General features: G+C 38.5%; 3 protein-coding genes across 3 annotated transcripts; all 3 read left to right on the top strand.

Annotated features, from left to right (window-relative positions):
* The first annotated feature begins 12,037 nt into the window (after nt 1-12,037).
* LOC110608454 (beta-amyrin 28-monooxygenase) lies at nt 12,038-15,609 on the top strand. Its single transcript, XM_021747673.2, has 4 exons — nt 12,038-12,550; nt 12,672-13,175; nt 14,576-14,763; nt 15,113-15,609. Exons 1-4 carry the CDS (start codon nt 12,100-12,102, stop codon nt 15,413-15,415), a joined length of 1,446 nt encoding a protein of 481 aa, XP_021603365.1. The 5' UTR covers nt 12,038-12,099; the 3' UTR covers nt 15,416-15,609.
* A 26,728-nt stretch (nt 15,610-42,337) lies between these two features.
* On the top strand, nt 42,338-79,730 carry LOC110608952. Its single transcript, XM_043952406.1, has 27 exons — nt 42,338-42,522; nt 42,622-42,921; nt 43,190-43,249; nt 43,346-43,438; nt 46,279-46,507; nt 48,397-48,503; nt 52,497-52,559; nt 54,479-54,579; nt 54,964-55,058; nt 55,195-55,215; nt 57,176-57,271; nt 57,363-57,483; nt 60,841-61,020; nt 61,213-61,403; nt 62,174-62,445; nt 68,786-68,887; nt 69,125-69,301; nt 69,437-69,625; nt 74,062-74,303; nt 74,383-74,529; nt 77,274-77,490; nt 77,918-78,046; nt 78,128-78,271; nt 78,599-78,658; nt 78,740-78,919; nt 79,072-79,131; nt 79,308-79,730. Exons 1-27 carry the CDS (start codon nt 42,517-42,519, stop codon nt 79,380-79,382), a joined length of 3,657 nt encoding a protein of 1,218 aa, XP_043808341.1. The 5' UTR covers nt 42,338-42,516; the 3' UTR covers nt 79,383-79,730.
* A 27,872-nt stretch (nt 79,731-107,602) lies between these two features.
* Nucleotides 107,603-108,132, top strand: LOC122723048. Its single transcript, XM_043953783.1, has one exon. The coding sequence runs from the start codon at nt 107,756-107,758 to the stop codon at nt 107,945-107,947; it is 192 nt and encodes a 63-aa protein (XP_043809718.1). The 5' UTR covers nt 107,603-107,755; the 3' UTR covers nt 107,948-108,132.
* The last annotated feature ends 36,047 nt before the right edge of the window (nt 108,133-144,179 follow it).

Below are 144,179 nucleotides of genomic sequence, written 5' to 3' on the forward strand. Positions count from 1 at the left end.
GGTATCCCTTTGCCTTACTTTGTTTTGGCTCGTCCAACAATAATCCAAGTCCAATGTTATAATGGTGTGAGTACTATGAATCTTCTTGAAACCTTTGGCTTTGAAAGAATTTAGCAAAAACGATCTTCTAGCTATTTTTCTTGTATTTGGAGTTGCTTTTTTCTTTGTGGCTAAATATGGAAGCATTTAAAAGAGGTATCAATAGTAAACATAAATTTTATTTATATATATAATTATTGTATACATAATGATTTTATTATAATTATAATTATAATTATAATTGGTTCCATATAAATCTAATTATAATAAGTAATTAATGTGTAATTATTATATGATATTATTCATACATTTTTTATACCACATCCACCTATTTTAATTGATATTCCTTAATTTTATTGAATTTTTATATTTAATTATAGGATTTTTTGTTATATTTTCACTTAATTTTTAATAATTTTATAGGCCAAAATAAATTAAAAAATGAAAGAGGCATTTGGAAGGGAATTCAAAAAAATTTGAAAATATTCTAAAAAAACAGAAAAAAACATAGAGTACATATACAATGTTAACAAGTTTAAAATCAATATAATTATACTAAACTAATTATAATTTAACTAAAAATAAAATATGGTAAAATATTATTCTAAATTATTAAATATGAACTCATTAAATTTTTATTTAGTTAGACTAATAAAACAAAAACTTCCTAAACTTTTTTTTTTAAGAATATGGGCTAAATGTATGAGTATATTAAAAGTAAATTCACAGTCAGCCTACTCCCACTTAAAAATCAAAATTTCAAGGGGTAAGGACCCTATTCCCATTTTATTATTTTAGTATTTTATTGGACTTCATTTAAATTAATTAGACCTATCTTAAAAGTTAAATTCGTCCCGGAGAGTAGTTTTCCTAATCTATCTAGAAAAATGGTCTTTATTGTAATTTTTATTGAAAAAGGTTTGACTGTTTGATAAAACATCATACTTACATTAGAATTAATCTTTTTACTAGTAGGATTAGAGTTTAGAAGGCTATAGAAATCCCTTCAAGTAGCAACCACTAATTTAATTCTTGAATAATTATCTTCTCTAGTTCATAAAATTTAATGAGAATATTATTTAACTTTGTGTTATATCAAAAATTGACATCTTATCGAGATTAGTAATTAGTAATTTCGTGTCAGCTCCACTTTTATTTTCTTATTCGATTATCTATGTTTTTATTTATTTATTATTTAAAGGTGTAGTAGGAGACTTAAAAATTAATTTTGATAGGTAACTTGATATTATTATATATTGAGATTTTAGATTGCATTTTTAATATAGAGTTTCACATCAAAACACACACATATATATATATAATTTAGTTATTAGAGAGTTTTTAAAAAAATAAAAAAAATACCTATTATAAATAGAATATTTATGTATTTATTGACTAGGCAGATTCTAATCATGAAAATATTTTAATAAAAAAAATAGAGATCGGTGTATAAAAAAATAATGCATACTATTGGAAAAGACATTGAAACTAGACTTTTTATTAAACAAAATATTCAATTTGAGCTGCTTTATAATATCCAATATGATGATGTTTAATTTGAAAAAATTACGAAAAGAGAAAGTTTCAAATTCTGTTTCTTTACCCAAAAAAGAACTCAAAAAAAGAAAATGTGATGGTGAAGATAATATTGAGAAATTAGGTAAGTAGATAAAATAAAAGTTACTTTAGTAATTACACATTTGAAAACAATCAACTTGTCGTTGCTCATCTTTATGATGAAAATTAAAAGTCTGATGAAATCACTTTGGCCTTAGCTTTTGAGTATTTGGTGCAAGATGAGATGCTTGGAAAAACATTTACGGTGAAAATATAAACTTTAGAAGGATTTGGGTTTAAAATTTTATTAATCAACATGAAGGGAGCATTTTTTTAAATATATTTATATTAAATTTTCTACTTGATTATATTAACGTAAATGACTTTTAAAGCTATAATTTAGATTCAAAGCTTATATTAAATATTAAATATTAATTATTAATAAATAGGTGCTTATTATCATTATCATTGAAACAGCTCACCTATTGGTGCTTCTCTATTAGATTGTTCAATATTATAAAAATGCTTATTAATTAATTCTTAAAGTTCCAATTGATGTTAATTTTAGTTGTAAAAAGCTTAATTGTTTATTCATTAGGACAATAGCTTAAAATTTATTAACAAATATATATGTATAGGTCTTAATAAGAATCTAAACGCGTGGAAAATAACTCTCTTTTCAAAAGTGAAAGTAGGGATGATCATTCGATCGATTCAGTTTAAAATCAAACCGAATAAATTAAAAACTGAAATTTTAGTATTTATGAAAATCAAATCGATTTTGATCAGAAATTGAATCAAACTGAACCGGTCTGATTCGATTCAATTTGGTTTGGTTTGATCGATTTGAATTTTTAATAAATTTTTTATTTTTTACACTTTATTTTTAGTATTTTAAAATTTAATTTGAAATATTTTAACCTTAATATGATTTAATCTCTCTATATTATTGAAAATAATATATTATTATCACTAATTAGTTCGGTTCAGTTTTTTCGATTTTTTCTGATGAAAACCGAATCGAACTGAAATAACTTAAAATTTTGAAATTAAAAATCGAACCGAACTGAAATAAATAAAAAATCGAATTGAATTTTTAAATAAATTCGGTTCGATCGATTTTTTCAATTTGAACCGAATATTGCTCATCCCTAGGTGAAAGTCATTTTCATTAAAATAACTTACTTTTTTTTCTTTGACTAAAAAAATATTTTTTATTGACTAAATTTTCTTAGTATTCCAAATACAAATAAATATAAAAAATAATTTCCTAAAAAATATTTTCTGAAAAACAAACGAAGGCTAAATTATCTTGAAATCTTGTTTTGCTTGATTTGCAGAGAAAGCCCAACTGCTCAAAGTTTATAAGTTATTCGGCCTGTCCTGCCTTCTACCATCCCCGGCTCTTCCTCTTTCTTTGTCATCTCAGGCGAGTCGGCTAGTAGTCAAGACATCATCCTGCCTTATATGCTTTTAATCTCTTTTCATCAATTCTGATAAGGTGGTGAGGGGCTTCCGGCACAACGATTCGCAAAACTCTGGAGAGGTTGTGTCTTTTTGTATAGCCTCTACTGCCCTTTCCTCATCTAACTCTGGTATCTGAAAAGCTTTTGAATTGAATCTGGAAACATATTCTCTCAGAAACTCATTTCTCCTTTGTATGACAGTCTCCAAGTAGCTCATCTTCCTCTTAGCAAGAACTCCAGTCAGGTCTACAAGACTCCTAATGCTTCCTGACTCTCCAGGCTGTTAAACCAAGTTCGAGCTAGTCCCATTAGGGTGGTTAGGAAAACCTTACACATCAAAGCATCTGAATGAGTCTACAACTCCATAAAAGTTTTGTAGTTCAAGACATGCTCTTGGGGATTCCCAATCCTGTTATAGGCCATCAATATTGACATCATGAACTTCTTCGGTATTTCTCTTGTTGAATCTGCTTTACGAACGGCGATAAGGTTGGCAACGAGGGACCACTGTTGTCTCGGGCCATCAGCTCCATCAACAGTTGCTCTCTCTGTAATACCCGGCTAGAGTCCGGCATCGGAATTCCTATAGTCCGGTGGAATCTCGAATGTCGGAACCCTCTAGAAGGGTAATACATATGTTTTCTAAGGTAGGTTAACATAATGTTTTAAAGTGTTAAAGGAAAAGAGTTTTGGAATGAAAAGCAACAAGGGAGAAATGCAAAGGTTCGGCCGCCGAAGGTCACTTTCGGCCGCCGAACATTGCATGGTTTCGGATTCACGTTCGGCTGCCGAAGGTGGTCTGGCCAGCCACCTATAAAAGGGCCAAAGGTCGGTGAGAGGAGGGTATTTTCTCCTCCACTTGCAGCCAGAGGTGAGCCAAAACCTTCTCACGTTGACTTTCATGGTTTTTATGATTTCCTTCAGATCTTTCAAAGTGTTGAAAGGTTTTATGTTGTTTTGAAGGTTTTAAGCAAAAGAGCAAAGTTTGGAAGTTTGGAGCTTTGGAAGCTTGGTTCTTCATAACTCCACGTTGGGATCGTCTAATCTCTTGTTTGGAAGAGGTAAGAGAAGATCCTGACCTTCCTTTCTTGATTTTTGAAGGTTTTATGAAGTTTGTATGGGTAGTATGCATGGATAGGTTTAGGTGAGGTTTTTGATGATCTTTGAGTTGAAGCATGTTTAAGTATTGTTAGATGTGTTTGTTTGGGGTTTTAGGATAGTTGTAGACCCCTTTGTGCATCTATATGTGTATATGCTAGTTGGGAGTAGTTGATATGCATGTTGAGTAAGTTTTGGGTAAGTTTTGCATGAAACAGAGCAAGTTTCTGCCCAACGGGCAAAAGTCAGGTTCGGCCGCCGAACCCCTTGTGGAGGCAGTTTCGGCTGCCAAAGCTTGCCCCCGAAAGCTAAGCTTTCGGTTTAGAATAGGACTTTCGGCCGCCGAAAGAGGGGGTTCGGCCGCCGAAAGTATGTGAGTTTCGTCTCTGGACGAGACCTTCGGCCGCCGAAGGTGCCGCCGAACATGCATGAGTTTCGTCTCTGGAGAGGGGTTTCGGCCACCGAACCTGCCGCCGAAAGTGCCCTGTCCAGTTTTCCTTTGCATGTTTTCTGTGATTGTTTGAGGATAGTTTAGAGGGTTTTTGGGGAGTTTCTTAGAGATGTTCTTGAGTTAGTTTGGTCCCTCATTTGTGTCCACCTGTGTAGGAACGGACCAGAGGAACCCCAGAGAGCAGCAGTGAGTACAGGGTCAGAACCTGCAGAGTTAGCACAGAGTCAGCCAGAGGTGAGTGGAACTTACTTTAATGTTTAAGATGAGAAATGGACATTTTATCATGTTTCATGCATCATGACTATGCTATAGGCTGAGTGCATTAGTGTACACGAAGATGATGCATTGCATTTATCCTTGATTCTATGACTGTATGGACATAGTAAGGATTCAATAGCCCTCAGAGGAAAGACCTGGAACAGCCCTACGGGGACCAGGCATAAAGACCTGGAACAGCCCTACGGGGACCAGGCATAAAGACCTGGAACAGCCCTACGGGGACCAGGCACAAAGACCTGGAACAGCCCTACGGGGACCAGGCATATGGTATAGAGGGAGTGTTGATCCGTCCATGCTGAGATGTGATTACTTGTGATGTGATACATTGCATGAGAGCATGTTTTATCACCTGTTCTTTATTACTGTTCTACTCACTGGGCTATAGTAGCTCATCCCTCTCCCCTAACTCCAGTTGTGCAGGTTCAGAGGTCAAAGGTCAGCAGGGTACAGGAAGGGTATTTTGTAATAGCTAGTGTGGACATGTAAATGTAAAGAGATAATGTATGTGTACAGTGTATAGAATGGTGCTTGATTATAAGAGTTGTAATCCCTTTTTGTGTTTTCACATGATCAGTTTATGTTTATATCTTGTTGTATGTTTATGAGAAAACCAGGCTTAACATTATGAGTTTTATCCGCCTAGAGTCATGATGAGCTCTAGTAGGGATGGGTAGAGAACAGAGATAGTGCATGCACAGGTTAAGCCTTGGAATGAAGAAAAGTTTTATGTGTTTTACAGAAAATATATGATCATGTATGGGATGTCACAGGTTCACAGTCAGGATAGCAGGCTTACTACGGGTCCCGGTGACCTTAAGTCGATCTAGATCCTAGTGCCGGTGGCAGTTCGGTTTCTGGGCTGTTACACTCTCAATCTTTCTAGCTTTTGATCCATGTTAGTGTCTTCTCTTTTAGGCCTTTTTTTCAAGCGGTAACTTCTTTCCAACTCTTCACTTTCTGACCTCTTTGCAGACTCCAAGGAGTAGCTTTTTGCTCCATTATTTTCAATGAGCTCTCTTACTATCTTGCCCGTTATTCGAGCAGTTGGCTCGTTCCTCTAGCTTGCCTCCCCATATCCATCTTCTGTCCTCCTGCTGCTTTGTTGGGAGATTTAATAATTCAATGTGAGTTAGGACTCGTTGATATTAAGCCCTTCTACTGTGGGTGGTCTGCTCAATAGAGTACTGAGCTCTCTTTGTTGTAACATCTAGCTTAGCCAGTGGGCAATGCTTTGTAACTGGAAGGCTATGTTTTGAAGTTCTTGGTCAGACAAAGAGGTTTGGGGTATGGTTCCGGTTAAGCTTGGTGAGGGGTTTAGCAATGCGGGTAGTTGATTTACTAGTGCTGTTGGGCTAAAAAATGAGAACAACAGACCTTTTTGAGTCGAGCTTAGGTCGTTCGGGGTGATTCTTATATGATTTTTGTCGTGGTTAGCCATGTGGATCTCAGTGGGTGAATAGGAATGAAAACTTCAGTGACGATAAGATCTCCTTCGTTCTCACAGATGGTGCCAATTGGTGCCTAAGATCCAAAAATGGGTCTAGACTCAGAGTATATTCTGGTAAGCTTGATTTTTGTTTCTCGCCCATTTCCTTTTATTTCCTTTCTTTTTTGTGTTTTAATAACGTGTAACCGTCATTCTGTACCCGTACTCCTATGCTATATTCACGTTAGTAGTATGTATGAATGTACTGTGCTATTTTTCCTCGTTAGGCAGTCATTCAATTCTATTCGACATCTGCTTTTTTATGGAGGCTATCGGGTATTCGAAGTTAGGATCCCACGGGTAAATCCGCGTCTAGTCCAGTTTGTCTAGATAGACCCTAAACCATATTATATAGTCTCCTGATTAAAATTTGAAAAAAAAAATTAATATTTTTTAATAGAAGTAATGAAGTGTTTAATTTATAAAATATAAAAATATTTTAATTAAATAATTTAAAAATAATAATAAATTAGTGAGTTTCCTAAAAGCACTTCAACATGATATTAATTCTTCCCTCTTGATAAATTGCAAGTACATTATCAAGTATATTAGTGGTAGGTAAAAGAGAATTAATTATGAAAATCACTATTAAATGAGTAAAATTTGCCCATTAAAATATTTAGTATTAAATTTAAAATCCACCGCTAAATCACCATAAAAATTGCAATACTAAAAATTTTGGTCGCGATTGATAAAATTTTGGTATTTTTCTATTAATTTTAGTACACACTGTTTTTTAAAATGGAAATTGGAGATCGAGAGAGTACAACTGAGACCTCTCAGATTTATTCAAATACACTTATTACCATATTAAATCTAAAAGTATAATTTTAGTACAACTTTAATGACAATTTTTTTTCATTAAAATTTATTACAAACGATCTTAATTTTTTATAGTTATATATATATGTATATATATATATATATATTCGATCAATAAAAATTATTATAATAAAATTTTATTGGATTCTACCATAATTTAAATAAATTAAATTTCTTAATGCTTATAAGTAACGCTTTTCTGAAGAGTCCCTTTCTTCTCTTTCATATTGATGTATTTTTATTTTTAATTAATTTTATTTCTTCATTTTTGAAAAATAATTTACATTTAAAAAATATTTTTTAATGAAATAATTTATTTTTTTATTTAATTTTAAATTAAAAAAATATATTTATTAATAAATTTATATATAAAAGTTTTAATAAAGATTTCAAATGATGAAAAATAATTTTTTAAAAAAAAATCACTTATTTTTTTAAAAAAATATAAAAAATACCTTCCTGAAAAATATTTTTTTATAGAATAAACGAAATTTTTTAGATTAAAAAAAATTAATCTGTGGGCGGAATTTATATCAACATTTGACAAATTTCAAATTATTGATATGCAGCGTCTCGCTACAGTGATTTTCTTTTTCTTGATTTTATGATTTTCTTAAAATTTAAAGAAAATATTTATTTAGCCAGTCTTAATTATTAATAAAAATAAAATATTAAGAGTTAATGTTTAATTTTTCACCTTTGTATCTAACTTAACCTAAAAATGCATGATTTTCACTTTCTTTCTAAATTAACCTAAAAATTTCAATTTAAGATAAATTTAGCCAAAAAAATTCAATTAAATAAAAAAAATTAGCATAGCGCTCTATTTATTTCACCAAAAATATTTTTCACGTATTTAAAAAATTTAGTCAATAATTTTTTTAATTAAAAAAAATTAAATTATTTTAAAGAAAATAATTTAAAAATCATTTTTTATATTTTAAAATCTTTATATATAAATTTTTTAATGTATTTTATTTTTTAAAGAAAAATTAAATAATAAAAAATAAAATATTTTATTGAAAGAATTTTCTAAAAAAATATTTTAATAACGAGACCTAAATTAAGAAATTAATGCTTCTTAAATTTTTGTCTAAATAAAAAGTTAGCTAAAAAATTTTATTTTTTAAAATCAATAATTTTCTAATCCCTCTATTTATCTAAATTATTAATAACGTATGAGATAATTAGAATTTATGTTGTAATTTTAAAATCACAATTAATAAATGAAAATTATAATTTCAAAACCGTAATAAGTAAAATTTTATAACTTTCAAAATCACAATTATTTAATTTCTTTAGTTCATGAAAGAGATGATTTAAAAAAAATAAAAATTATGACTACTGCAAATATTTTTCAAAATAAAAAAATAAAAATTTAATCTATAAATATTTTCATTATTAACAAGTTAATCATTGAATCTTTAAAAATCTATTAAAACACTTTTATCATTTCTCTTTATCAACGAAATAGTTTTTCCATCTATTTTTACCATTAAAAATATAGCAAAAAACCAAATTACTCTCCCTTATCCTTCTCCTTCTCCTTCTCCTTCTCCTTTAATTTTTCCTCTTCATCTTTAGAATTCATCGGTTATTTTTTTATCTTTTTCTTCTTTAAGGAAGTTCTCTTCTCCTACTCCTTTCTCTTCTTCTTTTTTTTTTCTTTTTCTTTCTTATCACCAGCTTTTTTTTTTTTTAAGTAGGAGAAAAAAGATTATTTCATTGACAGAGAACAACAATAATAACATTTTAATAGATTCGAGAAAAGTTAAGTACGTTTTTAATAAATTTAAAAAAGATAATAACATTTTAATAGATTTCTGAAAATATAGATACTGATTTATTAATAATGACAATATTTAGAAACTAAATAAAAGATTTTATTTGAAAGTAAAATAAGGTTTTAAAATTTTTCTTTTTCATTTTTCATATATTTTTAATGAAAAAGAGAATGAGATGACTATTTCGTTGATAGAGAAAAATGATAAAAATATTTTAATATATTTTAAAAAATATATGAACTAATATATGATAATATATTTAAAGATTAAATAGTAAATTTTTAAAAATATAAGAATTAAATTATTAATAATGATAATATTTAAAAATTAAATAGTAATTTTTTTAAAAAGAAAATGGGTTGACGTTGCTGCCGTGGACTTGACCAATATCCCAAGAAACTATTAGAGATCGAAAATTAAAGGAAGGTATACCTCAATTACCAAGAGTCCACCACTACTACTAGTTCTGTGTTTAACGCGTTTCTTAATTCTTATTCTTCAGACTGACTTCTTTTCAACTTCCCCCTATGCTTTTTTACTTTATTTTTATATTTATATTGCTTTTAACTCAGGTCCATTAATGGTAATCCCATATTTTTAATATGTTTATATTTATTTTTTTATTTTTTTATATAAATAAATTCCATCCTACCTACCGATACCAAACCCATTAGGGATGTATCCACTTTTCTAAAGAAATCCAATTAAAATTACAAAATTATTTTTTTATAATTTGATTTTGATTTTTTACTAAACATCAACTAACATTAATTAAATAAATGCTCATAAATTTAAGTCGATAATAAATATATAAGAAATTTGAGATTCAATTCATTTTTTTATTAAAAATTTAATTATAAATCTATTATTTCGAAAATAATTTCTATTTTTATTAACTTTGTTGATAGGTTTGATAATAGTATAACTCATCCACTTACTCTATCTAGTTATGATATTTCAGACTTGATTGAAATTTTTTTCTCATTTTCTAATTATATTTTTGAGTTGATCTTTCTTGAAATTTAATAAAATTTACGTTTTAATTAAAAAAATAAATAAAATCAAATATTTTTTATTTTTCTAATTTTTTAAAAAATTTTTAGTAACGAATGCGTCCATTTAATAATTTTATAAATTATTAATTATATAATTAAATAGTGTTTTTTTTCTATCATGTATATATATTTTTTTTGAATCAAGAAAAACTTTATTTATCTTGTAGAATAATAATCAAAGAGACACTATTTATATTTTTATCTTTGATTATTATTCTACAAGATAAATAAAGTTTAAATGGGCGGCTCTATTCTTATATAATGTATATTTTTATACGTAAGGTTGTTTCATTGCTAAGTCAGTAAAAAGATATTTACAGTAATATATAATTGATTGTTAAACAAGTTGTGAACGCAAACGATTTCAATTTCAAAATTCAAAAAAATAATAAAAATTCATAATTTCTTTAGAAAAAGCAAAATGAAACTGAAATTTCCACACCCCTAAAACTCATATAAACAAATCACCCAAGTCAACAAAAGGAGTTCTAGTTTAATAGTTTTGATTTAACAAGGGAACTCATTTCTTAATTAATATAAAATATTGTCTTAGTGGTAATTAACCAATAAAAATTCTAACTAAGGCGGTTGATTTTATAGAAAACATTTTTTTATATTTTTTAGTATTTAAAATATTTAAAAATTTTAATTAAAACAAATATTTTGATGATAAAAAAATACTTTGTCAAGATTGAGTTACTTTGAATTCTTATTAAAATTTTTATATATAATATGTTAATAGATTTTATTTTTTAAATGAAAATTAAATGATATAAAATTAATTATCTCGTTGGAAAACGGAAATGATTTTCCGCAGGATTCTAAATAGTTGACTTACACGAAGCAACTACTAGGGCTGAGCATTCGGTCGGTTCGGTTCAAAATCGAATCGAACCGAAATAACTGAAAACTGAATTGCAGTATTTTACATAAATCGAACCGAACCGAATAAGAGAGATAACCGAATCAAACCGATTTGGTTCGGTTCGATTCGGTCGGTTTGATCCGTTAAACCGATTTTCAAACTTTTCATTATTCTTTTTACTCTTTTTAAATTGATTTTTAGTATTCTAAAATTTAATCTAAAAAGAGTAAAAAGAACAATCACACCACACAAATTCAACACACAAATTCAACAATCAAACATTCAACACACAAATTCAACAATCAAACGTACACAAATTCAACAATCAACAGCAAATAACACTTGCCAAAATAACACTTGCCGACTGAGGGCTGTGGAATAAGCACTTGCCGACTGTCCGACGACGCGTGGAGAGCCGATAGAGTACAACGACCGACGCCGATGATGAATCAGTTCAGTTGAGAGGAGAATGGAGGCACAGGTGCGAGAATCTCGCGGCGAGATGAGAGCCATGCAGAGCATAGAGATGAGAGATTGTCGACTGCCCGATGACGCGTGGAGAGCCGATAGAGAGCAACGGCCGACGCCGATGGTGAATCAGTCCAATCGAAAGGAGAGTGGAGGCACAGGCGCGAGAATCTCGCGGCGAGATGAGAGATGGAGCAGAGCACAGAGAGAGAGATGGAGCAGATGGAGATGAGAGATGGAGCAGATGGAGATGAGAGATGGAGCAGAGAGCACAAAGATGAGAGGAGCACTGGCGGCACGCATGAAGAGATAGAAATCTGTTTTAGATTTAGGGAAGGGAAGGGAAGGGAAGGGAAGGGAAATAGGGAATAGGAAACTATTAAAACGACGTAGTATAGGTGATTTCGGTTCGGTTCGGTCTAATCGAAACTTTTACGTCTAAAACCGAACCGAACCGAAATCACCGATTTTTTAAAAATTTCAAACCGAATCGAACTGAAAAAAAAAAAATCGAACCAAAATTTTAAAATTAATCGGTTCGGTCGGTTATTTCGATTTAAACCGAATACTGCTCAGCCCTAGCAACTACTGCCAAAATCTTCTTCATGCTCAACATCAATTTTCTCCACACCAACCACCGTTACATACTCACTTCTCTTTGCCTATAAATTGGCATCAAACAATACCTCAATTCACCCACACTTAGAAAAAAAAAAACAAAAAACAAAAATGGAGCATTTCTATCTTAGCCTTCTGCTGAGTTTCATGTCCTTCATCATGGTGTCTCTGTTTTCTCTTTTCTACAAACACATCTCTCAATACAAGAACCCCAATCTCCCTCCAGGGAAACCAGGCTTTCCATTTGTGGGAGAGAGCCTGGATTTTTTGTCCACAGGATGGAAAGGTCATCCTGAGAAGTTTGTGTTTGACAGGACAACTAAGTATTCCTCTGATGTTTTCAAAACTAATCTGCTTGGTCACCCTGCAGCTGTGCTTTGTGGAGCTGCAGGTAATAAGTTCATGTTCTCTAATGAGAACAAGCTTGTTGTTGCTTGGTGGCCTGATTCTGTCAACAAAATTTTTCCTTCTTCTCTTCAAACTTCTTCCAAGGAAGAAGCCATCAAAATGAGAAAGCTTCTTCCTCAATTCTTCAAACCTGAGGCTTTGCAGCGATATATAGGTATAATTATACTATGTATCTCTTTATACATTACTTAAGGAAAAGTTTAGCTAAACTTGCAGCTTTGGATACGGCTTTATGTAAATATTGTTTATCTTCATTCATGAATTCTCTTGAGCAGGTATCATGGATACAATAGCACAAAGGCACTTTGCTTCAGGGTGGGAGAATAGAAAAGAAGTGGTGGTATTCCCTCTTGCAAAGAATTACACCTTCTGGTTAGCCTGTCGCCTCTTTCTAAGCCTGGAAGATCCAACCCATATAGCTAAATTTGCAGAGCCTTTTCAAGTATTAGCCTCAGGAATCATATCTATTCCAATAGATTTGCCTGGAACTCCCTTTAGAAGAGCCATAAAGGCCTCAAAGTTTATAAGGAAGGAGCTTGTAAGCATAATCAAGCAAAGAAAGATTGAGCTTGAACAAGGCAAAGCTTGCAAGAGAGATGACATATTGTGTCATATGTTGAGTACAAGTGATGAGAATGGAGAGTGTATGAATGAGATGGATATTGCAGACAAGATTCTTGGATTGTTGATTGGTGGTCATGATACTGCTAGTGCTGCTTGCACTTTCATTGTCAAGTATCTTTCTGAACTCCCACACATCTTCCAACAAGTTTACAATGGTAATGCGTATCTATCTATTTATTAATTATATGTATATTAACTTTTTATTACTTATTTTCATCTAAATAATTATTATTTGAGAAAGAGGTGCTGATATTTTCATAAAAAATTAATTAATAGCAGCAAAGTGTTATGCATAAAATGACTTTTCTTGGACACTGTTTAGCAGGGGTGCGCATTTGGTCGGTTTGGTTCAAAACTGAATCGAATTGAATAAATCGAAAACTGAAATTTTAGTATTTATAAAAATCAAAATGAATCGATTTTGATCAGAAATCAAATTGAATCGAACCATTTTGATTCGGTTCGATTCAGTTCGGTTTGATTAGTTTTGATTTTTAATAAATTTTTTATTTTTTATCTTATATTTTTAATATTTTAAAATTTAATTAAAATATTTTAATTTTAATATGATTTAATTTCTCTATATTATTAAAAATAACATATTATTATCACTAATCGGTTCGGTTCAATTTTTTTTTTTTGATTAAAATTGAACCAAATTGAAATAATTAAAATTTTTGAAATTAAAAACCGAATCAAATCGAATTGAATAAAAAATCAAACTAAAATTTTAAATTAATTCGATTCAATCGATTTTTTCGATTTGAACTGAATTCTGTTTATTCCTTAATTGTATTAGTTAATTAAACGTTATAAAAAATATATTTTATTAACCGAATAAAAATTAAAAAATTAAATTATTTAGTATTAAAAAAACAACTAATTTATGGGTACTGTTACATTTTAGATACTATAGTGTAAATTAACCAATTAAGAAAATTTTCAACGTAGACTTAAATGTAGATGCTGAACACATTGGTTAATTCTCAATTAAATTTTCATGTCATATAAGTCTATTTGTTTTTCTATTTTCAACGTATCCATAATAAGATGGCTGAACTAATATTTTCAACGTACCCAATTGCAAATATGCTAAGTTTCCCATCTTTATCAACAAAACAAAAAGTCCAAATAAATTTAATTTAATAGTTGACAAATAAAATCTCGAATCTTATTTTTATATTTAAATAAGTCATTATCTAAGACTAAATATTTTTTTATAATTTATAATTATTAAACATTAATTTTTATTAAAACAAAAACTAAACTAAAAAAATTCATGAATAAAGATAGTAAATAAGTTATCTCATTTCAAAATTAAAGAAATAATTTTTTTTATTATTAAAATCTTATAGGTCATGTGTTATTTGGACTAGAATAAAAATTTCATTGTTTTATTCACCAAAATGGTTAAATGGGTTTATTTGGATTTTGATGAAAATTTAAGGGATTTATTTAAATTTTTGTAAAAAAAAATAAATTTTAGTAATATTGGATTAAAGTTTATTGGTTTTTTCTATTATGTCTTTTTAATATATATATTTATGAAAAGCAGAGCAAATGGAGATTGGTAAAGGAAAAAAGGTGGGGGAATTGCTGAATTGGGATGATATTCAGAAAATGAAATATTCATGGAACGTAGCGTGTGAAGTGATGAGACTTGCGCCTCCTCTTCAAGGTGCTTTTAGGGAAGCCATCAATGATTTCATCTTCAATGGTTTTTCCATTCCAAGGGGCTGGAAGGTATATATATTTTCTACTTCTTTTTCAAACTCTTTTTATTATAAAATTTTATTTATTTTAATATTAAAATATAAACTAATATTTTATTACTAAAAGTTATAAATTTTTTTTTTGTCAAAAATGGACTAATTGATCCTAATCAAAAGTTTTTGAATAAATTGAGTTAAAAAAAAAAAACTTCACTTTTAAGAAAATTAGACATTACCTAAAGTTTAGAGATAAAAATGGAATTTCTTCCAATATTTACAGATAAAAATTGAATGATTTTAAAAACTTGAGGATGTGATAATAATTCTTTGATAAATATAGGATTTGTTTTAATTAAGCATGTGTGTGTGGGTATGTGCAGCTGTATTGGAGTGCAAACTCAACCCACAAGAATCCAAAATACTTCCCAGAACCAGAAAACTTTGATCCAAGCAGATTTGAAGGGCAAGGACCAGCTCCTTATACATTTGTGCCATTTGGTGGAGGACCCAGAATGTGCCCTGGAAAAGAGTATGCAAGACTGGAAATACTTGTTTTTATGCACAATTTGGTTAAAAGATTCAGATTTGAAAAGGTGATTCCTGATGAGAAGATCATTGTTGATCCTATGCCTATTCCTGCCAAGGGTCTTCCAATTCGCCTTTATCCTCACAACACTTCTTAACTACATCTTCATATATCATCTTCCTCAAGCAGGGCAAAGCTCTTTACTTTACTTGTTCCCAAGAAAGAAGGAAAGAAAATATTAGTTTCATATGTCATATGTATCATATTCAACCAACTTTCATTTATGTATAATTAGTTTTCAAAATGCCAAAGAAGCAAAATTTCAATATAGTTTTCAAGCTGAATTCTATTGTGTGGATTGAAATGAAGTTGATTATAAGGCCATCTTAGATCTTCTGTTTGATAGCAATGGCAATGGCAATATAAGATTCATGAACTTATTATCTCAATGCTGAGCGATGTTGTGGTTAGGCTAATTTAGCCGTTGATAGTTTGTTATATTTGGAATATCTATCTCGATTACGGATGGGGCTATTTGAATTGATGGCTATTTAATAAATTTGTATATTAATAATGTTTACATAATAATTAAAATATAATTATTAATTAAATTTATTTTCAAAATGAATCATTAAAAAATTATCACTATATATTACCGGTGTGATATTATAAATATTATTTTAATATAAATTAAATTATAAATTTTAAAAGATATTTTTTTTATATTTTTTAAAATATATATAATAAGACTAATTTGACTTACATATTTAGGCAAATAAATTAAAAATAAATTTATCCCTAAGTGAAATTAAATTAGAACCGGAGCAAGTTCAAGCCAATTTTAGTTTTCAAGTGGTTTCAAGTTGGTTTATTTATTTTCTATCAAAAACTTATTAATTTTATATTATTATTATTATTATTATTATTATTATTATTATTATTATTATTATTATTAGTTTGAACCCCTAATGTTTTTAATTTATTGATCAAAATGAGTTAACTTTTAATAATACATTAGATGACCATTAATTCAAATTAACAATCAAATATTTCTTTTTTAAAAAAAAGGAATGCTATTTCATTAATTGGAATTAAAATTAAATTTTTTTAACAGATAACAAAACTAAATAATATTATTTCATTGGATTAAATATATATATATATAATAAAAAATTTCAAGTTAAAAGAAAGGAGTATAAATTAATTAAAAAATATTAAAGTAAAAATAGAATATGATTAATTATTTGAGAAAAAGATGGTGGTAGTTCCATCAGGCATAGTGGTGGGGACATGATGTTATACACTTGGGTATATTTTTCATTATATTTATATACGTATGCCTAACATTAGTATTGCAGTCCAATTAAACTTAAACACATCATTAAAATTAACATTAAATCATACATGAACTGAAAGCTAAAATGAAAAATTACTATTTAGTCTCTATGTTATAAAAAAATTTATTAGTTGGTCTCTTAGTTTTAAAAAATATATTAAAACGTTCTTAATATTTTAAAAAGTTTACTAATTAATCCATCCATTAATTTTAACCGTTAAATATTGAAAAAAGTCTAAAATATCTCTGATATAAAGAGATTAATTAGTAAACTTTTTAAAAATTTGAAAAATAAACTAATAAGTTTTTGAAAACCATAAGAATTAAATAATAAAATACTTAACGGAAAAATTAATGGAGGGACTAACTAGTACACTTTTTAAAACGCCAGAAATGTCTTAATGCATTTTTCAAAATTGAAAGACTAATTAGTGAGTTTTCTCATACCATAAGGATTAAATAATAATATTTTCAAGCAAAAATTGAAAGTTTTCAACTCTACACTTTGTTATTGCTCATACCATAAGGATTAACTAATAATTTTTCAATCCAAAATTTACAGTTTTCAACCTACACTTTGTTATTGCTTGAAACTTCAACTCTGATCTTCGGTGAGTGACGTAAGCAGAAAATAAGAAAAATAAAGAAAAGAAAGAAAAACAGAGAAGAAGGAAAAATACAGAGAAATCGACGAGATCAGATCAATATTTTGAAGATCGTCTTACGTCTCGGAAGATGGAATCTTTTATTCACAATGAGTTACAAAGAGAAAACAACCACAGACAAGTACACGCTCGATTACAGATCAATAAATGGCAGAGAAAAAAACAATCACAATACTTTTTCACTTTACGCATTTTTTCACACCCAAAAACAGAGGGACGTTTGCTCCATAAATAGCAGACTCAATGACCTTGACCCCATGAAACAGACTGAAAAGCCCCTCAATTCTTTTAAATGAAGGCGAAAAAATAAAATATCATCATTCCTCTTAATCGTCTCAGACGTTCCGAGCACTTTAAAGAATTTGTGCATTCTGAGTTTTCGGGCATTTTGAACTTTCGCACCCGGGCTACTCTTGCCTTAGCGAGTTTTCAAGCTTTTGAGCCACTCTCGACCAACAACCTTTTGGGCTTCCGCGCTCTTAAGCCTTAGTGAGTCTTTGAGCTTCCAGGCCTCCCTTCCTACCTTGTAAGCTTCCGAGTATCCGAGCATCTAGACAACTGGCTTGCCTTGACAAGCGTCCAGCCCTGCGAGCATCCTGGGCACTCCAACTCTTTTTTCATCAGGCCTGCCTTACTCAGTCCTGCTTCCATTAGACAGGTCAGCCCTTTCTTCTGGTAGGTTGGCCCTTTAGCAAATCACCCTGTCAACAGGTCGTCACACCTCGTCAACACATCTGGTCATCTGCCAGGTCGTTTACTAGTCATCTGATCTCTCTTTGTTTTTATCCAGATGTTCCAAGCTTTTTTGAAGAATTCAAGTATTAGTCCCTCAATTCTCCACCTTGCTTGAACTTCTTCAACTCATGTGAATCCTCATACCTTCTTCGACCTGACTCTCATCATTTTTCGGTCAGCCTTAACAGTTTTAGCATCCTTTTGAACTTATTGACAAGTAAAGTCTTGGTGAGTGCATCAATAGGATTTCTTCTGTGTGGATTTTCAAAACCTTGACAATGCCTTTAGATATCAAATTCCTGATGCAGTGCAATCTGATATCTATGTGGTTGGTTCTTTAATAATGCATGTTGTTCTTTGACAAACTAATGGCACTCTGAGAATCATAATACACCTCCACTGTCTCTTGTTTGAATTTGAGCTCCTCCATCCGACCTTTTAACCAGATTCCCTCTTTGATGGCTTCTGTCAATGCCATATACTCGTCCTCTATGGTCGAAAGAGCTATGACATACTGCAGACCGGACTTCCAGCTTACAATATTTTCACCAACAGTGAATACATGACACTGTCCTCCTTTTGTCTAAACCAGCTGCACAATCAGAATCACAAAAACCTTTGGCTTTCAGACGTGATTCCTTGATATAATTGAGTTTCGGCTTATATGTTCCTCTAATATACCTGAGTACCCATTTCACAGCATTCTAGTGATCTCTTTTTGGTTTGCTTATGAACCTGACGATAACTCCAACTAGATAAGCCAAATCCAGCTTTATTCCGATCATAGCATACATGATGCTACCAACAACATTTCACTCCTTTGAATTCTTGCTCGAACTCAGCTTGAAATGAGCCCCCAATGGAGTATTCACAACCTTGGTCTATTCCAAATGTTGTTAAAACCTTTTGCATGTAATCCTCTTAAGATGAAGTTAATCGATTTCCAATTCTATCTCTCTGTAGGGGTGAGCATTTGGTCGGTTCTGTTAAAAACTTAATTAAACCGAATAAACCGAAAATCAAAATTTTGATATTTATGAAAATCGAACCGATTTTGATCAGAAACTGAATTGAATCGAACCGGTCTGATTCAGTTTGATTGGTTTGAATTTTTAATAAAATTTTTATTTTTTTACACTTTTTTTAATATTTTAAAATTTAATTAGAATATTTTAACTTTAATATGATCTAATATCTCTATATTATTGAAAATAATATATTATTATCACTAATCGGTTCGGTTCGATTTTTTCAAATTTTTTTCTGATTGAAATCGAACCAAACCGAAATAACTAAAATTTTTAAAATTAAAAACTGAACCGAAATGAATAAAAAATTGAACTGAATTTTCAAATTAATTCAGTTCAGTCGGTTTTTTTTATTTGAATTGAATACTACTCACCCCTATCTCTCTGAATGTTCATTGCTAGAATTTTCTTTACATACCCCAAATCCTTCTTATCAAATTAACCTTCCAGCATTTTCTTCAATCTCTTGACCTCTGATTAATCATTTGCTGCTATCAACATGTTATCTATATATGTTATTAGATATTCTAGAGACTGATCTTCAAGCTTTTTGAAATAGACATATGAATCAAATTTGCTTCTCTGAAATGCATTGTCATGCATAAAAAAATCAAATCTCTAGTTCCGTTGTCTAGGTAACTATTTTAGACCGTAAAGAAATCTCTCAAGCTAACAAACCCAATCTTCTTTCCCTTTTTCTTCAAAACCCTCTAGTTGTTTCATGAAAATCTGCTCTTCTAAAGTTTCATATAAGAACGCAGTCTTCACATACATTTATTCCAATTCCAAATTTTGATATACCACTAATGATAACAGAACCCAGATTGAAACATGTTTCACTACAAGAGAAAAGATTTCATTATAATATATTCCTTCTACCTACGAGAAACCCTTAGCAACTAGTCTTGTTTGAATCTTGCTCCACACTTGGAATGTCCTACTTTCTCTTTAAAACCCATCTACTCTCTATAACCTTCTTCTTTTCAGGTTTCTTCGTGAGAATCTAAGTGTTGTTATGCTTCAGTGACTTTATTTCCTCCTTCATTGCTTCTTTCCACTTTCTGCAGTCCTTAGATCGCTTGGCTTCTTGATATGTCTTTGGCTTTTCGATTTCGATCTCTTTTGCAAATATGAAGGCAAAAGTCACAATCTTAGCCTCATTATATCTTTAAGGGTGTTTGATTTCTCTTCTATCTCTATCCCTTGCAAGTAAATAATCACTCAAATCTTCTTGCTTGGAATTCATCTCTTCCTCTGGCCTTTGTCCCGATTCTGCATCTTCAGCATTCTCGGATTCATCAATTGAAGAGATGTCCTTCTCTTTATATCTAAATGAGCTCTCAATTATTTTCTGAAGCACTCCACCTTGATTTTTAGTCCTTTCACTGTTCTTTTTTTGCAACGTAGGAACCTAAAGAATAACAGTCTCATTTCTTGACATTTGCCCTACAACATTTTCCTCTTTCTCTTCCTATAGGTCCTTGAACACTTGTTCCTCATTGAATCTGACATCTTTGCTAATGGCACACTTCTTCTCCTCCAGCAACTAGATCCTGTAATCTTTGATTCCTTAAGGATATCCAACGAGTATCCCCTTTCTTGCTCTTGGCAATAGTTTACTCTGATATATATGAATGTAAGCCACACAACCAAACCTCCTCAAGTGTGAATAGGAAGGCTCAGTCCCTGACCACTTCCATTCTGGAACATTGAACTCTATAGCAGTAGATGGGGACTTATTGATTGAGTACACACACGTAGATGTAACTTCAGCCAAGAAATTTTGTGACAAACCCGACTCACTGAACAAGCTTCTGACCTTTTCCATTATTGTCCTATTCATTCTTTCTATAATACCATTTTGTTGTGATGTATAAGCACATTTCATGTGCTTCTAAATTTCCTGCTTCCTACAAAATGAATCAAAATTTTGATTATAGAATTCAAGACCATTGTATGTCTTCAATGTCTTGATCTTCTTTCATGTCTGATTCTCCACTAAGCATTTTCATTCCACAAACTTCTCAAAAGCTTCATCCTTTGATTTTAGGAAGTGAATCCAAACCTTTTTTGAGTAATCATCAATAAATGAGATGAAATACTAACACTTTGACAGAGATAAAAGGAATATTTGATGATCCCCATAGGTCTAAGAGAATGTAATTAAGAATTCTCTTTGTTGTATGTTTTCCAGTCTCAAAGGACAACCTGTGAGATTAACTAAAGACACAATTTTCACAGAAACTTAGAGATGATAGATTGAAACCTTGAAACAGACCCTTTTTTACTAGAGTCTTCATTCCTTTCTGACTCATGTGTCCAAGCCTATTGTATCAGAGATAGGTTTGATACTGAGTAGTATCGGATGGATTTGCTTCACCAAAAACCGTTTTGCCTTGCAAAACGTATAGACCTTCTATCAGCTCTCATTTCATGATAACTCTGCAACCTTTGACAATCTTCATTATGCCTTTCTGAGTCTTGTACCAACAATCTTGTACCAGTGCATCAAGAGAAATACGATTTCTTTTGAGTTCAGGAATGTACTTCACTTAAGTTAACATTACAATCGAGCCATAATGAATCATGATTCCGCATTGTTTCAACTCCTTTAATGTCACAGGTTGTGTTGTTTCCCATCTCTTTCTTCAAATGTGGCAAACCATTCTTTTCTCGGGATCACGATGAATGTGCAGCCTGAATCCAACATCCATTATTCTTTAATCTTTGACTCAGTGATGCACAATACCTCTAAATTTTCTGCAGTCAAAACTTCAGAATCTTGCATATTGCTGTTTGCAATTGCTGCTTCACCCTTCTCATTCTGAGAACCCTTCTGATTATTTTTCCTTGAGTATTAGTCCTTCTTAAAGTGACATTTCTTGCCACAATACCAGCATTCGACTTTGCTTTTGGACTTTGATCTTGCCCTCGATTTGCTCTTGCCCTTGTTCTTGTTGTCTCTATACTCATATCTTCCCCTTACTACTAGACCTTCACCCTAATTGTAATATCCGGCTCGAGTCCGGCCTCGGAATTCCTGTAGTTTGGTGGAATCTCGAGTGTCGAAACCCTCGAGAAGGGTAAGACATATGTTTTCATGTGTGTTTTAAGAGTTTTGAATGTTTTCAAATGTGAAACGAAATGAGTTTTGAAAGAAAAGCAACAAGGGAGAAATGCAAAGGTTCGGCCGCCGAAGGTCACTTTCGGCCGCCGAACATTGCATGGTTTCGGATTCACGTTCGGCTGCCGAAGGTGGTCTAGCCAGCCACCTATAAAAGAGCCAAGGGTCGGTGGAAGGAGGCTATTTCTCCTCCACTTGCAGCCAGAGGTGAGTTCCAGCCTCTCTCACGTTGACTTTCATGGTTTTTATGATTTCCTTCAAATTTTTCCAAGGTTTTAAGAGTTTTGATGATTTTTGAAGGTTTTAAGCAAAAAGAACAAGTTTGAAGCTTGGAGAGTTTGAGAACGGATTTCTCTATATCTCCACGTTAGGATCGTGTAATCTCTTGTTTAGAAGAGGTAAGTACAGATCCTGAACCTTCTTTGTTGATTTTTGAAGGTTTTATGAAGTTTGTATGGGTAGTATGCATGTTTAGGTTTAGGTGAGGTTGTTGGTGATTTTTCATGTTTAAGTGTTATGTGCTATGTTTGTTTGGGGTTTAGGATAGTTTGAGACCCCTTTGTGCATATATATGTGTATGTGCTAGTTGGGAGTAGTTGATATGCATGTTGTAGGTTTTTGGGCAAAGTTTGCATGAAACAGACAAGGTTCTGTCCCCTGGACAAAACCAGGTTCGGCCGCCGAACATGCTTGGGAGGCAGTTTCGGCTGCCAAAGCTTGCCCCCGAAAGCTAAGCTTTCGGTTTAGAAAGGGACTTTCGGCCGCCGAAAGAGGGAGTTCGACCGCCGAAAGTATGTGAGTTTCGTCTCTGGACGAGACCTTCGTCCGCCGGAGGTGCCGCCGAACATGCATGAGTTTCGTCTCTGGAGAGGGGTTTCGGCCGCCGAACCTGCCGCCGAAAGTGCCCTGTCCAGCCTTCTTTTGCATGTTTTCTGTGAATGTTCTAGGATGGTTTAGAAGGGTTTTGGGGAGTTTCTTAGACATGTTCTTGAGTGAGTTTGGTCCCTCATTTGAGTCCACCTGTGTAGGTACGGACCAGAGGAATCAGGGAGGTCAGCAGTGAGTCCAGTTTCAGAACCTGCAGAGTCAGTTCAGAGTCAACCCGAGGTGAGTAGAACTGAACTTAGTATTTTAATATGAGAAACGAGTATTTTATCATGCTTCATGCATCATGAATATGCTATAGGATGAGTGCATTAGTGTACACGAATATGATGCATTGCATTTATCCTTGATTCTATGACTGTATGGACATAGTAAGGATTCAATAGCCCTTAGAGGAAAGACCTGGAACAGCCCTACGGGGACCAGGCATAAAGACCTGGAACAGCCCTACGGGGACCAGGCACAAAGACCTGGAACAGCCCTACGGGGACCAGGCATATGGTATAGAGGGAGTGTTGATCCGTCCATGCTGAGATGTGATTACTTGTGATGTGATACATTGCATGAGAGCATGTTTTATCACCTGTTCTTTATTACTGTTCTACTCACTGGGCTATAGTAGCTCATCCCTCTCCCCTAACTCCAGTTGTGCAGGTTCAGAATTCAGAGGGAAGTCAGCAGGGTACAGGAAGAGTATATAGTTTGTAATAGTTAGTCAGTGTGGACATGTAAATGTAAAGAGATAATGTATGTGTACAGTGTATAGAATGGTGCTTGATTATAAGAGTTGTAATCCCTTTTTGTGTTTTCACATGATCAGTTTATATTTATATATTGTTGTATGTTTATGAGAAAACCAGGCTTAACATTATGAGTTTTATCCGCCTAGAGCAATGAGGAGCTCTAGTAGGGATTGGTAGAGAACAGAGATAGTGCATGCACAGGTTAAGCCTTGGAATGAAGAAAAGTTTTATGTTTTTACAGAAAATATATGATCATGTATGGGATGTCACAGGTTCACAGTCAGGATGGCAGGCTTACTACGGGTCCCGGCGACCTTAAGTCGATCTGGATCCTAATGCCGGTGGCAGTTCGGTTTCCGGGCTGTTACAGATTGGTATCAGAGCATTAGGTTCACATGGTCGGACCTATATAGACAGAGTTGGGCCTATAGAGGTTTTAGCAGGTCAGGCACCATAGGGAAACATGTCCACTAGGATAGGATGTCAGTCCTGTCGCTATATGCTGATGTGCAATGCCATGATTCATACATGTGCATTAGTTTATATGTGATGTATGATGATATGTGTTGCTTATGTGCTCTGTGATGTGTTGTTTTCCACAGAGAGTTAAGATGCGAGGAACTCGTCGATCCGCGAGATTGACTGGAGTCCCACCTGTAAGTGAGGGTACAGCTGCTCGTCCACTTGCCTTGCCAAGGGCAAGATCTCACAGGTCAAGCAGGGAGGGAACGTCAAGAGACCCTAGAAGGTCTTCTGACGAGAGCAGAAGAGGAATAGGCAGAGGGGGAAGATCAGACGAAGAGAGAGTTTCTATGGAGGAGGATCAGAGGAGAGAGGTCAGTATGGGTATAGGAAGGTCAGAAGAAGGTATGGGGGAGTCCCAGGGAGGCGCACATGCCTCAGGGTTTGGCTATCCACCCTTTCCTCAGGACCCAGAGTATCCGATTGGAGGCACGTCGGATTACTCCAGCTTTGCCCCATATCCACCCTACATGCCATATATGCCCTATCCTTCCTTCTATCCACCATATCATATGTATCCACCCCCACCTTTTCAGCCAAGTTCAGCATCGCCTAAATCCAGAGAAACAGTACCTCCACCACCACCACCTGAACCAGTAGCCCCTGTTGTTGAAGCACAACCCAGTTCTTTAGGGGGAACTAAGGTGAAGATGACTGAGTACTTAAAGTTGGATGCTCCTAAATTTAACACGGGAGATGATCCCTTTGAGTATCTCAGTGCAGTCAGAATGATAACAAGTGAGTTGGGAGCAGATGAGAGCAGGGCCATTGAGATGGCAGGGTTCACATTAAAGTGCAAGAAAGCCAGAGAATGGTTCAAGAACTATGTGGACCCCAGAATTGACAGTATGACATGGGAAGAGTTCGCCAACGAATTTGCTGGGTGGGCTTTCCCTGACAGTTCCAGGGAGCTAAAGGTTGTGGAGTTTGAGCAGTTGAGACAGACGGAGGAGATGAGTGTTGATGAATATACAGATAAGTTCCTAGAATTGTTACCATACGTAGGTCAGGCGTATGATACAGATCAGAAGAAGGCAAAGAGATATGCCACAAGGCTTCATCCCCGGTATTTCTCTTTGATTCTCCACGCGGAGAAGGAGAGTTTCCACTCCATTGTGGATGCTGCGAGAAAGATGGAGGCCAGTGCCATAAGTCAAGGAGTAGTCAATCAACCAAAGGCACATTCTTCTGGTACTAAACCAGGTTCCTCCTCACAGAGTACAGCAAGTGCGAGTAAGAAGAGATGGGACAAACTCAGAGGAAAGAGAGGCAAGTTCTGGAACTGGATTAAAACGGGTCTGGGAATGAGGAGCGGCTCCAGTTCTGGCACAGATATTCCAGTTTGCAATAGGTGTGGGAGACCACATAGCGGAGCTTGTTTGCTGGGATCTACAGCCTGCTATAGATGTGGGCAGGAGGGACATTATGCACGGGAATGTCCTCAGGCGACTTTGGTTACACCATCCCAGCAGATGACCTCAGGTAGTGTCGTTCAGTCAGCAGCTTCAGTCTGTCCACCAAGCAGTGGCAGAGGTAGAGGAAGAGGGGCAACCTCTTCATCAGGGATGGGTTCCCGAGGTGCAGGTCCGTCAGCCCCAGCACGGATTTTCACCATGACTCAACAGGAGGCAGACACTTCGAACACAGTGGTGTCAGGTAATCTCATCATTGGGTGTTCAGAGGTGTATGCTTTGATGGACCCCGGTGCTTCTCACTCTTTCATTTCTTATAGAGCCGCAGAGAGATTGGGGTTGATAGTCTCCGAGTTAGAGTGTCCTCTTTGGGTCAGTGGACCTAGATGTGACCCATCATTGGCAGAGTCAGTCTGTCAGTTCAGTCCAGTGTTTATAGAGGTTAGATGCCTTCCAGCTGACCTTGTGGTTCTAGAGTTGACAGATTTTGATGTCATTCTAGGAATGGATTGGTTATCTACCTATAGTGCTACCTTGCACTGCAGGGACAAGGTAGTGAGTCTCAGAGACCAGGATGGGTCAGAGTGTGTCTTCAGAGGAGACAGGAGAGGGACACCTAGGGGTTTAATATCAGCCCTCCAGGCTCGTAGGATGTTGCGGAAAGGTTGTCAGGGGTTCCTAGCTTATGTGAGAGAGCTAGACAGTCGGGTTAGGGAACCGTCCTCAGTACCAGTTGTGAACGAATTCCCAGATGTGTTTCCTGAAGAGCTTCCAGGACTACCACCCGATAGGGACATAGAGTTCGAGATAGAGTTGATGCCCGGTGCTAGACCGATCTCTATTCCTCCCTACCGGATGGCACCAGCAGAGTTGAGAGAGTTGAAAGAGCAGTTACAGGATTTAGTAGCTAAGGGTTTCATCCGTCCGAGTACCTCCCCTTGGGGTGCTCCAGTCTTGTTTGTCAAAAAGAAGGATGGACCTCTTAGACTTTGTGTCGATTACAGACAGTTGAACAAAGTCACTATCAAGAACAAGTATCCTTTACCCAGGATCGATGATCTATTCGACCAGCTGGCAGGAGCAGGTTGTTTTTCTAAAATAGATCTGAGATCCGGATACCACCAGTTGAAGATCAGGGAAGGAGATGTATCCAAAACTGCTTTTAGGACCAGATATGGGCATTATGAGTTCCTAGTAATGCCGTTCGGGTTGACTAATGCCCCTACAGCATTCATGGATCTCATGAACAGGGTTTTCAGGGAGTACTTGGATAGTTTTGTGATCGTCTTTATAGATGATATCTTGGTGTACTCTAGGAATGCAGAGGAGCATGCCCAGCATCTGAGGATAGTTTTGCAAACGTTGAGAGAGCATGGCTTGTATGCCAAGTTCTCCAAGTGTGAGTTCTGGCTAAGGAGCATTGCCTTTTTGGGACATGTAGTCTCAGAGAAAGGAATAGCAGTAGATCCCAAGAAGGTAGAGGCAGTAGCCAATTGGCCTACACCCACGACAGTGACCGAGATCAAGAGTTTTCTGGGTTTGGCAGGCTACTATCGGAGGTTCGTTCAGGATTTTTCAAAAATAGCTGCTCCTATGACCAGACTGACCAGAAAGAATCAGAAATTTGTATGGTCAGAGGATTGTGATGTGAGTTTTGAAAAGTTGAAGAGACGGTTGACTTCAGCACCGGTGTTAGCTCTGCCGATTAATGATGAAGACTTCACAGTGTTCTGTGATGCATCCCGAGTGGGATTAGGTTGTGTGTTAATGCAGAATGACAAAGTGATAGCTTATGCTTCTAGACAGTTGAAGAAGCACGAGCTAAACTACCCGACACACGATCTTGAGATGGCAGCTGTTATCTTTGCACTTAAGATGTGGAGGCATTACCTCTATGGGGTAAAGTGTGAGATCTATACGGATCATAAAAGCCTGCAGCACATCTTGAGTCAAAGAGAGTTAAACTTGAGACAGAGACGGTGGGTAGCATTGCTCAGTGATTATGATTGTAAGATCCAGTATCATCCGGGTAAGGCTGATGTTGTAGCTGATGCCTTAAGCCGGAAATCACTTGGCAGTTTATCCCACATTGCAGTAGAGAGAAGACCGGTGGTGAAGGACTTTTATAGACTCATGGATGAAGGACTACAGTTGCAGTTATCTAGTACAGGTGCTTTGCTTGCACAGATGAGAGTTACACCAGTGTTTCTAGAGCAAGTGGCTCTGAAACAGCACGAAGACCCTAAGTTAGTGAAGATTGCCAGGACTGTTCAGTCTGACAACAGTGCAGAGTTCAGATTTGACAGTGAGGGAATTCTTCGTCACGGTAAGAGATTATGTGTACCAGATGACGCCAGTTTAAAGGAAGACATTATGAGGGAAGCTCATAATGCAAGATATAGCGTTCACCCTGGAGCCACCAAGATGTATCAAGACCTGAGAAGAGTATATTGGTGGCCAGCAATGAAGAAAGAAGTGGCACAGTTCGTGTCAGCCTGCGAGACATGTCAAAGGGTGAAACTAGAGCATCAGAAGCCGGCTGGAATGCTTAACCCACTGCCGATTCCAGAGTGGAAATGGGAGAACATAGCTATGGATTTTGTAGTGGGGTTACCGGCGACGTCTAACAGACGAGACTCCATATGGGTGATTGTGGATAGACTCACCAAATCTGCCCACTTCATTCCAGTCAGGAGTAATTATTCTGTGGACAAGTTGACGCAGGTGTATGTAGACGAGATAGTGAGGCTGCATGGAGTTCCAGTGTCGATAGTATCAGATAGAGGACATCAGTTCACCTCCAGGTTTTGGCAGAGTCTGCAGAGTGAATTGGGCACAAGATTGGATTTCAGCACTGCTTTCCATCCACAGACAGACGGTCAGTCAGAGAGGACCATCCAGACCATAGAAGATATGCTGCGAATGTGTGTGTTAGACTTTGGCGGTTCTTGGAGGCAGCATCTACCTCTGGTGGAGTTTGCCTACAACAATAGCCATCATGCTAGCATAGGGATGGCCCCTTATGAAGCTTTGTATGGGAGGAAGTGTCGAACACCTGTTTACTGGGAAGAGGTAGGAGAGAAGGCTCTTGCAGGGCCAGAGCTAGTTGAGATTACTAGCAAGTTAGTGCCTATCATCAGAGAGAGGATCAAGACAGCTGTTAGCAGACAGAAAAGCTATGCATACATCCGTAGGAAACAGATAGAGTTCCAGGAGGGGGATATGGTATTGTTAAAGGTGTCTCCAATGAAGAGAGTGGTTCGCTTTGGAAAGAAGGATAAACTGGCCCCACGGTACATTGGTCCCTTTGAGATTTTGCAAAGGATCGGAAATGTGTCGTATAAGCTGAATTTACCTACCTCTATGGAAAGAATTCACCCGGTATTCCATGTTTCTATGTTGAGGAAGTTTGTGTCAGATCCAGAGAAGGTTCTTAGTGAACCTGAGGTGGAAATCTTAAGTGATCTCACCTATGTAGAGCAGCCAGTGCGGATCTTAGACACCCAGATCAGAAAGCTGAGAAACAAGGAGATACCAATGGTGAAAGTCCTATGGAACCACCACAATCTAGAAGAGTGCACCTGGGAGACACGGGAGTCTATGCTCCAACAGTACCCATATCTGTTTTAAGGTTAGGTTTTCCCCTTTTCTATGTGTTTTATGTTGTGTTAGGGACATTCGGGGACGAATGTGCTTAAGGGGGGGAGAATGTAATATCCGGCTCGAGTCCGGCCTCGAAATTCCTGTAGTTCGGTGGAATCTCGAGTGTCGGAACCCTCGAGAAGGGTAAGACATATGTTTTCATGTGTGTTTTAAGAGTTTTGAATGTTTTCAAGTGTGAAAGGAAATGAGTTTTGAAAGAAAAGAAACAAGGGAAAAATGCAAAGGTTCGGCCGCCGAAGGTCACTTTCGGCCGCCGAACATTGCATGGTTTCGGATTCACGTTCGGCTGCCGAAGGTGGTCTGGCCAGCCACCTATAAAAGGGCCAAGGGTCGGTGGAAGGAGGCTATTTCTCCTCCACTTGCAGCCAGAGGTGAGTTACAGCCTCTCTCACATTGACTTTCATGGTTTTTATGATTTCCTTCAAATTTTTCCAAGGTTTTAAGAGTTTTGATGATTTTTGAAGGTTTTAAGCAAAAAGAACAAGTTTGAAGCTTGGAGAGTTTGAGAACGGATTTCTCTATATCTCCACGTTAGGATCGTGTAATCTCTTGTTTAGAAGAGGTAAGTACAGATCCTGAACCTTCTTTGTTGATTTTTGAAGGTTTTATGAAGTTTGTATGGGTAGTATGCATGTTTAGGTTTAGGTGAGGTTGTTGGTGATTTTTCATGTTTAAGTGTTATGTGCTATGTTTGTTTGGGGTTTAGGATAGTTTGAGACCCCTTTGTGCATATATATGTGTATGTGCTAGTTGGGAGTAGTTGATATGCATGTTGTAGGTTTTTGGGCAAAGTTTGCATGAAACAGAGCAAGGTTCTGTCCCCTGGACAAAACCAGGTTCGGTCGTCGAAAGAAGGTTCGGCCGCTGAACATGCTTGGGAGGCAGTTTCGGCTGCCAAAGCTTGCCCCCGAAAGCTAAGCTTTCGTTTTAGAAAGGGACTTTCGGCCGCCGAAAGAGGGAGTTCGGCCGCCGAAAGTATGTGAGTTTCGTCTCTGGACGAGACCTTCGGCCGCCGAAGGTGCCGCCGAACATGCATGAGTTTCGTCTCTGGAGAGGGGTTTCGGCCGCCGAACCTGCCGCCGAAAGTGCCCTGTCCAGCCTTCTTTTGCATGTTTTCTGTGAATGTTCTAGGATGGTTTAGAAGGGTTTTGGGGAGTTTCTTAGACATGTTCTTGAGTGAGTTTGGTCCCTCATTTGAGTCCACCTGTGTAGGTACGGACTAGAGGAATCAGGGAGGTCAGCAGTGAGTCCAGTTTCAGAACCTGCAGAGTCAGTTCAGAGTCAACCCGAGGTGAGTAGAACTAAACTTAGTATTTTAATATGAGAAACGAGTATTTTATCATGCTTCATGCATCATGAATATGCTATAGGATGAGTGCATTAGTGTACACGAATATGATGCATTGCATTTATCCTTGATTCTATGACTGTATGGACATAGTAAGGATTCAATAGCCCTCAGAGGAAAGATCTGGAACAGCCCTACGGGGACCAGGCATAAAGACCTGGAACAGCCCTACGGGGACCAGGCACAAAGACCTGGAACAGCCCTACAGGGACCAGGCATATGGTATAGAGGGAGTGTTGATCCGTCCATGCTGAGATGTGATTACTTGTGATGTGATACATTGCATGAGAGCATGTTTTATCACCTGTTCTTTATTATTGTTCTACTCACTGGGCTATAGTAGCTCATCCCTCTCCCCTAACTCCAGTTGTGCAGGTTCAGAATTCAGAGGGAAGTCAGCAGGGTACAGGAAAAGTATATAGTTTGTAATAGTTAGTCAGTGTGGACATGTAAATGTAAAGAGATAATGTATGTGTACAGTGTATAGAATGGTGCTTGATTATAAGAGTTGTAATCCCTTTTTGTGTTTTCACATGATCAGTTTATGTTTATATATTGTTGTATGTTTATGAGAAAACCAGGCTTAACATTATGAGTTTTATCCGCCTAGAGCAATGAGGAGCTCTAGTAGGGATTGGTAGAGAACAGAGATAGTGCATGCACAGGTTAAGCCTTGGAATGAAGAAAAGTTTTATGTTTTTACAGAAAATATATGATCATGTATGGGATGTCACAGGTTCACAGTCAGGATGGCAGGCTTACTACGGGTCCCGGCGACCTTAAGTCGATCTGGATCCTAGTGCCGGTGGCAGTTCGGTTTCCGGGCTGTTACACTAATTTCTTGTACCATTCTAAGCATTGAGTTTTGCTTCTTTAGACCTTGCTACAGTCTTCATCTCTTCAGTTGTGATACTGGTTCTTGAATACTTCAGAACCTCCCTCAACTGTTCACAAGGATGCAAAGAATTCAACTGATACACTGCTTGGAATTCTTTCTCCACCTTAACTGCAGATTCTGCAAATCAAATAGCATCTTCTGGAAAATGTCCAAGTTTTCCTCAATGGTTTTGCCTTCGTCCATCTTGAAGCCTGAAACCCTCTGCATCAGGTACATTCTATTAGGTAAAGATATTTCCAGGTAGAGTTTCTCTAGAAGTCTCTAGATACCAAAAGCAGTCTTCTCATAGATTACTTTTTTGAAAATCTGATCCGAGAGACACCGAACTATCAAGTTCCTAGCCTTTCTACTCCTTTTTCTTCTTGACCATTTGACTTGATTCTCAATCTCTTTCTCTTTTAATCTTGCTTATTGATCCAAGGTGATAATTGAAGCAGCCCTAGAAGATTCCGAGGTTTTTGGAGTTAAAGAAAGAATTCTTTTCTAGACTGGAGTTCTAGGTTTCTTTGATTCATTTTCTTCCTTAAGATTTCATGTTTTCGGATCATCATCGAGAGCATCTTGCAGCCTTATGATCTCAAGATTTATCTTGATCTTTTCTTTTCAAAGCATAAAATCTCCTCTCTGATCAAACTTCTCAACATCAAGTTTCTACATCGTCAACGCCATTGTTTTCTAAACCAGCCTTCAAGAAAATTGACCGGTGATGAACCTCCCCACTCACAAACCGTGATCAAGTTTCTACTTCTGCATCAAGTTCATCCATCATAATTTAATGGTATCTTGAAATTACATCAACTAAGGAACAAATGTTGTGTTTGACAGTTGCATCCACCAACTTGTCCATCGAAGGAAGGGAATAATAATCTTTTGGAGAAATTCTATTTAAATCTGTGAAATCAACACACATCCTCCATTTTTCATTTGCTTTTCTTTTTAACCAATGCTACATTTTCCCCTCAAGTTGGGTATTAAACCTCCTTTATCAGGCTAACCCCTTTCAACTTTTGGATCTCTTCAGCAATTATCTTTTGACTTTGAAGAGCAAAATTTTTTATTTTTCTACTTTACCATCTTGGCAAAAGGGTCCACACTGAGTTTGTGAGTAATGATGATAGGATCTACTCCTATTATGTCTTTGATTTTCCATGCAAAAGTGGATATACGGCTTTTGAGAGTTTTTAGAACCTTGTCTCGATTTTTCCCTTCTATTGTTGATCCCATCCTGACCTTTTTTCCTTCGTCCAGTTGTACTATGGTTACTTCATCTACTGGTTCCAGAGAAATGGTTTGCTTAGACTTCTTCAGAAGATCTATTGGTAGAAAAGTCAAGCAGATTATCTTGGTGGACTACTTATAACATTCTTAAGCGGACTTCTGGCTCCCCCTTGCCATTGCTATTGAGGCTGAGAGTTTTAGACATAAGTATTCCACGTTGATGAACATCCTATTATTGTTAGAATTAGTCATTCTAATATCAAATTGTATGATAAAGGAATGTCCATCATTGCAAATTCGGCGTAGATCTCCCTTTTGAACTTCTCGTCTTCACTACCACAGTTAGGTTTGTAACACCAATCACTGGGATTGACTTATCACTTAACCTTGCTAAGGGATAAGAGACTTTGGAAAGGTTCTTCTTTTGGTCTAACCCAGCTTGTCAAATGCATCTAACGTGACCAGGTTCCGGAACTCCCAGTGTCTATCAAAATCCGCTTAACCACAAACTTGTTTATTCTTGCTGAAATAACCAAGGGGTTAGAATGAGAAGTTGAAATCTTGTTGTCAGTTTCTGACTCGAAGGTTATTGGATGTTGGAACAATGCTTCTACTGCCATGATCTTTGCTTCCTCGCAAACTTGTTTTTAGGGCTGTAAATGAACCAAACTATTCGTGAGTTATTCGAGACTCGCCTCGATAAAAGCTCGATCGGGCCCGATTCGATTTCTAAACGAGTCGAGCTCGAGCTTAATTTTTAGGCTCGTTTATTAAACGAGCTAAACTTGATCTCCGTAGTACTCGGCTCGTTAAGGTTTGTGAGTTGACTCGTTAAGAGGTTTGTGAACAGGCTCGTTAAGAGGCTCGTGAACAGGCTCGTGAATAGACTCGTTAAGATACTCGTGAACAGGCTCGTTAAGAGACTCGTGAACAGGCTCGTTAAGAGACTCGTAAACAGACTCGTTAAAATGCTCATCGAGCTGGCTCGTTAAGAGACTCGGCTCGATTCGATTCGATTACACCCCTGCCACTTAATCTATTTACTATATATATTGTTAATTTTTATATTTCTACCTTTAATTATATAACTATATTATTAATTTATATATTTATTTTTCACTATATATCTTTCTAAGTAGACACTCTTTTTAAATTATTAAATCTCTTAATAAACTATTGTTATTATTATTACTTTCGTATGTTTATATATATATTTGTATTATTATTTTTCTACTTAATATTATTCGCTTAATTTCATAAATTAAATTTTTTATATAATTTAAATATAAATCAATATGATTTTATTGATAAAATTTATTTTCAGTATAATGTATATATATAATTATATATATACATTATTTATATATATATAATTATATAATTTAAATTGATTATACTTATAATTAATATATTTATTTTATATAATATTTTATATTTATATTATATGTAGTATTTTTTATATAATAAAATAATTTAATATAAATTATATATTTAAATAAAAATAAATAATGATATATGAATAATGAAATGATAATATATGAATAATCAATTATAATATATTAATAAATTTTATATAAAAATGTTTATTGATACTAATAAAAAAATTATACAAATTTAATTAAAATTATGTAATTTAAAAAGAAACTATTTCTTTTACCTGTATAGACAGTTTATATATAGATTATTATATATATTTCAATTAATTTTTTTATGTAATATAAATATTTAAATAAATAATTATTAAATTTAGTATTATATCATTAATCTTATATTAAATATTTTATATAATTAATTAAAAGTTTATAATTAGCATTTGAATAATAAATATTATTTGATGTTATAAATAAATAAATATTAAAATATTAAAATCTAAATAATGAAAAAATAAAAATATTAAAATATTAAGATCTAAATAATAAAAAAAATTAATCATTTATTGATGATCGGAACATAATCTAAAACTTTTGAAAAATCATCTTTCATTAACCACTAAACCACAAACCCACTTTCATAAAATCACTATGCGTTATTTTATATATGAGATATTGAAAATTAATGAAATAATATCCTCTATCTCACATCGGAAACTTATAAAAATGGAGGAATAGATCATTATTTTATATATGATATTGAAAGTTACTGAAATAATATCTCTTATCCCACGTCGGAAACTTATAGAGATGGAGGGATAAACTTCCACTATAAATAAATATTTCACTTTCTATTATATTTTAAATTAAGGATTTGATTATAATAAACTTTAATTAAATTATATTTAATTTTATTAAAATCTCTTTTCACCTTTTAAATTAAAATTTTAATATTTAAAAATTTAAATTAATTAAGTTTTGTTAACGAGTTTTTTAATCGAGCTTTCGAACTCGAACTTGAATTAGCCTTATTATTGGTTTAAACGAGCTTTTTAATTGAGTTTTCGAGTTCAAGCTTCAATTAGACTCGTTAGTAGTTTAAATGAGATTTTTAATCGAGTTTTTGAGCTCGAGTTTCAATTAGATTCGTTATTAATTTAAACGAGTTTTTCACGAGTCGAGCTCGAATCGAGCTCAATTATAGTATTTAATTTTCGAGTCGAGCTTGAGCTTATAAAATTTTTTAATAAATGAGACTGAGCTTTACAAAACTCGGCTCGGCTCGATTCGATTACACTCCTACTTGCTTTCTCCTTTTTCTCTCGACCCCGATCGAATCAAAACCTCCTCCAATCATGTTAATCGTTCCCAAAGTCTCCTCATCACCTTCCTCTTCTCTGCCATTGACCTTTGGTGTGAACACATTGCTTTTGCCTTCAAACTTTGTCCTTCCATCTTCTCTTTGCCGGGTAAATATGCTCAAAACCCATTTCTTAATCAATTTCTTGATTTCATCTTTTTGGTTCTAGCATTCATCTATAATGTGGCCATACTCATCATGGAAACGACAAAATTTGTCTTTTTCTCTTTCTTTTATGGTGTTCGATTTCATTCTCTGAGGTACTTGATATACTCATTATTCTTTTGAATCTACATGAGGACATAGGATCTGCTTTCGATCATTGGGGTGTGGTTCCGAAATCTCTCCCTTCCCGTATTGCTTGGTATCCCCATTCTATCTAAAGGTCTCTTCTCATCCCTTCTCTCAGCTTTTTAGGCTTGTTTTTCATCATTTAGACAGATATATTTTTGGGCTCTCTCCATCAATTGGTAATAGTCTTTGGCCGAATTTTTTGTTAATGACTCCATAAACCTTATGTTTCAGCATCACTTTTTGATTGCTTTATAGGCTGTTTCATGATTTAGGTTGTTCACCTGAATTGCCTCCACATTAAACCTGCCCACATAGCTTCTGAGTGATTTAGTCTCCCTTTGCCTCACTCTGAAGGTCAGAAGAAAGCTTCTTAGGATGGATACATGTGATGAACCGCTACTTTGAAGGCATAAGTTAATTCTTTAAAGTCATGAATGAAGTTAGCTGGAAGGTGTTGATATCACTTTTGTGCTAAACCAGTAAGGGTGGAAGGAAACATCCGGCACAAGATCATGTTGTTGAGGAGCATAGTTATGCAAAAGTTATTCAAGTAGCTACGCGGGTCAGTCTTCCCACTATACTTGTCTAAGGAAGGTAGCTTGAATTTGTCCGAAAAAGTCTCAGCTAATATCTTATGAGACAGGGGGGAAACATCTCTAATTCTAAAGTCATCATCTAACTACTCCTTTTGGATTCTCCTCACAGCATCCATTAACCTCGCATCTCACTGTGCACCTTTATGGTTTCTAGTTATTTTTTTTTCCTTCAATCTCTCGGCTTTCTGTCGTCCTTTCCTAGGTGTCATCCCTATAGCATCCCCTTCTAGTTTCTTCAAGAGTTCCATCAATATTCTCAATTTCTTTAAAAGTTGATCCTAGGTCAATTACTCATCCTCGAAAAAGATCTTCCATGCTTGTGAGTTTTCCATTATTGCCTACTTTAGTGGCACATGACCTCCCTACTATGATTAGAAGTGATAGGATTAGGAACCATCGACAAAAAGAACTAAAGCAAATAATCACAAGGTTTGTAATACTATGAGAAAATTTTCATTTCCCACAAACAGCGCAATGATGCTACACTAACTCCTTCTTTGAATTCGGATCTGCAAAATAATAAAAGCACTAAGTGGTTTGGTAGGCAAAACCTTCGATGCTTAAGTCAGTACAGGGATCCAAAGGTGTATTTAGTGAAAGGATAAATAATGAGATGATTTTTACATACCTGAATATTGCCCATATATATAACTTGTCGAAAATTTTATCCTGATAGTATTTGGAGTCTATTATTGAGTCTTGGTGGAATAAGGATTCTTTATTTGACTCTTATTTAGGATTCTGTTTGAAGTGGGACTTAGAATAGCCCATTAGTCATTCAGGCTTTGGGCTTCTTTATTTTGGGCTTTCAGGCTTGGATTTGTACCTTAGTGGGTATTATGTCAATATCAATTTGAGCATGCTTTCAAATTAAAAATGCTTAAGAAAATGTGTCATAATTGTAGACTTAAAAATCCTCAACAATACAAGCTTATTGAGTTTCTTTAACTTTTTCATCAAATTAGTTTTGCTTCGTTCTATCTGCCCCATTCTGTTTTTTTTTTTTTTTTTTTTTTTTTTTTTGCTTAATTTGACCGATTGTATATAGCACAAATTCTATGTTCAACATCTTTTATCAAATAACATGAAAATTATAAATAGTAATATAATATTAAAATATAAATAAAGTATGAAAAGTTATAAATTAATACCTTTTATATCTTTATAATAAAAATCCATTCTTCTCTACTTTTAATACTAAGACTTTTTTTCAATTGCATTATAAACCAGTTTTAAATAACCTTTCTTTGTGATAAAAGTCCATCCTTCTCCACTTTTAGCATTAAGATTTTTTTTCAATTACATTATAAACTATTTTTAAATAACTTTATCTATAATCTTAGTAATTGCAAGTTAATAAAAACATCTAATTACTACCATAAAAATGACCATAAAAAAATTGTTCCTCACACACCATCTTCAAAGAAGGTTCATCTTAATTCAATAATCCTTATGCATCTTTCTAGCATCTCTCATCTAAGTATATGGAAAGACATAGAGATAAAGAAACTGCAACCTCTCATTTGCTAGCTTATTTCTCACTCAAAGAAGGTTCATCTTAATTCAATAATTCTTATGCATCTTTCTAGCATCTCTCATTTAAATACATGGAAAGACATAGAAAAAAAGAAACTATAATCTCTCATCTTCTAGCTTATTTCTCACATAAAATGTGGCTTTAAGGTAGTCTCATTCCAATTTTATCAACATAATTCTACAGTATAGTATATTTTATTATAAAATCTCCTATAACCAAATGATCTTCAACTTGGCCCTCCTATAAATAGTCCTCCTAACATACCTCTTTAATTTTCATTATATGGATTTTTGGATTTTGTAAATCATAATTTCTGAGTTAGAAATAATTTTATTCTAAAAAACCCTATAATATATTTTAAATTAACCAACTTTTTCTTATTGGTTCTATAACACTTGTGGCTGAGGTTATATGTCTTTACAATAAACTTTTAACTTTTCTTATTAATACTTATAAATAGTAATTATAGATAATCTTATCTTTACTTCACACTAACTCTTGTTAGCTCATTTGGCCTTAATTATAAGGGAGATTTATAATTTAGTCCCTAGGTATTGTCATTATTAACAAGTCAGTACCTGTATTTTTAGAAACATATTAAAACATTCTTATGTTTTATTTTCGTCAATGAAATAGTTATTCCGTCCTCTTTTCCGTTAAAATTAGATAAAGGAGGAGAGAGAAAAAATTTAAAATCCAATTTTACCCTCAAATAAACCCCTTATTTAGTCATTGGATATTGCTATTATTAACAAGTCAGTCCCTATATTTTCAAAAATCTATTAAAACGTTTTTATCTTTTTTCATATCTATTAAAACGTCATTATCGTTTCTTTCCGTCAATGAAATAGTCTCTATCTTTTCTCATATCTATTAAAACGTCATTATTGTTTCTTTCCGTCAACGAAATAGTCTCTCCTCATCGTTTCTTTCTGTCAATGAAATCGTCCCTCCCTATATTTTTAGAAATCTATTAAAACGCCCTTATCGTTTTTTTTTGTCAACGAAATAGTCCCTATCTTTTCTCACATATATTAAAACGTCCTTATCGTTTCTTTCCGTCAATGAAATAGTCCCTCCTCCTCCTCCTCCTCCTCGAAAAGGAAGAAGAAGATGATGATGATGATGAAGGAGAAGAAGAAGAAGAAGAAAAAGAGGAAGAAGAAGATGATGATGATGATGAAGGACAAGAAGAAGAAGAAGAAGAAGAAGAAGAAGAAGAAAAAGAAGAAGAAGAAGAAAAAGAAGAAGGAGAAGAAGCATAAGCATAAGAAGAAGAAACAGAAGCAGAAGAAGAAAGAGGAAGAATTGATGAAGAAGAAAAGGAAGGAGGAGGATGAGAAAAAGAAGGGGGTAATTTTGTCTTTTACTATATTTTTAACGGCAAAAATAGATGGAAGGACTATTTTGTTGACAGAAAGAAAATATAAGGACATTTTAATAGGTTTCTAAAAATACATGGACTGACTTGTTAATAATGACAATATTCAAGGACTAAATTGTAAATCTCCCTAATTATAATTGCATATCTCTAGTAACCTCCCACTTACTACATCCCTAAACTGAGTCGCATTCTTAAATGTTAGTTATAACTCTTAATTAGAATTTTAAAAATATGAGCATAGTATACCTGAGTATTTTTAACATTTTTTCCTAAAAAAAAAACTCATTCTCTAACTCTCTCTCACTCACAACTTTATTATTTGGATCTAACCTTTCGATATTCTTCATTATCTCCGGCCTTCTTATATTAATCTCTATCCTCTTTATCAATTATGTTCTCAAATATAACATCATTATTTGTCTCACCAAAAGAAATGTCAGAAAAATCATCTTTCATGTACACTCTTTCCTTCTTTTTTTTTTTTTTATATATATTCTCACTAATTATTTTTAATTACTCATTAACATTAACTTCTTCCTGTTCATCATCTCCCTCATCCTTTTCAATTCATCATATGATTCATCACTACTTGAATAATAACCATCTTAACCTTCCTTGCTTGATTTTAATACTTCTTCATTAATATTTTCCTCATCTAATATCTCAAGCCTTTTAATTTGAGGTGCTTCCCCTTTTTTTTAAAATTAAAATACCATAACTAATAGATACATAAAAATATATGTTTCCCTTTTCAACAAACAATTTGATCATACCAAACCTTCTTGAAATCTTCTCTTTCATGACCCATAGATGCATAACTTATGTCTTTTTTATATTCTTAAGTTCAATAATATAAAATCTTTTAGTATCAACCATTGGCACCACACTACTAGAAACCTTATTAAGGGTCATTTACCAAATTACCATCGTGGTACCATATTAAACAAATCAAAATATTATTAACTCTATTAATAATTAAAAATAGCATGTCAAGAGTTTGATCCTCATCAATGAAGCAAATACTCGTTGGGAGCACTTTACCCTTTAAATGGGTTAACATGATGAGAAAAATATTTAGTTTCAGTCTAATGGGTCTTAGAAATACATGTGGTTATATATATAAAAAAGGAAAATTTACAATTTAGTTCTTGAGTATTGCCATTATTAACAAGTCAGTCCCTGTATTTTTAAAAACCTATTAAAACATTCTTATCTTTTCTCTCCGTCAACGAAATAGTCATTCCATATAATTTTGCTTTTAAAAATATAGTAAAAGACTAAATTACCCCCCATTCTTTTCCTCCTCCTTCATTTTCTTCTTCATCAATTCTTCCTCCTTCTTTTGCTTCTTCTTCTTCTTCTCCTCCTTCTTCTTCTTCTTCTTCTTCTTCTTCTTCTTCTTCTTTTTCTTCTTTTTTTTTCTTCTTTTTATTCTTTCTCTTCTTCTTCTGCTTCTTCTGCTTCTTCTGCTTCTCCTTCTTCTCCTTTTTCTTCTTCTTCTTTTTCTTCTTTTTCTTCTTTTTCTTCTCCTTCTTCTTCTTCTTCTTTTTCTTCTTTTTTTTTCTTCTTTCTATTCTTCTTCTTCTTCTTCTTCTTCTTCGAAGGAGGAGGAGGAGGAGGAAGAGGAGGAAAGAAAAGATAGGGACTATTTTGTTGACTAAAAGAAACGATAAGGACGTTTTAATAGATGTGAGAAAAGATATGGACTATTTTGTTGACAAAAAAAATGATAAGGATGTTTTAATAGATTTCTAAAAATATAGGGAAGGACGATTTCGTTGACGGAAAGAAACGATGAGGAGGGACTATTTCATTGACGGAAAGAAACGATAAGGACGTTTTAATAGATATGAAAAAAGATAAAAACATTTTAATAGATTTTTGAAAATATAAGGACTAACTTGTTAATAATAACAATATTCAAGGACTAAATAAAGGGTTTTATTTGAGGGTAAAATTGGATTTTAAAAATTTTATCTCTCCTCCTTTATCTAATTTTAATGGAAAAGAGGACGGAACGACTATTTCGTTGACGGAAAGAAAACATAAGGACGTTTTAATAGGTTTCTAAAAATACAGGAACTAACTTGTTAATAATGGCAATACTCAGGAACTAAATTATAAATTTCCCAAAAAAAAACACCAAATTTCAAAAGCCATCTTCGTAATCTTTTAGCAATGGTTATAGAATATTCCTCAAGGTGCAATACAAGAAAGTTGATGTATAAAACATGTAATGAAAACTTATTTGATTACTCTTCTGAACTCTGTCAATAGGTTCAAAGATATATTTAACCACTTGTATGTACTTAGTGATTCCATAAAACTTCAATCACCAATGATTGTATGGTACTTCTTATAACACTCTCAATATGTCAAAAAAAAAATTTATGGACAATCCCTCTTATACCGTGAATATATGAGTTATTGATTTGGATAATTAGTGATTTAAAGTGAAAAGAATGAGAGTTTAGGATAATTTTATTCTGTTAGTTATTTTATTTTTTTCTTAATCATTTATCAATGCCATTTAAATTAGTATATGTCTGGTGATATACATTATGAGATATTTATTTTACTCTGTTCGTTCTATAATTTTCATCCACCTTACTTTTTATTATACATATTAACAAATACAATTTATTATTATTTTTATTAACTACCATCTTAGAATATTTAATAGTTGATAAAAGTATTTTAACCCTCTTAGTTGGCTGAACCGTGCAAACAAAATTGAAACGGAAATACATGTTATTGTAAAAAAAATGTGCAAAATTTATTTAGGACATTCAAAAAGTTTTATGAGCTATGAATGATTTTTATTTTTCCAAGTTGAGGCAGTCTTAGAAAAAACAACATTCCTCCTGATTTTTCAATTTTTTTGAAACATCCTGATTTTTCATTTTTAATTTCTCATAATTTAATTACTCATGAAAGTTAAAGGATCCAAAGTCCAAACAAAGGGGAAATGCTTCCCAGCGTTGTATTAACTATTTGTGGAGGGTAAAATCTGTATGTCAATTGCAGTCTGAAGCTGAGGCTCAGTCAAAACCCGGATCTTCTAACAAGACCCAGATCTTTATACCTCCACATTTTCCTATTTTTCTGCGCCTAACCAAACGCTCGCAAATTAACGGACCATGGCGGTAATTAGTCGTCTCTTTCTCTTTGCCGGAAAAATTCTTTAACATTTTCTCGGAAAATCACTCTTTAATCTCATTTGTAATTCTACTTTTTTCTCTTAGGATTCGTCGGGGACCACGTTGATGGATCTGATTACGGCGGACCCATCGGCGTCGACATCTGGATCGACGGGGCTGCCTCCTTCTTCGGCATCTGCATCGGCGAATTCGGCTTCGCAGCAGCCGACGACGGGATCAGTAACAACAACTTCATCATCTTCATCGTCAGGGAAGACGATATTGGGAGAGAAGAAGTCGAAGAGAGCTACGCTTATGCAGATCCAAAGCGACACTATTTCTGCTGCTAAAGCTGCTTTGAATCCTATGAAAACTAATATCATGCCTCAGAAACAAAAGAAAAAGGTTCTTGAACCTGTGCCAAACTAACAACGCCTACACTTTCTTTTTCTTCAACTGTTGTTTCTCTTTTTACATATATGTGTTTTTGCGCGTGAATATGAATTTGAAATGATCATTGTATCCTCCTACGCGATGATTTCTTTGGATAATAGTAAACATTGCCACTGATTTCCATCATTTAGTATATTGTTGCAATTTTACCTTTTTCCTGGGAAATTTTTTGTTGATCCATATTGGGCTTGCCTCAACTGCATTTAGTTCACCTTTGCAGCCAGTTTCTTATTCACAACTTGCAAGGAGTATCCATGAACTAGCTGCTACAGCTGATCAGGTACATTTTACCTGCTTTCTACTTTCTGTCTTCACATTTCTTTGATGGATATTCTTCAGACTATTTCTTATCTGTCGTTGTTTGATTTATGAATAGAAAAGTTCCCAAAAGCAATTAGTGCATCATGTGTTTCCCAAACTGGCTGTCTACAACTCAGTTGACCCTTCTTTGGCACCGTCTCTTCTCATGGTACGTTCTACTTCTGTTTTATCCTCTGGCAGTTTCTTAATCATTCTAGTAGAGTACTATGTTTCTGCTAGGTTCTTGATGCAGTACATTGTCCAAATTGGATTTTATGGCATGTGCTTGGTTGATCTGAATTGTAGAGAAAGTAGGGCTTTATGTGAGCTATTCTTAGCAACAAGGAAATGATTACGGACCTAATTAAAATGACAAAAGACAATAGTTGGGATGTTTGTGGTGTAACCTTGGTATTGTCAAGAGTGTCAACAGTAATTTGAGAGGATGTAGAGTTCTTTGAGGTAAATTGTTAGGTTTTAAGAGAAGGTTTTGGGGGGCATGATTGGAGGAGTTTCGGAAATGAATTACATCAAAAGCTACTTCCAACTACACAAAGGATGATAAGGTTGTAGACCTCACACTGTAATTCCATAGGCATCATGCCCAACATTTTTTAGGTGTTATACTTTGGGTTTATTTCATGATATATTTCAAAGAAGCACATTTGGTGTAAAATTCTCTTTTCATTAACTGAATAATTCATAAGAGGAGTGTTACAAGTCTATGGACTCAAAATAACCGTAAACCCTTTAGGAATTGGATGTTTTTAAATATAGACTGTATCCTCTAACGATGTGGGACTTCTATAGAAAATTGAAAGTATTAATTTGTTTGAGTTTGTTGAGGACTAAAATAAGGCGCCAAGAACACATGATTTAAAGTAAGCCCTAAAAATAGAAACCTAACTCATTCCACTAGAATTAATTGCTAAAATACCATAACTCCTAAAACTAAGGAAAGTGAGTTCAGCTCTAACCGATCTAATGCATGGAGACATAACTTGAAAACACTTAAACCCTAAAGTCTATTCTTCTTTGATCTCGACTTTTCTCCAGTTTTGGCTTTGAGGTTTGAGGGCCAAAAAGTGCTTGTTAGAAAAAACAAAATTTTATATGTTGTTAACATGTTTAGTTTGAGAATTTTTTTTTTGTTATTGTGCTTTGAGCCTTTAATAAATAACCACGTCCAGACCGAGGTACAAAGAAAATCAAATCAAACAAAATAGAAAAAATCAATTTAGTTCTGTTCATCGGTTTGCTACTCTCAAATATGCTACACTTTCACAAACAGAGAGCAATGTCAATCCACCCTTCAAATCAACTATTCAGATCAATGAAAGCAATCATCATCCAACATAATATACAAATCAACACTGTATCAATATAATCTCAAAATCAGCAAAATCTTAAAATTGACAAGCAATTAAACTTGAGAGAATTAATGAGCAAGCAGGGGGTGAAAATTGACTAGAAATCTCAAATCAGTATATAACCCACATATATGTAATTGATGAGAAATCTCAAAACTCAAGCAATCAGCATACACGTACAACAACCATGTATAAAATCAGTATAAGTGTAACAACATGCTGAGGCAGATATGTCTTATCTCAACTTGAACCTAGACAAGCAACAATGAGGAGGAGAAGGTGTGACGCTGTTGAGGAATCAAGGTACAATTAGTGACAAGGATGTGAGGCCAGGTGTCAATTGGGATTGGGATATGTGAAGCTGACTACAAGGTGAGACTGGAAAATGCAAGGCTTCATGAGTGAGAAGAGAGTGAAAGATGACGCCGCACAACCTGGAGGATTTGTGGGTGAGAGTATTTATGGCTGTGGTGAGAGTCGATTTTTGGATGAGGGTTTGAGGAAGATGAAGGTGTGATTAGTGAGGTGATGGTGAGAGACAGAGAGGAAGAGAAAGAAGCAAAATATATGAAGGGCAACACAACAAACGATGCAACTTATGTGTGTATATGTATCTAGTTTGGTTATTTCAGTTTTTATTGAAATAACTGAACTTGAATGAAAAATCAATTTTTCTAAAGTTCATAGTTGGAACCAACCAAATATTGAACCGTAAAGCCGAATTACATCGGTTCAGTTCAATTCATTTTTTTGGTTATAACCGTCCTATGCTCATTGCTCCCCCCACTACACTTTGTGCACTAGTTATTTGTTGAAGAATTTCATTTGATGTTAATGTTTGAACTTTGAAGCACGTTTAAAGTAACATTTATTAGGGGTATAAGCAAACCGAGCCGAGTTGAGTTTTGGAGAGCTCAAGTTTAGTGTGTCAAAAATTTTTTGAGCTCGAGCTCAACTCATTTCGAACTCAAGATGAATATTAATAAGCTTAGACTTGGTTCGTTTAACAAATGAGCTAAAACGAGATGAGCTTTTATTGAGTTTAATCTTGAATAGTTCATGAACAGTTATATTTATTTACACTATAATAAATTTTAGCTTAAAATTAATATGTTTAAAACTAAATAATTTTAGTTAAATAAATATATATACAAGCTAGTTCATAAAACCTGTAAAAAATGAATTCTTTAATTTTATTGAGCCGAATTTTTTCTCTAGGAGTGTAATAAAATTGAGCAGAGTTGAGTTTTGAAAGCTTCAGGCTTGACGCATGAAAGTTTATGCAGACTCAAGTTTTAGCTCAATTCTCCTATGACATTGAGTTCCACCTACTTAATGAGCTTATTCACAAGACTGCTCAATGAGTCAGTTTGCGAGCCTGTTCATGAACTTGAAAACGAGTCGAGTTCACTAGTTTTAACGAGCCGAATACTGCGGAGTTCAAACTCTACTCGTTTACTAAACGAGCCTAGAAGTTGAGCCCGAGCTTGGCTCGTTTAAAAGATGAGTCAAGCCAAGTGGAGCTTTTATCGAGTCGAACCTTGAATAACTCACGAATAACTTGACTCATTTACACCTCCAATATTTATGTTGGTGTGAAGCAATGCTAGTTAACACATGTTTCTCTTTAATTTTACAGTTGAATCAACAATGTGAAGATAGGACTATCCTTCGCTATGTCTATTATTACCTGGCTCGAATTTTATCCGATACTGGTGCACAAGGTTTAGGTTCAGGTGGTGGCATCCCAACTCCTAATTGGGATGCTTTGGCTGATATTGATGCTGTTGGAGGTGTTACCAGAGCTGATGTTGTACCAAGAATAGTAGAACAACTTTCAGCAGAGGCTTCCAATGCTGACATTGAATGTAAGGATTTAGTCTTTTCTTCTGATATTTTGACTGCTTTTATGAGATATGTGGTGTAATCCCTTTTGATATAAATACAAGGGTAATCATTTAAATTATATGTGTGTTATGCTTGTTGGTACTTTAGCACCAACAAGTCACCTGATAAATTGGTTGTTTTCTTTTGGATGTTAAGTGGTATTGTGATTAAATGCATTTACATTTTGGTTTATTTGCAAATCTCCTTGTTATTAATTATTAGACCTTTGTGTTTTTCTGTTTCTGTAATCGAAACTTGAAATAAATGGTTCCCTTCCCTCTTTCTGAAAATTCCTGAAACCACAAGTTCGATTAAACTAAGAAGTATGGCTAAATTTTATTTGAACTCTTAATATTGCAAGATTTGATAGAGAAAATATTAGAAATTTAAGGGAAGCTATGTTTAAAGTTTAAACTCCTCTTACTGTTCATGGCTACTGTTCACAGTGCCTTAACTTCCCTGCTAGCATCTGAATTATCTGTTTCCTACAGCATTCTTTCTGCTATTTTACTGTCTAGATAGTCTTGGTAATAAATCTGGTTGTGTAACTAAATTTCTGTTCGTTCCCTATTTTAAATAAATTGAAAACTAGAGTAGAATAATCGATTCTGCTAACTGTCTTACGACAATAATTAAATGTCTATTGTCTAACATTTTCCGTTGTCAACATGGTTCTTTAATGCCATAATTCATAAAGAAAAAAAAGCCTTTGGATGTTTTTCTGAGTTTGGCTTATGGGCCAAGCTTTTCATTGTATTTAAAATTTCAGATAGAACTTATCAACTATAATTTACTGTGATAAATACGGACTTCAGGGAACCTTAAGTTTTTGTAGCTTTTTAAAGTTTGATTAACTTGTATGGTTTAGGTTTTTTCTGCTACAATTTTAAATCGCAGTAGTGGTTGTAGTTGCTGTCAGAAATCTGGTGCGATGAAAGCAGGCTGCTGCAAATTTTACCCAGCTGTTGTTGTGGATCTGGTCATTATATATTCTCTTTTGTGGATAGTAAATTTCCTTGATGCACATTCTTTTACTAAAATTATGTTTCTGACTTAACAGAACAAGTGCAACATTATAGTACTATACATGAAGCATATACTTGGGGATTGCAAAAAACTGACTGGGAGAAAAAGCCATTAGTTACTTTAGATTTTGTGAAGATCTGTTTAACTATGGGTTTTCAAAAAAGTAAATACAATTTAAATGGATTAGGCAAGAGAGTTTGCCATTTGTACTGGAAAATTTTGAACATTGCTGCTGCATCATCTCCTCTCAATCACAAAATAATAGTATATATTGTTTGCTGAATTTAATGCTTAGGAAACAGATATTGTAATTTAAGAAACTGTTAAGTAATGGGGTTAAAGGTAACAGACATTTAATTTCATTATGTTATGGCTCTTTATTTTGTTTCATGTTCTGTACTGACTTTATTTTAGCACTTTATGAGTTATGATTATGAAATGCATTTGAACTGTTCCTATTTTTTGGGTTTTATTATTCTTTTCTTGTGGTAGCATCATAAGTAGTATTAGCTAAGGAAGGTAGATGGAAAATATTAATGCCTTTGTAATCTAATGGTATGTATTGGATCTCTTATTAAGCAATCTGCTATTTTCATGTGATGTACAATAAGAAATAGACAAACACGTGATGCATGATGGAAATAAGACTGCTTTAAGGTTTCTGGATTTGATGCTTTTGTTTGCAAGAGGAAACATTCTTATGAGAAAGAAGGATTGGAATCGCCAATATAAATTGTTTCTTGCAAATTACCTGGTTGGCTTTTAAGAATGAGAAGACTCCTTCTTTTTTTGGTGATATTCTATTGGGTTAACTTTTGACATATATCTATTTTGTATCTTGAAGTTCATTCTCGGAGATTGCAAGCTTTGAAGGCTCTCACTTATGCTTCTGCAAGTAACACTGATATCTTATCCCGATTGTATGAGATTGTATTTGGTATTCTTGACAAGGTTTGTCCTTCATTATCTTCCCTTGGCACTTTAATTTAAGAATGCTGCATCCCAGAAGAAAGATTGTGCTTTTTTTCCTCTTGTTTTTTTTCTTTTTTTTTTCCCCCCCTTATATAGTTAAATAATGTAAGGCAAGCTTAAGTTGCTCTTGACATTGGTGTTTTCAATTAGAGGAACTATGTCGATGATGGTTGCTACAAGATGCTTTTGAGGGAATGAACTGCTTATTTATTCTCTATGCTATCCTCATATGCGTGCATGAAAAAAGTTCTTTTGTTGAACTTCGAATGGTCATAAACAAGATAAAACAATCATTTGTAGGAAGGAACTCAATGATTTGGATTTTTGGCTTTAGGTGGTTTAAAAGGGCTTCTAGTTTTAGTTTCGATATGAATAATTAATCTCTTGCAATGACTAAAAACCTGTCCATGATAAATTGCACTACTATTGGATATCCTTTTCTCTAAATAGCTAAGACAAACTTTTGGCTGGCAGGCAGGGGTAAGCATTTGATTTGTTCAGTTTACTCTCAAGAGCAGAGTATGAGAACAAAATTTAGAGATGAGAAAGAGAAGAATTTGAGATGAGAAGTAGAAGATTAGAATAAGATGAGAGAAAGAATCAGATTAGATGAGAAGAGAAAAGAATATATAGAGAGAATAGGATGATTTTGTTATTGATTCTTCATGAATAGTTGCTGAGTACTTGTCAGCTGTTATTTATACATCAGAGTAGTATAACTGCCTCTAACAAACTCTAACTACTAAGCTGACCTGTACATAACTTCCCTCCAAATCATGCTAACTAATAACTGCTTTTCCCTCCCATGTAACAATTCCTTTCTTCTTCTTTCTATAATATGTGACAATACCCTCTCCAAGAGAATCTTCTTGTCCCCAAGAAGATGGAAATTCATGATTGAGCCACTGCAAAAGAATGATCTTCCCAACTAGCATCTTCCTCTCGTAAATTGCACCATTTGACAAGTCCTTGAAGAACATGTTGATTGTTCTAAGTCTTCCTCGAGTAATATATGATCACATGCTCCAAACAAAATTATTTTTATTCTATTATCAGTATTAATTCTCCACATCACAGTTCTTTTTTTTTTTTTTTTTCCTTTGCCTTCTTGTTTTCTCCCATTCATCCTTCACAAGAATGATAAAATCGCATAAACTGAACTTCCTCTTTCTGAATTTCAGCTCCAGACATGTTTGAAGACTCTAATCTTGATAAAATTGCCTCTTACCAAAATGCTTGAAATGGAGCTTATGCGTGTTACCTTCGAAATTGTCTCTAGCTTCATTGAAGGTCGGCTTCTCATTCTCATTGACCTTCAATATGATATATTTGGGGACATTAATAGAAACAAAAATGTTTACAGAAGAAGCAAGATTATCATTTACATCTTCTGCATACTCGCCAAACTTCTCCATGGAGAATCCATTTGGCTTTAATCTCCTTGAGGGCAAAATAGTACTTACAGGAACCTGGACTAACATAAATTGCTTCTCCCAAGACGCATTCTCTCCATCACCACTACTAACAACCTCTTCCTCTTCCTATCATCAACAATATTAACATCTTTTGCCATGTCGACATCCTAAATAGACTCTTGCTCCTCTATTTTTGGGGATGAAATAGCATCTCTTGTCACAGTTTCCATTTTCCTTGGGTTTGATTCTTTCAATTTATCCATTTTCTCTTCACAAGATATCCCCCATTTCTCCCATATTTTGTGCCACCTTTCCTTGTATCTTTTAAATGCTCTCGCAACAATTTCACAAATCCATTGTTCCAAATCCAGCAGATTAGTTCCCAAGTTTATGTTTCCATGATCTGAAAATCTATTATATTTTGTTTCCAAGAGAAATTAAGGAAGAAACAAGACTCAAGGGAAGGAATTCAGCACCATGTTAGGGAACCCTAGCTGAGAAAAGAATAAGAAAAAGAAAGGTTGAGAGGAAATTGCAGAAAAAAAAAATCAACTTCAGCAAAACCCTAGATTGGATTCAATGCATTTAAGAAACAGGTTTCTTGAATTGCGGGAGGTGAAAAATTAAAGGAGAAAATAAAAGAAAGAACTAGAAATCAATTAAAAAGAAAGAAGTTGATTCAAAAATTCAAGGAAGAAAGAGGAAGAAGAAGAAAGAGGGCTTATCGAGAAGAAAAGAAGAAAATAAAGGGAAAAGAAGGAAATAAATCTCTGGAAAAGAAGAAAAAATAGAGAGAAGGGAAAGAAATCTTGGGAAAAAAAGGAAGAAGAATTTGAGGGAAAGAAGTGAGAAAGAGAGAACAACAGAAAGAAATGCTGAGTCTGGATATGGATGCAAGTCAGAAGAACTAATTTGCAGCCCTACCCACTTGGAGACAAGCTCTGGTACCATTTTGTCAAGAACAGAGTCTGAGAACAGAATTTAGAGATAAGAAAGAGAAGAATTTGAGATTAAAAGTAGAAGATTAGAATGAGATGAGAGAAAGAATCAGATTAGATGAGAAGAGAAAAGAATATATAGAGAGAATATGGTGATTTTGTTATTGATTCTTCATGAATAGTTGCTGAGTACTTGTCAGCTGCCTGTAACAAACTCTAACTACTAGGTTGACCTGTACAGAACTTCCCTCCAAATCATACTTTGCTAACTAACAATTACTTGTCCCTCCCATTTATCTCTTAACAATTCCTTTCTTCTTCTTTCTATAATATGCGACATTTACATGGTTGGAAAATTTAGAACCAAAATGACTTGAGTTGCACCAAATTATTATAAAGATTTAGTTTATCAAGTGGAATAGTAACAACAATGCCAATTAGACCCTTAGTATTTTATGAGCCTAAATTACTTTATAATTACTTAAAATGCCATGTTTCTAGGTTAATAATTTTAGAATTTTGCCTGACCAAAACAATTTGTTCTCATGTAACGTTATGGTTTTTAGGTTTGTAATTCCTTCAAATTCTTGCATGAGATCTTATTCTTTTAAGACGTTAAGGAGACCTTGTGACAAGTTCTTTAAAGAGATTTTTGTGTCATTCATAAAGAGGATGCATCACTTTCTGCTGTTAATTCCTTTGCACTTTTCAAGGATTAGATCCTTTTATTTAGATGGGCTCAGTTTTATTAAGGGGAGTGCAATACTAAAGCGACAAGGACTCTATGGCCTTGGCGAGTGTTGAGGCGAGATGAGAGTCTTCTTGAAGTGAGGTGCCATAGCCTAATATCATAGTTGATGTGGTTGAATAAGCTGTTGCCTGCTGAAATTGATAGAGAAGAGAAAAAGAGGAGGACAAGAGAAGAGAAGGAGAGATGATAACAAGAGAATTAGAAGGAAAAGGTTTGAATCTGTAATTTGCTGCTCCAGGCAGTGAGAAGATAGAGAGAAAGAAGAGGAGGAGGAGAGAGAGAGAGAGAGGAAGAATGATAAATACCTCTTAGATTCTCTTCCATCAGCTGGTGGCTTGGAATGGAGAGGACAGGTTAGTGTTTGTTGTTATATGTACACGCACGCACAGACACAAGCACACATTATTTCAGAGAGGCAGCCCCATCCAGGCGAGACGGGATGGGAGTGGGACTGCATTGCTTGGAGCCTTTTGTCCCCTTTTAGAACATTGGACGCATCCAAATTAATGTCTAAATTCATAAACTGGCCTCACCTGCACTCACTATAAAATTGAAATTTAACCTAATTCTGGTGTCTTGAAGTTGAGATATTGTGAATATACTATCTTTTTTTGTTGAGGTTGGAAAGCCTGTAATTTTTAGTTCCTCATGCAAACTGTGTTATGACTGCATCGCAAGTATCTATTTTTCATGAGTTATTGCAACGTCTATCTCAGACCATGAATTTTTTGTTCCTTTTCATGATTAACTCTAGCTTATTATTGTTTTCTTATTCATGATATTTGGTTGGTTTATGTTTAAAAATTCCTAAATTGTAACTTTGTGCTATTTCTTAATTGTCAGATAATGTCTTAATTTTTTTTCCCAGGTTGCTGATGCTCCTCAAAAACGAAAGAAAGGTGTTTTTGGGACTAAAGGTGGTGATAAGGAGGTAAGATATCAGCATACAATCATGATAGTCTATAAACTAAATTTGCTATCATGTTTTTGCTTTGCGTATCTTATAGTTAGTGGTACTTGTTCTCTTGTTTAATAGTCTCTTCATACAGAACAATGGCTACGAGTATGTTGTGCTTGTACAGTATGTCTTGTGCAAGCTGTCATTAATTTGAATCTTCTAGCAATGGTATTGACCACCTTTGAGTAAAATTGTCCTTCAAATGATAAATGTTGCCAGACTATTCACTTTGCAGTGATGTGGTACTGGTGATTCTATCTTCATAGTCTTAGGAATGGCTTCTTGTGTTTGCCTACTCGTTATGTAAAAAATTGGGTGTGCTTCTTGTCATTGTTGTTTGCTCCTTGCTCTTCATTCTCTGCCTTAAATCAATTATATTGATTGGATTTGATGCATGGTTATCAAAAGGCAAAAGGTGCACTGAAGTGCCAAGGGGTCCTAGAGCCTAGGCACAACATACAAGTTTGCCTGAGTGAGGCAAGATACCCAAAAAAAAAATTCATAAAAATTTATATAAATATGAATAATATATCAGAATATACAAATAGCATAAGATAATTATTTAAACTTATCAGCTTTCATGGTTATAGAATTTTACTAGCATAATAAAATTTTATCGCAAATCATATACATTTAATTGATTTATCTTTATTGAGCAATATGATAGTGAGAAAGTAGTTAAAAAGACAAGTGAGGAAGTAGTTAAAAAGACAATCATACACTTATTTCATGTTAATTTTAGAAAAAATAAATAAATTAATGTTCAATCTTTAGAAAAAATTAAATAAATTAAATTTGTTTTTATCAAATTGAAAGAAATTAACAATTTTCATAGCATATACCTTAAATACATAAATAAATAAATGAATTAATTAGTCACTAATAAATAATAATTTGTGCTGAATTTTTAAAATTAAAAAAAGAGAAAAACAATTTAAAACAGCATGCAGAAAGAACCTCAGAAGCTTTATTTTCGGCTAACCAAAAGAAGAAGGGCAGCATGTTGACAACAAAAGGAAGAAAAATGGGCAGCACGCCTGCATCCGGCATGAATTCAAAAGATGACCCAAGAGGGTGGGCAAGTGAAGAGCAGAAAGAAGGTGAAGAGGAAAGCATGAAGAAGTAAGAAAATATTTTTTAAAAAAGAAAAACCTGGGTTGAAGATTGAGAAGCTAAGCAGCACTGCAGCAAGAAGGCCCCAGGTCAAAGCATTCTGTCACATATTCTAGAAGAAATAAGAAAAGGAATAATTGAACGAGTAGATTGGAGGGAAATTCTGTTGAGAGAAGGCATGGGTAGTGCTGTTTGGTGGAGAAAAGTTAGTTAGCAGCCTAACTGATTTCTGTATAAATACCAGCTGGACACTTTTATCAGCTATGATAAATAAGAATACAAGATTCCTCCCTCCTCAATTCTATTCTCTCTCATCTTTTCTGTTTTCTTCTCTTCTCATCTCTATTCTTTCTATTCTTCCCTCATCTAATTCTCTGCTGCTTCTCATCTACTCAATTCTCACTGTGATTTGTGACACATTCCTTCTTCTATCTTCCTCCTCCTCCTTTTTGGGGCTGCTCTCTGCATGCCATAGCTGCTGCCCTTTGGGCTGACCTAGGTGAGTATGAGTGAGATCATCCCCCTAAATGGTTCAGAGACAATGTGTCCTTCACTTGTCTTGCCCTGCACCTTGGGCACACTTGGGCCGCTCTGATAACAATTATTTAATTTTGTAGATGTATTTTGTCTGTTTCACACAATTAACTGATTAAGAACTGGCTGATTATACTCTTATATGGTCGAATGATCGATGAGGCATATTGTGCTTACTAAACAAAGCTTTAGTTGATTTATTTTCTTATTATGATGTGTTCAATGGTTGATGCATGCCATGTCAGTCTATCATCCGGAGTAATTTACAGTATGCTGCTTTAAGTGCACTACGAAGACTTCCTTTGGATCCTGGAAATCCAGCCTTCTTGCATCGTGCTGTGCAGGGGTAAGTTATTCTATCAGGTGATAATGTAATATATTTAGTGACAAAAATTGTCTTTTTAGTGCAACATTTCAGATATTGTTATGCAATAAAACTTTTAATTTTTAGGACTATAATCAAATTTTAAATATGAAGGACTTTGTTATAAAAAAATATATTGCTTTATGCTTCAAAGGCTCAAGTGTCATGCTGTTAATAATCTTAGGGACCAAAATATTTAATTTTGAAATATCAAGTATGAAAAGTGTGTATTATACATTGATTTATTCTTTTTCCCCTTTTTTGGGACTGGGGGAGGTTTATGTTTAGGTTATTAATACTTTTTTTATTCCTCCTGTACTTAATATAGTTTAGACATCTTAGACTTGACTTGGTGTTTGACTGCAGGGTTTCATTTTCGGATCCTGTTGCTGTGAGGCATGCTTTAGAAATCATCTCCGAATTGGCAACAAAGGATCCTTATGCAGTTGCAATGTCATTAGGTGATTCTTTTTTGGAATTTTGCATTATTATCACAATATTTCTATTGGGAACTGTATTTCTTTTTATTCTGTGATCTTTATACTATGCTTTTGTTGTTTATTACACCTGATGTGCTACCATTATATCTTCTTGCAGGAAAACTTGTACTTCCTGGAGGTATGCTTCCTAATTTTTGTCTTATATTATTTTCTTAAATATATTAAGGTTTCTAGATTTCATTCTTTAGATGCATTAAAATAGTTCCTATTATTTAGTTTTATTTATAACTTCTATTTTTTAGGTAATAATGATGTATTGTCATAATTATAGCAAAAAAAAAAAAATTTGTGCAAATTGCGATCTAATCCAACTTTTTACATGCATAAATATATATCATATATCTTTTCTTGTATTCTCTCTCTCTCTCTCTCTCTCTCTCTCTCTCTCCCTCCCTCCCTCCCTCCCTCTTTGCCTTCACCCACCTCCTGTCCCTTCCTCTTCCCTTTGTCACTCAAACTGCTATTTCCTCATCATAGTGCAACTATCACTGATTGTCCCAATCACTGTTACCAGACTTGCCTAGTCATTATGAGTATGTTGGCATCAGCCATGCTTCCTTGTGACAAGCTGTGACAACCCTCATTGATCTCCAGCTTCAGCAATCAGCAATTACTACCACCAACATCAATCGACCCTTGGAGTTACAAAAACCTCCTAGCTGTCTGCTTTACCTGTAATTACTGATGTTGCTGTGAATGAGCTGGAGAAACTAGGCTCTAATATCCCTCCCTCTCTCTTTCTGCCCTTGTGTTGTTTCATTTTGAGGATCAATGGACAATGAACAGAAGAAAGGAGGAGCCTAGGAGCCTTGCAGTTGGAGTGTTGGAGCATTCAAGAAGATGAGAGATACACACACACAAGGGAGTAGGGCCTGTTCTTAGAGAGAGTGTGATGAGAGAGAAGAAAAAAAAGAAAACAATATTATTTTTTTAATTTCAATTTTGACCAATTTGTTTAGTTGGATAAAACTACAACCAATTTGGTAATTTGGTTTAAATTGCCAGAGTTGAAAAGTTTAGATTTAGGTGTAATAGGACTAATTTATTTCAAGAAAAACCATATTCTGGTAATTATATATATATAGTTGTACTTCAATTTGTAATGTCATGCGCTTGGTATGATTATTGAGAAGGGCTACGCAAGAATGCCTCATGGACTGTGGATGTTTCAGATTTAAAAACCTAGATGCCTAGATTTCGGATTAATTTGTCTTGGTGGGCTTAGAATGGAGTTTGCTTAGGTGCCTTTGTTTAAACTTTTTAGTGGGCTTGAATCTCAACCATGCTTTCTTTAGGAAATGTGGCATGTGCATTTTTGTCCTACCATAAGATGATACACAAACCTGTGCCGCTTGATATTGACATTCTCTGATGCTCCTCTTAACAAAATACTGCTTTCTACATTTCTTTAGATCTTTTTTTAACTAATTTGTGATCTTACAGTCAAACTTGTAGATCTTTTTCCTCATTTCTTTTCTTTTGTGGATTTAAAACCTTAGTTAATAGAGTGTATTTGCATGTGATTATCTTATTTAAATATTTTGGTTACAGCATAGGAGAATTGAAAAATCAAACACTTGCATACATATGAAGTTGAGGGATCCCATTAAAATCCAAGAGGAAATCACTCTTTCCACGTGCTATTGATTCTGTAGTTTATATCCAATCCTGCTTTTTACTATGCAACCAGAAAATTCTACTGAATCGGGAACAAGAACCATACTCCTCATTCTTAGCTACATGTCTACATCTTCTTCTCAAACTTCCCTCTTTGTGGACCTTCGTTGTGAACATCCTTTGGTGCCTTATTGCCACCAAGTTGTAGAGCATATTGGTGGCACAAATGTCTGTCGTTGTATACCTGTCGCTTATAGCATTGAAGTCATTTGAGTCTTAGGTAATAGAATATGTTTGCTTTTGTTCTTTTTAGGTCAACATGCTACGGTGTGCTTATCTTTGTGTTTCTAGGATACTTTCAACTTTCAAATTAACTGGCACTTGCCAATTTGTTTTTTGTTTCTCAAGTTGTTGGATTTCCTGGATGTTGTTCTTAACTTGTGAGATTTTATATGAATCAGGGGCTTTGCAGGATGTTCTTCATTTGCATGACGTGCTTGCTAGAGTTTCACTTGCCAGGCTATGCCATACCATATCTAGAGCTCGTGCACTAGATGGTATGATAGATTTTATGTTTTCTGATTTTCAAATGTATTCAAGTTTCTGAACTTATTGAGGCATTTAATTTCTTGACACTCTTGTCCACAGAGAGGCCCGACATTAAATCTCAGTTCAACGCAGTGCTTTATCAACTCTTGCTAGATCCTAGTGAAAGGGTCTGTTTTGAGGCTATCTTATGTGTATTGGGCAAATGTGATAACAATGAGAGGTATGTAAATGTATGTATTTTATGTTCTCGTGATTAGAACTTTTTCCCTTTTACTAGATTTTCCATCATATGGGACACACGAGCTTGTATTTTTCTTTAACTTCCACACACTCACATATAATTACCGTAAATGCTAATATTAAATATAACATACATGCAACCATGATGATATATATTAGTTCCAATTTACATATATTCATACAAATGAAGTGAGAATCAAATTAGAATATTATTTTTTAAAAAATCTTAAATTATAAACAAATTATGTACTCAACTACTCATGCACCTCATGCTTGTTATGAATTGTCAAAATTTATTATAGGAAATCACATAATCAGTCCACCTTGCTTAATTTTTCGCTTAAAAAAACCATGTTAAGAGAAAAAATTACAGATCCACAAGAAATGAAATGTAAATAAGAAATTTAATCATGTATTTTCCGATTAACTAAGAAATTTACATATATACTTCCAATGAAGAAGTATCGTATAGGTTTGCAGGTATGTTGATATAAAATTTTAAATTACTTCAATTGATGAAATTATTCCTGCCGTTTGCTGTCTGTCCATATAATTCATATAGGTTTAGTTGCTGATTGAGGCGATTCGATGGCTCTATATGAATTAGCTATTCTTTTTTCTTTTGACTTTATTTCCTTTTCCCCCCTTTATTTTACTTCCGATAGATCATATTGATTTTGAATAATGATCTACTTTTTTTTTTTTAAACCATCATTAAACTTTAGAGATGCAATATTAGACTTTGCCATTGGGCCAGTTGAAATATAGGAGTGATTGTATTTTGCTAAATCTTAGATAATAGGCTTGTATGCCTATATTTTGGCCATAATTTTCTCTAGAAAGTTCCAATCATGGTATGTTTTTTACTATATTGCACAGAGGAAATGTTTGAACGGAAATTGCGATAAAAATTAACAACTACCAACCACATTACAGCAAAAGCCCATAAATTAAGAACAAAAAAGCATATTTTACAACAAACCCAATCTCGCAAATTCCTTCTTACTCAGATTACGACAAACCTAACCTCTTGAATCTCTCAAGCACCTAAATTACAACAAAGTAAAAACCCATAATATCTAACCCTAAACTTGGTCTGTTAACCGAATCATCGCTGCCTGTGCTAACAGTTGCCCAGACCCTCCCCTTTTGCTCCCTTGACTTTGGAGAGTAACTCAAGCGAGCCCATCAAATACTGGAAATCTTTATGCAACAATCAATTAATGTGCTGCTGATGAGAGGCAAATCTGAAGATGAGGTCGCACTAGTTGGGGGAGGCAGGTGAGGTTGCATTGTCAATGGGTTGAAGGCAGAGGAAGAGGAGGAGGAGGAGGAGGCAAGTCACGGAGGGAGTGGTGAATCGGAATTTGAAGATGATGCCATTTGATTTTGGGTTTTAAAGTTTATTGTGGGTTAAATTGGAAGGTGCTGTCATCATCATCTTAATTAAAAATAATAAATTTTTTAATATTTAAAGTATAAAATTAATATTTTCCTAATTCTTGCTTTGATTAAATCATTAAATAATATAGGAATTAGTATTTCACTATGTTTGGAATAATTTGAACTTAAATGCAAATTTCTAGGTTTATTTGGCAAAAAAGATCGGACTTTGATGAAAAGTTGAGGGGCTTATTTGGATTTTTTCCAAAAATTATTCTTCTATCCAAGGAAATTGCTATCAATATGAAGTTGCTCCAACACTAAGCTCAGTAACATTTTCGCTTATCAATATTGTAGAAACAATGCTTGGACCATAGAATTTTGTTGCTCTAAATGATACTACTATGGATTAACATAATTCATAGTTTATAGATGGCACAATTACCTGTCTTTTTTTTTTTTGGTCGAAATGGCACAATTACTTCAGTGCCATATGTTGGTGTATAATTCTTTAATTACACTTCTCAGTTTTATATTATTAAACCGCATTTTCAATTCAGCTACATATGCAAAAAAGTGTAATCAATAATTTACAAGTGTTGGATGCAGTGATAAGATTCACTGCATTCTCAAGTGGAGAACTCATGTGCGAACAATGGGGAAAGCATTGTTTAGGAGGAGCAGCCACAAACCTCAAAGGGATCAGTCCTTTATGAACCATAAAATATTGATGGAGGGAATTCTAATAAATAAAAAAAAGTGTAACTGATAGCATTGGTCTCAAGACTACAATTTGTTATTTATAATATTAAATATAATTTTAAAAACTAATTAAAAGAGCTAAATATAATAATGAAAAATAATGACAGAAAAATCAATAAAAAACTCTTAAATTAAAATATAATTAGATTTAATAGTTTACTCTAAATTAATGTAGGATATATTGAAGGCCTTTATAGACATGTTAACTGTGTCCACATTATTACAATTACAATTACTTGTATATTCCATGTTAAAATAGGATTGACTAAAGGTCCTTTGACAGACACATTAGTTGAAAAGACTAACTAAAATATAACTAGAATAAATGGATTAATCCAAAATAAAGTGGTAAGGAAATTAGGAAGGCAACTATAATAACGGGAAGGTGAAGAATGCAATACCTAGGTTTGCAATTGAAGAAATTCGGTGAACGAGATTGTTGAATCCCATATCGGTTTGGGATAAGGGAATAATGGCCTTAGCCATTCCTACTAAGCTAGTTTTTAGAGTGAGTTAGGCTTGATCCAAATTTAACATGAAATTAAAACCTTTTATTCATAAATATTTCAGGCTCCAGTGTAGTTTTGGGTGTGAGGGGATGTATTGAATCCCATATCGGATTGGAATAGGTAATGTGCTGCTTACAAGGGCCTTAGACACCCCTACCCTTTGAGCTAACTTTAGAGTGACTTAGGTTTGACCCAAATTTAACAGAGATGATATCTGTTAGTAAGAGGCCTATACTAATGATAATAATACCTGTTTACAGCTTCAGGTATTTATAATTTCAGCTTTTTTAGATACATAAAATTAAATGTACATTATTAGCCTATTAATATTAGGAAGTGTCTTTATATCTTTATTAATTAAATAATTAAAAGGGTGACCTACTGCTCGAAACACCCCATGCTTGCAGGCTTTGAGGAGGGTTGATGTATGTATAGTTTGTCAAATATTAAAATAAATACAGAGAAGGGAAAACCTTAGTTAGATAACATATATGAGGTTGTCCCATCCATTCACATAAAAATGCACATATAAAAAATAGATTCTATATTTTTTGTTTAACAGTTTCATCATATCTATGAAAGATTATTAACATAACATGCAATTATAATGCCATTGCTTCCCATGTTTGTCTGATTGAATGATTTTCAAAAGTTGTCCTAGTTTATGTATTTAAATACTGCAGGACAGAAGAGCGGGCTGCTGGATGGTATCGCTTGACTAGGGAGATTTTGAAGTTGCCAGAAGCACCATCTCTGTCATCAAAGGGATCGTCTGCTGAATCAAATGATTCATCAAAAGCTTCTAAAGATAAAACTCAAAAAACCAGACGTCCACAGCCACTTATTAAACTTGTAATGAGGAGGTCGATTGGAATCTTTCTTCATTTCTTTGTTCATTGCCCTTTAATTTGGTTATCAAGTCTTTTTTACTTGATTTCTTAATATCCTTAATATGCTTGAACTATGGCATGTGATAATGTCGGTTGTAAAAGTGTTTCTGTTTTCAGGCATCCTTTAAACTTGATTCTGTTTTTGAACTCCTGTTCTTGATTCAGGTTGGAGAGTGCTTTCCGTAGTTTCTCTAGGCCAGTACTTCATGCGGCAGCAAGAGTTGTGCAGGAGATGGGAAAAAGTCGTGCTGCTGCCTTTGCTGTAGGCTTGCAAGATATTGATGAAGGAGTTAATGTGAATGCATATTCTGAGGCAGTAGATGATTCAGATTTTAATGAAAACCCATATGCAAATGGTAACTTCCCCCCCTTCTTAGATGGGATTTAATGTCGCATTATAGAGGGATTTGGATAATCAAGTTATTTAATCCCATTTCTGTTTAAGAGAGAATAAATCATTTGGTGTTCCAGGTCAGGTAGCTTGTTGGTGGACATGTTTTTATTGACCATGTAGTAATAACTAGCTCGCTTTATTCTTTGTTTGATGCAAGTTATTTTTTCCTTCTTTCATTGACTGGAAAAGTTTTTATATTTGGGTATTCTGTTTCATTTTTCTGATAAAATTTTTGTACTCATTATTCTTCTTTGGTGCTCTTGAAGTTTGAAAATTGAGTTTGGGCCATTAGTATGTTAATTATCTCTGCATATATGTAAATATAATTTAATTAATAGGTGCAAACTCAATTAGAAGTTGTATACAGTTACTAAATTGAATTTTATTGTAGTATTATTAGATGGATTTGTACGAGTCTCATTTACGTTCATCCATGTCTATTTTATTTTCCATTGGTTTTAGTATTTCTTTACATTGTCAGGTTTCATCCTTTTATATATATATATTATTGGTAGTTAATTTTAGATGCCATTTTTCCTGCATTTCCATGATATTCAAGTCTTTTTAGTTAATTTTTGGGATTGATGAATTTGGAGAACATAATAGGTGCTAATAATGTTTATTTCCAGTTTTACCCATTATCAACTTCTTCTTTTAGTGTATGAGTTGTTTATACATTCAAGAATTAGCTGATTGGTTTTCCTCCCTTCCCCTGCTTTTCCCCCCTGTTAGGTGTCCGAAGGACTGCTTCTGTATCTAGTGGAACAGGTGGTAAGGATACAATTGCTGGCTTACTAGCTTCCTTAATGGAGGTAGTGCGGACAACTGTTGCCTGTGAATGTGTCTATGTTCGAGCAATGGTGATTAAAGCATTGATATGGATGCAAGTTCCACATGAATCATTTGATGAACTAGGATCCATTATTGCATCAGAGCTTTCTGATCCAGCATGGCCAGCAACACTACTGAATGATATTTTGCTCACACTGCATGCTCGATTTAAGGTATGAGATTTTTCTCAGAGGAATGACCTAAAAGTTTAATTGTTTCCTTCTGCAACTTCATAATATTATATTAATTTCCACCTGCTATATTCTTAAGTTTGTGTTGCGTATACGAAGAAAAAGATGAGGCAAAAGAAGTCTGTAGGGGAATGATTCTCGGGGATGTGTATTTTTGGAGGGAAAAATACTGAAGTCAGCTAGAGTGTTGGTTATGTGTTGTTGAACTTGAGAGGTCAAGGTAGTTAATAGAAAGAATCAAAGGCAGTTACTGTACCTGGAAAGTATAAAACAGAGCATACTTGTGCAGGAAATGCTATTCTAGAATCACTAATAACTATGATTCTTCTTCTACAACTTCTCTCCATTTTCTTTCACTATTTCTTTCCTTTACTTTCTTTCCCTAATTCTCTACCATTCCTTGCTTTTGTTCCTCCAATTCCCTTTTTCTTTCTTGAGAGAAACCCTGAAATCAGGGTTTTGCTGACAGTTTGTTTCTTAATAAATATTTAATAGAAAAAAATACAAGTGTAGTATAAATAATTTTAAAGGGCTAATGAACATATAAATGATGAACTAAGCGTGTTGTTTGCAATATAAAACAAAGCCAGCCTGTGCAGGAAATGGTAATGTGTTGCTGACAGTTTTGCTGACAGTTTGTTTCTGGAAAGGCAGTTACTGTGCTTTCAGTTTGATCAATATAGTTCACATGTCATGCATTTTTTTTTTTGGGTTGTGTACAATGAATTTAGCCCATACACAATTGTTGAAGTAACACAAAAAAATTGAAGGTAAATAATATAACTTTTACTTTGATTTTTTGTAAATTGACAATCACCAAAATCAACTTTTGCACTTTGCAAACTTTGTTGCTCGAAAACGGTGATGAAAGAGGAGAGGGAAGCAGAGACTTTGAGAGAAAGGTGCTTGATGATTCCCTCAAGCCAATTGGGTTTATATACTACTTCCAAGAATACATATTAGGTAAGAAAATAAATTAATTCCCTAATTATAGCCTAATTATATCACATAATTATATTTCTCTTTATGCACACAATCACTGCAAATCTAGACTATTTATAGAAAGTATCTTAACACTCCCCTCAAGCTGGAGCGTACATGTCATATGCTCCAAACTTCTTAGAAATATATTTAATTCGTTAACCCCAAAGAGATTTGTGAAAACATTGGCTAGCTGATCATTTGAGTAGACAAAGCTAGTAGAAATGCATCCCGACTTAATCCTTTGCTAATAAAATGGCAATCCACCTCTATATGCTTCGTCCTCATGAAAAACTGGATTTGATGCAATATGGAGGGCATCTTGATTATTACATATCAACTTCATTTGATCAGTATCGCTATATTTCAATTCATGAAGGAGTTACTTCAACCAAATGAGTTTGCATGTTGCTAAAGCCAGAGTTCGATATTCTACTTTTGCATTTGATCTTGTAACCACACTATGTTTTTTACTTTTCCAAGATAAAAGATTACCTCCAATCATAATACAATATCTTGACCTATCTGAAGGGGAACCTACCTAATCTGCATTAGAATAGCCAATAATTTATGAGTGACCCTTGTCCTCATAGAATATATCCTGTCCTGAAGCTCCTTTGATATATCTAAGAATGCGAATGACTGCATCCCAGTGATTACTGTATGGGATTTGAAGAAATTGACTAATTACACTTACAACGAAGGAAATATCTGGTCGCATGATAGTAAGATAATTGAGCTTGCCAACTAATCTTTTGTATCTAGTGTTGAATCCCACATCAGTTGTGGAAAGGGGTAATGTGCCCCTTATATGAGCCATAGGCACTCCTCCCCCTTGAGTTAGCTTTTGGGGTGAGTTAGGCTTATCCCAAATTTAACATGGTATTAGAGCCTCCCTATCCGATGTTGGGCCTCCCATAAATATGTCATGCATTAGTAAAAAATTCTGGGCATGAGGGGGTGTGTTGAATCTCACATCGGTTGTGGAAAGGATATGAGCCATAGGCACTCTTTCCTCTTGAGCTAGCTTTTGGGGTGAGTTAGGCCTGACCCAAATTTAACATCTAGCAAGATCTTTAAGTGGCTCTCCTGTTCAGGAATAAATTTGACATTTGGATTCATGGGAGTGTCCACATGTTTACAGTCTAACATGCCTGTTTCTTTCAATATATCTAAAATATATTTCCTTTGAGAAATTGCAATACCTTTTTTAGACTGTGCCACTTCAATTCTCAAGAAATACTTCAATTTTCTTAAGTCTTTAGTTTGAAAATGACTGAACAAATGTTGCTTAAACTGAGAGATTTCATCATGATCATTTCCTGTAATGATAATGTCATCAACATAGACCATCAAGTAGATGCATCTATCACCATTTTGACGAAAAAATATGAAATGATCAGAATTACTTTGAGACATTCCAAACTGTTGAACTATAGTGCTGAACTGTCCAAACCATGCTCTTAGAGATTGTTTTAGACCATATAAGGAGCGCCAAAGACGACATACTAAGCTTGACTCCCCCTGAGCAACAAACCTTGGAGGTTGCTTCATATAGGCTTCTTCAGCGAGCTCATCATGAAGAAAGATGTTTTTAATATCTAGTTGATGAAGGGTCTATTGATTAATTGCAGCCAATTAGTTGAGGAGGCGAACAGAAGCTATTTTGGCTATTGGAGAGAAAGTCTCACTGTAATTAAGCCTAAAAATCTGTGTAACTTTAGTTATAAAGCGAGCTTTAAGCCTATAAATTTTGCCATTAGGTCCCACCTTAACTGTGTAAGCTCATCGACAACCAATAGTAGACTTACTGGTAGTAACCCAAATTTCATTATTGTGAAGAGAAGTCATCTCCTCAACCATTGCATTACACCAACTAGGATGATCCAATGCTTTTCTGATTGTGTTGGATGTAGAAACAACAGACATGGTGGAAACAAAAGTATAATAGGAAGGAGACAAATGATGGTAAGTCACAAAATTATAAGTGAGATACTTTTTTGAAGAGCAAGAGGAGGAGTAACTCGTTGCAACTGAAGGCATGACCGAAGTAGATGATAATGGAACTGGATGTGAGTGATTAGAAGTACTTGCATCAGGGAGAGAAATATCTGTACTAGTGGGAGATGGACTGACTTGAGGCCAAGGAGAGATAAAAGTTGAAGGTATCATAATATTTGTAACCTTTTTGAAGCCGAGAATAGTCGAGAAAGACACATTTAACTGATTTGGGTTGGAGTTTGTCTTTACTAGAGCTATGATCATGAACAAAATTTATATCCAAAAACAAAATATATATCCAAAGACTCGTAGGGACAACTGATTAGAGGTTTGATTAGGAAAGAGAACCAAATGAGGACTCTGATGCTGCAAAACAGAGGAGGGCATACGGTTAATGAAGTAACAGGCAACAAGGACTGCCTCGCCCTAAAAACGCCGTGGAATATTATGATGTATGAGTAAGGTGCGGGCTATTTCAATCAAATGCGGATTTTTTTCACGCGGCAACACCATTTTGTTGATGAGTATGGGCATAAGAAGTCTGGTGTGTAATACCCTGAGTAGACAAGAAATGAGAAAAAAGAAGAGGAAAGATATTTTCGTGTATTATCACTACGCAAAATCTTAATGCGAACACCAAATTGATTATGTATTTCAGCACAATTTTTGAAAAATGGAGAAGCGATTCTTCATTAAAAAAAGCCAAGTGCAACGAGAATAATCATCAATAAAAATAACAAAATAATGAAATTCCAAAGTTGTACTGACACGACTTAGACTCCAAATGTCTGAATGAACAATGTCAAACATCAAGTTGGTCTTGTTATTGACTCGCTTAGGAAATGAAGTCCGAGTTTGTTTCCCAACTTGACATGATTCACATACTAAAGAAGACAAAAAAGAAAGACTAGGGACGATTTTCTGCAATTTGAGAAAGACTAGGATGTCCTAAACGATTATGAATAAGCTCAGCGGAAGTGGTAGAAACAAAAACAACTGGAGAGGTGAAGAGATGGTACAATCCTTGTGACTTAGATCCTGTTCTAATTATTCTCCCGGTACTTCGGTTTTGCATCACAATAGAATCAGCAGTAAAGACAATAGTTAAGGAAATAGGAGGAAGGAGTTGTACTTTAACTATTCCTACTTGAGTTTGTAAACTATTAGCTAAAGTGACTTTAGATGGTATGGAAGGTGAAACAAGAGTAGAGAAAAAATTGTGATGACCAGAGAAAAGCATCAAAGAAGCACCAGAGTCTAGGATCCATGGACCAAGGGGTGAAGACTTGGTTAGACAAGCAAAGAAATTAGCAAAGAAATTATCAGAGTGAGCAATGCTGGAAGATGAAGGATGTTGCTTAGCTGTTTGGAATTGCAAGTATTCCCTATAGTCTTCTCCGGTTAAAGTGATTGAGTTTAATGCTTGAGATTTATTGGTAGGTTGTGGAAGCATGCCTTTATCATTAGATTAGGCAAGATGAATTGCTGACTTGCCAGTACTATCAAGTTGATTAGGCCATGGTGGTCGGCCATGCAATGCCCAATATACATCCAGTGTGTGACCATTCTTATCACAATAGGAGCAATGGAACTTCTTCCCTTTACCTTTGCGATTTCCTCCTTGTCCGCGATTTCCTCCTTGTCCATGATTTCCTTGCTGCATAATCGAAACTGAGGATTCCATATCTTTAACGTCATTCTTACTAAGGGAAATACATAAGAGCCTAGTTGACACATCTTCTAAAGTTGGAATAATTGAACCTACCAAAATTTAAACTTTCACAGAATTAATGCCAAAACCATAAAGAATTTGTCTTGTTGTTCTTCTTGTGCATCAACATCATCAGTAAAAGGCATGAGAGAATTAAATTCATTTTTTAGAGTTTCTACCTAATCTAAGTAACTAGCTATATCCTGATGATTCTGTTGTAAGTGGACTATATCTGACACAACTTTATAAATGCATTGTACGTCATTAGTGTACAATGTTTTGGCCTTAGTCCAATTCTTACAACAAGTTTTGCAAGACTGAAACAAAGCATGAAATTTCGAGTCTAATGAATGCCATAAAAGACTACCTAGTTGAGCATCAATCTTAACCTAGTTGGTTTTATCAGTGGCAGTGATATTAGTTTCATTTTTTGTTAAATGATTATCATATTCCAGTCTCAAGCACCATAATTCTACTGATGCAGCCCAAGATATATAATTATTACTTTCTTGCAATTTCACGGTAGCAATTGAAAAGAAAGATTTAAGGGACTCAGAATTTGTATTGAAGGTGTTCTGCTTTTCAGACATGTTGAGAGATTCTGGAACAACAAGGGACAAAAATCAAGACCTGAATCTGTCAAAAAGAGAATCAATGCCTGTGAATAGTAGATCCAAAGCTACTGTTCACAAGGGATGTGTGAAGACGAGCTGGGTAGGTGACCAGATCTAGTGGGTTGGAGTCGCCGGCGTCCGGAGATACTGGAGGAAGGGTTGCTGGCGTGAAAAATTCGCCGAAGAACAGTTCATGTGTCGGCATGTGTACCGGAGTCGGACAACTTGGGCGGTGGTGGAGCCAGTTCTAGTGGCGGCGCTTTACCATATTGCCGATTGAAAGCCGACAAGAAAGGTGGGCTAGGCAGTGAGACTAACTGATTTCTAGAAAATCTCCAAAAGTAAGGTGACAGATCTGCCACTCACAACTAGTTCAAGTTTCTTGGCTCCAATACCATGGAAACGGTGATGAAAAAAAAAAAAGAGGGAAGAAGAGACTTTGAGAGAAAGATGCTTGATGATTTCTCTCAAGTCAATTGGGTATATATATTACTTACAAGAATATATACTAGCTAAGAAAATAAATTAATTTTCTAAAATTAGGCTAATCATATCACATAATTATATCTCTCGTTATGCCCACAATCACTACAAATCTAGGCTATTTACATAAAGTATCTCAACATTGCCAAATTCTTAGTTCCTCTTAAGCAATTTCATTTTGGTTCATCATCATCATTGCAGTCATCATTTTGGTGACTAAATGCAGATTTAAATTGCTTTCTTTGATAAATTACCAACTGAAGGTCTGCTTATAAGGTAAATTTACATAAACTGAATTGCAAGTTTTAGTAAGAGGAAGAAAGTTGATGACGAATCACTGCTTTAAGAGCAGTTGAAAATACAAACATACTTATACTGCAGAATGTTAGGAAAATTAAATTTTCAGAAAGCTTCTGCCATGAGAAGGATCTTGATTTTGTTTTATTTGATTTATGTTGTAACTTTTTTTATGCTTCAAGTTGTTCCACACCTTTTATGGTAGTTATGTATGTTTATTTCATTGGTTGGCTAGGCAACTCCTGATATGGCCGTCACTCTGCTTGAAATTGCAAGGATCTTTGCTACAAAAGTTCCAGGGAAGATTGATGCTGATGTATTACAACTGCTATGGAAAGTAGGTTTCCATTACTTGTGATAACATTGATACTAGATTATCTATTTTTATTTGTTCTTTTACAATATGCATTTAATTGTATTGTCACAGCCATTCATGTCTCTAGCAGTGATTTAGGAGGTGACTTGAAATGTGAACCACAGAGTGTTAAGCTTTATGTTTTACATGTATTAAGTTGTGTTTGATTACTTAAAAAGGACGCATAACTTTAATTTGCTGTTAATGTTGCATGCACAGACATGTCTTGTTGGCGCTGGTCCTGATGGGAAGCACACAGCCTTGGAAGCAGTCACTATAGTTCTTGACCTACCGCCACCACAACCTGGGTCGATGTCAAGACTTACCTCAGTGGATAGGGTATCAGCATCCGATCCAAAGTCTGCTCTGGCATTACAGAGATTAGTTCAAGCAGCAGTAAGTAGTTCCCTTGGTTATAACAATAGCTATTGTGCCAATCTACAGTTTGTATAATGGATAGCATGTCAGATTATTTTTGGCTTGAATAATTATCCATTGCTCATTATACTCTGTTTAACTGAGAGCCCACAGGTATGGTTCCTTGGAGAAAATGCAAATTATGCTGCTTCTGAATATGCTTGGGAATCTGCAACTCCTCCTGGTACTGCATTGATGATGTTGGATGCAGATAAAATGGTTGCTGCTGCCAGTTCCCGTAATCCTACTCTAGCTGGTGCGTTGACTCGACTACAGAGATGTGCTTTCAGTGGGAGCTGGGAGGTATGAGTTTTTACATGTTGATATTCTTCTTCTTTATTTTTCTTTCATTTTTTTCCCTCCTGCATGTTTGCTGTCTGAACTCTGAACTTGGAAATTGTAACGGTAATGAAATTATCCATTTGGATTTTTGGGGATTTTATTGTATTTAAGGTGTTGAACTTTGTGGTTCCCTAATTAATTTAGTTAGTTATGTTGATATAAGCGCTTAATTTGGCCAAGGGATCGATCAAATTTTCCTTCAATTATGTATGTGTATCTGTGAAGCACAAAAATCCTAAGCCCTCTTTTGTCGCATCTTTCCCATGTTATATATCTGCATGCTTTACCATGTAGAATTAAAACTAGAATACTTCTTGACAATCAATAATTGTATGCATAGTACATTTAGGATATGTTGCAGATGTTTCTTGATATATGTCCTGGCTGTTATCCTCATAATTGCTTTGTCCACCCTAATTTTCTCTCTCTCTCTCTCTCTCTCTTTCCCTCTCTCTCTTATTTATTATTATTATTATTTTGTGTGTGTGGGCGGGCGGGATGGGTTTCACAATCTAAGTTGTCTTGTTTGTTTGTATCTTAACTGTATTCATATTCCCTCTGCTTTTTGTGTGTTTGTGCATCCATGTTTGTGCATGTGGTACTTCATCACAAAAAATGCGACCCAAAGGATAGGGTTAATATGTTGTTTCTGGTGTGGGAAATGAATTTGGGGTACAGCTAAAATTGCTAATGAAGTTGCAGCAGTGGTTAAAAGGATGCATGTAGAAGAGTTTGTTTTCAAGTTGGATTAGAAGAAAGCTTATAATTGTGGGTGGGATTTCCTTGCTTGATAAGAGGAATTTCAAGGTTATATCTAGAAAATGGAATTACAATTGTTTCCCAACATGTACTGCATATGCATTTCCCCATTACCCATCTTTGTGTAATTTGCTGCTTAATCAAATCCCCTTTGTCCATAATTCCTAGTTGTTCTACATTTCCAATCATGGTCCGAAATGGCCTTAGGCTAACCTGCTTGTTGTCTTACTTCAGAATATCTGCTCGCTTGTCCATGTGAATTCTGAGTCGTTTTATATTTCCAATCATAAGGCTAAACATCCTTAGTCTAACCTTCTTGCTATCTTGCAATATTCCTTATGAAGTTCTTATAAGTTCTTATTGCTGATGTCTCTCTTTTTTCTCATTTATAACTGATAGAGAATAGGAATGTAAGCAAAATATTAATAGAGAAGGAAGGAAAGCAATTGTTTAGATGAACTCTGAATTGCCAAACAAGTCCAGGAGTATAAACCCTCCCCTGAGCAGGAACAAGCTCCAGCTCCCAAAAACACAAGAAATTACCCAATAACCTCCCCTTTTTGTCCTATTCCTATATATATAGCTATTAGTGATATTTCTGCATGAGGCATGCCCCGAGATAACTGACTCTGACCCTCCTGATTCTCTGTCCTTTTCTTTGATCTTCTCGAATATACTATCCACCTGCCTTTGGCCCTACCCTTCAGTTGCTCATATGTAATCTTGCCACTATATTGAAAATCAGCCTTGTTCTCCAGGGAACCAAGTTGCATCTTTCGTAGATTGGTCATGCCATTTGATTAAACTCTGAGAAACAGATTGGCCATTTATAGTCACTATGCAATCCAAAATCTTCTCATGAAACAGAGGTAATGGTGCACCAACAACTAATTCTGAAGGTTGCTAGGTGGTAGACACATGATCACCAATTTTTTTTTTTTAAGCTGAGACACATGAAAAACAGGATGGACCTTGGCTTCCGAAGGCAACTCCAGCTTATAAGCGACTGAACTGATGCGACTAATAATTTTGAAAGGGCCATATTATCAAGGAGCTAGTTTCTGAGCAATCCAGAAAGAAACTGACGGTAGTCGATGGGGTTGCAATTTAACAAATACTAGATCACCCACTTGAAAAAAAATATCTTGTGTTTCTTGTCAGCTTGGTGTTTCATTGCATATTGGGCTTTCTGAAGCTTAAATTGGAGCTGACGGAGGATCTCATCTCTATCTAACAGAACTTGAGATAGCGGCCACCTTTGTTTCACCGGGTAAGAAATGGAGAAGTATGGGGGGTGGTCTGCCATAAATCACCTGATACATAGACTGCTGAATTGTACTGGAAATTGGTGTTGTACTGATATTCCGCGCAATGAAGCCACTGTACCCAACTCTTTGGTTGTTCTGAAGGAAAACAATGGAGATATTACTCCAGCAGAATTGGACCCTCTAGAAAAGATATCTGCAGTCGCGATTCACATAGTCAAAGAACAACCCCATACACAATTCCACTGAGCTTCTGAAGAGCATGCTCGAAAATTGGAGAGTACAATAAAGAACAGTTACCAGTCAAAGTAATCTTTTGTCCCTGATGTACAAAATGCATAGTGAGATTTTGTAATTCATTTTGACATTTCCTAGCATCGAGCCATGAAATTTCCAAAATAACATCAACACGCCTAAAGGAAAAACATAACAATCTGGAGCAATGGTAAGAGAACCCAAATTGATTGAAAAATCAGGGCGTAATCCGAAAGATTCCAAGTATGTGCCATCCCCAAGCTTCACGCGAAAAGGAGAGGTCTGATGAACCGAAAGACCCAATTGTTGTTCCAATCAATCTGACTTGCCCCACTATCCACCATCAAAGCAATTTGAGTGTTTGCAACCTTACCAAACAACTTCATCATCTTGAGTTGAGAGATACTACCCACAGAGGAAGCTCCATTTAAGAAAAATGCAAATCATTCACCGTTGTCGACAAAGGAGTAGAGCTCATCTCATTAAGAACAATTAAGTGGCTATCATCCAAATCATCCTCTGCTGCAATCACCATCTGATCCTTAGCAACTCATGATGGGTGAGGTGGCGAGTATTTTGATGGCGAGGTGTAGGCTCAGACGGAAATGGAGATTTAGTGAGAAGGCTGATTTGATTCGTGGAAGAAGTTTATTGAGTTGTTTTGGTAAATAAATCAGGGAATGGGCTTAGTGGGTTGAAGGACGAGAAGGCCGTGGGTCGCAGAGAGAAAGTCTTAGAGCCCAACCCATATGCGGCAGTGGGTTAGACGATGGATAAGAAGGTTTGAAGAGTCCAATGTTAAACAAGTCCCTTTCAACTTCACGAGCGATGGTCATAGTCCCATATACATCGGTGGTGTCATGGCTTCGAATCCGCACACGAATTTCCTCCTTTAAGCCATTCAAAAAATAACCCAAATAATGAGGATCAAAGATATGAGGTACCTGAGCAGCACAAATCAGAAACTGATCGATATAGACCTCCACTGAATCTGACTGCTTCACGGTAGCTAACCTTTCGAAAGGACTCATCAAAGCATCAGAACTATAACGATGTAATAATTCAGCAGAAAATTGATCCCAAGTTGAATTCGGAATGCGATGGCGGAGCCAATGGAGTGCTCCATCTTCCATAGTATCCATACATAGAAGCGCCATCATCACCTTGAGTTTAGGACAAGTGCCATTTAATTCAAAGTATTACTCTGCCCGAGCCAACCACCCCACTGGGTCCCCGCGATTGAAGGTAGGAATGTCCAGTTTCTTTGCCATCAGAACATCCTCTGTGAGATGAAGAGATACAGGAGAAGGAGAGTGCATGGTGGATGCGATGCGGCCAGAAGTAAGTTGAGTAGAGATTTCACCTCATTGGTGATGGTTTTCCCTTTAGCCAAGGTATGTAACAGACTTTCAATAGAAGAAAGTTTAGAGGTCACCTGTTCATTATCCACCTTAAGTTTTGTAAATCCATCTTCCAACAATGCTAAATTCCTCTCTATCGCTTCCACTCTACTGTCCATTCTGGTATGAGGCATTTGCTGGCAAGTTGGACCAAAATGATAGAGAATAGGAATGTAAGCAAAATATTAACAGAGAAGGAAGGAAAGAAATTGGATGGATGAACTTTGAATTGCCGAACAAGTCTAGGAGTATAAACCCTCCCCTGAGCAGGAACAAGCTCTAACTCCCAAAAACACAAGAAATTACCCGATAACCTCCCCCTTTTGTCTTATTCCTATATATATATATATAGCTATTAGTGATATTTTTGCATGAGGCATGCCCCGAGATAACTCATTCTGACCCTTCTGATTCCTTGTCCTTTTCTTTGATCCCGAGATTGCTAACTCTGACCCTCTTGATTCTCTGTCCTTTCCTTTGATCTTCTCGAATATACTATCCTACCCTTCAGTTGCTCATATGTAACAATAACATATAAAGTCTGCTATGTATGTCCCTCGTATTTGCTTCTGAGAAGATGCTAGTACTGAAATTTCTTTTGCCTAATCTAAGTTATGTAACAGCTGTATTTTAAATTTTATGTGGAGAGTATTGGATATATGTTTGCTTTCATTTTCAATATCCCTTATTTGCTCTGATCTTTGTGGACATTGGACAGGTTCGGATTGTTGCTGCTCAAGCCCTCACAACCATGGCAATCAGGTCTGGCGAGCCTTTTAGACTGCAGATTTATGAATTCCTGAATGCATTAGCACATGGTGGTGTGCAATCTCAATTATCAGACATCCATCTCAGTAATGGGGAAGATCAAGGGGCCAGTGGTACAGGGCTTGGTGTCTTAATTAGTCCCATGATAAAGGTTCTTGATGAAATGTACAGAGCACAAGATGAGCTGATCAAGTAAGAGCAATGCTTCTTCCCCCCTCCTTTGTTATATTATTCTTTTAATTTACCTTTATTAAATTTTCCACTGTTCTAGGGATATACGCAACCATGACAATACAAATAAAGAGTGGACAGATGAAGAATTGAAGAAACTTTATGAAACGCATGAAAGGTTGCTAGATCTCGTTTCATTATTTTGCTATGTTCCCCGAGCGAAGTATCTACCTTTGGGGCCAATAAGGTACAAGTTTACCCACATGTTATTTAATATCAACCTTTTTGAAATTAATGATGTCCATATTGCTTGAGAGAGGTGAGCCACCATCTATTGAAGAATTGGCCCACGTGATCCAATAATTCTTTACTATTATTATTGTTATTGTTAATTTATTTTACAGGAGGGGTAGGGTTGGAAAATAGGGAAAGAATTTGGGGGCAGAGGAATAAGGGAGAAAAAGAGAAACAAAGGGAAAAATAGGATTTGTTCTTCACTCTGCCTTTTCCAACATGTCATCATGGAGTGAGGAGGGGAAAAATCATTGTTATTGAAAGTCAAACCAGTGAACCAGACTGCAAACCATTTGGGGTCTGTAATCTGACCGGATGAGAAAGTGATCAGTGTGAGCCGTTTGACCTGGCCGGTCAGAAAGGTGAAATGGTGTGACCTATTTGGCTCAGCCAATTTGACCAGTCAAATAGGACCTTTTTTTTTCTCTTTGGCAAGGGGATTCCAACTCAAAACCTCATGAAAAGTCTTTGAAGTTGCAATAACTTGACCTTACATAGTAGTTGTATATTTTCTGTCCAATCCAAAAGCACACTAATTAATTTATTACATAATTTACATAAATTATTTTTTATCATATGTAAAATGTAATAAAGTTATTTTTTACTTTTTCACAATAATATTTTTATTTTATTTTTGTAATAAGTGAACTTAAATGACTATTTCTTATATTATACAACATTAATAATTTAAATTTTACGTCATAATACAATTATTTTTCTAATTTCTAACCTTATTAGTTAGAAATTTAATTAGGAAATGGTTTGCTCATTTCAATCACAACCCAGGCCCAGCTTTAACATCATCTCATGTGCCACATTAATAATTTTAAATTTGAAGTCATAATACATTTATTTTTTTTAACTCCTAACATTATTGGAAATTTAATTAGGAAAAGGTTCTCTCATTTTAATCACAACCCAGGCCCAACATCAACATCATCTCATGCACCATGAAACTAAAAAATAATAATAATTTTTGGTCAACAAACAAAACTCCATTTTTCGTTCACCTCTTGCTAGTAAATTGCTGTGTCTTTTTATTTATTTAATAAATTCTATAAAATATATTTTTATTTTTAATATATGTGATTAATATTTCATAATATTAAAAAGTTAATTGCACATTTATAGAAATGGTTGGTTGAATCATTGATCCACTGGTTGAACTAGTCACCCTGTCCCGTCGACCTGATCCTTCTTCTGGGTCAACCTCCGAGCTGAGTTTAATAACATTGAAAAAATGCTGGAATATGTTAAAATCAGTTAATTAATATTGAAAGTGCAACTTTTTGAAGACAAAATTTCTCATGAAAAGTTAAGGATGGAGTTAGAAATTTAAAATGCATAATTTTCTTTCCTCCCATTATTTTTTATTTTCCAAACAAAGGAAAATGACTTTTTTTTCTTTTTCTCCCTTTTTTCTTTCATTTTCTTCACTGTCAAACAAGAGAGAAATCAAGTCTATTCTATGAATTTTTTTCCCCACATTCACATTTTAGTTCCCATAACTTTCTTTCTGTTAATGTTTGAATATATATATATATATAAATGTATATATAATGATGAATAGTTCAAATTTCTGAGTTGGAAGCTTGTTAATTAGGTTTCTGAAAATCCTTTATTCTGGTGTTAGTTATGGGAAAAAGAAAAATAAAACTTTTTCTACATATACAGTTGTGACCAATGCCAAAAGTTCTTTTCTGGATGATGATAGAATCATTAAAATAGTTTTTTTTTTCAATTAAATATAAGCTCCATACAATATTCCTATAGACATATATACATGTGCATGTACATTTTTTTTTCTTTTCTAGATGGCTACTTGCATGTTTTCTTCTTTCTTGTGGAGGGATGAATTGCACAGTGTAGATTCTAGAGAAAGTACTTTGCTTGCTTAACTGATCTTATTATTGTTATTTTAATACATTGAGGGATATGATTTCTGAAATTTCTCTTCAAAATTTCATCTTATAATGCATAGAAAATATTTCTTGAGCAACCTTTCTGCATTTCAAAATTCTAAAGAGTGGTAAATATTTCTTCTTTTTTTTCCCTTTGTTTGGGTGAATTTGAGTGACAGGGAGATGATTGAGACATTATTTTATTTTTAATTTTGAAGTTTATACTTATATATACTTTTCACATTTAGCTTTTAAAAATTTTCACAACTAATCAATGGTTGCTACTTGTCAATTATTTTATCAAAAGTTTATTTCATTGAGAAGGTTTTATCAGTTTGTGTTGAATTGTAGATTTTTAATGATGGGTCAATTTAGAAAGTTGCAGAGCAGCTGAGGGTTTTTGTTTTCATGCAATTAGCCATGTTAATATTAATGATCCAATTATAACCAAGATATGAACATGGCATGAGCTCCATGGGATAGAAAGAGAACCATCTAATTAATAAAATTTATTATCTTAATACTCACGTCAGTCCTTTCATTGAAATTTTTTTAACCTTAAATTTGTAAGTCATATTTTCATGGGCTATACTAGTGAATTTTCAAAAAATTGGAAGAACTGTAATTGTTTGTGGGTCTGTACTTATTGGTCATCAACCGATTCTATAATGTTGCAAGTGGTGTGTTTTTTACTTTGTGACATTCATTCCATGTTTAATGTAGTTTTTAACTTGTGCTATTTTGTGTTTCTCATATTTTGTGATTTTTTTTTTTTAATTTTGAAATTTAATTACAGTGCAAAACTTATTGACATCTACCGTACAAAGCACAACATAAGTGCATCAACTGGTTTAAGTGACCCAGCTGTCGCTACTGGAATTTCTGACCTAATTTATGAATCTAAGCCACCTCCCGTGGAGTCTGATGCACTTGATGATGACTTGGTGAATGCTTGGGCAGCAAATCTTGGTGATGATGGATTATTGGGTAACAGTGCGCCCGCAATGAACAGGGTAATTTTAATGAATTTAATGCCACAAAATGATATTACCATTTGCATATAATATATTTTGACAGAAAATATAACATTAACAAAAAAGTATTGATACATGTAATCTATGTTTGTAATTCTTGAAGTAGTTGAGCTATTTGATATGATATTACACTAGTTGATTCAAAATATGCTTTAGCTATTATATGGGTTGTTGCCTTTATGACTCCCCTTTTTTTAAGAGCTGTAATACATATCTTTACTGCTTGCTTTCTTTCTTGCTCCTTTTTCTTGAATGGTTTTATAACAATCTAAAATCTTTGATTTGTTGGTTTTTTTTCTTAAATCTAACATTTGATTTTGACTATAGTCAAATCTTAGGCTATTTCATATGCAAATAGGTTATTTTGTTCAACTTTATACGAGTTTCAGTGTCTTCTTTGTATTAGGTCAATGAATTTCTTGCTGGTATTGGAACTGATGCTCCTGATGTTGAAGAAGAGAATATAATCTCTAGACCTTCTGTTAGCTATGATGATATGTGGGCAAAGACACTACTAGAGCCTTCAGAATTAGAGGTATGAAAACTTGCTATATTTTGTGAATTGGGAATAGCATGCAATAAAGTGATTCACTTCTGTATTTTATTGGATTTGCAGGAAGATGACGGGAGATCTTCTGGGTCATCCTCCCCAGACTCAACAGGATCAGTTGGAACTTCAATATCATCTCACTTTGGTGGAATGAGCTACCCATCACTGTTCAGTTCACGGCCGACTAATTTTGGAGCATCACAAACTTCGGTAAAATTTAACCCACTGTTTTTATCTGAAGTCATTTGTTAATTTTGCATGTGGGCACTTCTTGGGAATTTGCTTCTAAAAAAGAATTGATACTTGCTAGGAAATTATTTGCTCCGTTGCCCTTTTCAGCCTTTTTCAATTGACATTCTTCTTTCTGAGAAATGTGCTCTGATTACCTGAATGAATTGTTTTCAGTTCACTTGCCAACTTCTGAGAGACAATGTTTACAATATTGATGCGAAATTAATACTATATAAGTTTCCTGTATCATGAAAACATTTTTATTGTCCTTGCACATATTAACACACTCCAAATGTCTATTAACAGGAGAGATCAGGGGGAAGAAAATATAGCGGCGGCTCATCAATTTATGAGACAGGGTCTCCGGTGAGGGCTCATACCCTTGCACTTTACATGTCTTTTATATATTGGATCATAACAGATTCTGAACCTCTTAACATTTTTCAGATTAGAGAAGAGCCTCCATCATATACGTCATCTGTCATGCAAAGGTACGAGTCATTTGAGAACCCATTAGCTGGTCGTGGATCCCAGAGTTTTGAATCAGAGGATGAGGATCGACTTTCTTCTGGAAATCCACAATCAGGAAAGGCACTCTATGACTTCACTGCTGGTGGAGACGATGAGGTACGCATAATGTCTGCTTCTTTGAAACTATAGTTGCTGGTTCATGATCCAGTAAATGTTTATTCCTGTGATGCTTCTTATAGGAAATTAAAACGCATAAATAAGTTGATTTTAGTTAAAACATTAAAACGGTAAATAATTTTTGCTTGCAGTTAAATTTAACAGCAGGAGAGGAGGTGGAAATTGAATATGAAGTTGATGGATGGTACCATGTAAGTCATATGTTTTTTCTTACTTCTTCCTCTTACATAGACAGTAATCTGAAATTAGTTGATTATGGTTGAAGTATAATAGGAAAATTAGTTACCTGGAGTTTCTAAGTTATTATTGTTATTTAAGTGGTGTGTATGGTAAACGTTTTAATATATGTAAGATTTTATTACTACAGGTGAGGAAGAAGCGTCCAGGAAGGGATGGTAAAATGGCTGGGCTAGTCCCTGTCCTATATGTCAACAAATCTTGATACCTCGGAAGTAACAAATTCTTTTTCTTCAAAACTCACCATGCGCTGTAGTATCAATTTTTTTTGTATAATTGCTCCAATGTGCTGGTCTTCATACAGGTTTTATAACTTGAAACTCCTATATTTTTTAATTTGTTTGTCCAAATCTGATTGGTAAAGTTGTAGGGAAGTGTCTCTGTTTTTTTTTTTTTTTTTTTTTTTTTTTTTTTTTTTGGCTTTTATTTTAATTATTTTATTAGCTTTCTTTAAAAAATTAAAAAAAAAGGGAGTAGACCCATATGCCACGTTTTGATGTATTCCATTATATACATTTATGGCGATTTTGTGCTTGCAAGTTTGGCCTAGTCATGAAAACGTGTACCATGGTTAATGGTAATGATGAAAAACATAAATAGATGAAGTTTTAGGTAAAAAATGTATGAAATGATAGATCAATATAAAAGATGAAAAGTAATTAACTTTTTCAAATTATATATTCGACCGTTATATATTGATTTTTAGTGAAAGAATAATTTGCAATCATATTTACCGTGACTTTTAATTCGTCGCATAAGGGTACTGAAATTATTTTTGAAAAAATTAGTTGAAAATTTACTAATTGATTGAAAGATACATTAAAATATCACTAACACTTTAAAAAGTTTTCAAAGTTTTTTTTTTTTGTTGTTGATTTTAACTGTTAAGTACTATAAAAAATAGTTTAAAATATTCAATATATTTTTAAATATTATAAAAAAGTTTAAAATACTCAATATATTTTTAATAATATTGAGGAGCTGATTAATAATTTTTTTTAAATTATAAGAAGTAAAACACAGAAAGGATTTATTTTTAAATTTTTTAAAATGTTAATAATATTTTATTTTATTTTTTTAAAATAAAAAATTAATTAATAAATTTTTTCATAATATAAAAGCTAAATATTAATTTTTTCAAAGCTCTTCGTCATTTGATGATTATAAGAATATCCTATTGTTTAGCGACTTTGTTGAATAAAGTCATTGTGATTTAATTTGTGTTTTTACGGAGTTTTCCATCTTTAACAGATTATGGCATACAAGTTATAATTTAGTTTTTGCAATATAGTGAAGTCATACTCCATTCGTATATTTTTTGAAATTTAATATTTCAATTTTTTATTAATAAAATAATACATCAATATACTTTATAATTATTTGTAAATAAATTTATATATTTTTACAAATTAATCACCCATATTTATTAAATTTTAATATTTCATATTTAGAAAAAAAAAATAAAATTGGAAATTAAATCCATGACATCCATTGTTATTCTACTTAAATTAGGAAATTAAATATTTACCTTTTATGTGGTATAATTTATTTTATGAAAAAATTAATTAAATTTTAATAAAATTATGTATTTTTTTAAAATGAAAATTTTATAAATTAAAAAATAAATTAATTCTTTTACTCTAAAAATATTTGATAAAAAATAAATGAATCAAATTTAATTTTTTGAGAATTTTTTATTTCAAATTGTTTTGCTGACAATATATTATCTTGTTAGCATTACTTAATATTTAATTTAAAAATTAAAATATAATTCTTATTATCTCATAATTTTATATTATCGTTTTTTAAATGTTTAAATGTGTTATTTTAATACTTTCATACCAAAAATTTATTTTTTAGTATTCATATATATCTCAAATTTTAATTTTTTTAAATTTTAATTAATTTAAATAATAAAATTATTGCATATTTTAATTTTAAGTTCAATTATAAAATATCATTCACTTTCAAATTTAAATAAATTTTAAATTAAATTATATAATAAAATTATTATCTACTTTAAAATTTAGATTAAATTATAAAACCAAAAGAAATCCGACTCTATATTCCCATGGATTATAGATTTATAATTGAATTTCTTAAATGTTAAACTTTATTCGAATTCAATAAATTATTATTATAATAATAATAATTAAAATCTCTAACTTTAAAATTAATAACTGGTTGAAATGAAATTATTTTGTTATTTTGTGATTGGTTGATTTGTAAGAAAAAAGATGTGAGATGGTTGGCACTTACGGGCAGCTATTCCGACGTTGAAGTGAATAAATTGAAAAATAGAGTGTAATGAATTGCTTAACATTCAATAGTTATATAAGAATGTGTTCCTTGATCTCTATATTCATAAGTTTTTATACTATAAAATAATAGAATTGGTTATCAATTCTCTTGAAAATCCGACTAGTACCAACCAGTGGATATGAGATCATGCAATTATAGATGTGATGGGAATTTGCTAGATTGTACTCTCTAACGGTAACTTTCTGTAAAGTTTCATCCTGTTATTGAGAGGGCGAGTCTTGGCGAAGATCCGAGGACTATAGTGTTCGAGTATTCCTTTCAACAGGTGGGATCGCGTATTAATTTATCAGACTTTTGCCGTGTGACCATGTATTAAGGTGACAATTCATGGCTTACTTTGGATCCCTCGCTGGTATTCAATTCTTTAGATTCGAATATGACAGTTGTCTTCACGATTTTGGACATGTGGCACATTCAAATTGACTTCCATGCTTATGTCGCTTTGCCTGCTTTTGATAATAAATGATGATTGCCTTGTTCCAGAGTCGCTTTCAAAACCTTCCGTCGAAACCATCATATAAAAACCCTTCTTCTCCTCCAAATACCACTTTTGCTTACAAGTGACTTTTGTATTTTAGAAAGGACTCGATCACTCCTCTTTTCCATGTATAGACCCCCTTACTCAATATAACTCATATTCGCTTTTTCTTCCATAGCAATGAATAGAAATACTTCTTTTTCTTCCTCTTCCTCTGGTGGAAGTTCAACTTCCAACTCCTTGTTTGATAGCCCTATTCGCGCTCCTACTCCCATTGTCCCGCTGAGGGTGGTCCATGACTACGAAAGCATCCTGGTAAATGATACTCCTTCCGTGCTGATTGAGGAGGATGTAGACCATCTCTATGATCAATATCAAATCTCACGGGAAACCTTCCGAATTCATGCTCCCACCCCACGTGTTTGCGTGGATGACCGTTTGCCTGGTGAGGATACAATCATCATCTATGAAGAGCAATTAAAGACAGGTCTTCGATTTCTGATGGATCTGTTCTTCGTTGAAGTCCTTTATTTCCATAAACTAGCAATCGCCCAACTGCACCCAACAGTTGGAGGATCTTAGTGGTTTTTCACTTTCTCTGCTTCAACAACAATATCGAGCCGAGAGTTGCTCTATTCTCCCAGTTGTAACAGCTAGGAATCCGGAAGAATGAAGAATTCTAATATTTCAGCGGGAGTAAATGTCAAACCCTTTTCTATTGGATACCCTCATCCCTCAAACGCTGGAAAAAAAAAATTCATTCTTCGTCACTGAGTATCCGGAGGCTTTGGGCGACTCCAAACTAATTGAAACATATATGTAGAGTGTAATACCCGGCTGGAGTCCGGCATCGGAATTCTACTTTCCGATGGAGTTTCGGATGTCGGAAGTCTCTAAAAGGGTGAGATTTATGTTTTTTTTTTAAATGTTTTGATATGTTCATTAAGTTTTAAGTATAAGGAAATGAGTTTTTGAGTGAAATGAACCAAGGCAGAAAAGCCAGGTTCGGCCGCCGAAGTTGAGGTTCGGCTGCCGAACATGCATGGCTTTCGGTTTCACGATAGGCCGCCGAAGGTGGTCTGGCCAGCCACCTATAAATGGCCCTCAGTCGGTTGAAGCGGTAAGAACACCGTTTCTTTTGTCTTATGAGGTGAGATCCTGCCCTTTGTGAGTATTTTTTCATATTTTCATGAAATCATGCAAAAATTTGATTAGTTTTATGATCTTTTGAAGGTTTTAAGTTAAAAACTCAAAGTTGTGAAGTTTGGAGAGTTTGAAGGAGAGTTGCTCCAAAACTCCACGTGAGGATCATTCATCTACTTGTTTCCACAAGGTAAGTGAAGATCCTGAGCTTGTTTTTATGTTTTCTGAAGGTTTTATGGGGTTTATAGAGAGAGATGCATGAATAGGGTTTTGTGTGAGGTTTTGATGATTTTGTGCATAGAGCTTGTTTCTGTGTTGTTTGAGTTGTGTTTTTGGGGTTTTAAGGTAGTTTCTAACCCTTTTGAGCATATACATGAGTGTATGCAAGTTGAGGAAGTGTGGTGTGAAGTTGGAGAGGAGTTTGGTGCATTTGGCGAGAGGCAGGGCAAGTTTCTGCCCTGCTGATGAACTCAAGTTCGGCAGCCGAAGGTACATTCGGCCGCCGAACCCCTGAAGAGGTGTGAGGAGGTGGCTTCGGCTGCCCAAGCTTGCCCCCGAGCTTTTGGACTTTCGGCTCTGGAGGGAAGTTCGGCCGCCGAAGGTTAGAGACTTTCGTCTCTGAAGTGCCTTTTGGCCTCCGAAACTTGCCCCCGAAAGGGTTCGGCAGCCGAAAGTGGAAGTTCGGCCGCCGAAGGTGCTTGAGTTTCGTCTCTGGAGAGGACTTTCGGCCGCCGAACCTGCCGCCGAAAGTGTTCTGTCCAGCTTTCTTTTGCATGCTTTGCATGGATGTTAGAGTGAGTTTAAGGGGATTCTTGGGGAGTTTAATAGAGTTGGTCATAAGCTAGTTTGGTCCCTCATTTTAGTCTATCTGTATAGGTACAAACCAGAGGAACCAGAGAGAGCAGCAGTGAGTTCTGCTCCAGAGCCTGCAGAGTCAGTCCAGTTAGCCCGAGGTGAGTGGAACTAAACTTAATTCTTTGACTTGCACAATGGAATGTTTTAACATCTCTCATGCATCATGAATATGCAATAGGCTGATTGCATTAGTATCCACGAATATGTTGCATTGCATCGTTATTTGGTGATGTGAGTGAATGTTGAATGATCCAATAGTCTCAGACAGGAAGTCCAGGAGCCTTTGACTACGCCCTGGCAGGTATAGCAAAGTCCAAGAGCCTTTGACTACGCCCTGGCAATGGTAAGTACAGAGGTGTTATATACACATATATCTATATGACAGGAAGACCAGGTGCTCGATTCTACGCCCTGGCACAGAGTTACTGGGACTATGTGGTGACAGGTTTACTCTTGATGTGGCTTGTCTATAATATGGTGCATTCCATGAGATCATATTTTACTGAGATATTTTACTATTCTACTCACTGGGCTATAGAGCTCATCCCACTCCCTTAACCCCAGTTTTGCAGGTTCAGTGTACAGTGTACAGGGACAGTCCAGCAGAGTACAGAAAGAATAAAGAGATTTGTAATAGCTTAGAGTGGACATGTAATATTAAAAAAAATGTAATAAGTGTGTATAAAGTTAGAAATGTGCTTGACTTAGTGATGTATGTTTTGTACATGATCTGGATATGTGTATATATTTTACTGTATTTGAAAAATCAGACTTAACAGGTATGAGTGAACCCATCTAGAGTAAGCTCTAGTCAGGGGTACAGAGTACAGAGTACAGAGTACAGAGTACAGAGATAGTGCATGCACAGGTTAAGCCTTGGTTCAGAGAAAAGAGTTTTTATTTTCACAGAAAATGCATGATCATGTATGAGTTGTACAGGTACACAGAGGGTATAGCAGGCTTGCTACGGGTTCTGGCGGCCTTAAGCCGACCTGAATCCTAGCGCCGGTGACGGTCCATTTTGTGGTCGTTACAGATTGGTATCAGAGCCCTAGGTTCACATGATCGGACCTATAGAGACAGTGTTGGGCTCATACAGGTTAGAAGTGGTCAAGCACAATAGGAAATCATATCCACTAGGATAGGGTCTTGAGTCCTATCTGCTATGCTATGCCATGAGTGTTGCATGTGTATTACTGCTATGTGATGTTTATGTGCTAAAGTGCTACATTATATGTTGTGTTTCCAGAGTAAAGATGAGAGGAACTCGTCGATCAGCTCGATTGACTGGAGTCCCACCAGAGAGTGAGAGACCAGCTGCTCGTCCTCCTGCATTGCCCAGGGCAAGGTCTCAGAGATCTAGCAGGGAAGGTACGTTAATAGACCCTAGAAGGTCTGTAGACGAGAGCAGAAGAGGTACAGCTAGGGGAGGAAGATCAGAGGAAAGGAGGGAGGCTATGGAGATTGACCAGTCTATAGATGATAGCATGGGTATAGGCAGATTTGAGGAAGGTATGGGAGAGTCGCAGGGAGGCGCTCAGACCTCAGGTTTTGGCTATCCAGCCTTTCCGCAGGACCCAGAGTATCCAATGGGAGGTATGTCGGAGTACTCGAGTTTTATCCCATATCCCCCTTACATGCCATATGTGCCTTATCCTCCTTATTATCCACCATACCCTATGTATCCACCTTCCCCTACCCACCCAAGTGCAGCACACCCAGAACCAAATGACCCAGTACCACCACCAGAACCAGTAGCCCCTGTTGTTGACAGACATCAACCTAGCTCATCTGGAGGTAAAGTCCAAATGACGGAGTACTTAAAATTGGATCCTCCTAAATATAACACGGGAGATGATCCATTTGAATACCTCAGATCAGTTAGGATGATAACCAGTGAATTGGGAGCTGATGACAGTAGAGCCATTGAGATGGCAGGGTTTACACTTAAATGCAAAAAGGCCAGAGAATGGTTCAAGAATTATGTGGAACCCAGGATGACCAGTATGTCTTGGGGAGAGTTCGCCAATGAATTTGCAGGGTGGGCTTTTCCTGACAGTTCTAGGGAGATGAAAGTAATTGAATTCGAACAGTTGAGACAGACAGATGAGATGAGTGTTGATGACTTCACAGATAAGTTCCTGGATTTGCTTCAGTATGTGGGTCAAGCCTATGATACTGATCAGAAGAAGGCAAGGAGATATACTATGAGACTGCATCCCAGGTATTCTTCTTTGATTCTTCCAGCAGAAAAGGAGAGTTTCCACACGATAGTAGACGCATCCAGGAAAATGGAAGCTAGTGCCAATATTCAGAAACAGTCAAAGGCACAAGCTTCGGGTTCTAAAGCCCCCACTTCAGGCAGTAAGAGATGGTATAAAGCAAAAGGAACAAAGAGTAAGTTCTGGAGTAACGTGAAGTCAGGTCTGGGAATAGGTAGTGGCTCAAGCTCTGGCACAACTCCAGTATGCAGACGATGCGAAAAACCACATGGAGGAGTTTGTCGGTTGGGATCTACAGCTTGTTTTCGATGTGGACAGGAAGGGCATATTGCTCGGGATTGTCCGCAGATGACGTTTGCACCATCCCAGCAGATGAGTTCCGGCAGTGTGGTACAGCCAGTTGGTCAGCCAGTAGCTCCAGTCATGCCTCAGAGTAGTGGCAGAGTGTAACGACCCGAAAATCGGACCGCTACCGGCGCTAGGATCCAGATCGGCTTAAGGCCGCCGGGACCCGTAGCAAGCCTGACATATAACCTGTAAACCTGTATAATCCCATACATGATCAACAACATACATAAAAATTTAAAACTTTTCTTTCCATATACATCAACCAAACTCAACCTGTGCATATACATTAACATAACATTGATCCCTCTGTGGGATCTCAACAATGCCCCCAAAGGGTGACATAACATATGTTGAGTTGGTTTGCATAAAAGACATAAAATATCCAAGATCATGTATTAAAAGGGATAACAACATTCTATGGTCAAGCACACCTCTAATATCCATAAACATCATTACATAACTATACTGATTAAGGCATTACATTATAATTTGATCATGTCCATTGCTAACTATTACATAAACAAAACTTCATTACTCTAACCGGACTCCTGCTCTATCCTGTACCTGCAAGCCTGAGGGTAAAGGGAGAGGGGTGAGCTAAAAGCCCAGTGAGTATAACTATAAAACATATTAACACTATGCTTTAATGAAATGCATCATAACACAGACAATTCACATAAGGGTTGGGTGAACTTGTCACCAATTAGTCCAAGCTAACTCTGTGCTAGGCCGTAGCATGGGGTCCTGGTCTTCCTGTCATACATACATTACTTACCATTATCCCAGGGCCTCCTCTGGGCTCCTGGTCTTCGAGTCCCATTACCGTGCCAGGCCGTAGAATGGGGTCCTGGTCTTTTCTTACTCTGTGCCAGGCCGTAGAATGGGGTCCTGGTCTTCCTGTCATGGACTAATTGGGTCATCCAACATTCACCCACATCAACAACAATTGATGCAATGCGGCATATTCGTGAAAACTAATGCAATCATCCTATTGCATAATCATGATGCATGAAACATGATAAAACATTTAATTTCTTAATTTAAAAGATTAGGTTTAGTTCCACTCACCTCTGGCTGACTCTGACAACACCGAAGTAGCTGAACTCACTGCTGGGGTCCTCGGTTCCTCGGGTCTGAACCTACACAGGTGGACTCAAATGAGGGACCAAACATACCTGAACATAACTATAAACTACTCTCCAAAAACCCCCTAAAACATCATGAACAATCATAGAAAATCATGCAAAAGAGACCTGGACAGGGCACTTTCGGCGGCAGGTTCGGCGGCCGAAAGTCCCTCCAGAGCCGAAAGTCAGGCAGGTTCGGCGGCACCTTCGGCGGCAGAAACTCCCAGACAGAGACGAAACTCATGCATGTTCGGCGGCACTTTCGGCGGCCGAAACTGCCAGACAGAGACGAAAGTCTCCTTTCGGGGGCAAGCTTCGGCAGCCGAAAGGCTGCCTCCCCAGCCATGTTCGGCGGCCGAAAGTCCTTCGGCTGCCGAACCTGGTTTCTGCCAAATGGCAGAAACTTGGCTCCCTTTGCACATTTCGCCTCCAAACCTTCCAAACATGCATCAAACCTATTCTACAACACACATACACAAGCATATATGTTCCTAGGGGCCTCAAACCATCATAAACCCCATCTACAACACATCAAGCATCCACATTATTCAAGAACACACATTTATACCCATAAACATAACCATAACCTAAACATGCATTCTAACCCATAGATCTTGCATAAAACTTATTTAAAACATAAAACGAGCTTAAGATCGGCTCTTACCTCTTGAAGATCGAGAGAGACGACCAAAAACTCGGAGTTGGGAAAGATTTGGTTCTTGAACCTCCAAGCTCCAAAACTTTGCTCAAAAGCTTAAATCTTCAAAACCAAGTTAAAACAAGTGAAAATCTTGAAAGATTTAGAGGAAGAACATCAAAAATGGGTGAGGGACGGCGGAGAGCTCACCTTGGCCGAAAATGGGGAAAAGCTCGCCCGTTTTCGGCTAAGGGACCCTTTTATAGTGGCTGGCCAGACCACGTTCGGGGGCCGAATGTGCCTTCGTATGCATGCCATGTTCGGTGGCCGAACATGAGGTTCGGCGGCCGAACATGAGGTTCGGCGGCCGAACCTGGACTTCCCTCACTTATGCTTTCGGGGGCCTAAAGCACACTCGCAACGCATGCATGTTCGGCGGCCGAACTTAAGGTTCGGCGGCCGGACCTGAGTTTTCCTCAAATGCTATTTTCATGCAAAAACTCATTTTCTTTCATACTTAAAACATAAAACTCATTAAAACATTTCATGAAAACATGGTTTTACCCTTCTAGAGGCTTCCGACATCCGAGATTCCACCGGACGGTAGGAATTCCGATACCGGAGTCTAGCCGGGTATTACATTCTCCCCCCTTTAAGAACATTCGTGCCCGAATGTTCCTCAACTAGCACATGCAAGGCATACAACATATCATACACATAAAACACATAGAGACTAACCTTAAAAGAGATGTGGATATTGCCGGAGCATAGACTCCCGTGTCTCCCAAGTGCACTCTTCCAGATTGTGGTGGTTCCAAAGGACTTTCACCATCGGGATTTCCTTGTTCCTTAGCTTTCTGATTTGAGTGTCCAGAATCCGTACCGGCTGCTCAACATAGGTGAGATCCTCTTGGATCTCCACATCAGACTCACTAAGAACCTTGCCCGGATCTGACACGAACTTTCTCAACATAGAAACATGGAAAACCGGATGGATTCTCTCCATTGAAGTAGGTAAATCCAGCTTGTACGATACATTCCCAATCTTTTGCAAGACTTCAAAGGGTCCAATGTACCGCGGAGCCAGCTTACCTTTCTTCCCAAACCGAACCACTCCTTTCATTGAAGACACCTTGAGCAATACCAGATCCCCCTCCTGAAACTCTACTTGCCTTCTACGGACGTCTGCATAACTCTTCTGTCTGCTTGCAGCCGTCTTGATTCTTTCTCTGATTAGGGGTACCACTCTGCTGGTGATCTCTACTAGCTCAGGCCCTGCCAAGGCCTTTTCTCCAACTTCTTCCCAGCAAATAGGTGACCTGCACTTCCTTCCATATAAAGCTTCATATGGAGCCATCCCGATGCTAGCATGATGGCTGTTATTGTAGGCAAACTCCACCAAAGGTAGATGCTGCCTCCAAGAATCGCCAAAGTCCAGCACACACATTCTTAGCATATCTTCTATGGTCTGGATGGTCCTCTCTGACTGTCCGTCTGTCTGTGGATGGAAGGCAGTACTGAAATCCAACCTGGTACCTATGGCATCCTGCAGACTCTGCCAAAACCTGGAGGTGAACTGGGGTCCTCTATCTGACACTATAGAAACAGGAACCCCATGCAGTCTGACTATCTCATCAACATACACCTGCGCCAACTTGTCCACAGAATAGCCACTCCTGACAGGGATGAAGTGAGCAGATTTGGTGAGTCTGCCCACAATCACCCATATGGAGTCCAATCTGTTGGACGTCGCCGGTAACCCCACTACGAAATCTATAGCTATATTCTCCCATTTTCACTCTGGAATAGGTAGCGGGTTAAGCATTCCAGCCGGCTTCTGATGTTCCAGCTTCACCCTCTGACACACTTCGTAGGCTGACACAAACTGTGCCACTTCTCTCTTCATAGCTGGCCACCAATAAACCTTTTTCAGATCTTGATACATCTTGGTGGCCCCGGGGTGAATGTTGTATCTTGCATTATGAGCCTCTCTCATAATGTCTCCTTTTAGCCCTATGTCATCTGGTACACACAACCGACTCCCATAGCGGAGGATCCCCTTATTGTCGAATCTGAACTCACTGTCCTTGCCTGACTGAACAGTCCTGGCAATCTTCACTAACTCTGGGTCCTCATGCTGTTTCTGAGCCACCTGCTCCAGAAACACGGGTGTCACTTTCATCTGAGCAACCAAGGCACCTGTACCAGACAACTCCAATTGTAGACCTTCATTAATGAGCTTGTAAAACTTCTTCACCACTGGTCTCCTCTCTGCCGTGATGTGGGATAGACTGCCTAGTGACTTCCGGCTTAGGGCGTCTGCCACAAGATTCGCCTTACCCGGATGATACTGAATCTTGCAATCATAGTCACTCAGCAGCTCTACCCATCTCCTCTGTCTCAAGTTCAAATCTCTTTGACTCAGAATGTACTGCAGGCTTTTATGATCGGTGAAGATCTCACATTTTACCCCATAGAGGTAGTGCCTCCACATCTTGAGTGCAAAGATTACTGCTGCCATCTCAAGGTCACGTGTGGGGTAATTCAACTCGTGCTTCTTTAGCTGCCTCGAAGCATAAGCAATCACCCTCTCATTTTGCATCAGTACACAACCCAGTCCCACACGGGACGCATCACAAAAGACTGTAAAGTCCTCATCACTAGATGGCAGAGCTAAAACTGATGCTGAAGTCAACCTCTTCTTAAGCTCTTCAAAACTCTCTTCGCACTGGTCGATCCACACAAACTTCTGATTCTTCCTGGTTAACCTGGTTAGAGGAGCTGCAATTTTCGAGAAGTCCTGAACGAACCTCCTGTAGTAACCTGCTAAACCCAAGAAACTCCTGATCTCCGTCACTGAAGTGGGTCTAGGCCAGTTAGCCACAGTTTCTGTCTTCTTGGGGTCCACCTCTATCCCATTCTCTGACACTACATGCCCCAAGAACGAAATGCTCCTCAGCCAGAACTCACACTTAGAGAACTTGGCATACAAGCCATGTTCCCTCAAGGTCTGTAGAACCAACCTCAGATGATGGGCATGCTCCTCTGCATTCCTGGAATACACCAAGATATCATCTATGAAGACAATAACGAAGTGATCCAGGTACTGGCTAAACACTCTATTCATGAGATCCATGAATGCTGCAGGGGCGTTGGTTAACCCGAACGGCATCACAAGGAACTCAAAATGCCCATATCTGGTCCTAAAAGCCGTCTTTGGCACGTCCTCTTCCCTGATCCTCAACTGATGATACCCGGACCTCAGATCTATTTTGGAGAAACAACCCGCTCCTGCTAGCTGGTCGAATAGATCGTCGATCCTTGGCAATGGGTACTTGTTCTTGGTAGTGACTTTGTTCAACTGTCTGTAGTCGATACAAAGTCTAAGGGATCCATCCTTCTTTCTCACAAACAAAACTGGAGCACCCCAGGGTGAGGTACTCGGTCGGATGAAGCCCTTGTCTACCAGCTCCTGCAACTGCTCCTTCAACTCTTTCAATTCTGCCGGCGCCATCCTGTAGGGAGGGATAGAGATCGGTCGGGTTCCAGGCATCAGTTCTATCTCGAACTCTATCTCCCTAGCAGGTGGTAAACCTGGCAGCTCGTCTGGGAATACATCTAAGAACTCTCTAACCACTGGCACCGAGGCGGGCTCTCTAACCTGACTGCTAAGCTCTCTCACATGAGCCAAATACCCCTGACATCCCCTCCTCAGCAACCTACGAGCCTGAAGAGCTGATATCAGACCTCTAGGTGTACCCCTCCTGTCTCCTCTGAAGACAACCTCAGACCCATCCTGACCTCTGAACCTGACTACCTTGTCCCTGCAGTCCAAGGTAGCACCATGGGTAGATAACCAGTCCATCCCTAGAATGACGTCAAAATCTGTCAAATCTAGAACCACTAGGTCGGCGGACAAGCATCTTCCCTCAACAAACACAGGACTACACTGGCAGACTGACTCTGCCACAGATGGATCACACTTGGGTCCACTGACCCAGAGAGGACACTCTAACCCAGAAGTCATCAGACCCAACCTCCCCACGGCTCTCGGAGCGATAAAAGAATGAGATGCACCAGGGTCCATCAAGGCATACACATCTGAACAACCAATGATTAAATTACCTGCCACCACGGTGTTAGATGCATCTGCCTCCTGCTGTGTCATTGTGAAGATCCGTGCTGGAGCTGATGGACCTTCACCTCTGAAACCCGCTGAAGAAGAGGCTGCCCCTCTCCCTCTACCTCTGCCACTGGCCTGAGTCATGGCTGGAGCTGCTGGCTGCGCTACACTGCCTGAAGCTGTCTGCTGGGACTAAGCCATCGGGACTGCTCTTGGACAATCTCGAGCCATATGCCCCTCTTGGCCACATCTGAAGCAGGCGTTCGTCCCAAACCGACATACTCCCTTGTGTGGCCTACCACACTTCGCACAAACTGCATTATCCGCACCAGAGCTTGAGCCACTTCCAAATCCCAGACTGGACTTGACTTTATTCCAGAACTTATTCTTCTTACCCTTGGGCTTACCCCATCTCTTACTGCCTGAAGCTGCTGCACTCAGGGTAGAGGGATCTAATCTTCCCCCACCCGGAGTTTTAGAACCGGAAGACTGTGCCACTGACTGCTTAACTGTCCCCTGAATGATGGCACTGGCCTCCATTTTCCTGGCCATATCCACTATGGCATGGAAGCTCTCCCTGTCCACGGACTGAATCAAGGAGGAATACCTGGAATGAAGTTTCATGACATACCTCCTTGACCTCTTCGAATCTGTATCCAGACTCTGCCCAGCAAAAGGCAACAGTTCCAAGAATCTATCGGTGTACTCCTCTACACTCATTTCATCCGTCTGCCTCAACTGTTCAAACTCTATCATCTTCAGCTCCCTTGAACTATCGGGAAAAGCCCATCCTGCAAACTCGTTTGCAAACTCCTCCCAAGACATGCTGTCCACTCTCGGGTTCACATAATTCTTGAACCACTCCCGTGCCTTCTTGCACTTAAGCGTGAACCCAGCTGTAATACCCGGCTAGACTCCGGTATCGGAATTCCTACCGTCCGGTGGAATTCGGTTGTCGGAAATCTCTAGAAGGGGTAAAAGCATGTTTTTATAAAATGTTTTCATGTATTTTAATGTTTTAAGTATGATTTTAAATAAGTTTTTGCATGAAATTTCTTTAAGGAAAAACCCAGGTTCGGCCGCCGAAACTCACTTTCGGCCGCCGAACATGCATGGACTTTGGGAGGCACGTTAGGCCCCCGAAAGTCTAAGTGAGGGAAGTGCAGGTTCGGCCGCCGAACCTTATGTTCGGCCGCCGAACATTGCATGGATGCGGAGGCACATTCGGCCCCCGAACGTGGCCTGGCCAGCCACTATAAAAGGGTCCCCTTGGTCCGCACGGGCGAGCTTTTTCTCTCCCATTGTCGGCCAAGGTGAGTCCCCACCGTTCCTCCCTCGATCTTGAGTGTTTCCTCTAGATCTTTCATGGTTTTAACAAGTTTATAACTTTGTTTTGAAGATTTGTGAGCTTTGAGCAAGTTTTGAGTGCTTGGAGGTTCAAAGAGCTTAATCTCTCCATCTCCAAGCTAGGATCGCTTTCCTCTCGTTTCTTCAAGAGGTAAGGGTCGATCTTGAACCCTTTTTATGTTTTAAACAAGTTTTAAGTAAGATCTATGGGTAGAAATGCATGTTAGGGTATATGTTGAACCTATGGGTTTTTGATGACTTTATGAACAATGTAGCTTGATTGTGTGTGAATGAAGTGTTGTAGATGGGGTATATGCATGTTGGAGGCCCCTAGGAGCTTGTATGTGTGCTTTGGTTGAGAAATATGCATGATCTATGGTTTTGGGAGGCAGGAGGTTCATTTGAACCAAGTTTCTGCCGTTTGGCAGAAACCAGGTTCGGCAGCCGAAGGGAGTTTCGGCCGCCGAACCCCTCTTGTGAAGGCAGCTTTCGGCTGCCGAAGGTGCCCCCGAAAAGAGACTTTCGTCTCTGTCTGGCACTTTCGGCCGCCGAAGGTGCCGCCGAACCTAGCTGAGTTTCGTCTCTGTCCAGGACTTTCGGCCGCCGAAGGTGCCGCCGAAGGTGCCCTGTTCAGCCATTTCATGCATATTTTCTATGATGTTTTCATGATGTTTTAGGGGGTTTTTGGGGGATATATTAGAGTTGTGTTTATATATGTTTGGTCCCTCATTGGAGTCCACCTGTGTAGGTTCGGACCCGAGGAACCGAGGACCCCAGCAGTGAGTGAGCTGCTTCAGTGTCTGGTCAGAGCTAACCAGAGGTGAGTGGAAACAAGCTTAATGTTTTAAATCAAGTAATTAAATGTTTTGAGCATGCTTCACGCATCATGATGACATGTAATAGGCTGATTGCATTAGTTCACGAATATGTCGCATTGCATTTTACTCTGTGGTTGTGGGTGAATGCTGTATGATCCAATTAGTCCATATGATATGACAGGAAGACCAGGACCCCATGCTACGGCCTGGCACGAGACTTTATATATGTTATGACAGGAAGACCAGGACCCCATGCTACGGCCTGGCACGAGGCTTTATATATGATATGACAGGAAGACCAGGACCCCATGCTACGGCCTGGCACGAGACTTTATGTATGTTATGACAGGAAGACCAGGACCCCATGCTACGGCCTGGCACGAGACTATGTTGGGACTAATTGGTGACAGGTTCACCCTTGATGTGGATTGTCTGTGATATGATGCATTTCATGAAAGCATGAATTTTAATATAATGTTTTTAGTTTCTGCTCACTGGGCTTTTAGCTCACCCCTCTCCCCTAACCCCCAGGTTTGCAGGTACGGGTTTGATAGAGAAGAAAAGAAGAGAAAAGTCATATGTATGTAATAGCTAGAGTATGTGGACATGACAAATGATAAGAATGTAATGTAAAGTTTGAAACAGTTATGTTTATGTAACTATGTTATTGAGGATAGAGTTGTGCTTGACCATAGTATATGTTAATCCCTTGGTATGTACATGATCTTATTTTATGATGTATATGTGAACCAACTCAACACTGAATGTATATTGCCCATTGAGGCTTTGATGAAATCCCACAGAGGGATTAATGTTTATGTATATGATGAATACAGTGCATGCACAGGTTGAGTTTGGTGAATGAAGAAAAAGAAAAGTTTTTAATTCTTATGTATGTTTGTTGATCATGTATGGGATTAAACAGGTAAACAGGATGTATGTAGGCTTGCTACGGGTTCCGACGGCCTTAAGCCGACCTGAATCCTAGCGCCGGTAGCGGTCCGGATTTCCGGGGCGTTACACCAGCCATCTGAATGGCTCTACTGTCATCAGCCCCAATCTCCTCTGTGATCACTTTAACCCTTTCAAGATACACAAATGGGTCATCCCCTTTTTCATACTGAGGAGCACCCAATTTCATGTAGTCAGTCATCTTAACCTTGCTCCCACTGGCTGAGCTAGGTCTAGATGGCTGAGCAACTGGGGCTGCTGGTTCTGTAGGTGGTGGAGGTGGTGCAACATTTTCTGAGGTAGGGTCTGCTGGATTTGGATAGTAGGGTGGAGGTGGATACATTGGGTACTGAGAGTATGGTGGGTAGTAAGGTGGGTATGGCATCTGTGTGGGATAAGGGGTAAAGCTAGGGTAATCTGATGTACCTCCCATCGAATACCCGGGGTGTTGTGAGAAGTGTGGGTAATGGGTTGGCTGAACAAATCCCGAGGCCTGAGTGCCTCCTTGGGACTCTCCCATACCTTCCTCTGACATGCTAACTCCCAGACTGCCATCCCTCCTCTGCTCTACATCCATATCATCCCCCATGCCCTCAGACATTCCTCCCTGAACTGTTCCCCTCACTGATCTGCTTCTACCCAGATCCAGAGACCTTCTAGGGTCTCTTGCTGCTCTTTCTTGGTTAGACCTACTAGACATTGCCCTAGGCAATGCTGGAGGACGGGCGCTCATGCCCTCATCCTCAGGTGGTACTCTAGTCAATCTTGCTGATCGACGAGTTCCTCTCATCTTGTTTTCTGAAAAACAGCACGTAACAAACAAGCATTAGCATAATATGGTTCATGTGGGCACACATGAACCCGCATCACATACATCACATATCATAGCATATCATTAATGCACATGCATATTATCATGGCATTTCACATCATCATACAAGACAGGACTCCACATCCTATCCTAGTGGACATGATCTTTCCTATTGTGCTTGACCTTCTATAACATCTATGAGCCCGACATTCTAGGTCTGACCATATGAACCTAGGGCTTTGATACCATTCTGTAACGACCCGAAAATCGGACCGCTACCGGCGCTAGGATCCAGATCGGCTTAAGGCCGCCGGGACCCGTAGCAAGCCTGACATATAACCTGTAAACATGTATAATCTCATACATGATCAACAACATACATAAAAATTTAAAACTTTTCTTTCCATATACATCAACCAAACTCAACCTGTGCATATACATTAACATAACATTGATCCCTCTATGGGATCTCAACAATGCCCTCAAAGGGTGACATAACATATGTTGAGTTGGTTTGCATAAAAGACATAAAATATCCAAGATCATGTATTAAAAGGGATAACAACATTCTATGGTCAAGCACACCTCTAATATCCATAAACATCATTACGTAACTATACTGATTAAGGCATTACATTATAATTTGATCATATCCATTGCTAACTATTACATAAACAAAACTTCATTACTCTAACCGGACTCCTGCTCTATCCTGTACCTGCAAGCCTGGGGGTAAAGGGAGAGGGGTGAGCTAAAAGCCCAGTGAGTAGAACTATAAAACATATTAACACTATGCTTTAATGAAATGCATCATAACACAGACAATTCACATAAGGGTTGGGTGAACTTGTCACCAATTAGTCCAAGCTAACTCTGTGCCAGGCCATAGCATGGGGTCCTGGTCTTCCTGTCATACATACATTACTTACCATTATCCCAGGGCCTCCTCTGGGCTCCTGGTCTTCGAGTCCCATTATCGTGCCAGGCCGTAGAATGGGGTCCTGGTCTTTCCTTACTCTGTGCCAGGCCGTAGAATGGGGTCCTGGTCTTCCTGTCATGGACTAATTGGGTCATCCAACATTCACCCACATCAACAACAATTGATGCAATGCGGCATATTCGTGAAAACTAATGCAATCATCCTATTGCATAATCATGATGCATGAAACATGATAAAACATTTAATTTCTTAATTTAAAAGATTAGGTTTAGTTTCACTCACCTCTGGCTGACTCTGACAACACTGAAGCAGGTGAACTCACTGTTGGGGTCCTCAGTTCCTCGGGTCCGAACCTACACAGGTGGACTCAAATGAGGGCCAAACATACCTGAACATAACTATAAACTACTCTTCAAAAACCCCCTAAAACATCATGAACAATCATAGAAAATCATGCAAAAGAGGCCTGGATAGGGCACTTTCGGCGGTAGGTTCGGCGGCCGAAAGTCCCTCCAGAGCCGAAAGTCAGGCAGGTTCGGTGGCACCTTCGGCGGCCGAAACTCCCAGACAGAGACGAAACTCATGCATGTTCGGCGGCACTTTCGGCGGCCGAAACTGCCAGACAGAGACGAAAGTCTCCTTTCGGGGGCAAGCTTCGGCAGCCGAAAGGCTGCCTCCCCAGCCATGTTCGGCGGCCGAAAGTCCTTCGGCTGCCGAACCTGGTTTCTGCCAAATGGCAGAAACTTGGCTCCCTTTGCACATTTCGCCTCCAAACCTTCCAAACATGCATCAAACCTATTCTACAACACACATACACAAGCATATATGTTCCTAGGGGCCTCAAACTATCATAAACCCCATCTACAACACATCAAGCATCCACATTGTTCAAGAACACACATTTATACCCATAAACATAACCATAACCTAAACATGCATTCTAACCCATAGATCTTGCATAAAACTTATTTAAAACATAAAACGAGCTTATGATCGGCTCTTACCTCTTGAAGATCGAGAGAGACGACCAAAAACTCGGAGTTGGGAGAGATTTGGTTCTTGAACCTCCAAGCTCCAAAACTTTGCTCAAAAGCTTAAATCTTCAAAACCAAGTTAAAACAAGTGAAAATCTTGAAAGATTTAGAGGAAGAACATCAAAAATGGGTGAGGAACGGCGGAGAGCTCACCTTGGCCGAAAATGGGGAAAAGCTCGCCCGTTTTCGGCTAAGGGACCCTTTTATAGTGGCTGGCCAGACCTCGTTCGGGGGCCGAATGTGCCTCCGCATACATACCATGTTCGGCGGCCGAACCTGGACTTCCCTCACTTATGCTTTCGGGGGCCTAAAGCACACCCGCAACGCATGCATGTTCGACGGCCGAACTTAAGGTTCGGCGGCCGAACCTGAGTTTTCCTCAAATGCTATTTTCATGCAAAAACTCATTTTCTTTCATGCTTAAAACATAAAACTCATTAAAACATTTCATGAAAACATGGTTTTACCCTTCTAGAGGCTTCCGACATCCGAGATTCTACCGGACGGTAGGAATTCCGATACCGGAGTCTAGCCGGGTATTACACAGAGGTAGAGGGAGAGGGGCAGCCTCTACTTCAGCAGCAGGTTCCCGAGGTGGAAATCCGGTAGCCCCAGCACGGATTTTCACTGTGACACAGGAGGAGGCTAACACGTCGAACACAGTGGTGTCAGGTAATCTCATCATTGGGTGTTCAGATGTGTATGCTTTGATGGACCCCGGTGCTTCTCATTCCTTTATTGCTTCGAGAGCCATAGAGAGATTGGGTTTGATCAGTTCTGAGTTAGAGTATCCTCTCTGGGTCAGTGGACCTAAATGTGACCCATCAGTGGCAGTGTCAGTCTGTCGTTTCAGTCCAGTGTTCATAGAGGGTAGATGCCTTCCAGCTAACCTTGTGGTTCTAGACTTGACAGATTTTGATGTCATTCTAGGGATGGATTGGCTATCTGCATATAGTGCTACTTTGGACTGTAGAGAGAAGATAGTGAGTCTCAGAGACCAGGATGGGTCAGAGTGTACCTTCAGAGGAGACAGGAGAGGTACACCCAGAGGTATGATTTCAGCCCTTCAGGCTCGTTGTTTGCTTAGGAGGGGTTGTCAGGGGTTTCTAGCTCATGTGAGAGAGCTAGACAGTCAGATGAGGGAACCAGCCACAGTACCAGTAGTCCGAGAATTTCTCGATGTGTTTCCAGACGAACTTCCAGGACTACCACCCGGTAGGGAGATAGAGTTTGAAATTGAATTGTTGCCAAATACCAGACCTATCTCTATTCCTCCCTACAGGATGGCGCCAGCAGAGTTAAAAGAGTTAAAAGAGCAGTTGCAGGACTTGGTAGATAAGGGTTTCATCCGCCCTAGTACCTCACCTTGGGATGCTCCAGTGCTCTTTGTCAGAAAGAAGGATGGATCCCTCAGACTTTGTATCGACTACAGACAGTTGAACAAAGTCACTACCAAGAATAGGTATCTTTTACCTCGGATTGATGATCTATTCGACCAGCTAGCTGGAGTAGGTTGTTTCTCTAAAATAGATCTGAGATCCGGATATCATCAGTTGAGAGTCAGAGAGGCAGATGTATCAAAGACCGCTTTTCGGACCAGATATGGGCATTATGAGTTCTTAGTGATGCCGTTCGGGTTGACTAACGCCCCTGCAGCATTCATGGATCTCATGAATAGGGTATTCAGTGAGTTTCTGGATCACTTTGTCATTGTGTTCATCAATGATATCTTAGTGTATTCCAGAGATGCAGAGGAGCATGCCCAGCATCTGAGGATAGTTCTACAGACACTGAGAGAGCATGGTTTATATGCCAAGTTCTCGAAGTGTGAGTTTTGGTTAAGGAGCATTGCCTTCTTGGGACATGTGGTATCAGCAGAGGGTATTGAGGTAGATCCCAAGAAGATAGAAGCTGTAGCTAACTGGCCCAGACCCACTACAGTGACTGAGATTAAAAGCTTTCTGGGACTGGCAGGTTACTACAGGAGGTTCGTTCAGAACTTCTCAAAGATAGCGGCTCCTATGACCGAACTGACTCAGAAGAACCAGAAGTTTGTCTGGTCAGACCAGTGTGAAGAGAGCTTTGAGGAGCTCAAGAGAAGATTGACTACAGCACCAGTGTTAGCTCTGCCTGTGAGTCATGAGGACTTCACAGTGTTCTGTGATGCATCTCGAGTGGGATTGGGTTGTGTTTTGATGCAGAGTGATAGGGTGATAGCTTATGCTTCTAGACAGTTGAAGAAGCACGAGTTGAATTACCCCACCCATGACCTCGAGATGGCAGCAGTTATCTTTGCACTTAAGATGTGGCGGCATTACCTCTACGGGGTTAAATGCGAGATCTTCACCGATCACAAGAGTTTACAGTACATCTTGAGTCAGAGAGAGCTGAATTTGAGGCAGAGAAGATGGGTTGAATTGCTCAGTGATTATGATTGTAAGATCCAGTATCATCCGGGTAAGGCGAATATTGTGGCAGATGCCCTAAGTCGAAAGTCACTAGGCAGTTTATCCCATATAGCAGCAGAGCGGAGACCAGTTGTGATGGAGCTTTATAAGCTCTTAGAAGAGGGGTTACAGCTAGAGTTAGTTGGTACAGGTGCATTGATCGCACAGATGAGAGTGACACCTGTGTTTCTGGAGCAGATAGCTCAGAGATAACATGAGGACCCTGAGTTGATGAAAATTGCCAGGACTGTTCAGTCAGGCAATAGTGCAGAGTTCAGATTTGATAGCAAAGGGATCCTTCGCTATGGGAGTCGACTTTGTGTACCAGATAGGAGCAGTGTGAAGGAAGACATTATGAGGGAAGCTCATAATGCGAGGTATAGTGTTCACCCAGGAGCCACCAAGATGTATCAAGATCTGAAAAGGGTCTATTGGTGGCCAGCCATGAAGAAAGAAGTGGCGCAATTCGTGACAGCCTGTGAGGTTTGCCAGAGGGTGAAACTAGAGCATTAGAAACCACCCGGAATGCTTAACCCATTACCGATTCCAGAGTGGAAATGGGAAAACATAGCCATGGATTTTGTAGTGGGTTTACCAGCTACGTCCAACAGGATAGACTCTATATGGGTGATTGTGGACAGACTCACGAAATCTGCTCATTTTCTTCCAGTAAGGAGTAACTATTCTGTGGATAAGTTGGCACAGGTCTATCTGGATGAGATCGTGAGATTACATGGAGTTCCAGTGTCTATAGTTTCAGATAGAGGACCTCAGTTTACCTCCCGCTTTTGGCGGAGTCTGCAAAGTGCGATGGGCACGAGATTGGATTTTAGTACTGCTTTCCACCCACAGACTGATGGACAGTCATAAAGGACCATCCAGACCATAGAAGATATGCTTCGACTATGTGTGTTAGACTTTTGCGGTTCTTGGAGGCAGCATCTACCTTTGGTAGAGTTTGCTTACAATAACAGCCATCATGCTAGCATTGGGATGGCTCCTTATGAAGCTTTGTATGGGAGGAAGTGCAGATCCCTTGTTTGCTGGGAAGAGGTAGGAGAGAAGGCTCTTGCAGGGCCAGAGTTAGTAGAAATTACCAGTAGAGTGGTGCCCATGATCAGAGAGAGAATCAAAACAGCGCAGAGTAGACAGAAAAGTTATGCAGACGTTTGCAGAAAGCAGTTAGAGTTCCAGGAGGGTAATTGGGTATTGCTGAAAGTGTCTCTAATGAAAGGAGTGGTTCGTTTCGGGAAGAAGGGTAAATTAGCTCCACGGTACATTGGACCCTTTGAGGTGTTGCAGAGGATCGAAAATGTGTCGTATAAGCTGGATTTACCTGCTTCTATGGAAAGGATTCACCCGGTCTTTCATGTTTCTATGCTACGACAGTTTGTGTCAGATCCGAATCAGGTTCTGAGTGAGCCTGAGGTGGAGATTCATACAGATCTCACCTATATAGAGCAGCCAGTGCGGATTCTGGACACACAGATCAGACAGCTAAGGAACAAGGAGATTTTGATGGTGAAAGTCCTGTGGAACCACCATAATCTAGAAGAGTGCACCTGGGAGACGTGGGAGTCTATGCTCCAGCAGTATCCATATTTGTTTTGAGGTTAGTTTCCTCCTTTTTATGTGTTCAGTGTTTGTTTTAGGAACTTTCGAGGACGAATGTTCTTAAGGGGGGGAGAATGTAATACCCGGCTGGAGTCCGGCATCGGAATTCTACTTTCCGATGGAGTTTCGGATGTCGGAAGTCTCTAGAAGGGTGAGATTTATGTTTTTTTTTTAAATGTTTTGATATGTTCATTAAGTTTTAAGTATAAGGAAATGAGTTTTTGAGTGAAATGAACCAAGGCAGAAAAGCCAGGTTCGGCCTCCGAAGTTGAGGTTCGGCCGCCGAAGTTGAGGTTCGGCCGCCGAAGTTGAGGTTCGGCCGCCGAACATGCATGGCTTTCGGTTTCACGATAGGCCGCCGAAGGTGGTCTGGCCAGCCACCTATAAATGGCCCTCAGTCGGTTGAAGCGGTAAGAACACCGTTTCTTTTGTCTTCTGAGGTGAGATCCTGCCCTTTGTGAGTATTTTTTCATGTTTTCATGAAATCATGCAAAGATTTGGTTAGTTTTTATGATCTTTTGAAGGTTTTAAGTTAAAAACTCAAAGTTGTGAAGTTTGGAGAGTTTGAAGGAGAGTTGCTCCAAAACTCCACGTGAGGATCATTCATCTACTTGTTTCCACAAGGTAAGTGAAGATCCTGAGCTTGTTTTTATGTTTTCTGAAGGTTTTATGGGGTTTATAGAGAGAGATGCATGAATAGGGTTTTGTGTGAGGTTTTGATGATTTTGTGCATAGAGCTTGTTTCTGTGTTGTTTGAGTTGTGTTTTTGGGGTTTTAAGGTAGTTTCTAACCCCTTTGAGCATATACATGAGTGTATGCAAGTTGAGGAAGTGTGGTGTGAAGTTGGAGAGGAGTTTGGTGCATTTGGCGAGAGGCAGGGCAAGTTTCTGCCCTGCTGATGAACTCAGGTTCGGCAGCCGAAGGTACATTTGGCCGCCGAACCCTTGAAGAGGTGTGAGGAGGTGGCTTCGGCTGCCCAAGCTTGCCCCCGAGCTTTTGGACTTTCGGCTCTGGAGGGAAGTTCGGCCGCCGAAGGTTAGAGATGAAAGTCTCTGGAGTGCCTTTTGGCCTCCGAAACTTGCCCCCGAAAGGGTTCGGCAGCCGAAAGTGGAAGTTCGACCGCCGAAGGTGCTTGAGTTTCGTCTCTGGAGAGGACTTTCGGCCGCCGAACTTGCCGCCGAAAGTGTTCTGTCCAGCTTTCTTTTGCATGCTTTGCATGGATGTTAGAGTGAGTTTAAGGGGATTCTTGGGGAGTTTAATAGAGTTGGTCATAAGCTAGTTTGGTCCCTCATTTTAGTCTATCTGTATAGGTACAGACCAGAGGAACCAGAGAGAGCAGCAGTGAGTTCTGCTCCAGAGCCTGCAGGGTCAGTCCAGTTAGCCCGAGGTGAGTGGAACTAAACTTAATTCTTTGACTTGCACAATGGAATGTTTTAACATCTCTCATGCATCATGAATATGCAATAGGCTGATTGCATTAGTATCCACGAATATGTTGCATTGCATCGTTATTTGGTGATGTGAGTGAATGCTGAATGATCCAATAGTCTCAGACAGGAAGTCCAGGAGCCTTTGACTACGCCCTGGCAGGTATAGAGAAGTCCAGGAGCCTTTGACTACGCCCTGGCAATGGTAAGTACAGAGGTGTTATATACACATATATCTATATGACAGGAAGACCAGGTGCTCGATTCTACGCCCTGGCACAGAGTTACTGGGACTATGTGGTGACAGGTTTACTCTTGATGTGGCTTGTCTGTGATATGGTGCATTCCATGAGATCATATTTTACTGAGATATTTTACTATTCTACTCACTGGGCTATAGAGCTCATCCCACTCCCTTAACCCCAGTTTTGCAGATTCAGTGTACAGTATACAGGGACAGTCCAGCAGAGTACAGAAAGAATAAAGAGATTTGTAATAGCTTAGAGTGGACATGTAATATTAAAAAAAATATAATAAGTGTGTATAAAGTTAGAAATGTGCTTGACTTAGTGATGTATGTTTTGTACATGATCTGGATATGTGTATATGTTTTACTGTATTTGAAAAACCAGGCTTAACAGGTATGAGTGAACCCATCTAGAGTAAGCTCTAGTCAAGGGTACAGAGTACAGAGTACAGAGTACAGAGTACAAAGTACAGAGATAGTGCATGCACAGGTTAAGCCTTGGTTCAGAGAAAAGAGTTTTTATTTTCACAGAAAATGTATGATCATGTATGAGTTGTACAGGTACACAGAGGGTATAGCAGGCTTGCTACGGGTTCTGGCGGCCTTAAGCCGACCTGAATCCTAGCGCCGGTGACGGTCCATTTTGGGGTCGTTACATAGAGCTTCAAAATGATGGGGTCCAACCAGGCGAGATGAGGAGGAAGGAGTCTTTGGACTTCCTCCAGAGGATGGCCTTGACACAAAGGATCGATATCACCATAGCGGTGAGGAACGCCTCCTATCCTGGTAAAGCCATACTCAGGCGGACCAAGCTTGGGCTTCTCACCCACCCAACCTTCTAGCCAACCAGGAAAGCATGTCTCATGCTAGCATACATTATATTTTTCTTTCCAACTCTTTTTGTATTTCAAACTGCCTTACTTACTCACCTTTTGTTTTATGTAGATATGGTCACGTCAATAAACAAATTCACCGAGATGGCACATGCTGCTCATAAGGGCAAAGCTGTTGCCGGAGCGACCGGACCACCTCCAAAGCAAGCTCGTTGTGCCGAGGAGATCATCATACTTCCTCCTCCTCTACCCCCTCTCGCAACTGAAGAATCGACCTCTATTCAGCCCGAGTCTTCTACAAGGGGCACCTCTACAACAGTCCCTATCTCAGTTGAGCCAACACCTAAGAATGCTGGGGTGGAATCCCAATGGCCTCATAGCATCCCACATCTGGTGCTGGGCTGAACCAAATGACCTCTCTTCTTGAGGAACCCTGCCTTTCAGTCCTCATAGGCAAGAATGCTTTGAGGCCCAGGGACTGTCATCACCTGAATGAGGTCGAAACGGACGACCTCTTTTACAACATCATGCACTCTACCATGGAGAGTTTCCTTTGTGCATACATGGCCAAAGAGCGAAACAAGGCTTTGAGGCGAGAATTCGGGGCCCAGGAGACAGACCAAGGTCTCCTACAACAGGCATGCTTGAGGTTGAAGGCTCAGATTGATGAAGTGGAGGGCACAATGAAAAAAACATTGGAGTGAGTAGACAAGCTCCAGGCGGACCTGGATGAGGCCAATGCCTCCAAGCTTTCCCTTGAGAATCGGGTAAAGAGTGCCAATGATCAAGTGGCCATACTTTAGCACCAAGCCCAGGAGCTACAGTCTCAAGCTTAGGAGAACCAGGCCGTCTCCAATAAAATTGATGAATTAGAGGTCGAACTTCAAGAGACAGTGGCCCGGAAAAGGGAGATGTTCGTCGAGTGCCAAGACTCGGTCAAGAAAGAGCTGGTGAAGCGGTTTCCTTCTGAATACTTTGTTTGGATAGATGACATCTTTTTGGAGGATGAGGACGAGCAAGAGGAGGAGGGGACTGAAGACATAGGTCGAGTCTCAATAGAAAATGTAATAAATGTAGAAAATAAAAATGTAACAGAGACTTGGGAGTAGGAAACTGAAGACATCCTCCTCCCATATAATCTTTTCTTTAATTTTTAATGAAGACATTTTCTTTCATATCTTGTTATTTATTTTTTTTCTAAGTGTTTATATACTCTATTTTTGTCCAGAACCCTCGTCCAACTGTCATTCAATAATAATCTCTGAAAACATTGCTAGGAGGTTAACACCCAACTAAAAATCTAGTAATCATTACCTTTACCAAAAAACAAGCTCGCTAACATGACATAACACCCGGTCACTAGCCTAACTAGTGCCTACTTCGTGGCTATAAAATAAATAACTTGAAAAATTTGCGGAATGGGACCAACACCTGAACATGTGGCCTGATGGATACTCACTTTGTGGCTTGGGCATGAAATGTCTTAAAAAAAGTTTTTATAAAAGTGATGCCAATACCCGGTTATTAGGCTTAGCGGATACCCGCCTTATGGTCTGAGTATAAAATATTTTAGAAAATTTCTTATAAAAGTGGGGTTAATACCAAGTCATTAAGCATGGTGAATATTTGCCTGGTGGTCTAGACATAAAATATCTTAGAAATTCTTATAAAAGTGGAGCTAATACTTGGTCATTTAGGCTGGCGGATACCCATTTTATAGTCTGAACATAAAATGCTTTAGAAAATTTCTTATAAAATTGGGATTAACACCCATCAGAACTAATAAATAAATCGTTATTCAAACTATTATAAATAATTGGACTAATCTATTATAAAAAGTTCAAACTGCACATATCATTATTTATTTATTAATAAATAAATCGTCTTCACATTTAACTATGGCTTGTTGCAAATATTCAAAATTTATTTCTTATATTTATTTTATATTAATTTTACTATATAATATAATCATAAGATTATATTATACTATAACTAATGTTAAATAATTTGACTAATCTATATATTAAAATGTAGATTTAAATAGAAAAATTAAAAATCAATTCAAACACAATTTAATATTTTCTACTAAAATTATGAGATTCTAATATAGATATTTATTTGTTAAATTTTAATAAAAATATAATAAATTTTAAATTTAAATACAAAATAATCAATTTAAAGTTTTTAAATATTAATAATTTTATATATTTAAAAATCTATTTAACTAACTCTTAAAATTAATTTATATAATAAAAATATTATCTATTGTTTAAATTTAAATGTAATTATAAAAAATAAAAAATCAGGATATTTTGGAAAAATTCAATATTTCCCCTCTTCTCATTTTTATATATAATATAAATATATGAAAAAGACATGAAAGACATGCACTTTCAACTAATCGAACCTCTGGATCTGACCAATCATACCATGGCAGCATCTTGTCGTCTCCGGATCTCAAAGCTAACAAGTTGGAAATAAATCTAGAATTAGTGAACTTAATTCCATTGATCTTAAAACTTCAAATACGTTACTGTTTCTTTTTCCACGTGTTTGTACGTGTATCTTATTGGAGAAATTAATTAAATATTTTTAAATAATTGGTTCAAAATTATAATGGTACGCGTTTAGCCTCTACCAATGAGAAGAAGCCACGTCGAAGAATTGAGAAAAAGACTTTGGTTAAGAGAAAGGGAAGTTCACTTTTTAACGTAAAAAACCAGAGAAGGGAGAGGGGAAATTGCTTTCCTTTAAAGCGATCATTACCAACTATTAGTTGTTATAACATTTCCTTGATTCAGTTGAGAAATCAAAGATCCAACAAAACACGAAGAAGAAGAGAAGAGATTAAAAGATGTGCTGCGGTGGAAGGATGTGCATGCTGTGCACGTGCATCATTCTGGTGGTTATATTGATCGGAATGCTGTTTGGATTCGGTGTTTTCAAGAATGGATTTCACAAGTTGAAAGACACTGTTCATCTCGACGTCGATCCTAATTCCAGGCCCTTCTTCGGTTTTCATTTAGCTCCTCCTCCTGCTTTCTAAGGATTCTCTCTCTCTTATTTTTCTTCTGTTTTCTCTTTACAGTGCTTGTGATGAGTGTATTTTCATTCTGAATCCTGACTTTCTCTTATTTTTCTTCTGTTTTCTCCTTACAGTGCTTGTGATGGTTTTCCATTAAAACGCTATGTCGTTTTGGATTTTTTTTTTTTAAATTTAATTATTGTGGATACATTGATTTTATTACAGTTACTGGCGCGGTGATTAAGGGCCTTCATTCTGTTTTCCTCGCATAGCTCATGATAAAATTGTGTTACTGTTACTTTTGTATATAAAATAATTAATAAGATATAAATAATATGTTCTAAATATAAAGTTACAAAAACAATGCTTTGACATTAAACAACACCTAGCTACAGAGTTGGCCCATAGATCTACACTGGAAACATAGAGAGAAAAGTAATTGAAAACAAGCCAAACAGAGAGAGAGCTTAACAAATGGTGTTATTTATTTACATTTTCTAGCTTTTGCTATTGTATAACAAACTTCACAGTTGTATAAATATTTTGTAACCGATTCTACAACATTCCTCATATGGTGCAGTTACCATGCCAAGCTTGGACTAAAACGTTCCCTAGTAGAGACTTTGTGAAAATGTCAATGAGTTGCTTTCAAGGAGTGTAGGCAGTTCTGAGGAAATCTTTTATGTCCATGTGTTTAATTCATTCGTCGAAGGTGGGATTGCGACTAATGTGCACAGCAGCTTGGTTATCGCGCGAAGATTCATTGTAGCTCGCAATCAGTCTTCCGTTCTCGATGGTGTCCATAATATATTTTTGTTGGCTAAGAAAGAGACCATCGTGCAGCTAGCCAATTCAATGCCAAGGGAAAGTTTTGCATGACCAATAAGAATTCTTTAGCAAGCATGTGCTTGTTTCAGTAATGGATGACTGGTTTGTGCCCATGAGAGGTAATGTCATTGACATACATTAATAGTGCTTGAAAGTCTTGGCCAACAGATTTTATGAATAAACAGTAGTTGGATGGGAATTGAGAAAGTAAATGTATTTTGGGAGAATTAGATAATTTGCATTGAATGATAGTTGGGTTTATATACACATCGCATGAGGGTTTTCAAAAATGTTGTGGAAAATTCTAAAATGCACTACAATTATAAATGAAACCGCATCGTTTTGCATTATCATGTACTGCATTGTTTTCTTCCTTTGGTGGTATGCTTTCTTCCTTTGGTGGTATGCTTTCTTCTTTTTGCAGTGTCATTTTCTTTTTTTTGGTTGTGTACTTTTAATCTCCTTCCACAGCACGTTTGAATCAATTATATTATATCTCTTCAAGAATTGACTGAACTCAAAACCTGTAAGTTTAATGGTGAAGTGTTTGTTCTATTAGCGTCCGACTTGTTTGAGCCCATAGAGGAATTTATAAGCTTGCAAACCTAGTAATTTGAAACTTTGGTATATCCTTCCGGTGGCACCAAGTAAAGTTCTTCATCAAATAAGCCGTACAAATAAGCATTATTAATATAAATTTGGTAATATTGGCCAAGATTTTGCAGAAGCAATTGCTAGACGTGGCCATGACCGGAACCCGCAGTTTGACTTCTTTTTCGAACTGAACCGAAATCAACCTGATTTAAAGATGTTCAAAACGGTTTTGATTTTTTAACGGTTCTGGCGTGGTTTCGGTCCAATTTTGAAGCAGTTATAATTCCGATTTTTCACGGTTTCAATCTTTTAATTAATTCTAAATTATAAATGGAATCCGATTTCGATTTGAAAAAAATTTAAAAGTAAAAATTACAAATAAAATATAAAAAAATAAATATAATTCTTAAATATTATTGATATATATTTTATTAAATAAGTAAAACGTCTAAAATATATCTATTTATATGATAAAAAAATAAAATAATTTTACATAAAATAATAAAATAATATTACATGTAAATGTAAAAAATATTTTTACAAGTTAAACATAAACTTTAATTTAATTATTTAATAATTTAACTTATTTATATATTAATTTTAAGTTGTACAATTTTATAAAATGATTTATTTTAGAAAGAAAAGATTGAACTGAAATTAAATTGGATTGCGGATTCAAATTGTGTAGTTCCGATTCTGATTCACATAAAGGGACCTTAATTTAAGATTTCGATCCAATTCAGAATCAGGACCAATTAACCGGTCGGTTGTTCACGATCCAAATCGAATCGTGGCCATGTCTAGCAATAGCAAGAAATCACCCAATTGTAACAACTTTGGCCATGGGTAAAAAGTTACCTATATAGTTGATTCTCTCCTTTTGATTTTACCCTTTAGCTATAAGTTGAACTTTGTAGAAGGCGACTCTACTATCTTTGTTATACATAATGCAAATCAAAAGTTTTGGATGATTGGAATTTTGGAGGAGGTAAGGGTCACTAATGATCTTGCCATTATTCTGGTTAGAGGTTTGGGTTTATTTCTCTATGAAAATAAAGGTAAAGTATTGATTATGAAAGCAATATCAAGTCACGAAATCAATATAACCTTCCTCTCCTTTTTTTTTCTCTTCTCTATTAGGGCTTCGTCTCTCTCTTTGTTGGTTGGCAGTCGACCCTCCTCTGCCTCTTAGATAAGGGAAGGTCTCTCCTCTCTTAGCCCAAATTTGAGTTTTCCTCTCCATCTGGGATGGGTTGTACATATTTTTGGTTTATTTGTTTAGCAGCCGTGGTGGTTATTAGTTGAGGGCTCTTTGGTGCTACTTTTTATTTGTGTGTGCTTGTTGTTGGTTTCCTTCTTTCTCTGTTTGCAGGTGGGTCTCCTCGAATGAAATCTAATTGGTTATCTCTTTGACGCTCACGATGCCCCTTCATTTGGGTTGCACTGGTCGTAGAGCTCTATCTTCTGTCCTATCCTCGTTGAGGCTTTTCAAGGTGTTGAGAAATGGATCACTTCACTCTTCTGTTGCTTAGGCATGGCCATGGTCCAATTCAAATCATAAACCAAATCAAAATTAGATGGATCAAATTCAAAATCAAACAGATCAAATCTAAAATCAGATTAGTCAACCGATTTTAGTTCTTGAACCAGAACATAACCTTAAATTAGGAGGCCGGTTACAATCTCCCATTTTATGCACTAAAATCAAAATTAGACTGGTTTAAACTGATAGTCCGATTAAGTTTCAATTCAATTTTATTTCTATAATAAATCATTTTATAAAATTGTGCCACTTAAAATTGATACATAGCGAAATTAAATTATCAATTATTAAGTTAAACTTGTAAAAAATATCATTTACATTTAAATGTAATATTACTTATTTTTTATATTATATGTAATGTTATTTTATTTTATTTATAAGCTAAATGAATACATTTTATACAATTTATTTATTTAATAAAATATATATTCAATAATATTTAAAATTTATATTTATTTTTTTACCTTTTATTTAAATTTTTTATTTTAAAATTTCTTTTCGAATCCAAATTAGATTTACTGTTTATAATTTGGATTTAATTGAAACCGAAACTGAAATCGTGAAAATCTGAAATCAGAATCATTTTAAAACTATACTATGAACGTTAAAAAACCGAAACCGTCTTGAACTATTCTTAAATTTAGCCAATTTCGATTCAGTTCAAAAAATAAATCGAACCATCAGTTCTGAATAAGAATCGGCCTGAAAATCGGCCCATGCTCATGTCCACTGTCGCTGATACAACAAATCTGGCCTATCCTCATTGCTAATGCTCCTGGGTATTTTTCATGCTCCTTTATGGGTCTCTTGAGAAGAACCTTATGTGCTTCCATATTGATATCTTCTATTCTACCAACACTATCAGTGACTTGAGATTCTGTTTGGGCTTCTCGGCTTTCCGGTGATGTTTCTAGGCCCACGTGGTTCTTTAGCTTCTCCTGACTGTGACCCTTAATGTGCAAAGACTTTATGCCTTCTATTGGATCCTTCACGCGGGTCGAGTTCTTAGTTTAACCTAAGATTTATTGTTTGGTTTTTGTCATTTCTTAGACTGAGCTTAATTTTCAGTTAGGAGTTTGTTTTGTTTCAGGTCTGCAACTTGTACCTGCTAGTTTATGTTAGTTCTGAGCTTTTTAGCCTTCTTATGAATGAACTTTCCTTTCCCCTTGAGCAACTCTTTTGGACTCACCTTGAACTTTCCTCATTGCTAATCTTCCTGGCTTTTTGGTTTGAGGTTTTGGTTTATATGTATTTTTTACCTTTAGAAATCTACCACTTACATACCATAGTGTATAACAAACTTTATAGCTACACATATTTCATAAAATATTATACAGTTTTTCATCATATTTTACGACATTCTTTAGTAATTCTGACATAAACCTAATTTATAATAAAGTTAAAACAAAGATGTATGAGTTTTTTTTTTTTAATTTCATCATAGTTATTGTGTCTTTAATTTAGATAATCAAAGGTGGACAAGTGTTTTTTTTTTTTTTTATCAAGCAACTCAATCCATAATTGGCCAATTGGATTGAGCTGGAACCACACCAGATTAGCTATCCTCATAGACAGTTGCAAGGAGAATGGGACACATTTATCACGTTCCTTGCAAGTTAGCTAATTAAATTGCCTAATTTCAAGGTGAACGTGCGGTACTTAATCCTTTCTTAGGGCTAAATCAGCCTTAACAGCATCAAATAACCTAATTTAATTAATGGACTATACAAAGTAGCAAAATAAAAGCTAAGTTGGACAATTAAAATAAAGGAGGAAGGATATTTGTACAAGAATTTAAGAAGGGAAGCTTTTATTCACAATGGAAAAATTACAAGAATCAAATAGTAATTTTACAAAGATTACAAAGACTAAATTGGAGAAGAGAGCTCGCTACTAAGGATTTCTTAGAGATGGGTTTCCTATCGCGTGCTTAAAATGAGAGGAAAATGTGGTATTTATAGGCAAACCTTACGTCCATTGGATATAGTTGAAAATTTTTACAATTATTGAATTTTATAAGAAATTAAGAGAGCCACACAAGTTTCCATCTAAATGAGCCAATAAAAATCCTCCACGTGAAATTCTGCCATGAAAAATCCAATTCTGCTGACTTTGTGAGAGTTGGGCTCGTCGGTGGAAAATTTCTAGAAAGTTGGCCAATTTTGCCTGTCCAGTCGGTGCTCTAGGGGAGAGCTAGTAGGGCTACCACACGTCCACTACGCACCAATCAGTGCTTATCGATGCTCCAGAGAGAGGCGTGTGCCCTCGATCGTGTAAGTTTATATGGGCATGTGACGATATCCATTTCCGTAGGTCTATAGGCATGTGTTACGCCTGCCGAGTGCCCGCATGCTACATCAATTCAGCACCAGGCAACCAATTTTTTTGCAATGCTACCATTAGTACCTACTTTGAGTAGAATTGCTTTCCATGCAATTTTAGCCAATCCAACACTCCAATTGCTAATTATTTTAAGTGATTAGCATGGTCTTCCTGCTTTTGTCCCCACTCAATCTCGCGACACTCTTCTTACAGCTCCAACACAACCTCACATGTAACGACCCGGAAACCGATACCCCTCTGTAACGGTCCGAACCGCCACCGGCGCTAGGATCCAGATCGGCTTAAGGCCGCCGGGACCCGTAGCAAGCCAAACATACCTCCTATCACCTGGTCAAATCCCATACATGATCAAAACTTTAACATAAAAACTTAAACATTTGATGTATATCCTGAGCCTGACCTGTATGCGACATAACTGAAAACATAAGAAACCCCCTACTAGACCCCTCATCAAAACTCTAGCGGGTCAACATAACATACATCAAGCTAGGATCACATCTAAAGAACTAGAACCTAACCTGTGCATGCATCAAACCAAAAACATAGGACCTCCACTAGGGTCCTCATCAAATACTCTAACGTGGTAAACAACACATGCCACAAGTTTGGTTCAAACTCAACTCAACATTTGAAACATTACATACATCACGTATTAAACAGGGACTAACCAAGTCTTAGGGCCAAGCACAGTACTTGTAATACCTGGCTAGATTTCGGCATCGGAATCCCTACCTTCCAGCGAAATCTCTATTGGAATCTGGAATTTTGATAATGCCAAAGTCTTCTTGAGGGGTAAAATGTGCTTCTAAAATGTTTTTATTGATTTCATGATTTTATATGAAAAAGAATTGAGTTTTTAAAAGAAAAGACCAAGGAGGCATTTGCCAGGTTCGGCCGCCAAAAGTAAAGTTCGGCCGCCGAACATGGGAAGGTTTCGGGAGTGCCTTTGGCCTCCGAAAGCCTTGTTTGAATGAACCAGGTTCGGCCGCCGAACCTCAAGTTCAGCCGCCGAACATGCATGAGTTTAGGGGGCACGTTAGGCTGCCGAAGGTGGTTCAACATGCCACCTATAAAGAGCCCTCAGATCGAAAATGGGCGAGTTTTCTCCCCATTCTCGAGCTTAGGTGAGTCTTGGTCCTCCTTTGGTCGTTTTCTTGTTTTCTCTACCCACCCTTCAAGTTTTCATGAGATCTACCCTTGTTTTGAAGATTTGAAACCCAAATAGAAGTTTTGGAGCTTGGAGGCTTTTGGAGCTTGGATCCTCCACACCTCCGAGTTAGGGATCACACCACCCCTCGATCTTCAAGAGGTAAGTGTAGATCCTTGCTTCCCTACTGTTTTTAATGAAGTTTTAGTAAGTTTAATGATGTTTTGATGATTGAGTATGGGTAGATATGCATGCTAGGATTTATGTGGGTTTTGTGCCCAAAGTGTGTTTATGTGATGCTATGTTGAAGGTTTGAGTTGGTTTATGCATGTGGGAGAGTGTATGCATGATTGGGAAAGAGCAAGTGAGATTATGGGTTGTTTTGATGGTTTTGGCCTATGTGGGTCATAAACTATCTATGTATGCTTTTGATGTGTTTTTGGGGTTTAATCTAGTTGTTAAGCTCCTTTATGCATGACTAAGGGTTTATGCATGGTTTTGAGAAGTTTATGCATGTTTTAAAAGATTGGATGCTTGTTTTGGGGGTTTGGAAGGCTTGTATGCACAAGGGCTGAGTTCTGGAAGAACTCAAGTTCGGCCGCCGAAGGTGGTTTCGGCCGCCGAACATGCCTATGGATGCATGAATTGGCCGCCAAACCTTGCCCCCGAAAGTTGTGTTTTAGAGCTGAAGCAGACTTTCGGCCGCCGAAGGTGATGTTCGGCCGCCGAAAGTGCATGACTTTAGTCTCTGGAGAAAGGGTTCGGCCGCCGAAGGCGCCCCCGAACCTGCATGACTTTCGTCTCTGGAAGGGACCTTCGGCCTCCAAAAGTGCCGCCTAAAGTGCCCTGTCCAGCCTTTTCATGAGTGTTCTGTATGCATGTTTCCTTGATGCTTTAAGGGGTTTTTGGGGAGTTGTTTATGAGTTGTTTAGTGTGTTTGGCACCTCACTAGAGTCCACCTGTGTAGGATCGGACCCGAGGAACCGAGGTGTTTAGCAGTGTCAGCAGTTTCAGAGTCGGCCCAGAGCTAGTCAAAGGTGAGTGGAACAAAAACCTAATGCTTTAAATTAAGAAATTAAATGTTTTTAGAGCATGATCCATGCATCATGAAATGCCATGATATGTATTAGGTTGTCTTGCATTAGAATCCACGAATATGATGCATTGCATAATATGTTGTTGATGTGGATGGATATTGGATGATCCTTAGCCCTCAGTATGAGGTGAGATAATATGATATGAGATGACATGGTATGATATAGAAAGCCCAGGTGTGGCCTAATCGCCCCTGGCATCATGTATATGTAAGGAAAGACCAGGTGTGGCCTAATCGCCCCTGGCATAGTTAGACATGTTATGATGTGAGTTATGTAAGCGAATACTAGGTGTGGCCTCATCGCCCCTGGTATAGTTGGACATATTTGATATGTAGAGGGCTAATGGTGACAAGTTCATCCTTGATGTGATATGTTTGTGATGTGTTGCATTCCATGGTGGCATACTTGTAAATGAACTGTTCTGCTAGTGTGGTTTCCGCTCACTGGGCTTTATAGCTCACCTCTCTCCCCTAACCCCAGGTTTGCAGGGTCAGAGATAGTCAGAAGATCAGCAGGTTATGTCTATGGTCAGATTCATGTAATAGATTAGTAGTGGACATGATGTAAGGTAAAGATATGTAATGAAATGTAAAATGTTATGATGTAAATCAATGTAATGTAATAGATAGAGTTGTGCTTTGCCCTAGAAGTGTGGTTAATCCCTTGTATATGGTCCTTATGTATGTTTTTAATGAGACAGGAAAACCAAGCTTATTTTATGTTGCCCCATTAGAGTTAATGATGAGAACTCTAGTGTTGGGGTTTATGATTATGAGTTTGTGCTTGCACGGGTTAAGCTTGGTGTATGAAAGAAAGAAAAAGTTTACAAATTTTATGTTTTACAGCTTTTATGTTTATGTTTGATCATGTTTGGGATTATACCAGATGTACAGGATGTATGTTAGGCTTGCTACGGGTCCTGGCGGCCTTAAGCCGATCTAGATCCTAGCGCCGGTAGCGGTCCGGATTTTCGGGTCGTTACAGAATGGTATCAGAGCCCTAGGTTCATATGGTCGGACCTAGAGTGTCAGGCTCATAGATGTTATATAAGGGCAAGCACAGTAGGAGAGATCATGTCCACTAGGATAGGATGTGGAGTCCTGTCTTGTATGATGATGTGAAATGCCATGATTTTATGCATGTGCATTAATGATATGTTATGTATGTGATGCGGGTTCATGTGTTTGCACATGAACCATTTGATGTTAATGTTTATGCGTTATGTTGTGCTTTCAGAAGTCAAGATGAGAGGAACTCGTCGATCTGTAAGGTTGACTGGAGCTCCGCCAGAGAATGAGGGCATGGATGCCCATTCCCCTGCTCTGCAGAGGGCAAGATCTTGTAGAACAAGCAGAGAAGGTACATCAAGGGACCCTAGAAGGTCTTTTGATGCAAGTCGGAGGAGATCAGTTCATGATGATATGTCTGCAGATGTGATGGGAACTGAGGCGGGTAATCAGAGAAGAGATAGCAGTTTGGGCAAGAGTATGTCAGAAGAGGATATGGGAGAGTCCCAAGGAGGCACTCAGGCCTCGGGCTTTGTTCCACCACAGTATCCACCCTACCCGAAGGGCCAGGGTATCCGATAGGAGGTACATCAGATTTCTTTCATTGCAGCCCATATCCCACCTTTATGCCCAATCCACCCTTTTACCCACCATACCCACAGTACCCCATGTTTCCACCCTCATCCTTCTACCCAGGTCCAGCAAACCCTAATCCAGGGAATGCTGCACCTCCTCCTCCACCAGCAGAGCCAATTGTCCCTGATGTCCAGATACCCAAACCTGGTTCATCAGTTGGGGGTAAAGTAAAGATGACAGACTACCTAAAGTTGGATGCCCCCAAGTTTGAATCAGGTGATGACCCTTTTGAGTACCTCAGAACGGTGAAGATGATAACTGATGAGTTGGGAGCAAGTGACAGTAGAGCCATTCAGATGGCAGGGTTCACATTGAAATGTAAGAAGGCAAGAGAATGGTTCAAAAACTATGTGGACCCAAGATTGGAAGGCTTATCCTGGGAGCAGTTTGCCAATGAGTTTGCAGGATGGGCTTTTCCAGATAGTTCCAGAGAACTGAAGATGATTGAATTTGAACAGCTAAGGCAGACAGAAGAGATGAGTGTAGATGAGTTTACAGACAGGTTCCTGGAGTTGCTGCCGTTTGCAGGACAAGGTCTTGACACAGACCTGAAGAAGTCTAGGAGATATGTTATGAAGCTTCACTCCAGGTATTCCTCGTTGATTCAATCAGCAGAAAGGGAGAGTTTCCATGCTATAGTGGATATGGCACGGAGAATGGAGGCTAGTGCCATCATCCGAGGGACAGTTAAGCAGTCTGTGGCACAGTCTTCCGGTCTCCAAGTCCCGGGGACAAGTGATGTTAATCTCTCCCCTCTGAGCGAGGCCGTCACAAAGAATAAGAAGGGAGGCAGAGGCCTCAGAAGATCGAAGAAGAGCAAGTTCTGGGACCGGTTAAAGTCTGGTATGGGATTAGGTGATGGTTCGAGCTCGGGTTCGGGTAACTCCAGATGTACGAGGTGCGGTAGGCCGCACAAGGGAGTCTGTTTGATTGGGACTACGGTATGCTTCAGGTGCGGACAGGAGGGGCACATGGCACGTGAGTGTCCCACTGCAACCTTGTTGGCACAGTCCCAGCAAACAGTTTCAGGCAGTGTAGCTCACCCAGTAGCTCCATCCATGGCGCAGGGCAGAGGGAGAGGAAGAGGGATAACTCCTTCAGCAGGTTTCCCGAGTGAAGGTCCATCAGCTCCAGCACGGATCTTCACTATGACCCAGCAGGAGGCTAACACATCGAACCCGATGGGATCAGGTAATCTCACTCTAGTATGTTCTGATGTGTATGTTTTATGAACCCTGATGTTTCTCTTTCTTTGTTTGCTTGTGAGTCATTGTGAGGTTGGGCATGATAGCTTAAGGGTTAGAGTATCCCCTTTGGGTCGGTGGACCCAAGTGTGATCCATCAGTGGCAGAGTCAGTCTGCCGGTATAGTTCAGAGTATGTTGTGCGTAGATGCCTTCCAGCTGGCCTAGCGGTTCTAGATTTGACTGTTTGACGTCATTCTAGGGTTGGATTGGTTCTTCTACTAGTGGTGCTACCTGAGTCTGCAAAGACAAGGTAGTCTAGTCCAGAGGTCAGGATGGATCAGAGGTAGTCCTTTGAGGGGACAGAGTAGGGATACCTAGAGGTTTGTTATCAGCCTTATAGGCTCGTATGTTGCTCAGGAGAGGTTGTCAGGGGTTTCTAGTTTATGTGAGAAGGTATAGCAGTCAGGTCAGGGAGCCGCCTCAGTGCCCGTAATCAGAAAAGTTCGTAGATGTTTCCCAGATGAGTTCCCAGGACTACCACCTGTCAGGGAGATAGAGTTCAAAATAGAAGTAATGCATGGAATTGGACCAATCTCTATCTCTCCCCACAGGATGGTATCAACAGAGTTGAAAAGTTGTAAGGATCAGTTGCAAGAGTTGGTAGACAAGGGTTCCTATCTAATTGAGCACCTCACTTTGGGGTGTTCCAGTGTTGTTGCGAGGTTGAAAGATGGATCCCAAGGACTTTGTATCGACTACAAGTCGTTGAACAAAGTCACTACCCAGAGTAAGTATTTGTTACCTTGGATTGACGATCTATTTAAGCCAGCTAGCAGGAGTTGGTTGCCTTTCCAAGATAGATCTGAAGTCCAGGTACTATCAGTTAAGATCAAGGAAGAAGATGTTCAGAGAGCAGTGTTTAGAGCCAGATATGGGCACTATGAGTTTCCAGGAATGTCGTTCGGGTTAATGAACGCCCCTACAGCATTCATGGATCTCATAAGCAAAGTTTCAGTTGGTTTCTGGACCACTCCGTTATTGTCTTCATCGATGGTACCTCGGTGAGTTCCAGAAATACAGAGGAGTATGCCCATTATCTGAAATCAGGATTGCAGATCCTGAGAGAACATGGCTTGGATGCCCAGTTCTCCAAATGTGAGTTTCGGTCGAGGAGCATACCTTTCTTGGGTCATGATATGTCGGGAAAGAAGAGAAAAGTGAGGTAGACCCGAGAAAGTTAAAGTTGTAGCTGACTAGCCCAGGCCCATTATCATGTCAAAGATCAAGAGCTCCTTGGGGTGGGCCGGTTACCTACTGGAAAGTTCATCCAGAACTTCCCTAGAGTTGCCGCTCCTATGACCAGATGGATCAAGAAGAACCAGAGGGTTGTGTGGTCTTCTCAGCGTGAAGAAAGCGTTGAAGAGCCGAAGGAAATGTTGATGACAGCACCAGTAGTGGCTCTGTCCGCCAGTAATGAAGATGTCACAGTGTCCGGTGATGCGTCCCGGGTGGAACTAGATTGTGTGTTAATGTAAAATGGCAGGATGATTGCTTATGCTTCTAAATAGCTGAAGAAGCATGAGTTGAGTCATCCTACACATGATCTAGAGATGGAAATGGTAATCCTTGCACTCAAGATGTGGAGGCGGTACCTGTATAAGGTATGAGGACGAATCCTTACAGATCAAAAGAACTTGCAATACATCTTGAGTCAAGGGAGAAAAACCGAAGGCAGAGGAGATGGGTAAAAACTGCGTGGTGTTTATGACTCCAAGGTTCAGTATTTTCGGCTGAGGCAGATATTTCAATAGATGCCCTCAACCGGAAACCACTTGGCAGCTATCCCATCCCTTAGTGCAGTAAGAAGAAGATCAGTAACCAAAGAATGAGAAGAATCAGAACTGCTGTGAGTCAGCAGGGGAGTTATGAAGTTGTCCGCAAGAGGCATGTAAGGTTTTAGAAGCGAGAAGAGTTTTGTCAGAGTGCGCCGTGGAAGCATCTTGAGGTTGCTGGAGGTGTCTCCTAAAGAGAGGATGATTCGTTATGGGCAAAAAGGTAAATTAACTCTCAAGTACATTGGACCCTTGAAATCCTGCAAAGGATTGGAAATGTATTCCACGAGTTAGATTTACCTACTTCAAAGGAAGAGCTCCATCCGTTTTTCCATGTTTCCACGGTATATGAGTTCGTGTCGGGTCCGAGTGAGGTTCTTAAAGGAACCAGAGGTGGAGATCATAAAGGATCTCACCTATGTTGAGCAGTTAGTACGGACCGCAGACACACAAGTTAGAAAGTGTGGAAACAAGGAAATCCTGATGGTGAAAGTCCCTTAGAATCACCTTAAGATGAAGAGTGCACCAGGGAGACCGAGAGTTCCTACTCCAGTGATACCGTGTTTCTTTATAGACTAGAGTTTATGTGTTGTTATGATTGTGCTTATGTTGTGTATATGCATGCGCCTGTTTGTTTGAACATTCGGGGACGAATGTTCTTAAAAGGGGGGAAGAATGTAATACCCGGCTAGATTCCGGCATCGGAATCCCTACCTTCCGGCAGAATCTCCGTTGGAATCTGGAATTTTGATGATGCCAAAGTCTTCTTGAGGGGTAAAATGTGCTTCTAAAATGTTTTTATTGATTTCATGATTTTATATGAAAAAGAATTGAGTTTTTAAAAGAAAAGACCAAGGAGGCATTTGCTAGGTTCGGCCGCTGAAAGTAAAGTTCGGCCGCCGAACATGGGAAGGTTTCGGGAGTGCCTTTGGCCTCCGAAAGCCTTGTTTGAATGAACCAGGTTCGGCCGCCGAACCTCAAGTTCGGCCGCCGAACATGCATGAGTTTAGGGGGCACGTTAGGCTGCCGAAGGTGGTTCAACAGGCCACCTATAAAGAGCCCTCAGATCGGAAATGGGCGAGTTTTCTCCTCATTCTCGAGCTCAGGTGAGTCTTGGTCCTCCTTTGGTCGTTTTCTTGTTTTCTCTACCCACCCTTCAAGTTTTCATGAGATCTACCCTTGTTTTGAAGATTTGAAACCCAAATAGAAGTTTTGGAGCTTGGAGGCTTTTGGAGCTTGGATCCTCCACACCTCCGAGTTAGGGATCACACCACCCCTCGATCTTCAAGAGGTAAGTGTAGATCCTTGCTTCCCTACTGTTTTTAATGAAGTTTTAGTAAGTTTAATGATGTTTTGATGATTGAGTATGGGTAGATATGCATGCTAGGGTTTATGTGGGTTTTGTGCCCAAAGTGTGTTTATGTAATGCTATGTTGAAGGTTTGAGCTGGTTTATGCATGTGGGAGAGTGTATGCATGATTGGGAAAGAGCAAGTGAGATTATGGGTTGTTTTGATGGTTTTGGCCTATGTGGGTCATAAACTATCTATGTATGCTTTTGATGTGTTTTTGGGGTTTAATCTAGTTGTTAAGCTCCTTTATGCATGACTAAGGGTTTATGCATGGTTTTGAGAAGTTTATGCATGTTTTAAAAGATTGGATGCTTGTTTTGGGGGTTTGGGAGGCTTGTATGCACAAGGGCTGAGTTCTGGAAGAACTCAGGTTCGGCCGCCGAAGGTGGTTTCGGCCGCCGAACATGCCTATGGATGCATGAATTGGCCGCCAAACCTTGCCCCCGAAAGTTGTGTTTTAGAGCTGAAGCAGACTTTCGGCCGCCGAAGGTGATGTTCGGCCGCCGAAAGTGCATGACTTTCGTCTCTGGAGAAAGGGTTCGGCCGCCGAAGGTGCCCCCGAACCTGCATGACTTTCGTCTCTGGAAGGGGCCTTCGGCCGCCAAAAGTGCCGCCGAAAGTGCCATGTCCAGCCTTTTCATGAGTGTTATGTATGCATGTTTCCTTGATGCTTTAAGGGGTTTTTGGAGAGTTGTTTATGAGTTGTTTAGGGTGTGTTTGGCACCTCACTAGAGTCTACCTGTGTAGGATCGGACCAGAGGAACCGAGGTGTTTAGCAGTGTCAGCAGTTTCAGAGTCGGCCCAGAGCTAGTCAAAGGTGAGTGGAACAAAAACCTAATGCTTTAAATTAAGAAATTAAATGTTTTTAGAGCATGATCCATGCATCATGAAATGCCATGATATGTATTAGGTTGTCTTGCATTAGAATCCACGAATATGATGCATTGCATAATATGTTGTTGATGTGGATGGATATTGGATGATCCTTAGCCCTCAGTATGAGGTGAGACAATATGATATGAGATGACATGGTATAATATAGAAAGCCCAGGTGTGGCCTAATCGCCCTTGGCATCATGTATATGTAAGGAAAGACCAGGTGTGGCCTAATCGCCCTTGGCATAGTTGGACATGTTATGATGTGAGTTATGTAAGCGAATACTAGGTGTGGCCTCATCGCCCCTGGTATAGTTGGACATATTTGATATGTAGAGGGCTAATGGTGACAAGTTCATCCTTGATGTGATATGTTTGTGATGTGTTGCATTCCATGACGGCATACTTGTAAATGAACTGTTCTGCTAGTGTGGTTTCCGCTCACTGGGCTTTATAGCTCACCCCTCTCCCCTAACCCCAGGTTTGCAGGGTCAGAGATAGTCAGAAGATCAGCAGGTTATGTCTATGGTCAGATTCATGTAATAGATTAGTAGTGGACATGATGTAAGGTAAAGATATGTAATGAAATGTAAAATGTTATGATGTAAATCAATGTAATGTAATAGATAGAGTTGTGCTTTGCCCTAGAAGTGTGGTTAATCCCTTGTATATAGTCCTTATGTATGTTTTTAATGAGACAAGAAAACCAAGCTTATTTTATGTTGCCCCATTAGAGTTAATGATGAGAACTCTAGTGTTGGGGTTTATGATTATGAGTTTGTGCTTGCACGGGTTAAGCTTGGTGTATGAAAGAAAGAAAAAGTTTACAAATTTTATGTTTTACAGCTTTTATGTTTATGTTTGATCATGTTTGGGATTATACCAGATGTACAGGATGTATGTTAGGCTTGCTATGGGTCCTGGCGGCCTTAAGCCGATCTGGATCCTAGCGCCGGTAGCGGTCCGGATTTCCGGGTCGTTACAGTACTAATACATAAACATAACTCTACTTTACTTGCATTACATTACATTTCATTATCTTACAATATATTATAACAATTTATAATACATGTCCACACAACTCTAATCTATTACAAGCACAACCTTAACTCTTGAGACTTCCCGAACGACTTCAAACCTGCAACACTGGGGTTAGGGGAGAGGGGTGAGCTAAAGAGTCTAGTGAGTAGAAACAATAAAACAGTTCATTAATTACATGCTTTCATGAAATGCGTCATAGTACAAACAATTTACGTCACGGATTGGACCTCACCCCAAAACTCCCTAAGCTATTTGCCCGGCCCCCATAAAGGGCACCACAGGACTTCGTAATGCCTGGCCCAGCCAGGTCTTATCCATAGGGATAGTGGGGTCGCCTTGGTCCCTCCACATCAACAGTAAATAATGCAATGCTTCATATTCGTGTAACTAGTGCAATCAACCTATTACAAATAAACATGATGCATGAGCATGCTTTAGGCATTTGATTTCTTTAAAATAAAAGATTAAGTTTAGTTCTACTCACCTCTGGCAGACGCTGGACTGACGCTGCAACAGCTAATACTGATGGCCTCCTCGGTCCCTCGGGTCCAATCCTACACAGGTGGACTCGAATGAGGTGCCAAACACACTCCAAACAACTCATAAACAACTACCCAAAAACCCCCTAAAACATCACCAAAGCATGCATAGAAAATAACCATGAAAAGGCTGGACAGGGCACTTTCAGCGGCACCTTCGGCGGCCGAACCCTCTCTCCAGAGACGAAACTCGGGCACTTTCGGCGGCACCTTCGGTGGCCGAAAGTCCCTCTCCAGAGACGAAAGTCAGGCACTTTCGGCGGCCGAACCTTCTTTCGGCGGCCGAAAGTCTGCTTTCAAGCCAAAACTCCACTTTCGGGGGCAAGGTTAGGCGGCCAATCCATGCATCCAAAGGCAGGTTCGGCGGCCGAAGCTACTTTCGGCGGCCGAACCTGATGTAACGATTCGAAAATCGGACCGCTACCGGCGCTAGGATCCAGGTCGGCTTAAGGCCGCTGGGACCCGTAGCAAGCCTAACATGAAACCTATAAACCTGATTAATCCCAAACATGATCAACAACATACATAAAAATTAAAACTTTTCTTTCATACATTCTATCATTCACCAAACTCAACCTGTGCATACACTGAACATAGTCATAATCATAAACTTGACCCCTCTGTGGGATCTTATCAATGCCCCCAATGGGTGGCATAACATGTGTTGAGTTGGTTTACATCTACATCATCAAACATCTAAGATCATGTAATAAAAGGGATAACAACATCCATAGGGTCAAGCACAACTTCTAATCCTCAATATCATTATACATAACATGACTATTTAATTTTACATCATCTTACAAATTTCTCATGTCCACTTTCTAGCTATTACAAACACATGACTTTACTCTTCTTGACTTCTCTGTCTAGCCCGTACCTGCAATCCTGGGGGATTAGGGAAAAATGGGTGAGCTACTAGAGCCCAGTGAGCAGAATAATAGAAAACAACATTTAAAAATCTCATGCCATCATGTAATGCAACACATCACAACAATTCACATCTCGGATGGTATTATCACCAATAGTCCTCTACATTCCAAAGTGTCGGGACGTAGAATGGGTACAACCGGTCTTTCTCTTAACATAACATATCATAACATTCCAATGTGCCAGGGACGTAGAATGGGTACAACCTGGACTTTCTCTTACATAGTGCCAGGGACGTAGAATGGGTACAACCTGGACTTCCATACCATATCATGCCGTAACATCATCATACCATATGAGGACTAAAGGATCATCCAATAACCAATCCACATCAACATCATAAATGCAATGCAACATATTCGTGAATTCTAATGCAAACAACCTAATTCATCATATGACATTCATGATGCATGAACATGCTAAAAACTTTATAATTTATTCGCTTTAAAACGTAAAGGTTGATTCTACTCACCTCTTGGATAGCTCTGACAATGACTGAAGCAGCTGACTCACTGCTGGGGTCCTCGGTTCCTCAGGTCCGAACCTACACAGGTGGACTCAAATGAGGGACCAAACAACTAGAACATAACTCTAAAAACCCCCTAGAACATCATGAAACAATCATACAAAAACATGCAAAGGAAGGCTGAACAGGGCACTTTCGGCGGCCGAAAGTCACTCCAGAGCCGAAAGTCAGGCAGGTTCGGCGGCACCTTCGGCGGCCGAAACTCCTAGACAGAGGCGAAAGTCTCCTTTCGGGGGCAAGCTTCGGCAGCCGAAGGCTGCTTCCACAAGCATGTTCGGCGGCCGAAAGTTCCTTCGGCTGCCGAACCTGGTTTCTCCCTTAGTGGCAGAAACTCAGCTCTTCTATGCATATACGCCTCCCATTCCATCCAAACATGCATAAACCTATTCTACAACACACATACACAAGCATACAAGCTCCTAGGGGCTTCAAACTATCTAAAACCCCATCTACAACACATCAAACAACACAAATCCAACATACATTGTCCATAAACCAACATAAACCCAAAAACTCATAAAACCCTACACATGCATTTCTACTTCAAGAATCAACTTAAAACTTGTTAAAAACATGTAGTGAGCTCAAGATCGGCCCTTACCTCTTGTAGATCGAGAGGAAAACGACCCTAGCTCGGAGATGGGAGAGATTTGAGTTCTTGAACTTCAAAGCTCCAAAACTTGCTTTAAACTCGAAAATCTTCAAAATAAGGTGAAAACTAGTGAAAAACTTGAAAGATCTGAAGGAAAGGACTCAAGATTGGTGAGGAACGGCGGAGAGCTCACCTTGGCCGAAAATGGGGAGAGAAGCTCGCCCATTTCGACTAAGGGACCCTTTTATAGTGGCTGGCCAGGCCACGTTCGGGGGCCGAACGTGCCTCCGCATGCATGCCATGTTCAGCGGCCGAACTTGAGGTTCGGCGGCCGAACCTGAACTTTCCTCACTTGTGCCTTCGGGGGCCTAAGGCACACCTGAAATGCCCGCATGTTCGGCGGCCGAACTTGAGGTTCAGCGGCCGAACCTGGGTTTTCCTCCAAGGTTGTTTTCATGCAAAAACTCATTTCCTTTTTACTTAAAATCATGAAATACATTAAAACATTTTAAGAAAACATGTTTCTACCCTACTAGAGGCTTCCGACATCCGAGATTCCACCGGACGGTAGGAATTCCGGGACCGGAGTCTAGCCGGGTATTACATTCTCCCCCCCTTAAGAACATTCGTCCCCTAATGTTCCTCAACTAGCACATAGCATGACATACACATATCATACATACAAAGCACATAAAACTCACAAAGAACTAACCTTAGAAAAGATAAGGGCACTACTGGAGCATGGACTCCCGTGTCTCCCAAGTGCATTTTTCCAAATTGTGGTAGTTCCACAGGACTTTCACCATCGGGATTTCCTTGTTTCTCAGCTTTCTGATCTGGGTGTCTATGATTCGTACTGGCTGTTCAACATAGGAGAGATCCTCTTGGATCTCCACATCAGGCTCACTACATCAGGCTCACTAAGAACCTTACTCGGATCTGACACGAACTTCCTCAACATGGAAACATGGAAAACCGGATGGATTCTTTCCATTGAAGCAGGTAAATCCAGCTTGTACGACACATTCCCAATCTTCTGCAAGATTTCAAAGGGTCCAATGTATCGTGGGGCTAGTTTACCTTTCTTCCCAAAACGAACCACTCCTTTCATTGGAGACACCCTGAGCAATACCAGATCCCCCTCCTGGAACTCTACTTGCCGTCTGCGGATGTCTGCATAACTCTTCTGTCTGCTTGCAGCAGTCTTGATTCTTTCTCTGATTATGGGTACCACCCTGCTGGTAATCTCTACTAGTTCAGGCCCTGCCAAGGCCTTCTCTCCAACTTCCTCCCAGCAAACAGGTGACCTGCACTTCCTTCCATACAAAGCTTCATATGGAGCCATCCCGATGCTCGCATGATGGCGGTTATTATAGGCAAACTCCACCAAAGGTAGATGCTGCCTCCAAGAACCGCCAAAGTCCAGCACACACATTCTAAGCATATCCTCGATGGTCTGGATGGTCCTTTCTGACTGTCCGTCAGTCTGGGGGTGGAAGGCAGTGCTAAAATCCAACCTGGTACCCATGGCATTCTGCAGACTCCGCCAAAACCTGGAGGTGAACTGGGGCCCTCTATCCGACACTATTGAAACAGGAACCCCATGCAACTTGACGATCTCATCAACATACACATGCGCCAACTTGTCCACAGAATAGCCACTCCTGACAGGGATGAAGTGAGCAGATTTGGTGAGTCTGTCCACAATCACCCATATGGAGTCTAATCTGTTGGACGTCGCCGGTAACCCCACTACGAAGTCCATAGCTATATTCTCCCATTTCCACTCTGAAATAGGTAGCGGGTTAAGCATTCCAGCCGGCTTCTGATGTTCCAGCTTCACCCTCTGACACACTTCGCAGGCTGACACAAACTGTGCCACTTCTTTCTTCATCACTGGCCACCAATAAACTTTCTTCAGATCTTGATACATCTTGGTGGCTTCAGGGTGAACGATGTATCTTGCATTATGAGCCTCCCTCATAATGTCTCCTTTTAGCCCTATGTCATCTGGTACACAAAGTCTGCTCCCATAGCGAAGGATCCCCTTACTGTCAAATCTGAACTCACTGTCCTTGCCTGACTGAACAGTCCTGGCAATCTTCACTAACTCTGGGTCCTCATGCTGTTTCTGAGCCACTTGCTCCAGAAACACAGGTCTCACTCTCATCTGGGCCACTAAAGCACCTGTACCAGACAACTCCAAACTGTAGACCTTCATCAATGAGCTTGTAAAACTCCTTCACCACTGGTCTCCTCTCTGCCGAAATGTGGGATAGACTGCCTAGTGACTTCCGGCTTAGGGCGTCTGCCACGACATTCGCCTTACCCGGATGATACTGAATCTTGCAATCATAGTCACTCAGCAGCTCTACCCACCTTCTCTGTCTCGAGTTCAAATCTCTTTGACTCAGGATGTACTGCAGGCTCTTATGATCTGTAAAGATCTCACATTTTACCCCATAGAGGTAGTGCCTCCACATCTTGAGTGCAAAGATTACTGCTGCCATCTCTAGGTCATGCGTGGGGTAATTCAACTCGTGCTTCTTCAGCTGTCTAGAAGCATAAGCAATTACCCTTTCGTTCTGCATTAGTACATAACCCAGTCCCACACGGGACGCATCACAAAAGACTGTAAAGTCTTCATCACTAGATGGCAGAGCTAACACTGGTGCTGAAGTCAACCTCTTCTTAAGCTCTTCAAAACTCTCTTTGCACTGATCGGTCCACACAAACTTCTGATTCTTCTTGGTCAACCTGGTCAGACGAGCTGCTATTTTCGAGAAGTCCTGAACGAACCTCCTGTAGTAACCTGCCAAACCCAAGAAACTCCGGATTTCCGTCACTGAAGTGGGTCTAGGCCAGTTAGCCACAGCTTCTACCTTCTTGGGGTCCACCTCTATCCCATTTTCTGACACTACATGCCCCAAGAAAGAGATGCTCCTCAGCCAGAACTCACACTTGGAGAACTTGGCATACAAGCCATGCTCCCTCAAAGTCTGCAGAACCAACCTCAGATGATGGGCATGCTCCTCTGCATTCCTGGAATACACCAAGATATTATCTATGAAGACAATAACAAAGTGATCCAGGTATTGACTAAACACTCTGTTCATGAGATCCATGAATGCTGCAGGGGCGTTGGTTAACCCAAACGGCATTACAAGGAACTCAAAATTCCCATATCTGGTCCTGAAAGCCGTCTTTGGCACATCCTCATATCTGATCCTCAGCTGATGGTACCCAGATCTCAAATCTATTTTGGAGAAACAACCCGCTCCTGCTAGCTGGTCGAATAGATCGTCGATCCTTGGCAAAGGGTACTTGTTCTTGGTAGTGACTTTGTTCAACTGCCTGTAGTCGATACAAAGTCTAAGGGATCCATCCTTCTTTCTCACAAACAAGACTGGAGCACCCCAAGGTGAGGTACTCGGTCGGATGAAGCCCTTTTCTACCAGCTCTTGCAACTGTTCTTTCAATTCCTTCAACTCAGCTGGAGCCATCTTGTAGGGAGGGATAGAGATCGGTCGGGTTCCAGGCATTAGTTCTATCTCAAACTCTATCTCCCTAGCAGGTGGTAGACCTGGCAGCTCGTCTGGGAAGACGTCTAGAAACTCTCTAACCACTGGCACCGAGGCGGGCTCTCTAACCTGACTGCTAAGCTCTCTCACATGAGCCAAATACCCCTGACATCCCTTCCTAAGCAACCTACGAGCCTGAAGAGCTGATATCAGACCTCTAGGTGTACCCCTCCTGTCTCCCCTGAAGACAACCTCTGACCCATCCTAACCTCTGAACCTGACTACCTTGTCCCTGCAGTCCAAGGTAGCACCATGGGTAGATAACCAGTCCATCCCTAGAATGACGTCAAAATCTGTCAAGTCTAGAACCACAAGGTCGGCGGAAAGGCATCTTCCCTCAACAAAGACTGGACTGCACTGGCAGACTGACTCTGCCACTGATGGATCACACTTGGGTCCACTGACCCAGAGAGGACACTCTAACTCAGAGATCATCAACCCCAACCTCTGGACGGCTCTCGGAGCAATAAAAGAATGAGATGCACCAGGGTCCATCAAGGCATACACATCTGAACAACCAATGACTAAATTACCTGCCACCACGGTGTTAGATGCATCTGCCTCCTGTTGAGTCATTGTGAAGATCCGTGCTGGAGCTAATGGACCTTCACCTCTGAAACCCGCTGAAGAAGAGGCTGCTCCTCTCCCTCTGCCTCTGCCACTGGCCTGAGTCATGGCTGGAGCTGCTGGTTGAGCCACACTGCCAGAAGCTGTCTGCTGAGACTGTGCTCCAAAAGCTGCCCTAGGACACTCCCGAGCCATGTGTCCCTCTTGCCCGCATCTGAAGCAGGCTGCTGTCCCAGCCCGGCAAACTCCCCTGTGTGGCCTACTACACTTTGCACAAACTGCATTATCCGCACCAGAGCTCGAGCCACTCCCTAGTCCCAAACTAGATTTGACCTTGTTCCAAAACTTGTTCTTCTTGGGCTTCCTAGTGGTATTACTCCACTTTTTGCTACCTGAAGCTGCTGCACTCAGAGAAGAAGAGCCTGGGGTCTTGGAACCAGAAGGCTGTGCCACTGACTGTCTGACTGTTCCCTGAACGATGGCACTGGCCTCCATTTTTCGGGCCATATCCACTATGGCATGGAAGCTCTCCCTATCTGCTGACTGGATCAAGGAGGAATATCTGGAGTGGAGTTTCATGATATACCTCCTTGACCTTTTCTGGTCTGAGTCAAGATTTTGCCCTGCAAATGGCAACAGCTCCAAGAATCTGTCTGTGAACTCCTCTACACCCATCTCATCAGTCTGCCTCAACTGCTCAAACTCTATCATCTTCAGCTCCCTTGAACTATCTGGGAAAGCCCATCCTGCAAACTCGTTTGCAAACTCCTCCCAAGACATGCTGTCTACTCTCGGGTTCACATAATTCTTGAACCACTCACGTGCCTTCTTGCACTTAAGCGTGAACCCAGCCATCTGAATGGCTCTACTGTCATCAGCCCCAATCTCATCTGTGATCACCTTAACCCTTTCAAGATACACAAATGGGTCATCCCCTTTTTCATACTGAGGAGCACCCAGTTTCATGTAGTCGGTCATCTTGACCTTGCTCCCACTGGCTGAGCTAGGTCTAGAAGGCTGAGTAACTGGGCCTGCTGGTTCTGTAGGTGGTGGAGGTGGTGCAACATTTTCTGAGGTAGGGTTTGCTGGATTTGGATAGTAAGGTGGGGGTGGATACATTGGGTATTGTGAATATGGTGGGTATGGCATCTGTGTGGGATAAGGGGTGAAGCTAGGGTAATCCGATGTACCTCCCATCGAATACTCGGGATTTTGTGAGAAGTGTGGGTAGTGGGGTGGCTGAACAAATTTCGAGGCCTGAGTGCCTCCTTGGGACTCTCCCATTCCCTCTTCTGACATGCTAACTCCCAGACTGCCATCCCTCCTCTGCTCTACATCCATATCATCCCCCATGTCTTCTGACATTCCTCCCTGAACTGTTCCCCTCACTGATCTGCTCCTACCCAGATCCAGAGACCTTCTAGGGTCTCTTACTGCTCTTTCTCTGTTAGACCTACTAGACATTGCCCTAGGCAATGTAGGAGGAGGGCAATGTAGGAGGACGGGCGCTCGTGCCCTCATCCTCAGGTGGCACTCCAGTCAATCGTGCAGATCGACGAGTTCCTCTCATCCTGTTTTCTGAAAGGCAGCACATAACAAGTAAACATTAGCATCATATGGTTCATGTGGGTACACATGAACCCTCATCACATACATCACATATCATTAATGCACATGCATATAATTATGGCATTTCACATCATCATGCAAGACAGGACTCCACATCCTATCCTAGTGGACATGATCTTCCTATTGTGCTTGACCTTCTATAACATCTATGAGCCCAACACTCTAGGTCCGACCATATGAACCTAGGGCTCTGATACCATTCTGTAACGACCCGAAAATCGGACCGCTACCGGCGCTAGGATCCAGGTCGGCTTAAGGCCGCCGGGACCCGTAGCAAGCCTAACATTAAACCTATAAACCTGATTAATCCCATACATGATCAACAACATACATAAAAATTAAAACTTTTCTTTCATACATTCTATCATTCACCAAACTCAACCTGTGCATACACTGAACATAGTCATAATCATAAACTTGACCCCTCTGTGGGATCTCATCAATGCCCCCAATGGGTGGCATAACATGTGTTGAGTTGGTTTACATCTACATCATCAAACATCTAAGATCATGTAATAAAAGGGATAACAACATCCATAGGGTCAAGCACTACTTCTAATCCTCAATATCATTATACATAACATGACTATTCAATTTTACATCATCTTACAAATTTATCATGTCCACTTTCTAGCTATTACAAACACATGACTTTACTCTTCTTGACTTCTCTGTCTAGCCCGTACCTGCAATCCTGGGGGATTAGGGAAAAGGGGTGAGCTACTAGAGCCCAGTGAGCAGAATAATAGAAAACAACATTTAAAAATCTCATGCCATCATGTAATGCAACACATCACAACAATTCACATCTCGGATGGTATTGTCACCAATAGTCCTCTACATTCCAAAGTGCCGGGACGTAGAATGGGTACAACCGGTCTTTCTCTTAACATAACATATCATAACATTCCAATGTGCCAGGGACGTAGAATGGGTACAACCTGGACTTTCTCTTACATAGTGCCAGGGACGTAGAATGGGTACAACCTGGACTTCCATACCATATCATGCCGTAACATCATCATACCATATGAGGACTAAAGGATCATCCAATAACCAATCCACATCAACATCATAAATGCAATGCAACATATTCGTGAATTCTAATGCAAACAACCTAATTCATCATATGACATTCATGATGCATGAACATGCTAAAAACTTTATAATTTATTCGCTTTAAAACGTAAAGGTTGATTCTACTCACCTCTTGGATAGCTCTGACAATGACTGAAGCAGCTGACTCACTGCTGGGGTCCTCGGTTCCTCAGGTCCGAACCTACACAGGTGGACTCAAATGAGGGACCAAACAACTAGAACATAACTCTAAAAAACCCCTAGAACATCATGAAACAATCATACAAAAACATGCAAAGGAAGGCTGAACAGGGCACTTTCGGCGGCAGGTTCGGCGGCCGAAAGTCCCTCCAGAGCCGAAAGTCAGGCAGGTTCGGCGGCACCTTCGGCGGCCGAAACTCCCAGACAGAGGCGAAACTCATGCATGTTCGGCGGCACTTTCGGCGGCCGAAACTCCCAGACAGAGATGAAAGTCTCTTTTCGGGGGCAAGCTTCGGCAGCCGAAGGCTGCTTCCATAAGCATGTTTGGCGGCCGAAAGTTCCTTCGGCTGCCGAACCTGGTTTCTCCCTTAGTGGCAGAAACTCAGCTCTTCTATGCATATACGCCTCCCATTCCATCCAAACATGCATAAACCTATTCTACAACACACATACACAAGCATACAAGCTCCTAGGGGCTTCAAACTATCTAAAACCCCATCTACAACACATCAAACAACACAAATCCAACATACATTGTCCATAAACCAACATAAACCCAAAAACTAATAAAACCCTACACATGCATTTCTACTTCAAGAATCAACTTAAAACTTGTTAAAAACATGTAGTGAGCTCAAGATCGGCCCTTACCTCTTATAGATCGAGAGGAAAACGACCCTAGCTCGGAGATGGGAGAGATTTGAGTTCTTGAACTTCAAAGCTCCAAAACTTGCTTTAAACTCGAAAATCTTCAAAATAAGGTGAAAACTAATGAAAAACTTGAAAGATCTGAAGGAAAGGACTCAAGATTGGTGAGGAACGGCGGAGAGCTCACCTTGGCCGAAAATGGGGAGAGAAGCTCGCCCATTTCGGCTAAGGGACCCTTTTATAGTGGCTGGCCAGGCCACGTTCGGGGGCCGAACGTGCCTCCGCATGCATGCCATGTTCGGCGGCCGAACCTGGACTTTCCTCACTTGTGCCTTCGGGGGCCTAAGGCACACCCGAAATGCCCGCATGTTCGGCGGCCGAACTTGAGGTTCGGCAGCCGAACCTGGGTTTTCCTCCAAGGTTGTTTTCATGCAAAAAATCATTTCCTTTTTACTTAAAATCATGAAATACATTAAAACATTTTAAGAAAACATGTTTCTACCCTACTAGAGGCTTCCGACATCCGAGATTCCACCGGACGGTAGGAATTCCGGGACCGGAGTCTAGCCGGGTATTACACCTGAGTTCTTCCCAGAAGGGCAGAACTCAGCTTCTCATGCATTCAAGCCTCCCAAACCTTCCAAAACATGCATAAACCCTTAACCATGCACAAAGGAGCTTAAACAAGCTTAAACTCCAACAAAGAACATCCTAAGGCATACATAAAGAGCTTATGACCCACATAAGCCAAAACCATCAAAATTACTCAAAACCTCACTTGCTCTTTCCCAATCATGCATACACTCTCCCACATGCATAAACTAGCTTAAACCTTCATCATAACATCATGTAAACATACATAAACAGGCATAAGCATACATTGGGCATAAAACCCACATAAACCTAAACATGCATATCTACCCATACTCAACCATTAAAACCTCTTAAAACTTCATTAAAACCTAAAGGAAAGCAAAGATCTACACTTACCTCTTGGAGATCGAGGGTTGGTGTGATCCCTAACTTGGAGATAGGAGGAAACTACTCCTTGGGTCTCCAAGCTCCTAAAACTTAGATCAAAGCTTGAAAACTCTTCAAAACAACCAAGAAACTCATAAAGACATGAAGGAAATGAAGAAAAATATGAAAACGGCCAAGGGAGGACAAAAACTCACCTGAGCTCAAGAATGGGGAGAAAACTCACCCATTTCCGATCTGACGGCTCTTTATAGGTGGCCTGGTCAAAGACCTTCGGCAGCCTAACGTGCCCCCTAAACTCATGCATGTTCGGCGGCCGAACCTTGGTTCATTTAAACAAAGCTTTCGGAGGCCAAAAGCACTCCCGAAACCTTCCCATGTTCGGCGGCCGAACTTCACTTTCGGCGGCCGAACCTGGCAAATGCCTCCTTAGTCTTTTCTTTTAAAAAACTCAATTCTTTTTCATTTAAAACCATGAAATCAATAAAAACCTTTTAGAAAACACATTTTACCCCTCTAGAAGCCTCTGGCATCTTCAGAATTCCAGATTCCAACGGAGATTCTGCCGGAAGGTAGGGATTCCGATGCCGGAATCTAGCCGGGTATTACATTCTTCCCCCCTTTAAGAACATTCATCCCCGAATGTTCCACAAACAAACAGGCATTCATAAAACATAGCATCAAGCATACATAAACAAGCAAGCAACAAGCAAGAAAAACTTAAAAACCTCTCTCCTAAAAAAGAGACACAAGTACTTGCTGGAGTATAAACTCCCGGGTCTTCCAAACGCACCTTTCCATGCTGTGGTGATCCCAAAGGACTTACACCAACATGATTCCTTGTTCCTCAACTTCCTGACTTATGTATCCATAATCCGCACTAACCGCTCAACATAGGTGAGATCCCTTGAGATCTCCACCTCTGGTTCTTTAAGAACCTCACTCGGATCTGACACGAGCTTCCATAACACAGGAACATGGAAATCCGAATGGACTTTCTCCATAGAAAATCACCCCCTCCATTGGAGACACCTTAGCAATACCCAACCTTCTCCTGAAACTCAACACGCTTCCAAAGCGCTACTCTGATCCCTTCCCTTTTTCTCTTCATCTTTACTAACTGGCTTCTTCTCACTACTAACCCAAAACTAACTCTAACTCTCACAGGTAGTACCCGGATTTCAGATCTATCATGGAAAACAAACAACTTCTACTAGCTGTCCCAATAGATCATCCATCCTGCATGGGAATACCTGCCCTTGGTAGTGACCTTGGTCAACTGCTTACAGTCGTTACAAAACCTCAAGGATCCATCCTTCGTTTCCCACCACAACACTGGAACACTCCAGGGTGAGGTACTAGGTCGGATAAAACTCCTTTTCTACCAAGCTCTCGCCACTACTCTACTGCTCCTATAACTCTGCAGGTGCTATCCTGTAGGGATAGATAGAGATGGTTCTGGTACTAAGTACCACTTCCATTCCAAACTCTATCGCCCTAACTGATGGTAAACCTGACAGCTCGCCTGGGAAGACATCTAAGACTCTCTCTCTACAACTGGCACTGAGGCTGGTTCCCGGACCTGACTGCTAAATTCTCAAACAAGAGCTAGAACCCTCTGACAACCCCTCCTACGTACCCTACGAACCTGACAGGCTGACATCAAACCTCTAGGCATCCCTACTGTGTCCTTTCAGAAGACTTCCTCTGACCCATCCTGTCCTCTGAACCTGACTACCTTGTCTCTGCAGACCAAGATAGTACCACAAGTAGAAAAACCCAATCCATCCCTCGATTGACGTCCAGACAATCAAGTCTAGGACCTCAAAGTCGAGTGGAAGGCATCTACCCTCAACTGACACAAAACTGGACCGGCAGACTGACTTTACCACAGATGGATCACACTCGGGTCCACTAACCCAAAGAGAACACTCTAGCCCAGAAGCTATTAACTCAACCTCTCGACGGCTCCTAGAGTAACTAAAGAAAGAGAAAAACACTAGGGTTCACAAAACGTACACATCAGAACATTCAAAAGTGAGCATACTTGGCACCACTGTGTTTGATGTGTCTGCCTCTTGCTGAGCTTGGGTGAAGATCCGAGCTGGGGCGGACGGACCTTCTCCACGGAAACCCTCAGAAGAAAAGGCTGACCCTCTTCCTCTGCCTCGACCACTAACCTGAAACATGGCTGAAGCTGCTGGCTGAGACTGTGCTACCCGGGGCATAGTAGGACACTCACGTGCTATGTGTCCTTCCTGTCCACACCTAAAACAAGCTGTCGTCCCAACCCAACAGACTCCTTTGTGTGGCCTTCCACACCTCAAGCACCTCGAACTGCCTGAACCAGAGCTTGAGCCACCAAAACCCAAACTAGCCTTCAAATTCTTCCAGAACTTCTTCTTCGACCTTCTGAGGCCTCTGCCCCACTTCTTAGTGGTGTTTCCCCACCTTTTATCTCTTGAGGCAGCTGTACTCGGAGTGGAGGGATCAATCCCTCCTGATCCTGAGATCCTGGAATCCTGAGTCTGAGCATCCTCCTGAGGATTCCCCATACCTTCTTCTGGCACTCTGACTCCCAAACTGACATCTCTTCTCTGAACATCCATCTCTACTTCCCTCACACTAGCTGACATCCTTCTTGGAGCCATTCCTTCTCTGCTTACATCAAAAGACCTTCCAGGGTCCCTTGATGTTCCCCATCTGCTAACTCCCCACGACTGCACTCTTGGCAGAGCAGGGGGAAAGGTGTCCATACCTTCCCTCTCAGATGGAACTCCAGTCGATTCCACAGATCGACGAGCACCTCGCATTCTGGCTCCTCTTAAGAACAACACACAAGCATACAAACAATCATTAGCATCATTAGCATCATACGATTCATATGAAAACACATGAACCTACAACATACATAGCATACATAGCATAACATACATAACATTAATGCACATGCATAAAATCATGGCATTTCACATCATCATTCATAGAAGACAGGACTTGACATCCTATCCTAGTGGACATGATTTTTCCTATTGTGCTTGCCCTTCTATGACCTCTAAACTAACCTCTTTTCGATGTGCAACACACCGTACTCTCGAGGCCCAAAGCTCTGATACCACTCTGTAACGATCCGGAACTCGATACCCCTCTGTAACGGTCCGAACCGCCACCGGCGCTAGGATCCAGATCGGCTTAAGGCCGCCGGGACCCGTAGCAAGCCAAACATACCTCCTATCACCTGGTCAAATCCCATACATGATCAAAACTTTAACATAAAAACTTAAACATTTGATGTATATCCTGAGCCTGACCTGTATGCGACATAACTGAAAACATAAGGAACCCCCTACTAGAGCCCTCATCAAAACTCTAGCGGGTCAACATAACATACATCAAGCTGGGATCACATCCAAAGAACTAGAACATACATCATACTGATGGCCTCCTCGGTCCCTCGGGTCCAATCCTACACAGGTGGACTCGAATGAGGTGCCAAACACACTCCAAACAACTTATAAACAACTACCCAAAAACCCCCCTAAAACATCACCAAAGCATGCATAGAAAATAACCATGAAAAGACTGGACAGGGCACTTTCGGCGGCACCTTCGGCGGCCAAACCCTCTCTCCAGAGACGAAACTCGGGCACTTTCGGCGGCACCTTCGGCGGCCGAAAGTCCCTCTCCAGAGACGAAAGTCAGGCACTTTCGGCGGCCGAACCTTCCTTCGGCGGCCGAAAGTCTGCTTTCAAGCCAAAACTCCACTTTCGGGGGCAAGGTTAGGCGGCCAATCCATGCATCCAAAGGCAGGTTCGGCGACCGAACCTGAGTTCTTCCCAGAAGGGCAGAACTCAGCTTCTCATGCATTCAAGCCTCCCAAACCTTCCAAAACATGCATAAACCCTTAACCATGCACAAAGGAGCTTAAACAAGTTTAAACTCCAACAAAGAACATCCTAAGGCATACATAAAGAGCTTATGACCCACATAAGCCGAAACCATCAAAATTACTCAAAACCTCACTTGCTCTTTCCCAATCATGCATACACTCTCCCACATGCATAAACTAGCTTAAACCTTCATCATAACATCACGTAAACATACATAAACAGGCATAAGCATACATTAGGCATAAAACCCACATAAACCTAAACATGCATATCTACCCATACTCAACCATTAAAACCTCTTAAAACTTCATTAAAACCTAAAGGAAAGCAAAGATCTACACTTACCTCTTGGAGATCGAGGGTTGGTGTGATCCCTAACTTGGAGATAGGAGGAAACTACTCCTTGGGTCTCCAAGCTCCCAAAACTTAGATCTAAGCTTGAAAACTCTTCAAAACAACCAAGAAACTCATAAAGACATGAAGGAAATGAAGAAAAACATGAAAACGGCCAAGGGAGGACAAAAACTCACCTAAGCTCGAGAATGGGGAGAAAGCTCACCCATTTCCGATCTGAGGGCTCTTTATAGGTGGCCTGGTCAAAGACCTTCGGCAGCCTAACGTGCCCCTTAAACTCATGCATGTTCGGCGGCCGAACCTTAGTTCGTTTAAACAAAGCTTTCGGAGGCCAAAAGCACTCCCGAAATCTTCCCATGTTCGGCGGCCGAACTTCACTTTCGGCGGCCGAACCTGGCAAATGCCTCCTTAGTCTTTTCTTTTCAAAAACTCAATTCTTTTTCATTTAAAACCATGAAATCAATAAAAACCTTTTAGAAAACACATTTTACCCCTCTAGAAGCCTCTGGCATCTTCAGAATTCCAGATTCCAACGGAGATTCCGCCGGAAGGTAGGGATTCCGATGCCGGAATCTAGCCGGGTATTACATCACACCTTCGACCTCTATGGTCTACTCTCCCATAGTGCAAATGGAGAACGTACCTCAAACTTTGCCTTCCTTAGAAAATGACAATTTGATCCTTAACACTCCATGAAAGTCTTCATATGCCATTTGACATCCATCACTATGTGATGCCAATAAAACATACGTCCAAGTATCGCCATCATCTTTCACATACTTGGACAGCCACCATGCATGAAGTCATAAAACCACTTCATGACCTTCTCACAAAGATTGCGCCATCTCAGCACAAAGATGATATCACGCCTTATTCTAATGAACTTATTATCAAATACAAACTTCCTTGTCTCACCATTGTGAGCCAACTTCATTAATTGCTTGGCTTGCACATCATGCATCGTGGCCTCCTTGATGTGCCTTAACAAGGAATACTTTGGACCCATCGCATCAACAGCTATCCTCACTCTCTACTTCATCATATTTGGCTCTTCACAATCCATCTTTTCCTTAGGTGGCAATGTCTCCTTGAGCAACTCCTTTGGACTCACCATTTAAAGACTAGAAAGTGTTCCAGTAGCATCCTTCCCTTTCACCAAATTCACAGCCTTCAAAAAACTTCAACTAAGCACATGTCATTGGCATAGGAGAGAAGCATTGCCTTTACCTTATCTATTGAATCCATACCTAGCACACAATAATAGTCATCCAAATTAATAATAGAAAAGTCAAAAGATCCCATCCACTCACCAATTTTTACTTGGACACTCCTCGCAACTCCATATGTTGAGGTTGGATGAAAATTGACAACCTTTAACCAACCCTCCTTGCCAACAAGGCAAACTCTAAGCTTATTGGCTACCTCGAGATTCATGAAATTATGCAAAGTACTAGTGTCCACCAAAGCATACATCAATTGCCCTTTAACCTCCATTGGTGCAAACAAGCGACCTTTGCGCTGATTCACAATCTCTTTCAACTTCACATTAGTCGCGGCTAATTGAAGGGCACCTATACTTGCACTTCCCCTTGCTGCATGCTCACCTCCTCCGCTACTACAAGAGTAGACAAGGCTTTGCACTTCGGACAGTTCCTCATATGATGTGGTCCATCGCACAAGAAGCAATTAAGTAGAGGCCTCCCTTTTTCACCTTCGAGCTTTCTCCATCCCTTGGACATCCCTTCCCTTGGTTTTCACGGTCTTGAACTCCCCTCCTTGCTTTTATAAACGTCGCCACCACTCTTGCCCTTAATTTGCTCATTACTCTTACCTTTGTCGCCTTTCTGAAACTCAGTCAAAGACTCAGCAATGGAGATGGCAATGGCAATATCTTGGGCTCCATGCCTTTTAATCTCAAGTCTAGCCTAATGTTGCAAACCATCCATAAAAGCAAAGAGAGCTTCTTTGTCAGGATAGTCAAGGATTTCAAGAATTACCTCGGTGAATTCCTTGACATAATCTTGAATGCTCCCTCAATGAGTAAGCCTCCTCAACCTTGCTCGTGCTTCATGAGTAGCATTCTCAAGATAAAATTGCTTCTTCAACTCTCTCTTGAAATCATTCCATGTGTTTATGGTACAAAGACCCTTCTCAATATCAGCATGGCTCCTACACCACCAAACCATAGCGGTATCCACGAGGTACAAAGAAGCATGATCATTCTTAGCTACCTCTTCAGTTACTCCCACGGCTCTACAATATTGTTCTAGGCTCCAAAGAAAATTATCTATTTCTTTGGCATCCCTAGAACCCTTAAAGGATGGAGGTTTAGGAACATCAACCTTATGAGTCGAAGGAAAAGTACTTACCGAAGTGGAAGGGCTTGATGCGACTTCTTGTGCTACTGCCCTCTTCAACACTGCCATTTCATCAATCACTTCCCTTACTCTAGCCAAAACCCAATCCAATTCCTCACAAAGAAACCAATTCTCCTCCTTTACTGCAGCCACTTCCTCCATAAGACCATGGCGCATTGTTTCCCTTCACTAGCCAACTTATCGATGGTGGCATTTAAGGTATCTTGCACTTCACCACGAAACTCATCCATCCCAGTGTTGAGCTCCTCTAAGTGCAATTCTATCTCCTTAAGTCTCTCCTCGTCATCTATAAGCTTAAACTCAATGTTGGCTAGCCTAGTGTCCACCTCTCTCAACTCATCTCTCCTATGAGCGGGTTCGCGGAACTTACCCCTTGCACTCTTCTTGCATGTAGCAGCTTGTTGCATTGTGGGAACTTGCTCCTCTCTACTACAACGGCCCACTTGAGCAGCTATTTTAATTGACTCGGCCATAGCTTCCACTAAAAGCAACCAGACTCTAATACCAATTGTCACGTCACTAGCAATTAGCTAATTAAATTGTTCAATTTTAAAGTCAATGTGCGGTGCTTAGTCCTCTCATAGGGCTAAGTCAACCTTAACACCACCAAGTAGCCCAATTAAATTAATGGACTATACAAAGTAGCAAAATGGAAGCTAAGTGGGATAACTAAAATAAAAGAGGAAGGATATTTGGACAAGAATGCAAAAAGGGAAGCTTTTATTCAAAAAAGAAAAATTACAAAGAATAAATAATAATTTTACAAAGACTATAAAAACTAAATTGAAGAAGAGGGCTCTTGGCTACTAAGGATTTCTTAGAGATGGATTTTGTAATACCCAGCTAGACTCCGGTATCGGAATCCCTACCGTCCGGTGGGATCTCGGATGTCAGAAACTTCTAGAAGGGAAAAACCATGTTTTTATAAAATATTTTAATGTATTTTATGATTTTAAGTGAAAAGGAAGTTGAATTTTAAATGAAAACAGCCTTGGAGGAAGATGCAGGTTCGGCCGCCGAACCTCAAATTTGGCCGCCGAACATGCATGTGTTTCGGGTATGCCTTAGGCCCTCGAAGGCATAAGTGAGGGAAACCAGGTTCGGCCGCCGAACCTTATGTTCGGCCGCCGAACCTTATGTTCGGCCGCCGAACCTTATGTTCGGCCGTCGAACACGGCATGCATACGGAGGCACGTTCGGCTCCCGAATGTGGCCTGGCCAGCCACCTATAAAGGGGTCCCTTAGCCGAAATGGGCGAGCTTTTCTCCCCATTTTCGGCCAATGTGAGCTCTCCGCCGTTCCTCACCAATTTTTGAGTTCTTCCTTCAGATCTTTTGAGATTTTCATGAGTTTTCACTTTATTTTGAAGATTTTGAGCATTTGAGCAAGTTTTGAAGCTTGGAATACACAGGAGCTCTTTTCCTTGGGTTTCCAAGTTTAGGTCGTCTTTCTCTCGATCTTCAAGAGGTAAGAGCCGATCTTGAGCTCATTGCATGTTTTAAACAAGTTTTAAGTTGATCTATGGGGTAGAAATGCATGTTTAGGTTTTGGTTGGTTTTATGGGTTATGTTAAGTCTTTGAGCAATGTATGATGTTTGTGGTTGCTTGATGTGTTGTAGTTAGGGTTTAAGTTAGTTTAAAGCCCCTAGGAGCTTGTATGCTTGAGTATGCATGTTGTAAATCAGGTTTATGCATGTTGGAATGGAATGGGAGGCTTTTGTGCATGAAGAACCGAGTTTCTGCCCTTTTGGCAGAAACCAGGTTCGGCAGCCGAAGGACTTTCGGCCGCTGAACCTGCCTGGAAGGCAAGCCTTTCGGCTGCCGAACTCTGTCCCCGAAAGAGGACTTTCATCTCTGGAGGGCAGTTTCGGCCGCCGAAAGTGCCGCCGAACATGCATGAGTTTCGTCTCTGTCTGGGAGTTTCAGCCGCCGAAGGTGCCGTCGAACCTGCCTGACTTTCGGCTCTGGAGGGACTTTCGGCCGCCGAACCTGCTGCCGAAAGTGCCCTGTTCAGCCTTCCCTTGCATGTTTTCCATGGATGTTTTGAGGTGTTTTTAGGGGGTTTTTGGGGAGTATTTCAGAGTCTTGTTCATGTATGTTTGGTCCCTCATTTGAGTCCACCTGTGTAGGTTCGGACCCAAGGAACCGACGACCCCAGCAGTGAGTTCAGCTGCTTCTGTGTCTGTCAGAGCTAGCCAGAGGTGAGTGGAATAACTCTTTATGCTTTAAAATAAATAAATCAGTTTTAGCATGGTTCACGCATCATGAATGCCATGAGATATACTAGGGTGTTTGCATTAGAACTCACGAATATGTTGCATTGCATAATATGTTGATAATGCGGATGAATGTTGAATGATCCTTTAGTCCTCGTATGTTACGATATGATGATGATACGGTACGGAAGACCAGTGAGGCCCATTCTACGCCCCTGGCACCATGGAAGAGAAAGACCAGTGAGGCCCATTCTACGCCCCTGGCACAGTCGGAATGTTATGTTATGTAAGAGAAAGACCAGTGAGGCCCATTCTACGCCCCTGGCACAGTTGGACTATGTAGAGGACTATTGGTGACAAATTCATCCTTGATGTGATTAGCTGAGATGTGATGCATTCCATGTTATCATATGTTTTAAATGTTTTATTATTCTGCTCACTGGGCTCTTGTAGCTCACCCCTCTCCCTTAAACCCCAGGTTTGCAGGTACAGGGTAGACCAGGAGGTCAGCAAGTGTAATACCCGGCTAGATTCCGGCATCGGAATCCCTACCTTCTGGCGGAATATCCATTAGAATCTAGAATTTCTGAAGATGCCAGAGGCTTCTAGAGGGGTAAAATGTGTTTTCAAAAAGGGTTTTTACTGATTTCATGGTTTTAAATGAAA

This window comes from Manihot esculenta, chromosome 2, assembly GCF_001659605.2.
Source record: "Manihot esculenta cultivar AM560-2 chromosome 2, M.esculenta_v8, whole genome shotgun sequence".
Classification (NCBI taxonomy): domain Eukaryota; kingdom Viridiplantae; phylum Streptophyta; class Magnoliopsida; order Malpighiales; family Euphorbiaceae; genus Manihot; species Manihot esculenta.

Excerpts from the sequence above, each read along its gene's own strand:
- LOC110608454 (XM_021747673.2), top strand. The coding sequence starts at position 12,100 with ATGGAGCATTTCTATCTTAGCCTTCTGCTGAGTTTCATGTCCTTCATC. Across the intron at positions 13,176-14,575 it reads CTTCCAACAAGTTTACAATG|AGCAAATGGAGATTGGTAAA; the intron begins GTAATGCGTATC and ends TATGAAAAGCAG. Across the intron at positions 14,764-15,112 it reads CCATTCCAAGGGGCTGGAAG|CTGTATTGGAGTGCAAACTC; the intron begins GTATATATATTT and ends GGGTATGTGCAG.
- LOC110608952 (XM_043952406.1), top strand. Across the intron at positions 61,404-62,173 it reads TGAAAACCCATATGCAAATG|GTGTCCGAAGGACTGCTTCT; the intron begins GTAACTTCCCCC and ends CCCCCCTGTTAG. Across the intron at positions 69,302-69,436 it reads AGAGATTAGTTCAAGCAGCA|GTATGGTTCCTTGGAGAAAA; the intron begins GTAAGTAGTTCC and ends GAGAGCCCACAG.
- LOC122723048 (XM_043953783.1), top strand. The coding sequence starts at position 107,756 with ATGTGCTGCGGTGGAAGGATGTGCATGCTGTGCACGTGCATCATTCTG.